This window comes from Saccopteryx bilineata, chromosome 1 (assembly GCF_036850765.1).
Source record: "Saccopteryx bilineata isolate mSacBil1 chromosome 1, mSacBil1_pri_phased_curated, whole genome shotgun sequence".
Classification (NCBI taxonomy): domain Eukaryota; kingdom Metazoa; phylum Chordata; class Mammalia; order Chiroptera; family Emballonuridae; genus Saccopteryx; species Saccopteryx bilineata.
The window spans coordinates 59,257,498-59,401,676 of record NC_089490.1 but is presented as its reverse complement, the minus strand read 5'-3'; the positions used below and the strand labels follow the sequence as shown (position 1 = coordinate 59,401,676).

General features: G+C 41.3%; 1 protein-coding gene, 2 long non-coding RNA genes and 4 other non-coding genes across 10 annotated transcripts in view; 6 read left to right on the top strand and 1 right to left on the bottom strand.

Annotated features, from left to right (window-relative positions):
- Positions 1-72,069: 72,069 nt before the first annotated feature.
- On the top strand, positions 72,070-73,760 carry LOC136321405 (uncharacterized). Its single transcript, XR_010728662.1, has 6 exons — positions 72,070-72,170; positions 72,694-72,774; positions 72,870-72,935; positions 73,021-73,085; positions 73,334-73,383; positions 73,601-73,760. It is a non-coding gene; the product is annotated as an uncharacterized lncRNA (long non-coding RNA).
- On the top strand, positions 73,167-73,236 carry LOC136321163 (small nucleolar RNA SNORD50). The gene has a single exon (XR_010728452.1). It is a non-coding gene; the product is annotated as a small nucleolar RNA SNORD50 (small nucleolar RNA).
- LOC136321162 (small nucleolar RNA SNORD50) lies at positions 73,434-73,506 on the top strand. The gene has a single exon (XR_010728451.1). It is a non-coding gene; the product is annotated as a small nucleolar RNA SNORD50 (small nucleolar RNA).
- Positions 73,761-75,295: 1,535 nt separating the features above from the next.
- Positions 75,296-80,986, bottom strand: LOC136321416 (uncharacterized). The gene is made up of 2 exons (XR_010728671.1): positions 79,979-80,986; positions 75,296-79,773 (listed from the first exon to the last, which is right to left on the bottom strand). It is a non-coding gene; the product is annotated as an uncharacterized lncRNA (long non-coding RNA).
- A 12,900-nt stretch (positions 80,987-93,886) lies between these two features.
- TRNAD-GUC (transfer RNA aspartic acid (anticodon GUC)) lies at positions 93,887-93,962 on the top strand. The gene has a single exon. It is a non-coding gene; the product is annotated as a tRNA-Asp (tRNA).
- Positions 93,963-110,492: 16,530 nt separating this feature from the next.
- LOC136321399 (U1 spliceosomal RNA) lies at positions 110,493-110,655 on the top strand. Its single transcript, XR_010728654.1, has one exon. It is a non-coding gene; the product is annotated as a U1 spliceosomal RNA (small nuclear RNA).
- Positions 110,656-124,092: 13,437 nt separating this feature from the next.
- Positions 124,093-144,179, top strand: part of SYNCRIP (synaptotagmin binding cytoplasmic RNA interacting protein) — a 34,602-nt gene continuing 14,515 nt past the window's right edge. For 2 of the 4 annotated variants that reach the window (XM_066254229.1, XM_066254226.1), the window contains exons 1-8: positions 124,136-124,293; positions 125,682-125,841; positions 126,555-126,673; positions 126,790-126,897; positions 129,392-129,505; positions 129,605-129,781; positions 142,846-142,981; positions 143,943-144,148. In XM_066254229.1, the coding sequence (XP_066110326.1) occupies positions 125,694-125,841; positions 126,555-126,673; positions 126,790-126,897; positions 129,392-129,505; positions 129,605-129,781; positions 142,846-142,981; positions 143,943-144,148 (1,008 nt within the window). In that variant the 5' untranslated portion in view covers positions 124,136-124,293; positions 125,682-125,693. Of the gene's footprint in view, positions 124,294-125,681; positions 125,842-126,554; positions 126,674-126,789; positions 126,898-129,391; positions 129,506-129,604; positions 129,782-142,845; positions 142,982-143,942; positions 144,149-144,179 lie in introns of all 4 variants that reach the window. The other 2 variants (XM_066254231.1, XM_066254230.1) reach the window with 2 other exon arrangements.

Below are 144,179 nucleotides of genomic sequence, written 5' to 3'. Positions count from 1 at the left end.
TATATTTTTAAAATATTCAAGATCATGCTATTATCAGTTATTTTTGTAGTACTTGAGTTGTCTGGTACTTTATAAAATACTGTGAGACTTTCAGTTTCCAGTCTGACATGTAAAGAGCTTGGAAACTAACTCCCATCCTCACATCTAAAAAAGAGCTGAACAAACTAAAACTCAACATCTCTATTTAGATCTTACAGAGACCTGAGGTTACAGGGCAAAACACTACTCTGAAAACTGGAAAGACAGGCAAATTACACAGAATCACAGTTTACTGGAGCAGAAACTAATGCTAGAACCTGGAAGAAACACTTAAAGTGAAACTCATTAACTTTTGGCCTGACCTGTGGTGACATAGAGTATAGAGCATTAATCTGAAATGCTGAGGTTGCTGATTCAAAACCCCAGGCTTGACAGGTCAAGCACATATGATAAGCAATCAATGAACAACTGAAGTAAAGCAACTAGAATCTTGTTCCTTCTCTCTCTAAAATAAATAAATAAAATCTTTTTTTAAATGCATTAATTTTTTGCCTGACCAGGCAGTGGCGCAGTAGATAGAGCATTGGACTGGGATGTGGAGGACCCAGGTTCAAGACCCCGAGGTCACCAGCTTGAGCGCGGGCTCATCTGGTTTGAGCAAAGCTCACTAGCTTGGACCCAAGGTCGCTGGCTTGAGCAAGGGTATACTCGGTCTGCTGTTGCCCCATGGTCAAGGCACATATGAAAAATCAATGTTGTTTAATCAATGAACAACAAAAGTGCCACAACGAAAAACTGATGATTGATGCTTCTCATCTCTCCATTCCTGTCTGTCTGTCCCTACCTATCCCTCTCTCTGACTCTCTCTCTGTCTCTATAAAAAAATAAATAAAAAAATAATAAAATGCATTAATTTTTGAAGACTGACTTTAGAGTAGTTGACACATAAAAACTCCTAATAGCCCCACTTCTGTGAGGCTCTTGAACTTATATAAGTTTTATCTACAAAATCCTCACCAAATTCTCGGGGTGAAGACTAGAGAAAAACTACGTTTCTGACATGGGAATGAGAAAAGTGACCATTGTTAAATAAGCCCATTTTAAATAAGCACTTTAGTCTCCTTAATAACTGCCTGGCCCCAAGGAAAACTAACATATGCTGACTGTTTTCCTCTATGGCAGCAATAAAAAATTGGAATTTGATGTTTGAAATATATCATTATTAACATTAGCACCACCAAAAAAGAAATTTGGATGACTCTCTCACAAATATTAGGGGATATTTCAAAATGAATATTAAGCAATAAAAAAAGAGGCATTTGATTTTTTTTTTAATAAAGAACATCAGAAAAGCCTGACCTGTGGTGCCACAGTGGATAAAGCGTCGACCTGGAAATGCTGAGGTCGCCGGTTCGAAACCCTAGGCTTGCCTGGTCAAGGCACATATGGGAGTTGATGCTTCCAGCTCCTCCCCAGCTTCTCTCTCTGTCTCTCTCTCCTCTCTGTCTCTCTCCCTTTCTCTCTACTCTCTAAAATGAATAATAAAATTTAAAAAAAAATTTTAAACTTTTAAAAAAGAACATCAGAGAAGCAAACAAGTTTGACTGAAAGTTGTTCAGTTATCCAAATGAGATGCAAACTCATTATCGTGATTGAGTAGCAAGTTATATATTGGTGGGGGTGAACAGAATCATGTCAAACTGGATAAGAGTGCCACACATTGACTGCTCAGTAGGGTGTATGGTCACCCAATACTGCCAAAACACACTGACAACAATGGGGCATGGACAGGACCAGATTGTCCAGCAGTTCTTGTGGGATCCTCTGCCACTTTTGCTACAGGGAAACTTCCAGCTCAAGAAGTGTTGTGGGAGGCATTGGACGGTTTGCCAGACATTCCCAGTGCATCCCAAGCATGTTCCATGGGATTCAGGTCTGGAGAACGTGAAGGCCAGTCATGTGTTCGATTCCTGCCTCCTGAAGCATGTTGTTCACGAGATGTACACAGTGGGACCTTGCATTATTGTCCATGAAAAGAAAGTTGTTTCCAACTGCTCCAGCATAGGGTACCACTATAGGGTGCAAGTACCACTATAGGGTGCAGGACCTCATCTCGATATCTGACAGCAGTCAGTGATTCATTTCTGATGATGTGGAGGTCGGCACAACCACCAATGCTGATGCCAGCCCACACCATGATTCCACCACCACTGAAGAGTTCCTTTCTCACATGAAACATGGATTCTCCCATGTTTCTCATTCACGTCAGAACAAGACACAATGATTGTCAGGCTGCAGACTGAATCGTGACTCATCAGAGAAAGGACAGTTGACCACTCAACAAGGGTTCAATGACAATGATCATCAGCCCACCTTCTATGGGTTCTACAGTGTTCAGCAGATAACAGAATGCATACCATTGGTTACTGGGCATGCAGTCCAACACAATGGAGCCAATTTTGTATGGTTTAGGTACATATCCGTAGTCTAGTGGGAGCAAGAAACTGTCCCCACAGCTCTGTTGCATTGCTGCACCTGTTCCTTCTTGACAATAAGGTCAAGTAGCAGTCATTTCTTGCTGTTGTGGCAGTTGGGCGACCCTGCCCTCATCTTCTTTGTACTGTGCCAGTCTCTTGAAAGCAATTCCACAGTCTGCTAATCACACTTTGGGATGTTCTAAGTGTGTTGCCACTGTTGTCTGTGTTTGACCAGCTTCAAGACGTCATATGGCTCTCCAGATTTGCATTCAGGCAAATCGTGTTGCAGGGGCATTGCAAGGCCTGGGAAACTGCAGAATGTGCACTTTCAAGATCAGGGAATTTGCAGATACTCCAGTACTTTCAGCCTTTTGTATAGTGCATTTTCACCAATGAAATAAAATTTGGTTTTGCATATCATTTGCATAGTCAAACAACTTTCTTTGACTTGTTTGCTTTTCTGATATTCTTGTTTAATTCAAAAAATTTTAAAAACTTAAATCATTCTTTTTTATCTCTTCATATTCATTTTGAAATATTCTCTAATTTTTGAATTAGTGTAGTTAAGTATAACTCTAACAAAATTTGTACAAGATCCACATGAGGAAAGCTACAAACTCTGATGAATGAAAGCAGAAAACATCTAAATAATTGGAGAGAAATTTCACATTCATGGATAAGAAAACTCAATGTTGTTAAGATCTTTGTTCTTCCTGTTTGGATCTATAGATTCAATACAATCCCAATAAAAATCCCAGCTAGTTATTTTGTTCACATTGACAAACTGATTCTAAAACTTATATGAACTGGGTGCTTTCAACAACTTAAATTTATTTTCTCACAGTACTGGTGACTAGAAGTCTATACTCAGGTGTTAGCAGGTTTGGTTTATTTTGAGGCCTCTCTTCTTGGCTTATAGATGTCTACTTTATCACCATGTCTTCATTTCTTCACCTGTAGGTCTGTATATGTGTCTGGTGTCTCTATCTCCTCTTTTATTAGGACATCAATCAATTGGATTATGTCCCATCCTAACAACCCATTTTTTACTTAACTACCTCTTAAAAGGCTCTATCTGTAAACACAGTCACATTCTAAAATACTGAGTCTTAGGTCTTCAACATATGAATTTGAGAGGAATACAATTTGGCCTATAACAATAGTCTTTCCAATAAATGCTTTTGGGCCAGTTAGCTCAGTTGGTTAAGAGTGTCATCCTGAAATGACAAGGTTGCAGGTTCAATCCCCGGTCAGGGCACACACAGGAAGCAACCAATGAATGCACAACGGAGTGGAACAACAGATAAATGCTTCTCTTCCCTGCCCCCTCTCTCTCCCTTCCTCTCTTTGTCTCTAAAAAAAAGAAAAGAAAAGAAAAAGAAAAATTAAGTCCTGCCCTAATAGCTCAGTTGGTTGAAGCATCGTTTCGGAGCACAGATGTTGCCAGTTTGATTCCTCGGTACCAGCACATACAGAAGCCCCTCCGTGTTTCTGTGTCCTCTCTCTCTCTGCCTCTCTCAAAAAAAATTTTTAATGCTGTTGTAAAAACTAGACACCCACAAGTAAAAAAAAATTATAATAATCTAGACAGATCCACAAATTTTACAAAAACATTTAAAAATGGATCATAGACCTAAATAAATATAAACCACACAACTATAAAATTTCTAGAAGATAACACCAGAGAAAATCTAGGTGACATTAAAGTTGGCAATGAGTTTTCAGATATAACACCAAAAGTAGAGTTCATGAAAGAAATAATTGATAAAACTTATGTTCTGTGAAAGACACTTAAGAGAATGAAAAGACAAGCCACAGACTGCGAGAAAATTTTTTGTAACAAGACTTACCTAAAAAAAACAAACTATCTGAGAAAGTATTTATATCCAAATACATATATAAAGAACTTTTAAAACTCAACATTAAGAAAACATACAACTCAATTTAAAAGCAGGCAAAATAGCTGGTACCTCACCAAAGAAGATATAAAAATGGCAAATAAGCATAGGAAGAGTTGTTCAACATTATATGTCATTGGGAAATTGCAAATTAAACAATGAAATATCACTGCACAACAATTAAAATGGCTAAAATATAAAATACTGACAACATGAAATATTGACAAGATTGTGGAGCAACAGGAATTCTTATTCATTGCTGGTAAGAACGCAACATGGTATACCAACTTTGGAAGACAGTTTGACAGTTTCCTATAAAAACTAAACATAGTTTTACCATATGATTCAATGTACCTGGATACTGATGCAAGTTCAAGATGTAGATCCACACAAAACTTTGCACACAAATATTTATAGCAGCTTTATTCATAATTTCCAAAAAGTAGAAGCAGCCAAGATGCCCTTTAATAGGTGAATGGATAAACAAACTGTGCTACATCTATACAATGGAATTTGAGCAATAAAGTAAATGAGCTATCAAGCCGTGAAAGATGTGGCGGAGGCTTAAATGTATACTGCTAAATAAAGAAGATAGTCTGAAAAGCCTAGATGCTGTATGCTTTTAATTATCTTGTGTTCTGAAAAAAGCAAACTTGAAAAGCAGTAAAAAGATCAGTGGTTGCCATGGATTTGGGGAAAGGAATGAATAGGTAGAGCACAGGAGATTTTTAGGACAATGAAAGTATTCTGTATGGTGCTATAATAGTGGATACATAATCTTACACATTTTTCAAAATCCATAGAACTTTACAACAATGCAATGGACTAACCTGTGTCCCCTGAAAATTCTTATTTTGAAGACCTAACCCCAATGTGACTGTTTTTGGAGGTAGGACATCAGAGCGCTCTATCCTCTCTCCATCACCTCTCTACTCTCTCTTGTCTCTCTCTTTTATTTTTTTTATTAATTTTACAGGGTGACATCAATAAATCAGGGTACATAAATCTCTCTTTTTTCTTGAGCATTTAACATGCTTCCTAAATTATCAAAGATTAATGATATTTAAATTTTAAAAATAAAATTCATAAACAAGGCCCTGACCGGTTGGCTCAGCAGTAGAGCGTCGGCCTAGCGTGCGGGGGACCCGGGTTCGATTCCCGGCCAGGGCACATAGGAGAAGAGCCCATTTGCTTCTCCACCCCCCGCCTCCTTCCTCTCTGTCTCTCTCTTCCCCTCCCGCAGCCAAGGTTCCATTGGAGCAAAGATGGCCCGGGCGCTGGGGATGGCTCCTTGGCCTCTGCCCCAGGCGCTAGAGTGGCTCTGGTCACCACAGAGCGACACCCCGGAGGGGCAGAGCATCGCCCCCCGGTGGGCAGAGCATCACCCCTGGTGGGCGTGCCGGGTGGATCCCAGTTGGGCGCATGCGGGAGTCTGTCTGTCTCTCCCTGTTTCCAGCTTCAGAAAAATATTAAAAAAAAAAATTCATAAACAAGTTTGCTTTCTGTAGCATTGGGGTTTTTTTGGTTTTTTTAATATTATTTATTTATTTATTTTAGAGAGGAGAGACAGAAACAGAGAGAGAGAGAGAAGGGGGGAGGAGCAGGAAACAACTCCCATATGTGCCTTGACCAGGCAGCTCCAGGGTTTCGAACTGGCGACCTCAGTGTTTCCAGGTCGACACTTGATCCACTGCGCCACCACAGGTCAGGCTGCAGCATTGTTTGAAGACAAAAAAAAAAAAGTGGAAACCTCAAATCTATTAACAGAGAGCAAGATAAATTATAGTACATCCACATGGTAGAATATTACTCATTCATTAAATAAAAATTAAGAAGCATTTTAGGTGCAGATGTGGCAAGAATGCCAAGATATATTGTTAAATGAAAAAAAGAAATGAATGGAACAGTGTATATAGAATGTTTGCCTAAGCAAAAGGAAAATCATATCTCTATATATAATTATTATATGTATATTTAATTGTTCAGGAAGAATATACTAGACATGGATAAGTTGAAAGGGAACTTTGGGAGTGAATGACTTTTAGAATATACTCTCTTGAAAGTTTTGAATATTGTATTATGTCGCTGTGTCACCTATTCCTTTTTTTTTATTGATTTTAGAGAGAGGAGAGAGTGACAGAAAGCAGGGGAGAAATAGGAAGTATCACCTCATAGTAGTAGCTTCATGTATGTGCCTTGACCAGGGAAGACTGAGGTTTTGAGCTGGTGACCTCAGCATTCCAGGTTGATGCTTGATACACTGTGCCACCTTAGGACAGGCACTATATCCCCTATTTTTTAAATAAATAAAATGAGCCTGATTAGGTGGTAGTACAGTAGATAGAGTGTCGAACTGGGATGCAGAGGACCCAGGTTTGAAACCCTGAGGTCACTGGCTTGAGCACAGGCTCACCAGCTTGAGTACAAGGTTGCTGGCTTAAGCATGGGATCATAGACATGATACCATGGTCGCTGGTTTGAGCTCAAAGATCGCTGGCTTCAAGTCCAAAATCACCAGCTTGAGCTCAAGGTTACTGTCTTGAGCAAAGGGTCACTCGCTCTGCTGTAGCTACCACCACCACTCCCGTCAAGGTACATATGAGAAAGCAATCAATGAACAACTAAGAAGCCAGAAAAAAGAATTGATGCTTCTCATCTCTCTCCCTTCCTGTTTGTCTGCCCCTATCTGTTTCTCTCTCTGTCTCTCTCTCTCTCTCCATCACAAAAAATAATAATAATAAAATAAAATAAATAAAATGAACATTTTAAAATAAACACTTAAGATAAAATAAATAGTAAAATAAGTGAGTGACATAATTTAAACTTGAGAACATTTAAAGTTAGCATAAAACTAATAACCAAAATATCAATTATCAAGGTATCACAAAACTAGCAAAATCCATCCATTGTTTTTGCCATAAATGTTGGAAAACTGATATTTACTACAGATTGCTCTGTAAGGAAAGCCTGGGCTTAAGAGTAAAGGTCCCAGTTAGATAATAAAACCAAGATCTTGCCCATTCTTTTTTTTTTAATTGAATTTATTGGGGTAACATCAGTTCTCAAAACCACATGTTTCAAAGGTACAACTCAATAAAACATTGTCTGCACACTACGTCATGCGCTCATCACCCCAAAGTCTCTTTCAGTCACCATTTACCCCCTTTGCCCACCTCCATCTACCCCCCACTCCCCTTTCCCTCTATTACCACACTGTTGTCTGTGTTTTATTTATTTATTTTTGCTTAATTCCTTCATCTTTCATCCATCCCCTCAACCCCCCCTCCTCTGTTCCATGTATCTATGTCTCTATTTCTATTTTGTTCATTAGATTCCACATATAAGTGAGATCATATGGTATTTCTCTTTCTCTGACTGGTTTATTTCACTTAGCATAATAATGTCCAGGTCCATCCATGCTGTCCCAACAAGTAAGATTTTCCTTTTTCCTTTTTTAGAGCCACACGTATTCCATTGTGTATATGTATCACAGCTTTTTTTATCCATTCATCTACTGATGGACATTTGGACAGTTTCCAGATCTTGGCTATTGTAAATAATGCTGCAATGAACATAGAGGTGCATATATTTTTTTCAAATTAGTGTTTTAGGTTTCTTCAGATGAATACCCAGAAGTGAGGTCACTGAGTCCAAAGGCAGTTCTATTTTTAATTTGTTGAAGAAACTCCATACTGTTTACAACACTGGCTACCCCAGTCTACATTCCCACCAATAGTGCACACTTTCTCCACATCTTCACCAGCACTTGTTCACTGATTTATTGATGATAGCCATTCTGACAGGTGTCAGTTGATATCTTATTGTGGTTTTAATTTGCATCTCTTTAATTAGTGATGTTAAACATTTTCTCATATGTCTATTAGCTATCTGTATGTCCTCTTTAGAGAAGTGTCTATTTAGGCCTTTTGCCCATGTTTTATTTGGATTGTTTTCTTCTTGGTATTGAGTTTCAAAAGTTCTTTATATATTTTGAAAATTAACCCTTTATGAGATACTTTAAAGCACCAGAAGGTACTTTTTTGTTTGTTTGTTTGTTTTAGAGAGAGAGAGTGATAGGAAGGAAGAAAGATGATAAGCATCAACTCATAGTAGCATCACTTTTAGTTATTCATTGATAACTTCTCATACATGCCTTGACCCTGGAGGGCTCAAGCTGAGCTAGCTTTACTCAAGTCAGTGACCTGGGCTCAAGCCAGCAACTTTGGGCTTCAAGCCAATGATCAAAGGATCATATCTATGATCTCAGGCTCAATTTGGTGAGCCTGCACTCAAGCCAGGGACCTCGGAGTTTTGAACCTGAGACCTCAGCATCTCAGATTGATACTCTATCTACTCTATCCATTGCACCACCACTGGTCAGGTTCCAAAAGGTTCTTAATACATGTATTTTCTTCAGGAAAATACCACAGGAAACTTCTCGCATTGGTCATCTGACCTTTGTATGTTCTATAACATACTATAATAGCCCACAGTAGTTCTGCCTAAAAACATGAACTCAAAAAGTAGTTCCAGCATCACCTAGTCTCTTTCATAATGTCAACCCTAAATCTAACACTTTAGATTTCTGTTCTTTCAAATGTTAGCAATTTCCACTCATTCTTCTTATTTATTTATTTATTTATTTATGACAGACACAATCTTTGATTAATAAGGAAATAAAAAACAACTTGAGTTCAAATTCAAATATCTGTTATAATACTATTCTGGTTAAAATTTGAGTACTAAAACTCTGTTGTGCTCAAATTCATCTACTGACAAGTAATATAGTAGTACTTGGTCCTGACTATATGATGAGATTACTGTCTTTATATGACCCAACCTTTATTCAGCTATATAGTAGCAGACTCTATGTGGTATCCCATGACTCCTATTTCCAGATATTCACACTCTTGTGTAATTCCCTTCCCAAGAATGTGGGTATATATATTGACTCATTTCTAACTAAATATAGCAGAAGTAATAGGATGTCATTTAAGACATTAGGTTATTTAAAAGACTGTTGTCTCCATTTTGGGACATCATTCTTTCTCCCACTTAGATCATTTGGCCAGAAGGAAGCCAACTGTCATGTTGTAAAGCTGCCTGTGGAGAGGCCCATATGAGTGAGCTTAGAAGTAAATTCTTTAGTCCCATCTGAGCATTGATCAAGAATTTGACTGCCACCTTGTGAGAGACTGAGCAAAAAGCACCCTGCCAAACTGCTCTAGATTCTTGAGCCTCAGAAACTGTAAGATAATAAATAATTGTTATGTTAAGTCACTAAATTTAGGGGTAATTTTTTAGTCAACAATAGATAACTAATACAAGCTACAATTATTAAAGCCACAATTTAAGTAAATTGATGCAATACCTGATACATTCTTTAAAATGCAGTAAATCAGTTGTCCAAAGAACAGAAACAAGAAAGAGTAGATGCTTAATAATGTTGTTTGTGTGATCAACTGTTGAATTCTCATTGCAGTAATTCAATAATCAAAAAATGATCCTTACACTTAAAAATAAAACCTTGAAAGTGTAAAATGACTCATCAAAAAATTAAATATTATTTATTTAGCATAACAAGTTTTACATTTTAATATTCTATTGTGAAAATCTTTTTATAATATTCATGTATCGAGTCTCTGTATTTGCATAAATTGAATCACTAGTCCCCAAATCTGCCAATTTATTGAACTTGAAATTCAATTTGTAGGTATTAATTTTATCTCAGTGGTAATTCCTCTCAAAGCAATGCCTGAAACAGCACTTTCTTTAAAGAATAGGGCATGATTGCCCTCTAGTGATAAAATAGGCATTTAAAATTTTTTCAGTTTTATATGAAATAATTTAAACCAGTGGTCCCCACCTTTTTTGGGTCATGGACTTGTTTAATGTCAGAAAATATTTTCATGGACCAGCCTTTAAGGATGGGACAGATAAATGTATCACGTGACCGAGACAAACGTCAAGAGTGAGTCTTAGACGGATGTAACAGAGGGAATCTGGCCATTTTTTAAAAATAAAACATCATTCAGACTTAAATATAAATAAAATTAAAATAATGTAAGTTATTTATTCTTTCTCTGCGAACTGGTACCAAATGGCCCACGGACCTGTACCGGTCTGTAGCCTGGGGGTTGGGAACCACTGATTTAAACTGAATTATTTCAAGAACACAAAATGCTCTTTATTGTTAAACCAGTATTTATCAGTACTTTTAAATCTTAGAAGGACAAGTATCTGAATAACTTGGTTAATGTTAATAGACAATTTGAATAAGTCACACTAAAATGCTGTTGCTTCAATCGTTCCCCTAACTCTAACAAAATTTGGGTATGATAGAGACTCTTTAAACTGATCATCACTTAACTCTCTCACAAATGCTCTCCATTCCTGCCTAATAACATACACAGGCTCCCAGAACAAGAGGAAGTCTCAGGACCAAGCAAGTAGGCTCTGGTAAGTTTCTACTCTCTAGTTGCTGCTGAATGAGATGTCTACTTTATGAGGGTCATTTGATTGTAAACCTACTTAGGTCAATTGTATTTGTATTCAGTTATACAATTAAATTAAATAATATTGAAAATAATATTTATTAAAAGAAAGTATAATAAGGCCTGACCTGTGGTGACTCAGTGGATAAAGCATCAACCTGGAACACTGAGGCCACCAGTTTGAAACCCAGGGCTTGCCTGGTCAAGGCACATATGGGAGTTGATGCTTCCTGCTCCTCCCTCCTTTCTCTCTCTCTTTCTCTGTCTCTCTCCAAAATGAATAAATAAAATCTATTTTTAAAAAAAGAAAGTGTAATTAGGTAACAGAAAACTAAGTTGGATGTTTTTATTTTTTGTTTTATTCATTGACTTGAGAAAGAAAGAAAGGGGGAGAGAGAGAGGAGATAGAGTGGGGGAACAGCAATCTGCTCCTGTATGTCTCCTGACTGGGGATCAAACAGGCAACTTCTGCATTGCGGGGCAAAGCTCTAACCAACCAAGCTCTCCAGCCAGGGCAAAATATTGAATGTCTACTATTACTTTTTATTTTGTTTATTTATTTTAAAGAAATAGGAAAGGGGAAAAGAGGGAGGGAGAGAAAGAGAAAGTTGGATACTTTGGAATGACTTCAGAAAAGGTAATTGGGAGAAAATCTTTTTGAATTGTACATGGGCAAAAAATTATGAAAATCAAAAATAGAAGTCATAAAATCTAGAAGAATTCTAAACTAAAGAACATCAAAATAACAACAAATTATTTAAAAATTAATGTTAATAGAAACCTTGGCCCCAAATAAAAGGCTGGTAAAATATTCATTTTTATATTTTATACTAAAATAAAATATTTTAGATACATATTATCTTTTGAAAGTCTCTGCTTTGATTTTTTTTTCTTTTTTGCAAGAAAGAGAGAGAGACAGAGAGAGGGACAGATAGGGACAGACAAGCAAGAAGGGAGAGAGATGAGAAGCATCAATTCTTTTATGCAGCACCTTAGTTGTTCATTGATGGCTTTCTCATATGTACCTTGACCAGGGGCTACAGCCGAGCCAATGATACCTTGCTGAAGCCAGCGACATTGGGCTTCAAGACAACAACCGTGGGGTCATGTCTATGATCCCACACTCAAGCCAATGACCCTGTGCTCAAGCTGGTGGGGCTGTGCTTGGGTTTCAAACCTGGGTCCCCTGCATCCCAGGCTAATGCTCTATCTATGGTGCCACCATCTGATCAGGCTCCACTTTGATTTTTTTGGTTTACAGTCTAAAAGGTGTTTTTTCACCAACTGCTTGTATTTTATATGTATTTGTATAAAAACTTGTATGAAATATGGATATGGCAAGATTTAAAAATGACTTCCGGACTGTGTGTCCTGAGATACAAAAAATCTGTCTCTGGTTAAAAATTGAACCAACCTGACCAGGTGGTGTCACAGTGGATAGAACATGGATCTGGGATTCTGAGGACCCAGGTTTGAAATCCTGAGGTTGTCAGCTTGAGTACAGGCTCACTACCTTGAGTGTGGGGTCACCAGCTTGAGCATGAGATCATAGACATGATCCCATGGTCTCTGGCTTGAGCCAAAAAGTTGCTGGCTTGAAGCCTAAGTTTGCTGGCTCAAACAAGGGGTCACTGGCTTGGCTGGAGCCCCCTCCCAATCGTCGGTCAAGGCACGGATGAGAAGAAATCAATGACAACTAAAAGTGATGCAACTATGAGTTGATGCTTCTCATCTCTCCCTTTCTATCTGTCGCTCTCTTCTCTCTCTGTCTCTCTTTCTTTTACTAAACAAACAACAACAACAAAAAAAAAACAACCTGGCCTTGTAGACCTTATATTTTGGTAGAGGAAAATAAAAAACAATTAATAAATATAAAACTTACTGTTTTATAAAGTGATATGTTCTTTAGAAAAAATAGAAGAAAGAGATAACTGGGTAGTGTTAGACCAGGTTTGCAATTCTAAACAGTCTAGCCTGAGAAAGTGACACTTAGAGGGTGACATTTAAGTCAGGACCATACAAAAGGTGAGGGAATCAGCCAGGACGAAACGTGAAAGGAAGAGCAAGCCATGCCAAAGAGAACACAGACTTGACAAGGCCTACTCACAAAGCAGTTTCTCTTACAGGTAGGTGACACTATAATTGATATTCACAGCAGGACATATGTATTAGGCAGCCTGTATCAGGAGCTTCAACAGCAGTAAAACTACACAGGTACTTAAAATATAATAATGCTTTCTTCTGCACTTCCTTGATAAAAATAATAATAATAATAATAATAGTCATAATAATACCTATCCACTACCCTTAAGTCATGAAAACAATCTGGGGTTTTTTAATAAATTATGACAGCATAATGTAGTGAGAAAGGCCCTGGATTTCACAATGTGAAGCTCTAGCTTCCCAGACTGAGGCACTATATTTCTGACAATAAGCTATCAAACAAACATGAAAATAGAAAAATATACACATCCAAATTAAAATGTTTGTCCATTTTCTAAACAAATTCCATGAAATATATAATCTTCCAAAAATTAATCTGGAAGAATCAGAAAACCTAAACAGACCAATTACAACAAATGAGATCGAAACAGTTATCAAAAAACTCCCAAAAAAGAAAAGCCCTGGGCCAGATGGCTTCACCAGTGAATTCTACCAAATACTCAAAGAAGAACTAACTCCTATCCTTCTCAAGCTATTTCAAAAAATTCAAGAGACAGGAAGACTTCCAAAATCCTTTTATGAGGCAAGCATAATTCTGATTCCAAAACCAGGCAATGACAACACAAAGAAAGAAAATTATAGGCCCTGGCCGGTTGGCTCAGTGGTAGAGCATCGGCCTGGCGTGCAGAAGTCCCAGGTTCGATTCCCGGCCAAGGCACACAGGAGAAGCGTCCATCTGCTTCTCCACCCCTCCCCCTCTCCTTCTTCTCTGTCTCTCTCTTCCCCTCCTGCAGCCGAGGCTCCATTGCAGCAAAGATGGCCCAGGCGCTGGGGATGGCTCCTTGGCCTCTGCCCCAGGCACTAAAGTGGCTCTGGTTGCGGCAGAGCGACGCCCCGGAGGGGCAGAGCATTGCCCCCTGGTGGGCAGAGCGTTGTCCCCTGGTGGGCGTGCAGGGTGGATCCCAGTCGGGCGCATGCGGGAGTCTGTCTGACTGTCTATCCCTGTTTCCGGCTTCAGAAAAATACAAAAAAAAAAAGAAAGAAAGAAAATTATAGGCCAATATCCCTGATGAATTTAGATGCTAAAATCCTCAACAAAATATTAGCAAACCAGATACAGCAATATATGAAAAAAATCATTCATACACCATAATCAAGTGGGATTTATTCTTGGGAGGCAAGGCTGGTACAATATTTGCAAATCAATCAATGTAATTCATCACATAAACAAAGGGAAGGAGAAAAACCACATGATAATTTCAATAGATGCAGAAAAAGCATTTGATAAAATCCAGCACCCATTTGGCCCTGGCCGGTTGGCTCAGTGGTAGAGCGTCAGCCTGGCGTGCAGAAGTCCCAGGTTCGATTCCCAGCCAGGGCACACAGGAGAAGTGCCCATTTGCTTCTCCACCCCTCCCCCTCTCCTTCCTCTCTGTCTCTCTCTTCCCCTCCCGCAGCGAGGCTCCATTGGAGCAAAGATGGCCCAGGCACTGGGGATGGCTCCTTGGCCTCTGCCCCAGGCACTAGAGTGGCTCTGGTCACAACAGAGCGACACCCTGGAGGGGCAGAGCATCGCCCCCTGGTGGCAGAGCGTCGCCCCCTGGTGGTTGTGCCAGGTGGATCCCGGTTGGGCGCATGAGGGAGTCTGTCTGACTGTCTCTCCCCGTTTCCAGCTTCAGAAAAAAAAAAATCCAGCACCATTTGATGATCAAAACTCTCAGCAAAGTGGGAATACAGGGAACATACCTCAACATGATAAAGGCCATTTATGACAAACCCACAGCCAACATTATACTCAATGGGCAAAAATTAAAAGCAACCCCCTTAAGATCAGGAACAAGGCAGAGATGCCCCCTTTCACCACTCTTATTCAACATAGTTCTGGAAGTCCTAGTCACAGCAATCAGACAACAAGAAGAAATAAAAGGCACCCAAATTGGAAAAGAAGAAGTAAAACTATCATTATTTGCAGATGATACAATATTGTATATAGAAAACCCTAAAGTCTCACTCAAAAAATTACTGGAACTGGTAAATGAATTCAGCAAGGTGGCAGGTTATAAAATTAATACTCAGAAATCAGAGGCATTTTTATACACTAACAATGAACTGTCAAAAAGAGAAATTAAGGAAGCAATCCCCTTCACCATTGCATCCAAAAAAATAAAGTACTTAGAAATAAATTTAACCAAGGAGATTAAAGACTTGTACTCGGAAAATTATAAAACATTGATAAAAGAAATCAGGGAAGATACAAACAAGTAAAAGCATATACCGTGCTCATGGTTAGGAAGAATAAACATCATTAAAATGTCTATATTACCCAAAGCAATTTATAAGTTCAATGCAATATTGATTAAAATACCAATGACATACCTCAAAGATATAGAACACATACTCCAAAAATTTATATGGAACCATTCCCGGCCAGGGCACACAGGAGAAGTGCCCATTTGCTTCTCCACCCCTCCCCCTCTCCTTCCTCTCTGTCTCTCTCTTCCGCTCCTGCAGCTGAGGCACCATTGGAGCAAAGATGGCCCGGGCGCTGGGGATGGCTCCTTGGCCTCTGCCCCAGGCACTAGAGTGGCTCTGGTCGCAACAGAGCGACACCCTGGAGGGGCAGAGCATCGCCCCCTGGTGGGCAGAGCATCGCCCCATGGTGGGCGTGCCAGGTGGATCCCGGTCGGGAGTCTGTCTGACTGTCTCTCCCCGTTTCTAGCTTCAGAAAAATAAAAAAAATAAAATTTATATGGAACCAAAAGAGAACACGAATAGCCTCAGCAATCTTGAAAAGGAAGAATAAAGAGGGAGGTATCACACTTCCGGATATCAAGCTATACTACAAGGCTATTGTACTCAAAACAGCTTGCTACTGGCATAAGAACAGGCATATAGCTCAATGGAATAGAACAGAGAACCCAGAAACAAACCCACACCTTTATGGACAAGTCATATTTGACAAAGGAGGTAAGAGCATACAGTGGAGTAAAGACAGTCTCTTCAACAAATGGTGATGGGAAAATTGGACAGCTACCTGCAAAAAAAAAAAAAAAAAAAAAATGAAACTAGACCATTCACAAAAATAAATTCAAAATGGATAAAAGACTTAAATGTAAGCCGTAAAACCATAAGCATCTTAGAAGAAAACATAGGCAGTAAGCTCTCTGACATCTCTCGCAGCAATATATTTGCAAATTTATCTCCACGGGCAAGTGAAATAAAAGACAGGATAAACAAATGGGACTATATCAAACTAAAAAGCTTTTGCACAGCTAAAGACAATAAGAACAGAATAAAAAGACAAACTACACAATGGGAGACATATTTGACAATACGTCTGATAAGGGGTTAATAACCAAAATTTAGGCCCTGGCCGGTTGGCTCAGTGGTAGAGCGTCGGCCTGGCGTGCAGAAGTCCCGGGTTCGATTCCCGGCCAGGGCACACAGGAGAAGCGCCCATCTGCTTCTCCACCCCTCCCCCTCTCCTTCCTCTCTGTCTCTCTCTTCCCCTCCCGCAGCCGCAACCGAGGCTCCACTGGAGCAAAGATGGCCCGGGTGCTGGGGATGGCTCCTCAGCCTTTGCCCCAGGTGCTAGAGTGGCTCTGGTCGCAACAGAGTGACGCCCCGGAGGGGCAGAGCATCGCCCCCTGGTGGGCGTGCCAGGTGGATCCCGGTCAGGTGCATGCGGTAGTCTGTCTGTCTCTCCCCGTTTCCGGCTTCAGAAAAATACAGAAAAAAAGAAAAAAAAAGAAAGAAAAAATAACCAAAATTTATAAAGAACTTGTAAATCTCAATACCAGGAAGACAAACAATCCAATCAAAAAATGGGCGAAAGAAATGAATAGACACTTCTCCAAAGAGGACATACAGATAGCCAATAGGTATATAAAAAAATGCTCAACATCACTAATCATTAGAGAAATGCAAATTAAAACCACAATGCAATATCACCTCACACCAGTCAGAATGGCGCTCATCAACAAAACAACACAGAATAAGTGCTGGCGAGGATGTGGAGAAAAGGGAACCCTCCTGCACTGCTGGTGGGAATGCAGAATGGTGCAGCCACTGTGGAAAACAGTATGGAGATTCCTCAAAAAATTAAAAATCATACTGTTATACCACTGTTTGACCTAGTTATACCACTTTTAGGAATATACCCCAAGAACACCATAGCACTGTTTCAAAAGAAGTAATGCACCCCCATGTTTATGGCAACATTGTTCACAATAGCGAAGATCTGGAAACAGCTCAAGTGTCTGTCAGTGGATGAGTGGATTAAAAAGCTTTGGTACATATATACTATGGAATACTACTCAGCCATAAGAAATGATGACATTGGATCATTTACAATAACATGGATGGACCTTGATAACATTATACTGAGCGAAATAAGTAAATCAGAAAAAACTAAGAACTATATGATTCCATACATAGATGGGACATAAAAATGAGACTCAGAGACATGGACAAGAGTGTGGGGGTTACGGGGTGGGAGGGGAGGAAAGAGAGGGTGTTGGGGGAGGGGAGGGGACAAAGAAAACCAGTTAGAAGGTGACGGGAAAAAATTGAACTTTGGGTGATGGAAATGCAGCATAATCAAATGTCAAATTAACCTAGAGATGTTTTCTCTGAACATATGTACCCTGATTTATCAATGTCACCCCATTAAAATTAATTTTAAAAAAATAAATAAAAGTAAAATGCTAAAATGTCCATTTTCATTTAAGTTAGGTTTAAAAAAATAAACAAACAAAACAAATCCCCTACAGTTTTATCAAGTCCAGATTCATTTAGTTGGGGAAAAAATGAATGATCCTTGAACTTCACTTCCTAGGACTATTTCTCCCATCCAAGTACTAACCAGGCCCGACCCTGCTTAGCTTCCGAGATCAGACGAGATCGGGCGCGTTCAGGGTGGTATGGCTGTAGACTCTAGGACTATTTCTGTCCTGGGAAATTTTCTGTCCAGGGTTCTTCTTTGCATAGGTGCACATTTACCAAGGCACAGGTGTTAAAGCCACAACTTTAGATGAACAAATGAAACACATGGAAAACTGTTTAAAAATATGGTGAGCTTTTGTCAAGAGAGCCGGGACCACTTTTAGAAACACTTCTGTAGGGATAGGAAGACAGTTCAATTACTGATTTGTTGAATAACCTTAGGTAAATCACTTGCCTTTTTAGCATTTTTCCCTTTTTTTAATTTTATTTATTGATTTATACAAAGAGGAGAAAGAAAGAAAGGTATAGGGGAAGAGAGGGAAACATCAACTCATAGTTGCTTCTCATATGTGCCTTGATCAGGCAAGCCTGGGGTTTTTTAACTGGCAACCTCAGCATGCCAAGTCAATGTTTTTTCCACTATGCCACCACAGGCCAGGCATTTTCCATTTATTAAAAAGGGAAATAATGATATATGCCTTAGTCTCAGCAAAATATTAATGTTAGATAACATGTTAAAAAGCTTTGACTAGCCCTGGCCGGTTGGCTCAGCGGTAGAGCGTCGGCCTAGCGTGCTGAGGACCCGGGTTCGATTCCCGGCCAGGGCACACAGGAGAAGCGCCCATTTGCTTCTCCACCCCTCCGCCGCGCCTTCCTCTCTGTCTCTCTCTTCCCCTCCCGCAGCCAAGGCTCCATTGGAGCAAAGATGGCCCGGGCGCTGGGGGATGGCTCTGTGGCCTCTGCCCCAGGCGCTAGAGTGGCTCTGGTCGCAACATGGCGACGCCCAGGATGGGCAGAGCACCGCCCCCTGGTGGGCAGAGCATCGCCCCTGGTGGGCGTGCCGGGTGGATCCCGGTCAGGCGCATGCGGGAGTCTGTCTGACTGTCTCTCCCTGTTTCCAGCTTCAGAAAGAAAAAAAAAAAAAAGAGCTCCTTGAGCTCTAAGAAAAAAAAAAAAAAAAAGCTTTGACTAATATAAAGTATTGTTATCATCGTTATTAATCATTTATTGATTACTTACTATAATTAAAGCAATAAGATATATGTTTATTGGGGACTGAAGGCAAAAGTACAAAAAGCAGAAGAAGGAGAAGGAATAGGATGAGGAGGAGAAAAAGGAGGAGGAGAAGGAGAAGAAAAAGGAGGAGGAGGAGGAAGAAGGGGAGGAAAAAGAAGAAGGGGAGGGGAAGGGAGGGGAAGGGAGGGGAGGGGAGGGGAGGGGAGGGGAAGGGAAGGGAAGGGAGGGGAGGGGAAGGGAGGGGAAGGGAGGGGAGGGGAGGGGAGGGGAGGGGAAGGGAAGGGAGGGGAGGGGAGGGGAGGGGAGGGGAGGGGAAGGGAGGGGAGGGGAGGGGAGGGGAGGGGAGGGGAGGGGAGGGGAGGGGAGGGGAGGGGAGGGGAGAAATGAAGGAAGGAAAGGAAAGAAAGAAAGAAAGAAAGAAAGAAAGAAAGAAAGAAAGAAAGAAAGAAAGAAAGAAAGAAGAAAACCTGGATAATATCTGCCCTACCCATAATAAAATTAGACTTGGGTGAATAACACATGTGTTTTATAGATATATGCAAACAGTAACATTGTCTTAAGTAAAACCAAACACTTAGTAAAGATTACAGTTAAAATAAATTATTAGATAGTGCTGAATGTTTGGATGTTACTTAATGAAGCAAAAATTTGCCAGGAACATCTACTGAAAGGAAATGAGAGTCTTATGACAGAAAGATGATGTATTAAGTAGTGAGAGAAAACAAATAACAAGGAAAAAACTAAGAAAAGTTATTTTTTAAAAGGTGAAACTAGAGATATAACCAAACAAGATTTGAAATAATGAGCAGTTCATCATTTTCAGGGGAGAAATGTAGTCTGGCCGCATTTAATTTAGCTTCACAAAATAGCCATGACTGTGGTCAGGATCCCAGGCTGTGTTAGATCATTGTATTGAAAGAGCTAGATCAGCCAAAGCTACTCAAGAGAATGTTTTTTTAGAGTGTAAATGTGTTCATCTAATAAAAAAAAATTTGCCTGACCTGCAGTGGCGCAGTGGGTAAAAGCATCGACCTGGAACACTGAGGTCGCTGGTTCGAAACCCCAGGCTTGCCTGGTCAAGGCACATACGGGAGTTGATGCTTTCTGCTCCTCCCTCCCTTCTCTCTCTGTCTCTCTTTGTCTCTCTCCTCTCTCTAAAATGAATAAATAAAATCTAAAAAAAAAAGAGCCTGAAAAAAAAAAAACCAAAAAAAAAATTTTTCCTGGTGTATCTGGGCAGAATAAAGTGAAAAAATAATATTTTAGTTGTAACCTCCCAATAAGGTACAATAATGTCAACAGGTACATTAATACAAAGACTTATGTTTCCTTCCATTTTTTTTTATAAACACCTTCGCCTGGGGCTAGAAGAGTTCACTGAGACAGAGCTCCCCATTTTCCCTCCCACCCACTGTGCACTCTTCCTTCTGGACTCTGTCCCATTTGGCCATGCTCTTTCTTTCCAGATGTCTGTTTTAGCTTTTGGCTCATCATTTCTCCTGGACCGCACACCTTATCCCTTGTTTTTCAAAATCAGCTGCCAACGGTAAAAGGAAAGTGGTTGCAAACCTGGCTGGGACAGAACATTTTACTTGACAACCTCTTACTGTGAAGAAATGAGCATTCCTGATAAAAATGATTAAGCAATTTTCAGATAAACTTTAACATAATTAAGACTTGTTCTAGGAAAGTCAGTTTAGTAACAAGAACTGATACAAATCCAACCCGGAAGTTATTGGTGAAGAGACAGCCTCTACAGAGGCATAAAGCCAGACTACAGTGGGTTGAGGAATGGAGAACTAAGAAATTGCAGACCATAAATGTCAGTGACTGTCTCAGAAGCTTGGCTGGAAAGGCAAGAGAACAATGAGGTGGTAGCTTGTTTTCAAGGTGGATCCAATCATGCTTATATGTTGAAGGAAAAGAAGCTTATAACTGGAAACTGGCTTTTCATTTCTGAACAAAAACTTTTGCTTCCCATTACAAATAAAATGAAGTGCTCTGATTTGGTTTTATTTCTTGAAAACAAGTAGATACAGGGGGTTTAGAGATGGAGAAAGCTTATTTTTTTATTACCTAGCATTAGGAGGCATGGTCTCCTAAATCTATCTGCCCATTAGACTCATCTAAGGAATATTTTTTTTTTTTTTTTTTTTTTTTTGCATTTTTCTGAAGCTGGAAACAGGGAGAGAAAGTCAGACAGACACCCGCATGCGCCCGACCGGGATCCACCCCGCACCTCCACCAGGGGCGACGCTCTGCCCACCAGGGGGCGATGCTCTGCCCATCCTGGGCGTCGCCATGTTGCGACCCTCCTGGGTGTCGCCATGTTGCGACCAGAGCCACTCTAGCGCCTGGGGCAGAGGCCACAGAGCCATCCCCAGCGCCCGGGCCATCTTTGCTCCAATGGAGCCTTGGCTGCGGGAGGGGAAGAGAGAGACAGAGAGGAAGGCGCGGCGGAGGGGTGAAGAAGCAAATGGGCGCTTCTCCTATGTGCCCTGGCCGGGAATCGAACCCGGGTCCTCCGCACGCTAGGCTGACGCTCTACCGCTGAGCCAACCGGCCAGGGCCCTAAGGATTTTGATAAAAACAGATTCTAGGGCTTTGTGCCAGACCACTGAACCAGAATGTCTAACAGAGAGGCCTGGAAATCTGCAGTTTTAACAAGTACCTTCTGAGTAAGCAAGATTGGGAGTGGGGGACCAGGGGGAAATGGAGGAAAGCACAGGCTCTAGAATCAGACACACCTGGATTCAAACCTTCTCCATCACTACATGGCCTTGCGTGAATTATTCTGCCCTGCTCAATGGTAGTTGTTCAGATGAAATAATACATGTAAAATGGCTGGTACACATAAATGCTCAATCTATATTTAGTATCTTTATATTTTAAATTAACAAATAAGACTTGTTCTAGGAAACTCCATTCCCCAAACCAATTTGACTGCCAGTCTAGTGAGTTCTAGTGAACTAGATTTTTTAAAATACAGCTGCTCTAACAATGACATAATCATTCTTTTTATCAAATGGTCCTAAGAGGAGTGAAACTTTGGCCTACAAGGAACCTTTTGCTTTTGCAAAAAGATTGCAACAAAACTTTAACATTGACCCTAACTTTAAAAAAAGATTTTTTTTTTTAATTTACTGATTTTAGAGAGAGAGAAACAGGAGCATAGATCTGTTCCTGTATGTGCCCTAACCGGATATTGAACTGGCAACCTCTACGCTTCGGGATGAAGCTCTAACCAACCCAACTATCTGGCCAGGATCCTAACTAAATTTTTAATAAGTTTTTCTTTATCACAACTCTTTGAATCTGTTGAAATTTTCCAACCCCTGGATTGTGTTTACCGCCTAGTGCTAATATTTTTACCTTAGCGTCACTCCTGAGAGTCTGATACTATCATGAAATGGCCTCTCAACAGCTAACACAACTGGAAAGAAAGAACTGCACAGCCTTTTTCTAGAAAGGAAAGTGTTAAATCTGAGTAATAATACACTCTTCTCTCAGGAACAGCAATTCAAGGACAGAGACTTTGACTTACAGGGATGTTACAGCATAGCAACGGGAAGAAAGTATCCAGTAACCCAGTTTCTAGAAACCGGTATAAAACTAGAGAGAGAGAAAAGAAATGGAGATAGGTTCTTTTTAAAAAGCTAGAGTAGCAATCAAACAGACATCAGGGATTAAGTAAAGCCCTAAACAAAAAACAAAGTGCAATACACAAAAGTTAAAATACTGTACAAGATCAGAGCTGAGCACTACAGTTAATTGGATCAGTGGGATATCATTGGCCTGGAGCCACCTTGTTGAATTTAAAGAGGATTCACCCTAGGAAGTAATACTGGAAATGACAAAGAAATGCAAAGCTTGAGGGTGTTTTGAATATCAGTAATTGACCTGGATTTTGGCTTTGATTTCTCTGCTTCTCTTTTTATTTATATAGTTGAATATCTGCAGTCTTTCTTTTTTCTTCTTAATAAAGATGGACTATTTTGGTCACATTACCAGATTCAACTTCCTTTTGAACAGGCTTTGTTCCAATGGACTCAGTCTTGAATTAAAGTTGCTGCAGAGGAGGGGTGAGGCGCATCGCGGCAGCACCAGGAACCAGGTGGCAGTGCGGCAGAAGAGCCGAACCAGATACACAAGACAGTAGATGCGAAGCAGCCTGGGAAAGGAGATAGAAATAAAGGTTTAAAAGAGTAAATTACTCCAAAAAATATGTAACTTTAAAAAAAATTTTTTTTAAATAAAATAAAAATAAAAGAGTCAGTTACTTCAGTGTAGCCATCCTAAAACCCAGAGAAGGAAGCTAGTGGACTAGGTGAGGAAGATGGCAGGTCAGTGAGATGTGGTAGAAGACAGATTCAGACAAACAGGTAGTCAAAGAGGTCGCCAATAACTCAAACACTGGAATCACTGAATGCCTTGATCAGTGATGCCTTCCCTCTGCCAAGAATACTCTTCTCTGAGCTATTTACAGAACTCACTCTCTCCTTTCCTTCAGACCTTGAACAAATACGTTCTTCACAGTAAAGCCATCCTATCTAAAATGCCAGCCAACATGTTCACACACACACACAATCCTTATCTCCCTCCCCAGATGTTTTATTTTTCTTCTCTTGGTTCATACTAGTGTCTAACACATCATATATTTTACTTATTTACTTTGTTTAGTCCTGCCCACTAAAATATAAACTCCAGGACAAAGCACTCTGTCTGTCTGTTTATTACTGTATCCCCTACACTTAGAACACTGCTGAGCACATATTGACACTCAACAGATATTTGTTCTAAAAAAAATGTTGAAGAGTTTGGTAGTTAATCATGAACATAACTTGTTCAAAATAATTATAAGTACCAGAATATAATTTATGCATTCTCTTGGGGGCAGGGGGGAGGGAGAAGTAGTATTGAGAATAACCATTTGCTAAAGAATATCATTAGTTTTAGAATTAAAAAAGGATCTTGGAAATAATCTAGTTGGAACCTATCTTTGTAACAGACTGAAGGTTGTGCCTCCCAAAAAATCCATATGTTGCAGTTTTAATCACCATGTTGATGGTATTAGAGGATGGCGTCCTTGGGCAGTACTTGAGTCTAGATATGATCATGAGACTAGAACCCCCATGCTGATATGAGTGCCTTCATAAGATAAGAGGAGACAAGCCTCCTCTCTCCTCAGTGTGAGGATATAGAGAGAATGCAGCTATTTGCAAACCAGGAAAGGGCTCTAACCAAGAAGTGAATCTTGGACTTTTCAACCCCTAAAACTGTGAGAAATAAATCTCTGTTGTTTAAGCTACCCAGGCTATGGTATTTTGGTAGAGTAGTTCAAACTGACTAAGACAATCCTAATGTCCTCTAACAGAAGTCTGATTGAATAAGTCATGGTACAGCCATATGACCAAATACTTTGCAACTGTTGCACAGGAAATAAGAAAGCTATGTGCTGTTATAGAATGACCTCAAGATACACTATTAAAAGAAAAAAGCAAAGTGCAGAACAATATCTATAAATATTGCTTTTCATATAAAAAAGGAGCGGAAATAAGAATGTGTATTTCTATGTGCTTGTATAAACATAAAGATATATTAGAAACTAAGAGAGGAGAGAGTAAGGTAAAAACTAGACAGATCGGGGACAAGCATGGAAGAGAGACTTCACATTTCATATTTTACTTGATTTTTGAACAATGAACAAATTGCCTCATCAAAACTAAGTTTTAAAATGTAAATCCTTGACCTCTCTCTGGAACTCAATACTACCTGCCGACATTCTCTCTGAAATGTCTAATAGGTTTCTCAAATATGACATGCCCAGGCCCTGGCCAGTTGGCTCAGCGGTAGAGCGTCGGCCTAGCGTGCGGAGGACCCGGGTTCGATTCCCGGCCAGGGCACACAGGAGAAGCGCCCATTTGCTTCTCCACCCCTCCGCCGCACCTTCCTCTCTGTCTCTCTCTTCCCCTCCCGCAGCCGAGGCTCCATTGGAGCAAAGATGGCCCGGGCGCTGGGGATGGCTCTGTGGCCTCTGCCTCAGGCGCTAGAGTGGCTCTGGTCGCAACATGGCGACGCCCAGGATGGGCAGAGCATCGCCCCCTGGTGGGCAGAGCGTCGCCCCATGGTGGGCGTGCCGGGTGGATCCCGGTCGGGCGCATGCAGGAGTCTGTCTGACTGTCTCTCCCTGTTTCCAGCTTCAGAAAAATGGAAAGAAAAAAAAATATATGACATGCCCAAAACAGAACAGTTGATTTCCCCCCTCAAACTTGCTTCTCTCCCTCTTTTCTCTAACTCAGTAAACAACACCACAGTTCACCCTTTTACCCAAGTTCCAAATCTAAGAGTTATTCTCAATTCCTGTTTCTCCTACACAATGGATTTGTGAACAAGTTCTATTGTTTCTGCCACCACAATAGAATCCTAATACTGTTTCCCCGAAAATAAGACATATCCCGAAAATAAGACCTAGTGCAATCTTTTTCAAGCTTAGAAATATAAGGCCTCCCCTGAAAATAAGATGTAGCACGTCTTTAAGAGCAAAAATTAATATAAGACACTGTATTATTTTCGAGGAAACAGGGTAGGCCCACTTCCTGTCATCTCTACGATTATCATCATAGTCCTGGCCACTGTCATCTCTAACCAGACCTATTAAAATAGCTTTGAAGGTGTTACCTGGAGTGAGATCGACAGACAAGGACTACTTGTTTCTAATCCATGACAACATAAGAACCTTGCACCAAAATGAAAATCAACTACTTTACTGAGCATAATATATAGTGCAGCAGACTATTTTTTTCATAGCAAGACTCTCCATAAAAGAAGGGATATATTGATTTGTACTCTGGAGCAAGTTCTTTATCTCTTTGTAGACCAGCACTTTGAGTAGCAGTGTTGCTAGTAACACTGCTTCCACTCTTGCCCATTTATACCCATTCTTCTATAGTAGCTGAAAGGTCCAGGACCTGGCAGGAGTCACATCAACCACGCAGAGGCCGAAGTGTGGAAAAGAGGATTTATTGCAAACACCTGGGTGCAGGTAGGCTGAGTCCAATAAGAGAATCAACGCCAAGCAGGGCTGAGAGGGTTAGTTTTATACTCTGCTGCCTCCTTCTGGCAATTTCTGTTGATGCTGATTACCAGGCCTCTGGCCTGGGCTTGTGTTATTCTTGTGTGTCGGTTCTTGCCTCCATTGGTAATGGGTCTGTTTCAGTTCCTGTCTTCATTGGTAACGGGCTCCTGTGGTAAGGAGCTCCTGTTTGGTCAACTTAAAGGTTAAGTACAGTTCATCAGGTACTGACTGAGGAAGGGTTGGGAGGGGGCAGTTTTCAGCCATGAGAATACATTTTGCCCTAACAGTAGCCAACTTTATTTTAAAAATATTATTCACATTATGTTGCCTCCAGCTCAAAACTTTCCAAAGCCTTCTCATGGACTGGAATAAAATCTAAGCCCCTTACCAAATTCTAAATGAAACTACCTGCCTTGGCCCAGCTCTCTTTTATTACATTGCAGACAAATTCTTTCCCATCTATGAGCCTTTGGGCCCTCTGCCTGGAGTTTTCAGCCCTTGTATCTTCTCGTGGCTGATAAGAGTGTCATTATTTATGTCTTAGTAAAGATGAATATTATAAATTATCTCCCCAGCTTTTTATTTCTTTTTGCTTCTAGGAAATAAAAAATATATATATACGTATCTCTTCTTGCAATTGATAGGATCTTATGCTATAAATTAAAGTGTGTTAAGGGTTGAATTGTGTCTCCCCAAAATTTATATATTAAAGTCCTAACCCCCAGAATGTTAATTTCAAATAGGATCTTTCAAAAGAGAATTTTCACCAAAGATCCTTCTGTCTTCATATATTTGAGTGCCTTTGCCATATATTATGGAATTGTACATTTGAAATCTATACAATTTTATCAACTAATGTCACTGCAATAAATTTGATTATTTTTGAAGATAATTAAAATAAAGTCATCAGGGTAGGCCCTAATCCAATATAATAGGTGTCCTTATAAGAGGAGATTAAGCCTGACCAGGCAGTGGCACAGTGGATAGAGCATCGGACTAGGATATGGAGGACCCAGGTTCGAGACCCCGAGGTCGCCAGCATGAACGCAGGCTCATCTGGTTTGAGCAAGGCTAACCAGCTGGAGCCCAAGGTCGCTGGCTCGAGCAAGGGATCACTCGGTCAAGGCACATATGAGAAATCAATCAATGAACAACTAAGAAACCGCAACGAAGAATTGATGTTTCTCATCTCTCTCCCTTCCTGTCTGTTTGTCCCTCTCTCTGACTCTCTCTGTCTCTGCCACAAAAAAAAAAGAAGAGGAGATTAATACACAAATAGAGCCCTGACCAGATGCCAGATAACTCAATTAGTTAGAGCATCGTCCCCTCATCCCCATAAATCAAGTTTGTGAGTACAATCCCATCAGGACACATACAAGAATCAACCAATGAATGCATAAATAAGTGGAAAAACAAAGTGATGTTTCTCTCTCTCTCCCTCCCACCTCTCTTCCCTTTCTCTCTAAAATCAATTTTAAAAAATTTAAAGACACATACATATACTGGGGGTCCTCAGGTTACAATATTTTCAACATACAACATTTTGAGTTTACGATGCTCACTCCCAGAAAAACTTTAAAAAATTGAGATGTGAGTATTTCAGCTTACACTGTTAGCGTCCTACTTACAGACTAGGTGGGCAAACTAATTTGGTTGAGTGCGGCAGAAGAAAACACAGTAACACGACATATGAGTGAGGGACTTGGCATCCCCCAGTATGGTCACCTGTGCCATTTTGGACAGTTAAAAGTGCAAGTGTTCCATTTGTGTTGCTTTTTTTGGTTACTTTTTGGCCCTTGTCATGGCTCCTAAATGAAAGTCAGAATCTTCAGATGGTAGTGCTTTAAAGAGGAAAACCTATGACTTTACAACTGTGTTAGGATAGATAAGTAACTTAGGCTAGGGTGTGTTTCAACTTACAACAAAATTTGGGTTACGTCACTGTCTGAGAATAGTACTACGTCGTAAACCGAGGAGCCCCTTACAGGTAAGATAAGACCATCTACAAGCAAAGGAGAAATTGGCCTCAGAAGAAATCAACCCTGCCAACATCTTGATCTCAGATTTCTAGCCTCAAAAACTGTGAGAAACTTCTGTTGTTTAAACCACCCACTTAATGATACTTTGTTATGGCTGTTCTAGCAAACTAATACATTGTGCATTAAATAACAGCTCCCCTGCTTTGAGTACTTCATCCTAATTTTTCTTTCTCTCTGGTATTTTACTTATTTTGTTTTTCTTTTCTGTATGGGTTTATGTAGCCACCTCAAATTCTTTTTAAAATCCATCAGTCTTCTGAAGTGTAAGTCTAATAATCCTTTCTTTAAAATGTGGAATTAAGATTAATTTGCCATCATTAGTTCTTAATGAATCTTCCTGCCTGGATTCTGATCAACACTACTTCCTTTTCTAAGGGGCTGTATGCCAAATGACTAATGATCCATTCAAGAATGTTACCAAAGATCAAAATCAGATTGGTGGGAAGAGAGGAGTAAGGGAGAGGGGTGAGAAACATCTAAAGAGTCTGGAATAAGGGATCTAGAGTTAGAATCTGGGTTCTGTTTTTAACAAAACTGATCAAAAAAATTGTTTGATAAGCCAGCAGTATATTTAAATGTGTACATGCTATATACTCAACACATCATTGCTCAACCTACAGTTATTTTATTTCATTCTCACCACAATCCTGTGAGGTAAATACTAATATCTCCATTTTAGAGTTGAAGCAATTGAAACACTGAAGAGTTTCAGTAGCTTTTCTAAAGTCACACACTGGTATGTGATAGAGCTTGTTTTCATAACAAGCAGTCTGATTCCAGAGCCCATGCTCTTGCCACTGGATTATACTAGAGATGACAAATACAGCATCTAGTCAGTCCAGCTAAATAAACATTTTTTAAGATTTTTTTATTATTTATTAATTTTAGAGCAGAGAGAGAGAAAGGCTCAGGAGCAGGAAGCATCAACTCCCATATGTGCCATGACCAGGCAAGCCCAGGGTTTCGAACCAGCGACCTCAGCATCCCAGGTCCATGCTTTATCCACTGCACCACCACAGGCCAGGCTTATGAACATTTACTGAACAACTAATAAGTCTAAAACACTGCCCCGGGGGTACAGAAGATACAAAAATGAATAGAATAAAATTCTGTCCTCAAAGAACACTTGGTCTTCCTAGGCAAGGCCAGTAGGCATGCAAATAAATAAATTACAATATTATGTGAGAGAATAATGAAAAAAAAGTTCAAGTTTCAGAAGTATTAAAATGGCAGAAATAATTCCTGAATTCTAGAGACAGTTTTCCATGGAAGTTAACCTCTGATATGGGTTTTGATGATAGAGCTAGATGGCTTTCATCATGCAGCAAAAATAGAGAAGGAAGTTGCCAGTAGAGAGCACAACACATGCAATCAGTCTGATTAGCCTGATATACTGTATGCACTGTAGTCTGATATTGCTGGAGATAAAGTGGGAGATGGGAGACAGAAAATTGATGTCCAGATGGCTGGACATATTGACATTATGCTTCCCCTGAGTGTTCCTCACATTTCATGTGTACCTAATTTTCATCATAACTTCTCTTGGTTTTTTTTTAATCATCTCATTTCAGCAGATGATATGCTTTACCCCACCTGGGGCTAGTTTCCTTTATTGGTTGATTTGATTCAACAAATTTCCTCATTGCCTGACTTGATTCTACATTCCTTTTGTAGTTTCTATGTGTGAAGCCAATTCTATAGCTATTTTGTTGACAAGCTAAAAGAAAAAGATATGAACAGGTAACTACTATCCAGGGACATAAGGCAATCTCAGAAATATGTACCAGGCACTGTGGTAACAGGAAGATGTGTTCTATTCCATTTGAGTAAGAGACAATTAAACTGAGTCTTAAAAGAGAAGCATGTATTTCAAGCATAAAAAAATAGCATATATTGTACAGAGGCATGAAATATGGTATGTATGAGATATATGAACTGGTTTAACCAGAATGTAAAATGTACCTAAGAGAAATGGTGAGAAGGGATCCTGCCAGATAAAGAAATACCTTAAAAAAATTATTTATTCCAAACCAAGGAATCCAGATTTTCCTGGTTATTGGGAGTCATTGATGAGTTTTAAGATGCACAGTGATATGATTAAAGTTTCATTTTAGAAATTTCCACTGGCAGCATCTGCAAGATGAAATCAAAGCAGAGAGATTAGTCAAAAGGACTACTGCAAAAGACAAATTGAGGGGCAATTTAGCAACATCTGTCAGCATGAAAAATCTACATACCTTCTGACTCAGCAATTCTACTTAGAGAAATTTATCTTATGAGTACACTTGCACATGTATAGAAGGTTATACACAGGTAATTCATAGCACCTAAATGTTCAATAGTCATTTATAAATAAAATACTTTAAAGCCATTAAAAAATATTTATGTATTGATATAAAGTGATCTTCCAAAGCTATTCAACTACCAAAAATAAATGCAGGACAACATGTAATGTGCACCAATATTTAACTAAAAAAGGAATATTATTTTATGCTTTTAATATTCATGAGTACATTAAAAAACCACATATGCATAAACTATTTTTTAGAAGGAAATGCTAGAAACTGATAACATTAATTGTTTCCAGAGAGGTAACCTGGGTGGATGAGAGATAGAAGTGAGAACAAATGTTTCATTAGAGCTTTTGAATCTGGAACCATGTGATATTGTATTATTAATTCCTAAATAAATCTAATTTTAATTTTAAAAGAGAAGGAAAATCCTAATAAGAGATAAGGAGGATCTCTGAATCAAGAAAGTAGCCATCGCACATGTAGAAAAAGGGACAGATAAGAAAAATGTTAAGAAAATAAAACAAAATAATTTCATGACTTTTTAGAAATAGCATTTAAGAGAGAAGAGTTTATAATAACACCAGATTTCTGACCTAGGAAACTGAGTGACTATATAGGTGTCATTTACCAACATTATGAATACAGAGAGTAATAAGTTTAAGAAAAAGAAAATGAGTACAATTGTGGAATATTATGCTTGAAGTGCTGTAAGGCTATATATCCAAGTGCCTACTAGGTAATGTATTCATACAACCAACTATGCTAACTGCTGAGAATACATGCATGATGGGAAAGGATAACTATCAGAAGTATTGGACTATATGGTACGAAGCTCAAAAAAGAAATCTGGGGGGAGGGGAGAGGCATAAAGAAAACCAGTTAGAAGATGATGGAAGACAATTGGACTTTGGGTGATGGGAATGCAGCATAATCAAATGTCAAAATAACCTGGAGATGTTTTCTCTGAACATATGTACTCTGATTTATCAATGTCACCCCATTAAAATTAAAAAAAAAAAAAAAAAAGAAAACTGGGTAGAGATTTGAGTCATTAGAAAATATATGGCTGATATGGGCTGAATTGTGTCCTCTTCAAATCTCATATGTTGAAGTCCTAACCCCCAGTACCACAGGTTGTGACTATATCTAGAGATAAGGTCTTCACAGAGGTAATGAAGGTCAAAATGAGGTTATTAGATTGGGCCCCAATTCAGTATCCCTGGTATCTTTGTAAGAAGAGAAAATTTGCACACATACGTGAACATAAGAAAGATGATGTGAAGACATGGGGAAAAGACAGTCATCTATAATCCAAAGGGTGAGACCTGGAAAAGATTCTTCTTCCATAGCCCTCAGAAGAAGCCAACCTGGTCAACACATTGACCTTGAAGTTCTATCCTCCAGAACTATAAGAAAATAACTTTCTGGTTATTCTTTTTTTAGCTTTAAGTATCTTTGTGTTCATCCAGTCTGTAGTACTATTATAGTAGCCCTAACAAACTAATACAGTACTTGCAGGCAGTAGAAGCTATGAGCATGACTTTTTTTTTTTTAATACAAACCACAGAGGATTCTGGAAAGATGGCAGAAGAAGCAGCATAGTTTTTGGCACTCCTCAATATCACCATAAAAACAGATAAACTGCAAGACAAAGTAGTAATAGAAAAAGCTGATAGGCAACATTTACCACAAAACCATGTTAAAGGTAGACTTACAAAACCCAAAATGTGGGTGTATGAACATAAAAACCAACATTTATAAGAGCTTCATGGTATCAGTCACAGAGAAGTAAAGAAAAGGAAAAGATAACTGATTGACTTGAGAATTCCATAAAAGCCAACAGGTGTTCATTTTAAAGTACAGGTTGTCAATTTAAGAATAATAGCTGAGCCTGGCCAGTGGTGTAGAGGATACAGCATCATCCCAGATTGCCAAGGTTGCCAGTTTGATACAGGAGACCCCAGCTCAATTGCAGGGTCACTGATTCAATCCTGGGATCAACAGCTGGATCCCAAGGGTGCTGGCTTGACCTCAAGGTCACCATTTTCAGCTCCAGTCAGGACACATATGAGAAGCAATCAATGGGTGCACAACTAAACAGAACAATGAGTTGAGGTTTCTCTCTCTCTTCCTTCCACACTTCCTCTTTCCAGCTATTAATATTTCTTCTTGAGAAAGAAGATATTTCTCAAAAAGAAATATTAGTAGCTGAAAACATAAAAGTTTTTGCATATTGTCACAGCAAGGATCCATATTAAGGTCTAACAGAGATGAAGCAGTCTTGATTGACCATATAATCTCACAAAACTAAATAGCTAGAGGTTCCTTCAAGTATCGCAGCACACGGAAGAAAAACTTCTGAGAAGAAATTAAATTGAGCAGCAGAGTGACAGTAGAAACAAAGGAAAGAGAAGAATCAGGTAAAAATTGAGGGAGGGAATAGAACTCAAAGAGCCTACAAAATAAGTCATTATTTTTTTTAAATACTTCATAAACATAACAAAAGAGATAACTAAACCAAAAAAGTTAGAAAACCCATCCTGCAACAGCTTTCTTTTAATTTTATTTATTTATTTATATTTTACAGAGACAGTGGGTCAGAGAGAGGAATAGACAGGGACAGACAGACAGGAACGGAGAAAGATGAGAAGCATCAATCATTAGTTTTTCGTTGCGTGTTGCAACACCTTAGTTGTTCATTGATTGTTTTCTCATATGTGCCTTGACCGCGGGCCTTCAGCAGACCAAGTAATGCCTTGCTCAAGCCAGCGACCTTGGGCTCAAGCTGGTGAGCTTTTGCTCAAACCAGATGAGCCCGCACTCAAGCTGCGACCTCGGGGTCTCGAACCTGGGTCCTCTGCATCCCAGTCCGACACTCTATCCACTGCGCCACTGACTGGTCAGGCCAACTCTCTTTTAAAAAAGGTCAGATAGGCCCTAGCCGGTTGGCTCAGTAGTAGAGCGTCGGCCTGGCATGCAGGAGACCTGGGTTTGATTCCCAGCCAGGGCACACAGGAGAAGCGCCCATCTGCTTCTTCACCCCTCCCCCTCTCCTTCCTCTCTGTCTCTTTCTTCCCCTCCCACAGCCAAGGCTCCATTGAAGCCAAGTTGGCCTGGGCGCTGAGGATGGCTCTATGGCCTCTGCCTCAGGTGCTAGAATGGCTCTGGTTGCAACAGAGCAACACCTCAGATGGGCAGAGCATCGCCCCCTGGTGGGCATGCCCAGTGGATCCCGGTCGGGCGCATGTAGGAGTCTGTCTGACTGCCTCCCCGTTTCCAACTTCAGAAAAATACCAAGAAAAAAAAAAAAAGGTCAGATAGATTGATTTTACATAGCAATGAGCAACAAGAAAACAAGCAAGGTCGAATTCCATACATACAAAATAACTACAAGCAAAAAGGAGGCTAAGGAGTAGAATAACATCCCTACAGATGTTGAAACACACAAAACTCTGGCCTACTACGTCAAAATGAACTAAAATGGCATATTCTCCCACTCTGGAACATGGCCACACTTTACCCTTCTCCCTCTACTTCCCCATAGAGGCATTGCCTTTGCCTTTCTCTCTCCTAAGCTCCAACTAAGGAAACAACCCTATTTATAATTGCATCAAAGAGAATAAAATATTTAGGAATAAATTATCCAAGGAAGTGAAAGATTTATTATGTGAACACTATAAGATATTGATGAAAGAAATAAAAAAGACTCCAATTAAAAGATATTATGTGTTTATGAATTGGAAAAATTAATATTGTTAAGGTGTGCATGCTATGCAAAGCAATATACATATTCATTGCACTCCAATACTAAAATTTCAATAGCATTTGCCACAGAAATAGAAAAAAAATACCAAAATTTTTATGTAACTGTTGGTCAAATAAGTTTGTAAATATGATGTATATGTTTGCTAGCTTATAGTTTGCACTGGGGGATGAGCAGCCAGATAGTGGTCTGTGAGGTTGAGGGTTGCCTTCCTGCTTGGGAGGGGCCGTTGTCTTGCTAATGTTTACTGGAGGGGAGATTCTGCCCCCACCACTGAGAGATACAGAAGGATTTCTTTTTCTCTCCCTGATCCCTCGCCCTCCACGGCTTTTCTTGTGTCTTGCCCGTCTAGGTGAGACACCAATAAACAGAATGGCCCATCATCCTCCCACTCTGCTGTTTCTTTACTGTCTTCCTGAATTCAATGAGAACCTGCATGTGAATGGCCACGATGGTGGCAGCGGCCCCTGGCCTTACAGTAACCAAGAGACTTCAAATAGCCAAAGTAATCCTGAGAAATAAAAATAAAGCTAGAGACCCTGGCCGGTTGGCTCAGTGGTAGAGCATCGGCCTGGCGTGCAGGAGTCCTGGGTTCGATTCCCGGCCAGGGCACACAGGAGAAGCGCCCATCTGCTTCTCCACCCTTCTCCCTCTCCTTCCTCTCTGTCTCTCTCTTCCCCTTCCGCAGCCGAGGCTCCATTGGAGCAAAGATGGCCCGGGCCCTGGAGATGGCTCTGTGGCCTCTGCCTCAAGCGCTAGGATGGCTCTGGATGCAACAGAGCGATGCCCCAGATGGGCAGAGCATTGCCCCCTGGTGGGCATGCCGGGTGGATCCCAGTCAGGTGCATGCGGAAGTCTGACTGCCTCCCCGTTTCCAGCTTCGGAAAAATGAAAAAAAAAAAAAAAAAAAAAAAAGCTGGAGACATCACACTTCCTGATTTCAAGCTGTATTACCAAGCCATAGTAATTAAAACAGTACTGTATGTATTGGCATAAAAACAGACACGTAGATAAGTGGGACAGACTGGAGAGCCCAGAAATAAACCCACATATATATAATACATATGGTCACTTAATTTACAGCAAAGAGCCTAGAATATACAATGGGGAATGAATAGTCTCTTCAATAAATGATAAAAAGGCCCTAGTCAGTTGGCTCAGCAGTAGAGCGTCAGACCAGAATGCGGAAGTATTGGATTCTATTCCCCATCAGGGTACACAGGAGAAGCAATCATCTGCTTCTCCACTCCTCCCCCTCTCACTTCTCTCTCTCTTTCTCTCTGTCTCTCTACCTCTCTTTCCCTCCTGCAGCCATGACTCGAATGGTTCGAGCAGGTTGGCCCCAGGTGCTGAGGATGGTACCATGGCCTTGCCTCAGGTACTGGAATGCCTCAGTTGCCAAGCAGCAGGGCAGCGGCCCCACGTGGGCAGAGCATCCCCTGATAGGAGACGTGCCTGGTGGATCCTGGTTGGAGCACATGCAGGAGTCTGTTTCTCTGCCTCCCTGCCTCTCACTTAAGAAAAAGTAAATAAATAAAAATTTTAAAAAAATAAATGATAGGGGCCTGACCTGTGGTGGCGCAGTGGATAAAGCCTCGACCTGGAATGCTGAGGTTGCTGGTTCAAAACCCTGGGCTTTTCCGGTCAAGGCACATATGGGAGTTGAAGCCTCCTGCTTCTCCCCAACTTCGCGCGTGCGCTCTCTCTCTCTCTCTCTCTCCTCTAAAATGAATAAATAAATAAAAATAAAAAAATAAAATAAAATAAAACAAAACAAGTTTTAAAAAAAATAAATGATAGGAAAACTGGATAGCTATATGAAAGGGAATAAAACCTCTCTTACACTATACATAAAATGCATCTTAGATCCTGGCCAGTTGGCTAAGTGGATAGAGCATTGGCCCAGCATACAGACATCCTAGGTTCTATCCCCAGTTAGGACATATGTGACAAGCAACCATCCGCTTCTCTTCTCCTCCCTCTCTCTCTCTCTCTTCCTCTCTCTCTGCCAATGGCTTGACTGGATCGAGCGTCCACCTGGGTGCTGAGGATAACTCAGTTGGTCCGAGTGTCCACCTCAGGCACTGAGGATAGCTCAGTTGGTCCGAGTGTCCACCTCAGGCACTGAGGATAGCTCAGTTGATTTGAGCATCAGCCCAAGGCAGAGGTTGCCAGGTAGAACTCCATCAGGGTGCATGCGGGAGTCGGACTCACAGTCTCCCTTACACTCACTTAAAAAAACAAAAACAAAAACAAAAAAAAACAGCCTGACCATGCGGTGGCACAGTGAATAAAGTGTCGGACTGGGATGCAGAGGACCCAGGTTCGAAACCCCTGAGGTCACCAGGTTGATCACGGGCTCATCCAGCTTGAGCACAGGCTTACCAGCTTGACTGTGGGATCTAGACATGACCCCAAGGTCGCTGGTTTGAGCTCAAGGTTGCTGACTTGAGCTCAAGGTTGCTGGCTTGAGCAAGAGGTCACTCACTCTGCTGTAGCTCTCCAGTCAAGGCACATATGAGAACACAATCAATAAACAACTAAAGTGCTGCAACAAAGAATTGATGCTTCTCATCTCTCTCTTTTCCTGTCTGTTTGTCCCTATCTTTCTCTCTTTCTGACTCTCTGTCTCTGTAAAAAAAAAAAAAAAGGGCAGTCAAAGTGGGTTAAAGACTGGAGTGTAAGACCAAAAACAGTGAAAGAGTTTTCTTCTCTTAGAAGAAAACTTAGGAGTTAAGCCCCTTTACATTGATTTTGGCAATGATTTTTAGTGGTTTGAGATGAAAAGTAAATAAAAGCAAAAATAAACAAGTGGAACTACATCAAACTAAAAAGCTTCTAAGCAGCAAAGAAAGCTTTGCACTTTTTTTTTGCTAAGGGGCTAATATCCAAAATATATAAAGAACTCAAACAACTCAGAAAAAAACAAAGAACTGGATTTAAAACTGGGCAGAGAAACTGAACAGACATTTTCTCAAAGAACACATACAAAGGGCTAACAGGTACATAAGAAGGTGCTCCACATCACTAATCAACAGGGAAATGCAAATAAAACCACAATATAATCCTTCACATTTGTTTGAATGGCTATCATCAAAATGAAAAGAAAACTGTTAGTGAGGATGTGGAAAAAAGGGAAACTTTATACCCTATTAGTAGGAATGTAAATTGATACAGCACTATGGAAAACAGTACAGGTATTCATCAAAACATTTTAAATGGGGCCCTAGCAAGGTAGCTTAGTTGGTTAGAGCATCGTCCTGATAGGCCAAGGTTGCTGGTTTGATCCTGGGTCTGGGCACATAGAAGAATCAACCAATAAATGCATAAATAAGTAGAACAACAAATCAATGTTTCTCTCTCTCTCTCTCTCTCTCTCTCTCTCTCTCTCTATATATATATATATATATATATATATATATATATATATATTGATTTTAGACAGAAAGAGGAAAAGAATATATATTCTTTTCCTCTTTCTGTCTAAAATCAATTTAAAAATTAAAAATAGGCCTGGCCAGTTGGCTCAGTGATAGAGTGTCGGCCTGGCACGTGGAAGTCCTGGGTTTAAGTCCCAGGTTTAATTCCCAGTCAGTGTACAAAGGAAAAGCAGCCATCTGCTTCTCCACCCTCCCCCTCCCCTTCTATTTTTCTCTTTCCTTCTCATATTCTCCTACAGCCAAGGCTCGTTTGGTTCAAGCAAGTTGGCCCTGGATGCTAAGGATGGCTTTATGCCTCACCTCATATATAGCCCAGTTGCTGAGCAATGGAGCAACAGCCCCATGGGCAGAGCATCGCCCAGTAGAGGACTTGTCGGATGGATCCCCAGTCGGGTGCATGGAGGAGTCTGTCTCCTGCATCCCTGCCTCTCCCTTAATAATAATAATAATAAAATTGAAAACAGCTTGACTAGGTGGTAGTACAACAGATAGAGTGTTGACCTGGGATGCTGAGGTCCCAGAATCGAAATCCTGAAGTCACTAACTTGAACATGGATTCATCGAGCTTGATCACAGGGTCAACGGCTTGAGCATGGGATCATGAACATGATCCCATGGTCCTTGGCTTGAAGCCAAAGGTTGCTGGTTTGAGCTCAAGGTCACTGGCTTGAGCAAGGGGTCACTGGCTCATCTGGAGCCCCCTGGTCAAGGCACATAATAGGAAGCAATCAATGAACAACTAAAGTGCCACAACTATGAGTTGATGCTTCTCATCTCTCTCCCTTCTTGTCTGTCTGTCTCTCTGTCACTGTCTTTCTCTCTCATGTGCATGTGCTAAAAGAAATAGAAATAAAAAAAATTAAATATAGCCCTGGCCAGTGGATCAGTGAATACAGCATCAGCCTGAAGTATGGACGTCCTGGGTTCAAATCCCAGTCAGGGCACACAACCAGAAGCAACCATCCTCCCCCCTTCCCTCTTCTCCTTCCACAGTCAATGGCTTGATTGGTTCAAGCATGGCCCCAGATGCTGAGGATAGCTCCGTAGAGCTCAACATCCTCAGGCACAAAACATAGCTCGGTACTCGAGCATTGGCCCCAGATGGGGTTTCCAGGTGGATCCCAGTAAGGGCTCATGCAGGAGTCTGTCTCACTATTTGCCCTGCTCTTACCTAAAAAAAAAATAAAAGAAATAAATAAATTAAAAATCAAACAGCTTTGTGGCCCTGGCCGGTTGGCTCAGTGGTAGAGCGTCGGCCTGGCGTGCAGGGGTGCCGGGTTCGATTCCCGGCCAGGGCACACAGGAGAAGCACCCATCTGCTTCTCCACTCCTCCCCCTCTCCTTCCTCTCTGTCTCTCTCTTCCCCTCCCTCAGCCGAGGCTCCATTGGAGCAAGGATGGCCCGGGTGCTGGGGATGGCTCCTTGGCCTCTGCCCCAGGCGCTAGAGTGGCTCTGGTCACAACAGAGCGACGCCCCAGAGGGGCAGAGCATCGCCCCCTGGTGGGCAGAGCGTCACCCCTGGTGGGCCTGCCGGGTGGATCCCAGTCGGGGGCATGCGGGAGTCTGTCTGACTGTCTCTCCCTGTTTCCAGCTTCAGAAAAATACAAAAAAAAAAAAAAATCAAACAGCTTTGCAAAGGTGGCCAGTTCAATCCCCAGTCGAGAAATATACAGGAACAGGTTGATATTTCTATCTGTCTCTCTTTCTCTCCCTTCTTCTCTCTCTAAAAATTAATAAGTAATTTTTTTAGACTTACCAAGGAAAAAAGAGAAAGGACTCATATAAACAAAATCCAAAATGAAAGAGGAGAAATCACCACGGATATCATAGATATACAAATAATTATTGTAGAATACTATGAAAAACTATATGCCACTAAATTCAACAATCTAGAAGAAATGGATAAATTCCTAGAACAATACAACCTTTCTAGACTGAGTCAAGAAGAAGCAGAAAGCCTAAACAGACCAATTAGTAGGGAAGAAATAGAAAAAACTATTAAAAACCTCCCCAAAAATAAAAGTCCAGGCCCAGACTTTTGAATTCTATCAAACATTCAAAGGAGACTTGATTCCTATTCTACTCAAAGTCTGCCAAAAAATTGAAGAAGCAATATTTCCAAATACATTTTATGAGGCCAACATAACCCTCATACCGAAACCGGGCAAGGACAGCACAAAAAAAGAAAACTACAGACCAATATCTCTAATGAATACAGATGCTAAAATACTAAACAAAATACTAGCAAATCAAATACAACAACATATTTAAAAAATAATACATCATGATCAAGTGGGATTCATCCCAGAATCTCATGGATGGCTCAACATACGTAAAACGGTTAACGTAATACACCATATCAACAAAACAAAGAACAAAAACCACGTGATCTTATCAATAGATGCAGAAAAGGCATTCGATAAAATATGATACAACACAATTTTATGTTTAAGACTCTCAACAGCCTGACCAGGCAGTGGTGCAGTGGATAGAGCATCGGACTGCGATGCAGAGGACACAGGTTCGAGACTCTGAGGTCGCCACCTTGAGTGAGGGCTCATCTGGTTTGAGCAAAGCTCACCAGCTTGGACCCAAAATCGTTGGCTGGAGCAAGGGGTTACTCGGTCTGCTGAAGGCCCGTGGTCAAGGCATATATGAAAAAGCAATCAATGAACAACTAAGGTGTCGCAATGCGCAACAAAAAACTAATGATTGATGCTTCTCATCTCTCTCCATTCCTGTCTGTCTGTCCCTATCTATCCCTCTCTCTGACTCTCTCTCTGCCTCTGAAAAAAAAAAAGACTCTCAACAAAATGGGTATAGAAGGAAAATATCTCAACATGATAAAGGCCATATATGATAAACCATCAGCTAACATCGTATTAAATGGCACAAAACTGAAGTCTTTCCCCCTTAAATCAGGAACAAGACAGGTTGTCCACTCTCTCCACTCTTATTTAATGTGGTGCTAGAGGTTCTAGCCAGAGCAATCGGACAAGATAAAGAAATAAAAAGCATCCATATCAGAAAAGAAGTAAAGGTATCACTTTTTGCAGATGATATGATCCTATACATCAAAAACTCCAAAGAATCTACAAAAAGACTACTAGAAACAATAAGCCAATACAGTAAGGTCGCAGGATACAAAATTAATATACAAAAGTCCATAGCCTCTCTCTATGCCAACAATGAAACATTTGAGAACGAACTAAAAAAAAAAATCCCCTTCATGATTGCAACAACAACAAAAAAAATACCTAGGAATAAACATAACAAAGAATGTTAAGGACCTATATAATGAAAACTACAAAGCACTGTTAAGGGAAATCGAAAAAGATACAATGAGATGGAAGAATATTCCTTGTTCTTGGATAGGAAGAATAAATATAATCAAGATGGCCATATTACCCAAAGCAATATACAAATTTAATGCAATTCCCATCAAAATTCCAATGACATTTTTTAAAGAAATGGAACAAAAAATCATCAGAATTATATGGAACTTTAAAAAACCCCGAATAGCCAAAGCAATCCTAAAGAAAAAGAACAAAGCTAGGGGCATTATAATACCTGACTTCAAACTATATTATAGAGCCACGACAATCAAAACAGCATGGTATTGGCAGAAAAATAGACACTCAGACCAATGGAACAGAATAGAAAGTCCAGAAATAAAACCACATATATATGGTCAAATAATTTTTGATAAAGGGGCCAAAAACACACAATGGAGAAAAGAAAGCCTCTTCAACAAATGGTGCTGGGAAAACTGGAAAGCCACGTGCAAAAGAATAAAACTTGACTACAGTTTGTCCCCTTGTACAAAAATTAATTCAAAATGGATCAAAGACCTAAATATAAGACCTGAAACAATAAAGTACATAGAAGAAGACATAGATACTAAACTCATGGACCTGGGTTTTAAAGAGCATTTTATGAATTTGACTCCAAAGGCAAGAGAAGTGAAGGCAAAGATAAATGAATGGGACTACATCAGAATAAAAAGTTTTTGCTCAGCAAGAGAAACTGACAACAAAATAAACAGACAGCCAACTAAATGGGAAATGATATTTTCAAACAACAGCTCAGATAAGGGCCTAATATCCAAAATTTACAAAGAACTTATAAAACTCAACAACAAACAAACAAACAATCCAATAAAAAAATGGGAAGAGGACATGAACAGACACTTCTCCCAGGAAGAAATACAAATGGCCAACAGATATATGCAGAGATGCTCATCTTCATTAGTTAATAGAGAAATGCAAATCAAAACTACAATGCGATACCACCTCACACCTGTTAGATTAGCTATTATTAACAAGACAGGTAATAGCAAATGCTGGAGAGGCTGGGAAGAAAAAGGAACCCTCATTCACTGTTGGTGGGACTGTAAAGTAGTGCAACCATTATGGAAGAAATGGTTCCATAATGGTTCACCATGGAAGAAAGTATGGTGGTTCCTCAAAAAACTGAAAATAGAACTACCTTATGACCCAGCAATCCCTCTACTGGGTATATATCCCAAAAACTCAGAAACACTGATACGTAAAGACACATGTAGCCCCATGTTCATTGCAGAATTGTTCACAGTGGCCAAGACATGGAAACAACCAAAAAGCCCTTCAATAGAAGACTAAATAAAGAAGATGTGGCACATATACACTATGGAATACTACTCAGCCATAAGAAATGATGATATCGGATCATTTACAACAAAATGGTGGGATCTTGATAACATACGGAGTGAAATTAGTAAATCAGAAAAAAACAAGAACTACATGATTCCATACATTGGTAGGACATAAAAATGAGACTAAGAGACATGGACAAGAGTGTGATGGTTACCAGGGTGGGGGGGGTGCGGGAGGGAAAGAGGAGAGGGGGAAGGGGAGGGGCACAAAGAAAACTAGATAGAGGGTGACGGAGGACAATCTGACTTTGGGTGATGGGTATGCAACATAAGTGAATGACAAGATAATCTGGACATGTTTTCTTTGAATATATGTACCCTGATTTATTGATGTCTCCCATTAACATTAATAAAAATGTATAAAAAAATGAAATGATGACATCGGATCATTTACAACAAAATGGTGGGATCTTGATAACATTATACGGAGTGAAATAAGTAAATCAGAAAAAAACAAGAACTGCATTATTCCATATGTAGGTGGGACATAAAAACGAGACTAAGAGACATTGACAAGAGTGTGGTGGTTACGGGGGTGAAGGAGGTGGAGGGGCACAAAGAAAAGTAAATAGAAGGTGACGAAGGACAATCTGACTTTGGGTGATGGGTATGCAACATAATTGATTGACAAGATAACCTGGACATGTTTTCTTTGAACATATCTACCCTGATTTATTAACGTCATCCTAGTAAAATTAATAATAATAAAAAAATTACCATATATTCCAGCAATACTTATATACATCTGGATATATATCCAAAGAAAATTAAAACATGAACTCAGAATGATATCTGTACTCTCTTGTTCATTACAGCAATAGCCAAGATATGGAAACAATCTAAGCGTCCATCAATAGATAAATGAATAATAAGATATGGCATATATGTGTCATGAGATATCTCATGCAATGAGAAAAAAGGAAATCCAGCCATTTGCAACAACACGAATGGACCTTAATGGCATTATACTAAATAAAATAAGTCAGACAGAGAATGACAAATACTTAATGATATCACTCATATGTGGAATCTAAAAAAGCCAAACTCATAAAAACAGAGACTAGAATGGTGGTCACCAGGTATTGGAGAATGAGGAGATGTTGGGAAAAGAGTACAAATTTTCAGTTATAAAACAAATAGGTTCTGGGGATATAATACACATCAGGGTGATTATAGTTAATAATACTGCATTATATATTTGAAAGTGCTAAGAGACTAGATCTTAAATGTCCTCATCATTTCAGAAATGGTAATTATGTGACATGATAAAGGTGTTAGCTAAGAGGATGGTGGTAATCATTTTTGCAATATATAGCAAATCAATATGTTGTACACCCTAAACTTACACAATGTTATATGTCAATAATATCTCAATAAAGCTGGGGAAAAAGAAATACTCGAGTGAAACTACTAGGGTTTTTCTGTTTGGGTTTTTGGGGTTTTTTTTGTATTATTCCAAAGTTAGAAGCAGGGAGGCAGTCAGACAGATTCCTGCATGCGCCCAACTGGGATCCACCCGGCATGCCCACCAGGGAACGATGCTCTGCCCATCTGGGGTGTTGCTCCATTGCAACAGGAGCCATTCTAGTGGCTGAGGTGGAGACCATGGAGCCCTCCTCAATGCCCGGGCCAACCTTGCTCCAATGGAGCCTTGGCTGCAGGAGAGGGAAGAGAGAGACAGAGAGAAAGGAGAAGGGAAGGGTAGAGAAGCAGATGGGTGCTTCTCCTGTGTGCCCTAGCCAGGAATCAAACCCAGGACTTCTATACGCCAGGCCGATGCTCTACTGCTGAGCCAACTGGCCAGGGCGAAATTACTAGGTTTTAAAGAAAAAACAAATATTTGGGTATCTAAACAAAGAACAAAGTCACTGAAATGAGAAAAAAATTCAAATTGTCATTAGACTTTCAACAGGAATGCTTCAAGCCAGAAGAAAAGAGAGCAAAATATTTAAGGTACACAAGGAAAGAAACTATGACCCATAGATTTTATAGAGAGCCAAAGTGACTTTCAAAATTAAATGCTGCAAGTAAATAGTTATCAATATGCAAGACCTGACAGAATATTGTTCACATTAGCCTTTCTGGCAAATCTATGAGAGAATGAGTGTCAGATAACATAATGAGTAGAAATATTTGTTGACTTGTAAAATTGAGATTAGATGAGGATTATAAGAAAGACTACAGTATGTAATGGTTATATGCATTTACAATGTTGCTACAGTGCATCTGTACTATATACATCTATTTTTTGTGTATGTGTGTGACAGAGATAGAGACACAGAGAGAGAGAGATAGAAACAGAGAGACAGGAAAGGAGAGAGATGAGAAGCATCAATTATTCATTGTGGCATTTTAGTTGTTCATTGACTGCTTTCTCAATATGTGCCTTGACCAGGGAGGGGCTACAGCACAGCCAGTGACCCTTTGATCAAACCAGCGATCTTGGGCTCAAGCTGGTGACCTTGGGCTTCAAGCCAGCAACATTTGGGCTCAAGCCAGCTACCATAGGGTCATGTCTAGATCCTACACTCAAGCTGGATGAGCCCAAGCTCAAGCTGGCAACCTCAGGGGTTTAAAACCTGGGTCCTCTCTGTCCCAGTCCAATGCTTTATTCACTGTGCTACCACCTGGTCAGGCTATACATCTATTTTTTTAATGGTGGCAAAATGAGGAGAGCCTACACAAAAATAATTGTTTTCAGCAATTACATAAGTAATGGTAATATTGGCATTGTTTTTCGGAGACTGTTGTGTGCATAATGTAGAATAAAACAAGTAATTATGTGATATTATAATTATGTCATCCCCAATATTCTTGACAACTAAGATTATTCTTTAAAATGAAAAGAAATAGAGCGCATAATTTTATAATTCTTAAAGAATAGATTTACACATGGAGTTTCAATATCAGCTATCATCATGACAAACGACCAGCATATGTACCTTTCTTTTTTAAGATTTTACCTATTGATTTTAGAGAAAGGAGAGAGAGAGAGAGAGAAAGGTCAAGGCATTGATTTTAGAGAAAGGAGAGAGAGAGAGAGAGAAAGGTCAGGGCGGGGGGAGGAGCAGTAAACATCAACTCATAGTAGTTGCTTCTTGCATGTGCCTTGACCAGGCAAGCCAGCGATTTTGAACTGGCAACCTCAGCATTCCAGGTCAACACTTTATCAATTGCACCACCACAGGTCAAACATACCTTTTAAATCAGAATAAAATTCTCAATCCAAGGCGCTGGCTGGTTGGCTCAGTGGTAGATTGTCGGCCCAGGTTGTGTATGTCCCAGATTCAATTCCCTGTCAGGGCACACAGAAGAAGCGACTATCTGCTTCTCAACCCCTCCCCTCTCCCTCCTCTCTCTCTCTCTTTCCCTCTCTCTCTTGCTCTCTTTTTCCCTCTTGCAGCTATGACTTGATTGGTTCAAGCATATCGACCAGGGAGCTAAGGATGACTCCATGGAGCCTCTGCCTCAGGTGCTAAAAATAGCTCAGTTGTGAACATTGGCCCCAGACTGGGGTTGCCAGGTGGATTCCAGTCAGGGCACATGTGAGAGTCTGTCTCTCTATCTCCCCTGCTTTCACTTGGAAAAAGAAGAAAAAAATCTCAATTTAAAGTACTGAAAATATAGAAGACTGAGGAATATATTAAACTATAATATGAGGATACAATATGCAAAATCAAAGAAACTATATAGGTCAAATGACTCATTTTGTTTTCAAAAAATAAAATATAAGGGAAGAGATAAAAAGAGACAGAGAAGGGGCCCTGGCCAGTTGGCTCAGTGGTAGAGCATCGGCCTGGCATGCAGGGGACCCGGGTTCGATTCCCGGCCAGGGCACATAGGAGAAACGCCCATTTGCTTCTCCATCCCCCCCCTCCTTCCTCTCTGTCTCTCTCTTCCCCTCCCGCAGCCGGGGCTCCATTGGAGCAAGGGTGGCCCGGGCGCTGGGGATGGCTCCTTGGCCTCTGCCTCAGGCGCTAGAGTGGCTCTGGTCGTGGCAGAGCGACGCCCTGGAGAGGCAGAGCATCGCCCCCTGGTGGGCAGAGCATCGCCCCCTGGAGAGGCAGAGCATCGCCCCCTGGTGGGCAGAGCATCGCCCCTGGTAGGCGTTCCGAGTGGATCCCGATCGGGCGCATGCGGGAGTCTGTCTGACTGTCTCTCCCCGTTTCCAGCTTCAGAAAAGAAAAAAAAAAGAATAAAGAAAGAAAAAGAGACAGAGAAGGAACACACAGATTAAAAGAGGATTCTAAAGGAACTAATCAATGTTGTTTAGGGATGCATATGTGGGTAAGATTACAATGAAAAGTAAGAAATTGATTATTATAAAATTTATGATATGCCTGATCTGTGGTGGTGCAATGGAAAAAGTGTTGACCTGGAACGCTGGGGTCTCAGGTTGGAAGGCTGGGACTTGCCCAGTCAAGGCACATAGGAGAAGTAACTACGAGTTGATGCTTCCTGCTCTTCCCCCCACCTTGCCATTCTTTCTCTCTAAAGTTAATAAATAAAATCTTTATTTTTAAAAAATCATGACAGTTGTTACTTTAAGGAGGGCAGAATAGGAATTATGATTAAGAAACACATATAAGGATGGAGCGGCGGCAAGATGGTGATGGAGTAGGTGGACATACCAACTTCCACCTCCCAGAACCAAAGTGGATTACAATTTAATTTTAAGTACCATCATCTGGAAAAACCAACTTGGACTAAACTAAGAGGACTCTTTAACCAAGGAACACTCAAGAAGCCACACAGGGACTGATAGGAAAAGCGGAAATGTGGAGAGGGCTGCCCAGCTCCCAAAGCCAACAGCAGCCTGGAGGGACTCACACAGCAGTGAGTTTAGCAGAGGGAGGAGGGTCTTGGGCCCCAGGAACAAAGCCCCAGCCTGAAGCCCCAGAGCCTATAAGAGGCGTATGAACAGTATTTAGCTGTGAAACAAGCCAGGATACTGTTTGTGAGAAAGAGACAGAATTCTCAGACCCAGGATTCTTCTTAAAGGGACCATGTAGAAAACCTCTTTCACAACCACTCACCCAGGACTCTGGGAGTCTAGGAGAGTTGAAAGGACCAGATTAGCAGGAAAAGAGTGTAATCTAGGAGGCATAGGGAAAACACTTTTGAGGGACAGCCATCCTAACCCCTGGGGTGAGTACCGTCCAAATCTAAAGTGAATATTTCCACTAGAACCAGCAATACCAGAAAAGGGAAGTGGGACACCAGCCAAACAAGCTCTCTATGGCACTCAGAGCAGAGTCGCTTAGAAGGAGGGAGCCCTCAGAAATACAGCATTGAGTGCTAAGGTCTGAGCAGCATCGCCCCACTCACACTGCTGAGAGCTCGCCAGAGGATGGACAGAGGCAGGACGTGGAAGCATGGTCCTGTAGGTAGGGACAGAAGCCTGACCAGCCACAACTCAGGCCCAGAGTTAGCTCAGTCCCAACTAGCAGGGGTGGAAGGGGTGCACAAAAGCAGTCCAACCTGGCTGTGGACCGGGTGAGCAAGAGCAGTCCTGCCTGCAATACTGAACACAGGGGAAATGCAAAAGCCAGGAAACCACAGAGAAGACCCACGGCAGAGCACAGGTGCGCAACCTGGCCACCAAAACAGGGCTTGCGGCCCACCCACAGGGGAGGGGCTGGTGGAGACTCGCAGCTGAGCATAGGTACACAGCTCTGCTCTGGTGCCGAGGCTTGTAGCTCCTGCACAGTGTGCAGCCCAACCCACGGGGGGGCAGGACAAAGGCCAAGGCCAGCCAGGACTTGTAGCCCCAGCATGTGAACACAACCCCACCCATAAAGGAGAGGTGAAAACCACAGTGACTGCAGCAGTGGGCTGGCACCGGCAACACCCATACCCAAACACTGAGGCAGCGACAGAGGGGGTGGTGGGCCTGCAGACAGACTACACCTAGGGAACACAGAGGCCACACCCATTGGACTCCAGTAGCCACATCCTTCTTATATACAGACATAATGGGAAGGCAGAGAAATGCAACCCAAATGAATCAAGAGAAATCCCCAGGAAAGGACTTCAGTGATTCAGATATAACCAAATTACAGAATGTAGAGTTTAAAATAATGATTGTTAGGATGCTCAAAGATCTTAGAACAATAGATGGACACAACGAGCACCTAAATAAAGAGATAGCAAGTATAAAAAAGGACACTGAAATAATAAAAATGAATCACTCAGAAAATGACAAATAAATATCAGAAATGAAGACCACAATGGAAGGAATTAAAAGCAGGATGGATGAAGCTGAAGGATCAAATCAGTGAGTTAGAAGACAAGATAAATGAAGGCATGGAAGCAGAGCAGAAAAAAGAAAAGAAACTCAAAAAGTCTGAAAAAACTCTAAGAGAGCTCTGTGACAACATGAAGAGAAATAACATCTGCATCATAGGGGTTTCTGAGAAAGAAGAGAAAGAACAAGGGATAGAGACCTTGTTCAATCAAATCATAACTGAAAACTTCCCTAAACTGATGCAGGAAAAAGTCACAGAAGTTCAAGAAGCTCAGAGAATTCCATTAAAGAGAAACCCAAAGAAATCTACACCAGACACATCATAATTAAAATACCAAAGCTAAGAGATAAAGATAAAGTATTAAAAGCTGCTAGAGAAAAAAAGGCTATCACCTGCAAAGGAGCCCCACAAGGATGACATCTGACTTCTCAAAAGAAACACTTGAGGCCAGAGGGGAATGGCAAGAAATATTCAAAGTAATGCAGAACAAGAGCCTACAACCAAGACTACTTTATCCAGCAAGGCTATCATTTAAAATTGGAGAGATAAAAAGCTTCCCAGACAAAAAGAAACTCAAGGAATTCATTACAACCAAACCAATGCTATAAGAAATCTTAAGGGGCCTGTTGTAAAGAGATCAAAGGGGGAGAAGAATATAGTAAAAGACAACTATAGCTTCAAAGAATAAAATAGCAATAAATAACTACATATCAATAATAACTTTAAATGTAAATGGATTAAATGATCCAATCAAAAGACATAGGGTAGCTGCATGGATAAGAAAACAAGACCTATATATATGCTGTTTACAAGAGACATATCTCAAAACAAAAGATGCACACAGACTGAAGGTAAAAGAATGAAAAAAAAATTTTTTCATGCAAATGGAAATTTTAAAAAAGCTGGGGTAGCAATACTTATATCAGACAAAATGGACTTTAAAACAAAGGCTATAGTAATAGATAAAGAAGGTCACTACATAATGGTAAAGGGAGCAATGCAACAGGAAGATATAACCATTATAAATATCTACGCACCTAATATAGGAGCACCTAAATATATAAAGCAGACTTTGATGGATTTAAAGGGTGAGATCAACAGCAATACTATAATAGTAGGGGATTTCAATACCCCACTAACATCACTAGATAGATCCTCAAGAAAGAAAATTAACAAAGAAAGAGCAGACTTAAAGGACACACTAGATCAACTGGATTTAATAGATATCTTCAGAACCTTTCACCCTAAAGCAGCAGAATATACATTCTTTTCAAGTGCTCATGGTACATTCTCTAGGATAGATCACATGTTAGGGCACAAAAGCGGTCTCAACAAATTTAAGAAGATTAAAATAATATCAAGCATTTTCTCTGATCACATTGGCATAAAACTAAAAATCAACCACAACAGAAAAACTAAAAAATATTCAAACACTTGGAAATAAATAGCATGTTATTAAATAATGAATGGATTAACAATGAGATCAAAGAATTTAAAAATTCCTAGAAACAAATGATAATGAGCATACAACAGCTCAAATTTTACAGGACAGAGCAAAAGCAATACTGAAAGGGAAGTTCATAGCATTACAGGAATACCTTAAGAAGCTAGAAAAAGCTCAAATAAACAACTTAACCCTGCATCTAAAAGAACTAGAAAAAGAACAGCAAGTAAAGCCCAGAGGTAGTAGAAGGAAGAAAAGAATAAAGATCAGAGCAGAAATAAATGACACAGAGGCTAAAAAAACAATACAGAAAATCAATAAAACCAAGAGCTGGTTCTTTGGAAAGGTAAACAAGATCGATGAACCTTTAACCAGATTCATGAAGAAAAAAAGAGAGAGGACTCAAATAAATAAAATTAGAAATGAGAGTGGAGAAATAACAACTGACACAACAGAAATACAAAAAATTGTAAGAAAATACTATGAAGAACTGTATGCCAAAAAATTAGACAACCTAGATAAAATGGACAAATTCCTTGAAACATACAATCTTTTAAAAATCAATCGGGCCTGACCAGGCAGTGGCGCAGTGGATAGAGCATCAGAATAAGATGCTGAGGACCTGAGTTTGAGACCCCGAGGTCGTCAGCTTGAGTGCAGGCTCATCGGGTTTGAGTAAGGCTCACCAGCTTGAGCCCAAGGTTGCTGGCTCAAGCAAAGGGTCACTCGGTCTGCTGTAGCCTCCTGGTCAAGGCACATATGAGAAATTAATCAATGGACAACTAAGCAACTGCAACAAAGAATTGATGTTTCTCATCTCTCTCCCTTCCTATCTGTCTGTCCCTCTCTCTGACTCTCTCTGTTTCTGCCAAAAAAAAAAAAAAAATCAATCAGGAAGAATCAGAAAACCTAAAAAGACCGATTACAACAAATGAGATTGAAACAGTTATCAAAAAACTCCCAACAAACAAAAGCCCTGGGCCAGATGGCTTCACAAGTGAATTCTACCAAATATTCAAAGAAGAACTAACTCCTATCCTTCTCAAGCTATTTCAAAAAATTCAAGAGGAAGGAAGACTTCCAAGCTCCTTTTATGAGGCTAGCATAATTCTGATTCCAAAACCAGGCAAAGAAAACACAAAGAAAGAAAATTATAGGCCAATATCCCTGATGAATTTAGATGCTAAAATCCTCAACAAAATATTAGTAAACAAGATCCAGCAATATATGAAAAAAATCATACAATATAATCAATTGAAATTTATTCTTGGGAGGCAAGGCTGGTAAAATATTCGCAAATCAATCAATGTGATTCATCACATAAACTAAAGGAAGGAGAAAAACCACATGATAATTTCAATAGATGCAGAAAAAGCATTTGATAAAATCCAGCACTCATTTATGATCAAAACTCTTCACAAAGTGGGAATACAGAGAACATACCCCAACATGATAAAGGCCATCTATGACAAACCCAGAGCCAACATCTTACTCAATGGGCAAAAATTAAAAGCAATCCCCTTAAGATCAGGAACAAGGCAGAGATGCCTCTTTCACCAATCTTATTCAACATAGTTCTGGAAGTTCTAGCCACAGCAATCAGACAAGAAGAAGAAATAAAAGGCACCCAAATTGGAAAAGAAGAAGTAAAACTATCATTATTTGCAGATGATATGATATTGTATACAGAAAACCCTAAAGACTCAGTCAAAAAACTACTGGACCTGATAAATGAATTCAGCAAAGTGGCAGGATATAAAATTAATACTCAGAAATCAGAGGCATTTTTATACACCAACAATAACTGTCAGAAAGAGAAATTAAGGAAACAATCCTCTTCACTATTGCAACAAAAAAATAAATAAATAAAGTACCTAGGAGTAAATTTAACCAAGGAGATTAAAGACTTTTACTCGGAAAATTATAAAACATTGATAAAAGAAATCAAGGAAGATATAAACAGGTGGAAGCATATACTGTACTGTGTTCATGGATAGGAAGAATAAATATCATTAAAATGTCTGTATTACCCAAAGCAATTTATAAGTTCAATGCAATACCAATTAAAATACCAATGACATACTTCAAAGATATAGAACACATACTCCAAAAATTTATATGGAACCAAAAAAAAAAAACCAAAAACACGAACAGCCTCAGCAATCTTGAAAAGGAAGAATAAAATGGAAGGTATCACATTTCCTGATATCAAGTTATACTACAAGGCCATTGTACTCAAAACAGCCTGGTACTGGCATAAGAACAGGCACAGAACAATGGAACAGAACAGAGAACCCAGAAATAAACCCACACCTTTATGGACATATTTGACAAAGGAGGTAAGAGCATACAGTGGAGTAAAGACAGCCTCTTCAACAAATGGTGTTGGAAAATTGGACAGCTACCTGCAAAAAAATGAAACTAGACCACCAACTTACACCAGTCACAAAAATAAACTCAAAATGGATAAAAGACTTAAATGTAAGCCGTGAAACCATAAGCATCTTAGAAGAAAACATAGGCAGTAAGTTCTCCGACATCTCTCGCAGCAAGATATTTGCTGATTTATCTCCACGGGCAAGTGAAATAAAAGACAGGATAAACAAATGGGACTATATCAAACTAAAAAGATTTTGCACAGCTAAAGACAATAAGAACAGAATAGAAGACAAACTACACAATGGGAGAACATATTCGACAATACGTCTGATAAGGGGTTAATAACTAAAATTTATAAAGAACTTGTAAAACTCAACACCAGGAAGATAAACAATCCAATCAAAAAATGGACAAAAGAAATGAATAGACACTTCTCAAAGAGGACATTCAGATGGCCAATAGGTATATGAAAAAATGCTCAACATCATTAATCATTAGAGAAATGCAAATTCAAACCACAATGAGATACCGCCTCACACCAGTCAGAATGGAGCTCATTAACAAAACAACACAGAATAAGTGCTGATGAGGATATGAAGAAAAGGGAACCCTCCTGCACTGCTGGTGGGAATGCAGACTGGTGCAGCCACTGTGGAAAACAGTATGAAAATTCCTCAAAAAATTAAAAATTGAACTGCCTTTTGACCCAGCCATCCCACTTTTAGGAATATATCCCAAGAACACCATATCATTGATTCAAAAGGTGAAATGCACCCCCATGTTTATTGCAGCATTGTTCACAATAGCGAAGATCTGGAAACAGTCCAGGTGTCCATCAGTGGACAAGTGGATTAAAAAGCAGTGGTACATATATACAGTGAAATACTATGGGGCTGTGAAAAAGAAGGAAATCTCACCTTTTGCGACAACATGGATGGATCTGGAAACTATTATGTTAAGTGAAATAAGCCAGGCAGAAAAAGGAAAATATCATATGACCTCACTCATTTGAAGAATCCAATGAACAATGTGAACTGAGGAATGGAACTGAGACAGAGGAGGGATCAAAGGGACCAGAGGAAAAGAGGACAGAGAGAAAGGGGATGATAGGATGGGATAAACCTGAAGGGAAGGGGGTAGGGCACTATTGGGAGGGGGACAAGGGAGATGTTGAGGGGAATATGGGGGAGAGGGGATGCATTCAAGATGACACTAGAATCTATGTAAACACAATAAGTTAAAATCAATTTTAAAAAAAGAAACACATATAGGGCTTCTGGGGTGGGTGGCAAAATTTTATATCTCACTCTAAATGGGAATAATAAGGATGTTCAACTTTTATTTTTTTAATTATTTATTGGTTGAATTTTAGAGATCAAGGAAGGGAGAGAGAAAGAGAAACATCAATTTGTTGTTTCACTTGTTCATGCATTCATTGGTTGATTCTTGTATATGTCCTGACTGGGGATCAAACCTACAACCTTGGCATAATGTTCTTACCAACTGAGCTACCCAGTCAGGGCAAAAAAGTAAATAAAAATTTAAATGTAAATCATAATATATTGCTTTCCTGCATAAAACCCTCTGACGGTATTCTAGCATACCCACAGAAAAATAAAACTTCTTTTCTTTAATCTCATCTCCTTTCATTCTCTGATTCCTTAAAAAAAAAAAAAAAAACTAGTCACATTGACCTGTGTTCTTGATTATGCAAACTTCATTTTACACTAGATCTTCTCTTTGGGAACTTCACATCAACTATTTGTTGTTGTTTACAGTAATTTCACGCCACATTTTGCATGGAGGGCCCCTGTACTCTGTAGAAACCATCCCCTATTAATTACATCATCCTGTAATTACCTTGATTAGGTATATACTTTTTCTATGTCTTCCATTTGGACAAAGTTCTGTTAGAGCAAGGACATATCTGACCAATTCATTGCTGTAATCCCTGCTTCTAGAATAGTGCCTGGCATATACCAGATATTCAGTGAATTTAATCACTCACAGAGAGTGAACAGTATAAAAACCAAGGAGAGAACCATGGAGAACATCTACATTTAAGAAACAGGTAAAGGACGAGAAGGTACAAAGAAATCACCTGAACCAGGAAAAGAAGTGTCCCAGGAGCCAAAGAGTAAATAAAGTGTCTTGGTCAATTTGTTTCTTGAATTCTTATATCACTTACTGTTTATAGCTTAAAATTTGCTCCTTGGACCTGGTGTTTGATATCCTTCTGCTCATATCTACTTCTAAACTGCCCCTGCTTCAATTGTCTCTTGAACTGAGAAGTTTCCAATCACTCCAGGAAAAGTTAATCCTGCCCATCCCCCTGAGGCTCCTCACTTGGGACAGCCTATTATAGCTGGAATTCCTGCCCGATTCACCCCAGGAATAAGGCCTAGATAGAACTGGGTTGATTGTATAGTAAATGACATTAAAATCATTTATCAAACATCTGTGTATGAAAAATGGCTCACATACTAAATCTAACAAGCTCAGGGGAAGCCAGCACAGCAGGCCTCAAAGCACAACTGCAGGCGTAAGAGCAGTGAGACCACAGAACCTCTTTGTTATTTTGTTCTCCACATACCACCTCCATGTGCTAGAAATGTTAACTATTCTGTACACACCAATGCAAAAGAAGTGTCTCTCCACTTTATTTTTTATCCAATTCCAGAGACTCCCCCTCACTAACCCCTCATCCCCCTCACCCCTCTTTGCTTTCTCCCACTCCCTTAATCTACCACCAATGGATTTCATGTCACCATTCTTATGCCTCCTCCTTTGATTGTAATGTATACAATAAGCTGCAAAACTGCCCTTGTCTGGAGCATTTCCACAATCTGTTGAGATTCTGTTTCTCGCCAATTGTTAGTTTGGCTCAAATAAACTCATTAAAATTCTCTACAGGTTTGGATGTTACATTGGCAGTCTCCATAATCATTCTCACTGAAACAAACACCAAGGGTAAAGATCAAAAATAAAAGTTGGAAAGAGAATTACACACTCAGAAAGAAGAGCTCAAAGAAGAAATCAGAAGTGATAATTTAACAAAGAAATGTTTGATAAAGAATTAGAAATTTTAAGTATCAAACACAAACTGAAATGGAGAATACATAAGACCTGAAGCATCATGTACTCAAACTGTCATAGTTGTCAAATTTCATACTTAACAAAAGTATATATTTCAGCAGGGAAGAATTAGGATACTAAGGAACATATCTTGAAAAATAATGACAAAGGGGCCTGATCAGGCGGTGGCACAGTGGATAGAGCGTCAGACTGGGATGTAGAGGACCCAGGTTCAAGACTCCGAGGTCGCCAGCTTGTGTGCGGCTCATCTGGCTTGAGAAAAAAGCTCACCAGCTTGGATCCAAGGTCACTGGCTCAAGCAAGGGGTTACTCGGTCTGCTGAAGGCCCGCGGTCAAGGCACATATGAGAAAGCAATCAATGAACAACTAAGGTGTTGCAATGAAAAACTGATGATTGATGCTTCTCATCTCTCTCCGTTCCTGTCTGACTCTCTCTCTGTCCCTGTAAAAAAATAATAATAAATAAATAAATTTAAAAAAAATAATGACAAAGGGAACTATATAAAAGCAAAGAAAGAAATGATGAAAAACATAATATTATACAAAGACATATGACAGGATAATACATTGATGTATTCATTTACTCTCTCAGCTAAAGGTATTTTTCCCTACTCTATTCTAGACAGGTAGCCAAACCTTTGGTTTCTCTTGCCAGAAAGACTTTTTAACTCTGGCTCTGTTGGTTAGAGCCTTGTCCTTAAGTCACAGAGGTTGTTGGTTCAATCCCCAGTCAGGACATATACGGGCATAGATCTATGTTCCTGTCTCTCTCTCTTTCTCTCCTCCTTCCTCTCCCTCTAAAATCAATCATTAATAAAAAAAAAAACTTTTTAGCCTGATGGTGGCGCAGTGGATAGAGCATCAGACTGGGATGCAGAGAATTTTAAAAAATAAATAAAAAGACTTTTTAATTTGCTTCTAGGTAACAATCGCAACTCAGACTTTTATAAAAAGTTAAGTCTTCTTAACTTTTTATAAGTTAAGGAGACATGCAGTTTACTTTGCTGGGTATAATGAACCAAAGTAGTAGCTTCATCTAAGTTTTCAATAAGAATGGCGCTTGAAACATGACATAATAAAAAAATACAATGGGATCTGCACAGACATCCTATTTCTACTTTTTAACTAAATAAAAATCAGTAGACTAGCTCTTAATTTACAAAATACTCTAAGAAAAATCTCCATCAGATTTGTCTCCACATGGCTTTCCTGAAGTGCCAAAAAGTTACAGTTTGTACTCAGAGGCAGATTTGACGGCAGGCACACCGGGAACACGCCCTGGGCCCCGACTTCTGAAGGGCCCTGAAAAATAAACCAACTTTTCACTTTTTTCTAAGGACACAAAGTTTGGTTTTGTATGTGCAATTTTAACATTATTAGTACATAATATTTTTATTTATTTAAAAATATGGTTAAGCCTGACCTGTGGTGGCGCAGTGGATAAAGCGTCGACCTGGAAATGCTGAGGTCGCCGGTTCGAAACCCTGGGCTTGCCTGGTCAGGCACATATGGGAGTTGATGCTTCCAGCTCCTCCCCCCTGTCTATCTCTCTCTCTCCTCTCTAAAATGAATAAATAAATAAAAAGAAAAAAGAAAAAAAAAAGATATAGAACACATATTCCAAAAATTTATAAAAAAAAAATATATATATATATGGTTAATATATTTAAAAATATGGTTAATATATTTTTTTATTTTCTCTGTTTCTCTCTTTTTTTAAGAGGTCCAATATTTTCTTCTGCACCCAGGGCTTCAACCAACCTTAATCCACCTCTGCTTATACTACTGTTCTTTAGTTTTTCTATCCAGATATTGGATTTGCTCAAGCAGATATCCTAATTCTCATCGGAATAATATGTATATGTTGAAAATCTGTATCTTGTTTGTATAATTTCCCTTTAGATCAGTTAGGATTAGCTTTAGCTGCACATGAGAAAACTCTAATTAAGGATAACTTTAAAAAAATGCCTTAGCCTGACCTGTGGTGGCGCAGTGGATAAAGCGTCAACCTGGAAACGCTGAGGTTGCTGGTTCAAAACCCTGGGCTTGCCTGGTCAAGACACATATGGGAGTTGATGCTTTCTGCTCCTCCCCCCTTCTCTCTCTCTCTCTCTCTCTCTCTCTCTCCCCTCTCTATAATGAATAAATAAAATCTTTAAAAAAAAATGCCTTAAACAAAATAGAACAGTCCAGGGTTGGTATATCGATACATAGCTGCTATGATCTGAATGTTTGTGTCAAGACTTTCATCTTTTATCATCATAATATACAGCCATGTGTTATGTATATATTTTAAACTCTGGTTTTAAGGAATTTCAAACATCTCTAACTGATAAACAGCTAGATAACAAACAGCTATTATAAATTTCTTAAAGGTATCACAACAGATGCCTGACTGGTGGTGGCGCAGTGGATAGAGAGCGTCAACCTGGGATGCTGAAGACCAGGGTTCAAAACACCAAAGTTACTGGCTTAAACAGGGCTCTTCTGGCTGGAGCGCAGGCTCACCAGCTTGAGCAGGGGTCACTGGCTCAGCTGGAGCCCCGGTCAAAGCAAGTACGAGAAGTAATCAATGAACAACTAAAGTGCCGCAGCTATGAGTTGATGCTTCTCATCTCTCTCCCTTCCTGTCTCTCTCTCTATGTTTCTCTGTTGCTAAATATATATATATCAAGAGGATAAAATCATGGCTATAGTTTTCAACACACTACAAAGTTTTGCCAGTTTTTTTTATTATACAACCAATATGATGACTATATTTTATAAGTATTTTTTGTTATATTTTGTGCTGAGCTTTTCCATTGCTGCTCCTGCAGTCTTTCAGATGACAACAGTAAAGATAATGGGGTCTTCCACTGGGGAGGCTCCTGCCCCATGAAAGCCTCCACTGCATCATTTACATCCCCTGGGGCAGGGTGTTCTAGTCAGGTATCTACAGCTTTATACCTGACATGCAGTTAGGGTTTTATGAGTGGTTTTCCATAGGCTCTTAGTCTTAGGGAAGTCCCCATTATTAGGAATATTGTTCCCATACTCTTTGCAATCTGGATCAAGAGCAACATGGGTTTAGGCTTATCTCTGTTTTGTTAATTACCCCTTCCATGTGGTCAAAAACACACTGCAGCAGGATGGGGTTGGGGCAGATGGCAATGGATAGCTTTCTTCCTGAGTAGTTGTCACCATTTAGCTTTAACAGTGAGTGTCAGTCCCCTGAGGCTAGCACATCTTGTCCTGTAGCTCAGTGGTCTCCAACCTTTTTTGGGCCACGGACTTGTTTAATGTCAGAAAATATTTTCACAGACCGGCCTTTAGGGTGGGACAGATAAATGTATCACGTGACAGAGACAAGCATCAAGAGTGAGTCAGACGGATGTAACAGAGGAAATCTGGTCATTTTTTTAAAAAATAAAACATCGTTCAGACTTAAATATAAATAAAACGGAAATAATGTAAGTTATTTAATTTTTTTCTGCGGACCGGTACCAAATGGCCCACGGACTGGTACCAGTCTGCGGCCCGGAGGTTGGGGACCACTGCTGTAGCTGACAGAGGGAGATGTTTTACACATACCCCTTCTCTGCTGCAGGTGAAGACCACCCTTCCCTTCCCACCAAGAATAAATGAAGCACTGAGGTTGGCCAGGGGTCATCTGATGCAAAGAAGTATACTTAAGGAGAACAAAGCCCAGGACAGGGAAAAGATACTCTGAAACAAGTCCATATGCCCCGCACAGGCTGTTAGGGCTCCTATCTTCAAGTAAGAAAATGTTCCAGGCTCAAGGCATACTCTTATGCAGTTATGCAAGGGTCAACAGGCTGTGTGTGACTCCCTTTGCCAATACCTGCCTTATCTTGTTTTAATAGATGAAATAGATGAGGTGTCCCTGTTCCAAAGACCTCCATATGTACTCTGGAAAGGATCTTCTCTTGTCTTCTCAAGGATTTGCTCCTGTAACTTTTGCCTCGTTTTCCAGCATCATAAATCCCACCCCTACTCAATTACTCCTGTGACCAAACTCTAAATCTCCTATTTAAAAAGTTTTTTTACCTCATGACACTCTTCAGCTACATGACCATTTCTGACTTCTCACCTCACTTTCTCAATACTCTTCTATTGGGCTTCTATCATTGCTAATCCACTTGAGGCTCTTTACAAGATCACTGGTGATCTTCGGGTTGTCAAACCCTAAGGTCATTTCTGTTATCTTAACTGACCTTTCAGAGGCATTCATTCCAATGGACCTATCTGTTCTGGAAGCTTTTGAGATATCACACTCTCGTTTTCCCCTTGAGGGGTCTCTTTTGCTGGCACTTCTCCACTGGAACACTAAGTTTGCAGAGCTCCAAGGCTCTGTCCTGGGCCTTCTCATCTTTTTTATACTCTTTTCTGCCTGACCTGTGGTGGCGCAGTGGATAAAGCCTCGACCTGGAAATGCTGAGGTCGCGGGTTCGAAACCCTGAGCTTGCCTGGTCAAGGCACATATGGGAGTTGATGCTTCCTGCTCCTACCCCCCTTCTTTCTCTCCCCCTCTCTCTCTCCTTTCTAAAATAAATAAATTTAAAAAAAAAACAAAAACCTTTTATACTCTTTTCTCACTGATGATTAACTTCATGCTTTAAATACCTTACTCATGCCAATGATACTCAATCCCAGAACTCTCCTCTTCAGACTCATGTATCAAATTTTCTCCTTGACATTTTCACATATATGTGATTTCCCCCTAATTTAGCTTTTTACTGTTTCAAGAACTTAACATTTTATGATTTCATGAAGTATTTATAAGATTTTCTTCAATTCACAGTTGTGTGTCCTGCAATCAAACTTGAGTTTACTGACCAGTCCAGTTTGGACACTAGAAAATAAAACATACTAAGAGGTAAAATTCTTGAACTCTTATATAGTTTTATTTTTTATTATTTTTATTTTTATTTATTTATTTTTTATTTTTTTGTATTTTTCCGAAGCTGGAAACGGGGAAGTAGTCAGACAGACTCCCACATGCGCCCAACCAGGATCCACCCAGCACGCCCACTAGGGGGTGGTGCTCTGCCCATCTGGAACGTCGCTCTGCCGCAATCAGAGACATTCTAGCACCTGAGGCAGAGGCCACAGAGCCATCCTCAGCACCCGGGCAAACTTTACTCCAATGGAGCCTTGGCTGTGGGAGGGGAAGAGAGAGACAGGGAGGAAGGAGAGGGGGGAGGGGTGGAGAAGCAGATGAGCGCTTCTCCTGTGTGCCTTGGCCAGGAATTGAACCCAGGACTCCTGCATGCCAGGCCGACACTCAACCACTGAGCCAACAGGCCAGGGCCTATTTTTTATTATTTTTAATTGACATATAATTGACATACATATTAGTTCCAGGTGTACAATATGAATCAATATTCATATGTACTGTGAAATAATCACCACAATAAGTCTAGTTAACATCCATCACCATATATAGTTACAGAATTTTATTGATCTTGTGTTAAGAACTTTTAAGACTTACTCTCTTAGTAACTTTCAAATGTTACTAACTACCCTGGCTGGTTGGCTCAGTGGTAGAGCATTGGCCTGGCATGTGGATGTCCTGGGTTTGATTCCTGGCAGGACATGCAGGAAAAGCACCCATCTGCTTCTCCACCCTATACCCTCTCTTTTCTCTCTCTCTCTCTCTTCCCCTCCCGCAACCAAAGCTCCATTATAGCAAAGTTGGCCCAAGCACTGAGGATGGCTCCATGGCCTCTGCCTCAGACACTAGAATGGCTCTGGTTGCAACAGAATAACTCCCCAGATGGGCAGAGCATCGCCCCCTAGTGGGCATGCTGGGTGAAGCTGGTCAGGCACATGCAAGAGGAGTCTGTCTCTCTTCAGAAAAAAAAATATATATTGTTATATATATATATATACACACTAACTATATATAGTATATATATTACTAACTATATATAGTATATATATATTACTAACTATAGTTGTCATGCTGTACATTACATTTTCATTATTTATTTCATAACTGGAAGTCTATACCTTTTGATCCCCTTCACGCATTTTCCCCAAATCCCACCCACTGCCTCGGGCAACTACCACTCTGTGCACTGTATCGATCAGCTTGTTTATTTCTTTTAGTTTTTTAGATTCCGCATATAAGGGAGATCACATGGTATTTGTCTTTCTTTGAGTTCTTTCACATAGTATAATGCTCAAAATTTCACCCATGTCCTAAATGGGAATTTTTTTTTTTTTTTCTGAAGCTAGAAATGGGGAGAGACAGTCAGACAGACTCCCGCATGCGCCCGACCGGGATCCACCCGGCACGCCCACCAGGGGGCGACGCTCTGCCCACCAGAGGGCGATGCTCTGCCCCTCCAGGGCGTCGCTCTGTTGCAACCAGAGCCACTCTAGCGCCTGGGGCAGAAGCCAAGGAGCCATCCCCAGCGCCCGGGCCATCTTTGCTCCAATGGAGCCTTGGCTGCGGGAGGGGAAGAGAGAGACAGAGAGGAAGGAGAGAGGGAGGGGTGGAGAAGCAGATGGGCACTTCTCCTGTGTGCCCTGGCCAGGAATCGAACCCAGGACTTCTGCACACCAGGCCGACACTCTACCACTGAGCCAACCAGCCAGGGTGGGAATATTTTTTATGACTAAATAATATTACATATATATTCACATTTTCTTTATCCATTCAGCCATCAGTGAACACTTTGGTTATTGTTTCCATATCTTGGCTATTGTAAATAATGCTACAATAAACATAGGATGCATAAATCATTTCAAATTAAAGTGTTCGTTTTCAGATAACTACTTAGAAGTGGAATTTGAAGATTATATGATAGTTCTATTTTTTTAAGATTTTTTTATTGATTTTAGAGAGAAGAGAGAGAGAAAGGTGGGGAGGAGTGGGAAGCACGGTAGTAGTTGCTTCCTGTATGTGCCTGGACCATCCTGTATGTGCCTTGACCAGGCAAGCCCAGGATTTTAAACCCGCGACCTCAGTATTTCAGGTCGACACTTCATTCACTGTGCACCAACAGGTCAGGCTTAAAAAAATTTTTTTTTATTTAATTTTTCCAAAGTTAGAAGCAGGGAGGCAGTCAGACATACTCTCGCATGCACCTGACCAGGATCCACCCGGGGGCGATGTCCTCCAGGGGGCGATGTTCTGCCCATCTGGCATATTGCTCCCTTGCAGAAGGAGCCGTTCTCAGCACCCTGGCCAACTTTGCTCCAATAGAGCCTTGGCTGCAGGAGGGGAAGAGAGATAGTAAGGAAGGAGAGGGAGAAGGGTGGAGAAGCAGATGGGCGCTTCTCCTGTGTGCCCTGACCAGGAATTGAACCAGGACCTCCACACGCCGGTCTGATGCTCTACCGCTGAACCAAATGGCCAGGGCCCCAGGCTCAAAATTTTTTAAGGAACCTCCATACTGTTTTCCATAATAGTTGCACCAATTCACTTTCCCATCAACAGTGCACAAGGGTTCCCTTTTCTCCACATCCTCACTAGCACTTTTTATCTCTTGTCTTTTTTTTTTTTTTTTTTTTTTTTAATTTTTTTTTTTTCTTACAGAGGCAGAGATAGACAGGGACAGACAGACAGGAACAGAGAGCGATGAGAAGCATCAATCATCAGTTTCTCGTTGCGCATTGCGACTTCTTAGTTGTTCATTGATTGCTTTCTCACATGTGCCTTGACCGTGGGCCTCCAGCAGACCGAGTAACCCCCTGCTGGAGCCAGCAACCTTGGGTCCAAGCTGGTGAGCTCTTTGCTCAAGCCAGATGAGCCCGCGCTCAAGCTGGCGACCTCGGGGTCTCGAACCTGGGTCCTTCCGCATCCCAGTTTGACGCTCCATCCACTGCGCCACCACCTGGTCAGGCTCTCTTGTCTTTTTTATAACAACCATTCTAACATGTGTAAAGTGATATCTGGTTTTGATTTGCATTTCCTGATGATTGGTGATGTGGAGCACTTTCATGTACCTGTTGGCTATCTGTATGTTTTCTTTGGAGAAGTGTCTATTTAGGTCCTTTGCGTATTTTTTAAATTGGATTGTTTTTGTTTTGTTTTGTTTTGCTATTGAGTTTTATGAGTTTTTTATACACTTTGGATATTAACCCCTTATCAGATAATTCTTATTTTTGTTTTGTTTTTGTTTTTTTATTTTTTTACAGAGACAGAGAGAGTCAGAGAGACGGATAGACAGGGACAAAAAGATGAGAAGCATCAATCATTAGTTTTTTGTTGTGCGTTGCGACTTCTTAGTTGTTCATTGATTGCTTTCTCATATGTGCCTTGACCACGGGCCTTCAGCAGACTGAGTAACCCCTTGCTGGAGCCAGCGACCCTTGGTCCAAGCTGGTGAGCTTTTTGCTCAAGCCAGATGAGCCCGCGCTCAAGCTGGCGACCTCGGGGTCTCAAACCTGGGTCCTTCCACATCCCGGTCCGACGCTCTATCCACTGCGCCACCGCCTGGTCAGGCCAGATAATTCTTATTTTTGATGGTTGATTTTTCCCCTGCTTTTGATTAAGTTAATTTGCTTACAATACATAATGTGGCATACATATTTTTCCCACGATTTAACCAAAAGTTGTAATAGCGAACTTCTTTATCATGCATTCATCAACCAACCAGATACACTGTCTATGTTTTCAAAGGTGGTCTACTGCAGGATATCTGCACACAGTGTGGTACTAATTCTAATTCGCTGCTGCTGGCCTTTTTCCTTTTCTCCCCATACTCATCTGTGCCCACTTCGTGATTTCTTCTGACTTTTCTTTGGGTCTTCAGTTCTACATTTCTGATGGTCCACTGGACAAACTGCAAGTTCCACTCCACATATAATAACCAAAACCGATCATTTTTCCCCCTTGTTCCCAAATCAGTAATTCTTTCTTTTTTTTTAATTTTTATTTATTTTTTATTTATTCATTTTAGAGAGGAGAGGGAGAGACAGAGAGAGAGAGAGAGAGAGAGAAGAGAGACAGAGAGAGAGAAGGGGGGGAGGAGCTGGAAGCATCAACTCCCATATGTGCCTTGACCAGGCAAGCCCAGGGTTTCAAACCGGCGACCTCAGCATTTCCAGGTCGACGCTTTATCCACTGTGCCACCACAGGTCAGGCCAAATCAGTAATTCTTGACTTCCCTCTTCCTGGCAACGAACTACCATTGTCTTGGCTGATCCTCTCCATTCCACTTCCTCTCTTCCCCTGAAGTTCCTCATCATATACTACCAGTTCTTCCTTCAGCACAGCAATGTCATGTTCTAATGATGTGATTATAAGTCAAAAGACATGAATGTTGGTTGACTGAGATCTCTATGCCTCACTTTCCTCATCTGTAATATAAGGTTAAAAATAGATACCAGCCTGACCAGACGGTGGCGCAGTGGATAGAGCGTCAGACTGGGATGCGGAAGGACACAGGTTCGAGACCCCGAGGTTACCAAAAGCTCATCAGCTTGGACCCAAGGTCACTGGCTCCAGCAAAGGGTTGCTCGCTCTCCTGAAGGCCCACGGTCAAGGCACATATGAGAAAGCAGTCAATGAACAACTAAGGTGTCGCAACGCGCAACGAAAAACTGATGATTGATGCTTCTCATCTCTCTCCTTTCCTGTCTGCCTGTCCCTGTCTGTCCCTCTCTCTGACTCTCTCTCTGTCTCTGTAAAAAAAAAATAATAATAATAATAATAATAATAAAAATTTAAAAAAAAATAGATACCAGAGTTGTTTTGAATGATCCAATGCATACAAGAACCTAACAGCACATAAATTCTCATTATATGCTCTTCTCTTTCCTGCCTTCCTTTTCCATGGCCAAAATTATAGTGGTGTCCCTCACAATATCTCATATAAATGACTGTACTCATTTCTAAACTCTGCTTTTAATATTTGTTCCCCAAACACTTCCAAAACATTATTTGGTTCACAGTATGACTTTACCCAAAAGATTAAAAAATGACTATCTAATTTTTAAAGCAAGTGTCTACAGTTGGATGGATACTTCTTACTAAGCTATAAACCCTTTCAGAGAGGCAAGGACTTTGTGTATTTATATTATCTTTCACCAAAGCACATTGCATGAATCAAGGGCTCAGTGAACATTTCTTCTAAAAAATTACTAAAATGATGATCTTATCTGGATGTTTGTTACAAAATATGAAAATTTATTTTCATTATGCTAAATTTCTCAAGGATACTTTTATAAATTCACCTTAAACATTTTTTTTAATTTATTGCTTTTAAAGAGAGAGACAGGCAGACAGACAGAAACATCCATCTGTTCTTGTATGTGTCCTGACCGGGAATCAAACTGGCAACCTCTGTATATCAGGATGATGTTCTAACCAACCAAGCTATCTGGCCAGGGCCCTCAGGAAACTTTCAGTTTTAGTTCTGATCTCTATAAGATCGTTCTTATATCACTTCAAATATTTGGTACCAATTTGCTTGACTGTTTTAGGTGTGGGAGCCATGACTGGTGGCTTCATCCCCCAGTATGTTTTTCTGTTCCTTGAAGAGATAAACATCTTGAATGAGTTGTGCAATGGCTTCACAGTCATCACCCATGTTCACTGGAGAGCAGTGTTGTTAATAATCAAGCTCCAGATTCATTTTATTTCACATTGCATTTGTTAGAGTTATTAGTATATTAAAAGAAATATGAATGTTTGTTCAAAAAGACTGAACTATATGTCAAGGGTGCAGTACTCCATTTATCGTAACTAACTCAGTGGTTCTCAAACTTCTATATGCTTATGAATCACCCTGGACCTCTATTCTCCAATACAGTAGCCACCATCCATGTGGCAATAGAAAAGTTGAAAGTCAAAGTGAGATGTGCTGTGAGTATAAACTACGATCAGATTTTAAGGACTGAGTACAAAAAAAGGAAAGTAAAATATCTCAATAACATATTCATTCTATATTGAAATGAAACTATTTCTGTTACATTGGGTTAAATAAAATGTATTAAAATTAATTTTAACTTTTAGAAAAAATGTGACTGCTGGCAAATTTAAAATTACATAAGGAACTCACATTTATGATTCATATCATATTTCTGTTAAACAGCACTGCCCAGATGTTTGTTTAAAATGTTTCAAGTCCAGCCTTGGCCAAATAGCCTAGTTGGTTAGAGCATCATCCTGATTTGCAAAGGCTGCTGGTTGGATCCCTGGTCAGGGCACATACAGAAACAGATTGATGTTTCTGTCTCTCTCTCTCCCTTCCTCTCTCTCTAAAATCAACAAGTAAAATAAATAAAGTTTCATGCCTCACTGGTGTGGTACAATGGATGGAGCGTTGACCTTGAATGCTGAGGTCCCAGGTTTGAAACTCCGAGGTCGCAGGCTTAAGCATGGGATCATAGACATGACCCCATGGTTGCTGGCTTGAGCCCAAGGTCGTAGGCTTGATCAAGGGGTCATTGGCTAGGCTACAGCCCCCGGGTCAAGGAACATATGAAAAACAATTAGTGCACAACTAAAGTGCCCCAACTATGAGTTAATTCTTATCTCTCTCCCTTCCTGTCTCTCTCTCTCTCTCAAAAACAAACAAAAAAAAAAAGTTTCCCAGGTACCACTTGTGGAGATTCTGCTTTAGTACTTCCAAGTTAGGGCTCAGAAATCAGATACTTTTTAGCTCTCCAAGTAATTCAATTGCTAAGTCACCATGAAGCCATTGTTGGGTTTTTTTATTATTATTAATTTTAATTTAATGTGTTAATATGGATTCAAGTGTCCCACACAATATAAACCTCCTTGTCCCCCATTACCCCCCTTTGTCCTCCTCCTCCTAACTCCCTCCCCCCTTCCCTTTGGGATTTGCTGTCCTGTTATCTGTATCTCTGTGTTATGTATATATAATCTCACTAATCCCTTCACCTTCTCTGATCCCATTCCCTCATCCCCCTTCGCTCTGACAGCTGTCCCTCTGCTCTCTGTGACCCCACTTCTGCCTCTATTCCATTCCTTTGTTCATTAGATTCCACATATGAGATCATATATTTTTCTTTCTCTGCCTGACTTACTTCGTTGTTTTATATGGCTTTAACCAGATGATTTTGATGGTGTTCAGCACAGCAAACAGTGATTCAAAGATAACAAAGAGAATAACCATTCTCAATTTCAATTATGTAATAATCACCATCCCATTACAGTAGTATCTGTTTTTCAATTAGCGAACACACTTCCAAATATAATCACAATACAACCAGTTGGTGGAAGTGGAAGGAAGCTAGGAGAAATTAGGCAATATCTTTCACAAATCAGATTGTACATAACCTTTGACTCACTTCTAGAAATTGATATATATATATCACCAGCTCACTATGACATATCTATAGTTTACTTTAGCACTGTTATAGTGAAAAATTGGAAAATGATGAAATAAATTGATATATCCAATTTAATGCTCTGCAGGCTAGGAACAAGAAGAATCATCTGTATGCCTTTATATGGAAAGATGTCGGTGACATTTATGAAGGGACAAAGCAAGTTACAAAGATGTATATAGATCTTATTTATATGTGAAAAAATATAAACATGTATTTGTACAAATGGTTCCCAACTTAATGATGAAGTTTTGAATTTACAATGGTCTGAAGTGGTCAGAATCCAGAATTTTGATCTTTTCCCAGGCTAGCGATATGTGGTAGGATACTCACTCCTGATACTGGCCAGCAGCAGCAAGCTACATCTCCCAGTCAAGCACAAGGGGTAAACAACTAATACTTTACGCTGTATTCATTGTATTAGATAATTTTGCCCTCAATAGTAGGCTAATGTAAGTGTTCTGAGCACATTTAAGGCAGGGTAGGCTGAACTATGGTGTTAGGTAGGTTAGGTGTATTAAATGCATTTCTATTTAAGATATTTTCAACTGCCCTGGCTGGGTAGCTCAGTTGGTTAGAGCGCCTTCCCCATAGGCCAAGGTTGAGGGTTCCATTCTGGTCAAGGAACAAATAGGAATCAACAAGCGAGTGCGTGGATAGGTAGAGCAACGAATTGACGTTTTTCTCTCTCTCTGTCTCTCTCATTATATTTATATCGCTATGTATCCTCCCCTAAAATCAATAAACTTAAAAAATTTTTAAAGAAAAACATTTTTTTTAAAGTTGTTTTGGCCCTGGCCAGTTGGCTCAGTGTATAGTGTCAGCCTGGTGTGTAGATGTCCCAGGTCCAGGTTCAATCCCCAGTCAGAGCACAAATGAGAAGTGACCATCTGCTTTTCTTCCCTTCCCTCTTCTTTTCCTCTCTTGCAGCCAGTGGCTCACTTGGTCCGAATGTTGGCCCTGGGCACTGAGGATAGCTCAGTTAGTCTGAGCATCTGCCTCAGGCGCTGAGGACAGCTGGCTGATTTGAGCATTGGCCTCAGACAGGCACTGCTGGGTGGATCCAGTTTGGGGAGCATGTGGGAGTCTCTCTATCTCCCTTTCTCTCACTTTGTCCCAACAACAAAAACTACTCAGAGACCCGAAATGCACCAAGAGGCTTAAGGAAGGCAACAGTCCTGGTCAGCTGATCAAAGGACTGAAGCCCTGTCCCCAGCCTTACTCAGATATTTATTAGCAAGTACAAATAACTCAAGGAAGCAGAGAGAAGTTTTCAGGAGGGAAGTAAAAGGCAAGGAACATGCTGACTTCTAACTTCTGTTCTGAGAGTCTAAACATTTTTTTTTTTTTTTTTTTTTGTATTTCTCTGAAGCTGGAAACGGGGAGAGACAGTCAGACAGACTCCCGCATGCGCCCAACCGGGATCCACCCGGCACGCCCACCAGGGGCGAAGCTCTGCCCACCAGGGGGCGATGCTCTGCCCCTCCGGGGCGTCGCTCCGCTGCGACCAGAGCCACTCTAGCGCCTGGGGCAGAGGCCAAGGAGCCATCCCCAGCGCCCGGGCCATCTTTGCTTCAATGGAGCCTTGGCTGCGGGAGGGGAAGAGAGAGACAGAGAGGAAGGAGGGGGTGGGGGCGGAGAAGCAAATGGGCGCCTCTCCTATGTGCCCTGGCCAGGAATCGAACCCGGGTTCCCCGCACTCCAGGCCGACGCTCTACTGCTGAGCCAACCGGCCAGGGCCAAGTCTAAACATTTTTTGCTGCTAAATCTTATCCTGCTGTTTTGTTGTTTACAGCACGCACTGTCTCCAGTGTGGGGTCAGAGACGCCCCTGGACTCTCATCCCCTCAGGGCTTTTGCCCTAGGGCACCTCGCTGTCTCTGTTATTCTAGCTCTGCAAGTTTCCACAGCATGTTCCCACATCACTAAAAAAAAAAAAAAAGATGTTTTCACCTTACAGATGGGTTACTTGAAATGTAACATCATTATAAGCCAACAAGCATCAGTATATGCATAGAAAGTTTCACAAACTGTTAATAGTAGTTATTGTTAATATGGAGAGAAGATTTCCAGTAATATGGAAAGGAACTTTTAATTTGCTTTTCATATCCATCTGTATTATTTTAGTTATTTTGAGCAATATGCAAATTTACATTGTACATTACAAAATTATATCTAAAACCCTATATAATGTCAAACCAACTAAATTCCTCATCACTTGGTTCCTATTATAAAAATTTGCTTTTCACTTTTATTCTGGAATTTGGTCTTCATTTTAATTTTCTAAAGAGCCAATACAGCCCTGGCAGGGTAGCTCAGTTGGTTAGAGCAATGTCCCCATATACCAGTGGTTCTCAAAGTGTGTGCCAGGGCACACTGGTGCACCCTAGAAGATTTCCAGGTGCGCCCTATGGTATTCCAGAGAAATATGTGTGTGTTGGGGACTTTTTGGAGTTTAGATTTTTGAGGGACAGAGCTGTGGGGAATTGCCTATAAGCTGAGTCTGCCCAACCCCCCACCTCACTTGCCTGATTAGGTTGTATGTAAAAGGCTATTAAGCTGTGGTGCTGGATTGTTTACACTACCCCCCATGTTCCCCGGAAAGACTGGAGGCAAGTTTCTTCTATCCATTGTTTGGTGTAAAGTTAAGATGATGTGTATGGTGGGGGTTTTCTGCACTCAACACAATTAAGAGTAAAAAGAGAGGAATTCTTCAATGTATTGATGAGGAAATGAGAGTTTGCCTTTCAAATATATGCCCAAACATTGAAGAAATCGCTAGGACACATCAGGCTCATGTTTCTCATAAACACAAGAATGAAAAAACTTAACACGTTTGCGCCAGGACCTGCCGAATTTACTAAATCTTACTAAGAATGTATCTATATATATAAAAAGACAACTTTTTTGTCGTTTTTTTTTAACCCCTCTTTTTTACAAATTCTAAAAAGCATAACTCAAAAAATGTAACAAAAATGTTTTTTAATGTCAGAATTTAATTTTGTCATATTTATTTCGTTTAATTACCATAAAAGCATGCTTGGACTTTATTTTTTTTCTTTAATATTTGACTTAATTATAGCATACTTGTCAGAAATTTGTATATAGTGAACCTACAGTTATTTTTAGGATTTTAAATGCGCCCTGACTTCAAAAAGTTTGAGAACCACTGCCATATACCAAGGTTGCAGGTTGAATCCCCAGAGCACATATGAGAATCAACCTATGAGTGCATAAATAAGTGGAATGAAAACTGATGTTTCTCTCTCTCTCACTTTCTTACCCTCCCCTTCCTCTTTCCCAAATCAATACTTTTTTTTAAAAAAAAGTGCTAAAAATTATAAAGAAAAAGAACGGTGCACAAAACCATGTGTTTCTTAGACAAAACCAGAATAGTAATAAACGCTAAGAAAGCAATGCTGAACGATTTAAATGTCATATGTGCTTGCGTGCCTATAGACATATATTTACTTGCACATACTAATACACTATTGCTACAGAATTTTTTTTGTGTTATTGGATAAAGTATTTTGCGATCGTTCTCAAATTAATCTTCCTCCTGCATTCATTATAACGAACTTAATACAAAGGATTTAATAGCAAAGCTTCTCAGTTGTGTGCATTCAGGCAAATTACTTGGCTGCTTTAGCCCTGTTTTCTCCTCTGCCAAACGGAATATTTACCTCTCAGGTTTGCTGTCTCAGGAAGAATTCTGTGCTGAATATAGTGTAACAACAGCGCCCGACCATCAGCAGCCCAAGGTGGGGTGGGCCCCGCGGCAGGCAGCTCTCCGCAAGTGCGGTATCCTCATTGTGGACCAGAGAAGCGCTTTCACACACTTTCTACACTCGAGCATTTCTACCTGCCACTTTCTATTTTCGGGTGTGCAGCGGCCGCTGGGCATCAACTCCGTGCAGACGCCAGCCAACTAGCCAACCGAACTTGTCGAATGGATCACAAGCTGAGGCCGCCCTACGCTGCAAACCTCAAGCTCACTCGCAATCCTGAGCTGTCCAGTCGGTCCAGGGCGGACTTGGCTCGCGGCAGGCAGTCAGTCGCCTTGCCTCCATCCGCGCCTGTTCGTTTGAATTCTGGCGCCACTCCCGCGCCACGTAGAGCCCGACTCCGAAGGGACAGAAAGCCGTGCGCCAGCGAGCGCGCGCTGGGGACTGGGCGGGCGCGCGGAGGGCGGGCGGGACGCGCACCACGCCCCGGAACGAGCCCCCAAAAGGAAAGAGCCCCAGCGCGCGCTCTGGCTCTCTTCCCCAGGAAACGGCCGCGCCCCCGTCTCTCTGGCGTCCAATAGGTGTGAGAGGGAGGGGCGGCCTCGGTCTGACTCGAGAAAGACTATATAGGGAACTGCTGGGGGCGTAGCACGCTCTTTTGCGTCGGGACTTTGGAGTCGTCTCTTTCTCTTCGGTGAGTAGGCCTCGCGGCGAGACTCCGAGGGAGCTCTGGTGGCGCGGGCTGGAGTTGGAGATAGCAGTACTGTGAAGAGATTTACAGATTTGAGTGAGCCCAGAATGTTGTACGTTGAGAACTTGCGTGTAGGAAAGACGCGGCTGAACCGCCACGTGTCCCTGAGTCGTGCTGGCAGCAGGCTTCGAGCTTACGCTTGAGGAGGCTGCTGCCGATGGCCTGCGGCGCTGCGCCAGGCCTGGTTACCAAACCCGAGCAGCCGGCTGCCTGGGCCTGAGCCGCGGCGAGAAAACCACTTTCCCAGGACTGGGGCCGAGGAGTGAGTTCTACCTTAAGAGCAAGAGGCTTTTGTTACGAAGGCGAGTTCATTCCGTCGCCAGATGAAACGGTTATTTCAAAATGGGCAGCTCCTGATTTTGCCGAGAAATGAGTTGTATTGTGGCCAGATGGCACTGTAAGCAAATCAGATTATTGAAGGGGAAGGGGTATTTAGCACTGAAAACCTTGAACTCTATTCCGCCAGAGTGCTTCGTTTTTATTACACTGATGCCCCGCAGGAACAATGGCGCTCGGTGTAACGGCGCTGTTACGTGAAGATGTTAAGGTAAGGTTGAGAGTTTAGTTCTTAATCTGGAGAGATAAACCTGTTGATTTACAGGAATAAAAGATGAGCATCATTTGAAATTTGTTTCTTATTAGATGAAAAGGGAAATTCCAAAACACCTACTGCAAAGTTACCTGGCTAAAACCTGACAATCTCACCAGGTACGTGTTGGACTAATATTTTGATTCGGCATATATTTTGGCCATATGTAGAATAAATGAAAGTTATTTTTTTATCCTTGAACAGTACCCTGGGGGTTGATGAATACTAATGAAGCTATGGATGTCACTGACTGCCGGCTTCATTTTGAAGTAAGTTGTGTTGCTTATAAGGTCTGCTAAACTATTTCTAATATAGAACTTGCCTCTTCCGGTTGCTTTGGTTTATGGTCTAATCAATGATGAAACCTATCCCGAAGCTGATTACCTGAAGAAAAGCATATACGGATTCGGCTTCTGAGATAAGACCAATATGCAAAAATGAAATAAATTTTTGTTGCCTGCATAGGAAAAACTGCTACCTCACAACTGTTTTTTGGGTTTTTTTCCTTTGCCAACAGAGGGGGTCGCTGTCTGCCTGTTAAAAGAGGCCAATTGCTGTGACGTTTCTGTAAGTGGAAATCTTTTGCTTAGCAGTTAATGTTGTTGTGTCTGTGGTCTTATCCATGATGATCCTATCCCAAACTGAATTTCTGTTGAAAAAAAAACTTAATACGGATCTGGCTTCTGAGATAAACCATTTAAGAACAGTAGCGTTTTTTAAGATAAATTTTAAATAAGTTCTGATGTTGATAGTTTTGCAAATCTGAAATGTTTTCCTTTTCTAGGGCTAGTGTTGCAAGATTTACCTGACTGTTATATGGAAAACTGGTGATCAGGAAAAGCTCTTCATTTTATGGACATGGAAAGAAAACTCAGATCAAGATGAACTATATATTTTTAATTTTGCGAATAGATTCTGAACCACCATCTCATACAGAAAACTAAGCATTTGTGATGGATTTTTTTTTTCCAGTTAAGTAGCTTGTAATCAAATTCTGGATCAGTGTCTTACCTTTTGTCACCTCTTTAAATTTAAAATGGATAATTATAAAGCTAACTTAAGTTTATTATGTTTAATGGAGATGAGGACAACATGAAGAGATGGGGCCTATTCTGGGATAGGGGAATACCAGGCATCAAAGTGACCACTCCAATTAACTGAACCATAGAATATTTAGTCTTGGCCCTGGCTGGTTGGCTCAGCAGTAGAGTGTCGCTGGGTATGAGGAAGTCCCAGGTTCAATTCCCAGTCAGGGCACACAGGAGAGGCTTCTACTTTCTACCCCTTCTCTCTCCCTCTCTGTCCCATAGCCGTGACTCAAATGATTTGAGCGAGTTAGCCCGTTACTGAGAGTGCTTCCATGGCCTTACCTTAGTTGTGGAAATACCTTGGTTGCTGAGCAGCGGAGTAGCAGCCTCAGATAGGCAGAGCATTGCCCTGTAGGGGGCTTGCCAGGTTGGATCGCAATAAGGGCAAATGTGAGTCTGTCCCTGCCTCAATTAAAGAAAAGATAATCTCTTGTAGTTGTGATTTGAAAGAATGTTTAAGCAGAAAACTAGTGATGAGAATGAAGAGAGCATGGCGTAGCAGTTAAGGGTGACAAGGTCACTGAAAATAATCTGGGTTAGATGTAGGTCAGGCATTGTGTAGAAGGTATTTAGTGAATAGTTATAGCATCTGATCTAACCAAGATGATTAGGTCCACATGCATGATCATTTTCCTTAAATAACTGCATGAATAAGTTGTTCCCAAGCCTGTATTTAAACATAGTCAAAACAATTTTTTTTTTCTCCATGTATTATCTTTTTCCTAAGTAAAATGTTTTCTTGCCCTAGTGAAAAGAATTCAGTTTTGAGCCCATGCAGCCCAGAAAAGGCATAGCTGAATGCCTAGGCAAATAGGGAATTTACCACAAGTAGTATGAGTGTATAAAGTGGGTCTCTGGAAATGTAACCTTATTAGTTGCATTTGTTTTTTTCCCTTTTTTTTGGTCAGAGGAGGGGAGATAGTGAGGCAGAGTCCAGTATGCACCTTTTGGTCCACCTTCAGCCCCAGTCTGGGGCCATACTCTAGTACTGAGCTGTTTTTAGTGCTTGAGGCTAATGTACCCCAACAGAGTTATCCTGAGCACCTGGGGCCATGCCCCAGCCAACAGCCACTGGCTACTGGAGAGGTGGGGGAGAGGGAGAAAAGGGAAGAAGCAGATGGTTGCTTCTGTGTGCAGTGATTGAGAATAGAACCCAGGATATTCATACACTGGGCTGATGCTCTATTCATTGAGCCACCAGCCAGGGCTAAATTACATTTTTATACATATGTAGATATCAGTAAATAGTCTTTGAAATTACATTCTCCACCCTTCAATCCCCCTTGTCCTGCTCTATTTGAAACTTGCTTTGTAAAATGTTTCCTTCACTAACTTAAATGCCTAGGCACTCTTAACTTCCAGGTACAGTAAAAATTTTTTGATTGGGGGAGAGGGCAGGAAGCAGCCACTCCTTGTAGTTGCTTCTCATATGGGCTTTGACTGGGCAAGCCCAGGGTTTCAAACTAGCAACCTCAACATTCCAAGTCGATGCTTAATCTACTGTACCACCACAGGTCAGGCTGTACAGTGAATTTTAAGTGAACAATGAATGATAAAAGACTAATGGGGGTCCTGCTCAAAACTTTGAGGCAAAAAGCGTCTACCCTTTGTCAGACCTGGCAAACATAACTTCAAAACAAGGCAAAGTTGTGAAATAAAATCCCGTTGACCTTTCCTACACTTCTGGTTTTGCTCCTTTTCCTCCAAATCATTCTTGTAATGTTACAATTCCTTAGTTGATAAAATCCAGATAAAACTGGTGATGTGCATTTATTGCACTGCACCTAGGTTCTACCCAAGAGGTCAGCTGTAAAATGTTTCCTGTGTTTTCTAAGTGTTAGTATAAAATGTCCAGGAAGGTCAAAAGCAAAGTGTAGAGACCACAAAGCACTGTGGGACAGGAATAATTAAAATGTCTCTGAAAATTAAACATGAGTTTGTGATTCAGCTAACTCCAATATGAGGAAGATAGATTTAGGCATAAGAAACAGGGAAGTTAGTATGATCCAGAACCTGTGATAAGTGGGGAGGGTAAGGCTGAAATGTTCAAAAGTACCTTACTAATGTTTTTGAACAAGGGTTTGTTATACTTAGCCCTATTGATTGCAGGGTCTACACCTGAGCAAGAAATGAGTTGGGTGCAGAAAGGTACAAAGTTAAATATATATCAGCTTTAAAATTATAGTTGGTTTAAACCAGAGGTCGGGAACCTATGGCTTGCGAGACAGATGTGGTTCTTTTGATGGCTGCATCTGGCTCACAGAAAAATCTTTAATAAAAAAATGTTAAAAAATATAAAACAGCCTGACCGGGTGGTGGCGCAGTGGATAGAGGCTTCAGACTGGGATGCAGAAGACCCAGGTTCGAGACCCCTAGGTCACCAGCTTGAGCCCAAAGTTGCTGGCTCGAGCCAAGGGGTTACTCAGTCTGCTGAAGGCCCACGGTCAAGGCACGCAAATAAAACAATGAACAATTAAGGTGTTAACAATGCTAAATGAAAAACTAATGATTGATGCTTCTCATCTCTCCATTCCTGTCTGTCTCTAAAAATATATAACATTCTCATACAGTACAATCCATTTCCTACCACTCATGTTCATGGTTGTGGGTGGCTGGAGCCAATCACAGCTGGCTTCTAGGACAAATTTTTATTGGATGATGCGTAATCTACACGGGTCATTGGCTCAGCCAAAAAGGTTCCCAACCCCTGGTTTAAACCTATTAGTACAAACATGAATGGAATTTTTCATTTCACACAGCAGTGTTCTGTTAGGTTCATAGCTTTCAGGTTTATTGCTGACTTATCTGGGTAATAAAACAGGCAACTAGTACTTAAGGACAGGGACCATCAATTGTTAGCTGGGTATCTGACCAGGCAGTGGACAGAGTGTTGGACTGGGACGCGGAGGACCCAGGTTTGAGACCCGGGGATCGCCAGCTTGAGCCCAGGGTCGCTGGCTCCAGCAGGGTTGCTCAGTCTGCTATAGCACCCCAGTGAAGGCACATGAGAGATCAATGAACAACTAAGGTGTTGCAATGAAAACTGATTGATGCTTCTCATCTCTCCGTTCCTGTTTGTCTATCCCTCTCTGACTGTCTCTGGGGAAAAAAAAATTCAGTTGGCTCAAACCTACCATTTGGTGCTTTCTAAAATTAGTTTCATTGCCAGAAATCTAATATCCTGCTGCACTTGGCTTCTCAATCAAATGCCCTCTGAACTGATTATATGCTCCATAATCCTTGCTGTTTGCTCAGCCTGTGTGAAAGCTTTTGGCTGTTTTAATGTGGTTTTTTCTTTTAAGATTTCATTGATTGGGGGGTGGAGGGCACATGCAGGAAACATCAACTCATAGTTGCTTGTTGCTTGTGCCTTGATCTGGTAAGCCCCAAGGGTTTTCCAACTGTTGACCTCAGCATTTCAGGTAGATGCCTCATCCACTCAGCCCCCACAGGACGGGCATCATGGTTAAGGCAGTTTTCAAGTTGGCCTCTTTGAATCCCAGGCTGCTAGGATAGTCTGCTTATCCTTGCCAGTTTTTCTTCCTGGGGGTAGGAACCTCCTTCCCATCTCTTTTTTCCCCCTGAAAGTTTAAGTACTGTTTTAGGTCCAAACAGTACTTAAAGCATAGTACTTAAATTGTCTCATTGAATATTGCAACTATCTGAACTTACTCCACCTCGCTCAAGTACACAGTTTGATGAGTTTTTCCTTGGGTGCATTCAGTGATTACCACAATCAAGATATTGACTGCCCATCTCTCCCAAAAGTGTCCTCTTATAGAGGCTTGATTTTGAACATGTTAAGTTTCAGATGACAAAATTTCAAATGAGATTTGAGTTAAAGAAATCTGGAGTTTCAGTAAACAGGTATGAGCTGGAGAAATAAAATTGGGAGTCACCAGCATGTGGATGGTATATTTAAAGCCATAATATTAGACGAGCTCACCAAGGGAGTACATATAAATAGAGAGGAGAAGTGGTCCAAGAGTTAAGTCCTGGAACATTCCAAAAGAAGGATGTTCCAGGTTTAGTTCAAATCCTGGAGATTGCTTCGTGCCAAGGGACAAATATTGGGAAACAAATCAAATCCAACTGCTGTATCTGGAATGAAAAAGATGAGAGCTAAGCAAATAATTGCTTGGGTGATGGGGCACGAGATTGTATTGGATTTAATACAAAGCATTGTTAATTTCTGAGAACAACTTGGTAAAGTATCAGGCAAAGTGGTTTTCAGGACAATGAGATGAATTTGGAAGTAACTACAGACAGATTTACAAGTTTTGCCTTGCAGTGCTAAACTGCTGAGGCTGAAAACTACCAATTTTAATATTAATCAGAATTCACCAGTTTCCTATAGGGCAGGGGTCCCCAAACTTTTTACACATGGGGCCAGTTCACTGTCCCTCAGACCATTGGAGGGCCGGACTATTAAAAAAACTATGAACAAATCCCTATGCACACTGCACATATCTTATTTTAAAGTAAAATACAAAACGGGAACAAATAAAATTTAAAATAAGTAAATTTAAGTCAAACTGACCAGTATTTTAATGGGAACTATGCTCCTCTCACTGACCAATGAAAGAGGTGCCCCTTCCGGAAGTGCGGTGGGGGCCGGATGTGGCCCGCGGGCCATAGTTTGGGGACCCCTGATATAGGGCTTACCTACCTGGAGGAGAAAGATCAGTGGATTAGTAAAAAATCAGGGATTAACTAGCCAGGAGAGGCAGTGCAATGATGGGCTAAGAAAATCAAGAATGTAGACTCAAGTTTTTTAAAGTTACTGACCTTGAGATCCAGGCAGATTAGGAAACAAAAACAAAATAGTGCCAGAAAACTGTCATAGGTAATAACAGATAAAGTGTACCATGGAAAGATAATGTATAAAATTAGGTAAATAAATGGAATTCAATGTATATGTAGAGTGGGCAATTATGGTGTGATTTAAGTTCTCCAAAAGATAAATGAGAAAAGTTGGAAGCTCTCCTGGATTGAACAGCTGTCTTCCCCAAATTCATATGTTCATATCACTCAACCCCAGTGTGATTGTATTTGAAGATGGAGCCTCAAAGGAAGTAATGTTAAATGATGTCATAATCCAATAGGATGAGTGTCCTCTAAGAAAAGACCATATGAGCCCACAGTGTGATGGCAGCCACCTACAAACCAAACCAAAAGGTCTCAAGGGAGTAGTGAAATTATATATACATAACACATAGATACAGATAAGAGGACAGCAAATCCCAAAGGGAAGGAGGGAGGTAGTTATGGGGAGGGGGGCAAAGGGGTAGGTAGTGGGGGTGAGGGAGTTATATTGAGTGGGACACTTGAATCCATGTTAACAATAAATTAATAAAAAAAATTAAAATAAAAAGGTCTCAATAAAACCTACCTTGATCATGGACTGTCCAGTCTCCAGTACCATGAGAAAATTAATGTCTATTGTTTAAGCAAGCTGATTTATAGTATTTTGCTGTGGCAGCTCTAACAGACTAACAGAAGCAAAGGATAAATGGTCACTGCTATAATTTTGGGAGTTCATATTTGGCTAAATATATATATATTTTTTTTAGCAAGAGAGACTGGAAGGGAGAGAGATGAGACGCATCAACTCAGTTGTGTCACACTAGTTGAACAACTAGTGTTGACTCATGTGCCATGACGGAGGGCTTCAGCCAAGCCAGTGACCCCTAGCTCAAGCCTCAACCTTAGCTTCAAGCTAGCAACCTTGGGCTTTAAGCCACAGACTTTTGGGCTCAAGCCAGCGACCATGGGTCACTTCTATGTTTCCACACTCAAGCTAGTGACCCCACATTCAAGCTGGTGAGCCAGCGCTTACTCCAGATGAGCCTGTGCTGTAGCCAGCAACCTTGGGTTTTTTGTTTGTTTGTTTTTTTAATTTTTTTTTAATTTATTCATTTTAGAAAGGAGAGAGAGAGAGAGAAGTGGGGGGAGAAGCAGGAAGCATCAACTCCCACATGTGCCTTGACCAGGCAAGCCCAGGGTTTCGAACCGGTGACCTCAGCATTTCCAGGTTGATGCTTTATCCACTGCACCACCACAGGTCAGGCAACCTTGGGTTTTGGAACCTGGGTCCTCAGCATCCCAGGCCGACACTTTATTCACTGTGCCACTGCTGCTGGTGAGGCAAAATACAGTAATTTTTTACCATGCAAGCCCTGGCCAGACAGTTTGGTTGGTTGGAGCATCATCCCAAGCAGAGGTCCCCAAACTTTTTACACAGGGGGCCAGTTCACTGTCCCTCAGACCGTTGGAGGGCCACCACATACAGTGCTCCTCTCACTAACCACCAATGAAAGAGGTGCCCCTTCCGGAAGTGCGGCGTGGGGGGGGGGGGAGATAAATGGCCTCAGGGGGCCGCATGCAGCCTGCAGGCTGGGCCGTAATTTGGGACACCTGGTAGAAGTTGCTGGTTCAATCCCAGTCAGGGCACATACAGGAACTAATCATTGTTTTTGTCTCTATCTTATTCTCTTTAAAATCAATAAAAAAAATTTTAAAGCTCATACAATAGAATCTCTCTGGCTTTATATATTTCCCCTTTAGGTTTGTATTTATTACATTGACACTGGATCAAACTATCATAGAAGTCTTATGCTTCATAGGAAAAACATTTTAACATAAGTGAAATGAGTTCTTTTCATAACTACTTCATATAACAAAAAATTATTTGGTCTTACTAAATATTTCACAGTATAAAATTTCCTTTTTCTATATGAACATTAAGATTGCAATAAGTGGCCCTGGCCAGTTGGCTCAGTGAATAGAGCATTAGGCCAGCGGCCAGCATGTGGATGTACTGGGTTTGATCCCTGGTTAGGGAACACATGAGAAACAACTATGTACTTTTCTTCCCTCCCTCTCCCCCTTCTCTCTCTCTTCCTCTCTCGCAGCCAGTGGCACAATTGGTTCAAGCCTTCGCCCCAGGTGCTGAAGATAGCTTGGTTGATTCCACCATCAGTCCCAGATGGGTGGATCCCAGTTGGGGCACATGCAGGAGTCTGCCTCAGTATCTCCCTTCCTCTCACTTAAAACAAATAAAATAGATAAATAAATAAATAACACTGCAATAAGCTTTTTTTGGTGTTTTTTTGTGTGTGACAGAGACAGAGAGAGGGACAGATAGGAAGGGAGAGACATGAGAAGGATCAGTTCTTCGTTGTGGCACCTTAGTTTCACATTGATTGCTTTCTCATATGTTCCTTGCCTGGGGGGCTACAGCAAGCAAGTGACCCCTTGCTCAAGCCAGCGACCTTGGGCTCAAGCTGGTGAGCCTTTCTCAAACCAGATGAGCCCACGCTCAAGCTGGCAACCTCGGAGTTTCAAACCTGGGTCCTCCACGTCCCCGTCTGACTATCCACTGCACCACCACCTGGTCAGGCTGCAGTAAGTTTTTTGTTTTTTTGTGGTTTTTTTTTTTTTTTTGTATTTTTCTGAAGCTGGAAACGGGGAGAGACAGTCAGACAGACTCCCGCATGCGCCCCACCGGGATCCACCCGGCACGCCCACCAGGGGCGATGCTCTGCCCCTCCGGGGCGTCGCTCTGCCGCGACCAGAGCCACTAAGGAGCCATCCCCAGCGTCCGGGCCATCCTTGCTCCAATGGAGCCTTGGCTGCGGGAGGGGAAGAGAGAGACAGAGAGGAAGGAGAGGGGGAGGGGTGGAGAAGCAGATGGGCGCTTCTCCTGTGTGCCCTGGCCGGGAATCGAACCCGGGACTCCTGCACCCAGGCCGACGCTCTACCGCTGAGCCAACTGGCCAGGGCCTGCAGTAAGTTTTAAAATAACACTTTTTTTTTATTTTTATTTTATTTATTCATTTTAGAGAGACAGAGAGAGACAGGGGGGAGGAGCTGGAAGCCTCAATTCCCGTATGTGCCCTGACCAGGCAGCCCAGGGTTTCGAACCGGCGACTTCAGCATTTCCAGGTCGACGCTTTATCCACTGCGCCACCACAGGCCAGGCTAAAATAACATTTTTTATAACTGATAGGTTATACCTATCATGATTTATTTTTCCCTATTTCATGAACTTGGTATAAAATGGTGACTGACACTTATAGTTCTTTTTATTTTTCACAGTACTTTGACATATCTGATCTTGATGTCTCCTGTAGTAACCCTAGAAGGTAGATAAAGTAGGCATTATTTAGTATTTAATGTGAGTATGCTAAGATTGAGAGATTTAAAACATGGGCTGGATCTAGATCACTAGAAAGCATGATTTCATCATCCTCTGTACTTTGCATATTAAATACTCTTTTTTAATTTAAATTGGATATTTAAGAACAGTGACCAACTACATAGGAGGTATCCTAAGGAAGAAGACAAGGACTCTGGAAACCATGTCATACTAAACAATACTTTAAGGACTGAAAAAAATTTAACCTGGCCCTAGCCAGCTAGCTCAGTTGGTTGGAGCATCATCCTGATACACAGAGGTTGCAGTATATGCCAGTGGCCATGGGATCATGTTGATACTATGCTCAAGCTGGCAACCTCGGGGTTTTGAACCTAGGACCTTAGCATCCCAGGTCAACACTCTACTGGAGACACAGTGGATAGATCATTGACCTGGGATACTGAGGTCCCAGGTTCAAAACCCCTAAGTTGCCAGCTTGGGCTTGAGCACAGGATCACCAGCATGAGCCCCGGTTGCTGGCTTAAGCGTGGGATTATAGACATGATTGCATGGTCGCTGGCTTGGGACCAAAGGTCACTGACTTGAGCAAGAGGTCACTGGCTGGGCTTGAGTCACCCCCCCCCCAGTCAAGGCACAGATGAGAAACAATCATTGAACAACTAAAGTGCTACAACTATGAGTTGATGCTTCTCATCTCTCTCCCTTCCTGTCATTCTCTCCTTCTCTTGCTATCTCTCAAAAAAATAAAAATGAAAAATATTTAACATGAAGAAATGAAAAGGTAAGGCATCATGATTATTTTTTAGATATTTGAAAGTATGTCATATGGAGTAATAGTAATAAAAATAATACCATGTGGCCCTGGCCAGTTAGCTCAGTTGTTTAAGAGCATTGTCCCAAAACAACAAAGTTGCAGGTTTGATCCTGGGTCAGAGCACACACAGAGCCAACCAATGAATGCATGACTGAGTGGAACAACAAATGAAAGCTTCCCTTTCCCCTGCCCTCTCTCTTCCTCTATCTCTCTAAAAATCAATCAATAAGTTAAAAAATTAAGTCCTGGCCGGATAGCTTAATTGATTGGAGCATTGTCCTGAAGTGCAGAGGTTGCTGGTTTGCTCCCTGATCAGGGCACATACAGGACCAGGTCGATTTCCTGTCTGCCTCTTTCTCTCTGCCTCTCTCTCCAAAATAATAATAATGGTAATAATACCATGTGATAGGTACTATTGTTATGCCCACTTTATAGATGAGGAAACTGAGATTTAGAAAAGTAACATAATGAAGATCCATAGGAAAGTGGGGCAATTGTAATTTTAAATCTGGCAGTCTTAAGTCAAGAGATGGTGTTCTGCCTGACCTGTGGTGGCACAGTGGATAAAGCGTCGACCTGGAAATGCTGAGGTCGCCGGTTCGAAACCCTGGGCTTGCCTGGTCAAAGCACATATGAGAGTTGATGCTTCCAGATCCTCCCCCCTTCTCTCTCTCTCTCTCTCTCTCTCTCTCTCTCTCTCTCTCTCTGTCTCTCCCTCTCCTCTCTAAAATGAATAAATAAAAAAATAAAATTAAATTTAAAAAAAAGAAATGGTGTTCTTCCCACACAATGTGAGAACATATTCGCCAATACATCTGATAAGGGGTTAATAACCAAAATGTATAAAGAACTTCTAAAACTCAATACCAGGAAGGTAAACAATCTAATTAAAAAATGGACAAAAGAAATGAATAGACACTTCTCCAAAGAGGACACACGGATGGCCAATAGGCATATGAAAAAATGTTCCAATGTCACTAATCATCAGAGAAATGCAAATTAAAACCACAATGAGGGCCTGACCTGTGGTGGTGCAGTGGATAAAGCGTCAACCTAGAAATGCTGAGGTCGCCAGTTCGAAACCCTGGGCTTGCCTGGTCAAGGCACATATGGAAGTTGATGCTTCCAGCTCCTCCCCTCCTTCTCTCTCTCTCCTCTCTCTCTCCCCCTCTCTCTCTCCTTTCTAAAAGGAATTTTAAAAAAATGAGATACCACCTCACACCTGTCAGAATAGCACTCATTAACAAATCAACACACAAGTGCTGGCAAGGCTGTGGAGAAAAGGGAACCCTCCTGCACTGCTGGTGGGAATGCAGACTTGTGCAGCCACTCTGGAAAACAGTATGGCATTTCCTCAAAAAATTAAAAATGAAACTGCCTTTTGACCCAGCTATCCCACTTTTAGGAACATATCCTAAGAATACCAAATTGCTGCAAACCGGCGCAGCTAGTAATTTCAGGTGCTGAGGGAGAACGGTGCAGAACTAAGAAAATAGACTCACCGAGAAAAGAGGATGGGATGCGAGGCCTCTGCAATGCTGATGGCAAGATCAGAGAGAGAGAGCCCCCGGTTTGCTTTATTATATAGCATAGGCAATTAAAACCTTTAAGCCAATATACAAATAAGGAAGTCTCTGATACAAAGCCACTTATCTAAGGCATAAATGGGATTCCTCATAAGAGTGCACCATCCCACATCATGCAACAGTCAAGGGTGTGGGGAAAAGCTTAGGCTTGAGAAGGGTGTTGAAAAGATCTTAGTATTAGAAGGCTGGAGAAGAGCTTAGTCTTAAACTAAGCCCTGGGCTGTAAGGATTTCGTCAGTTTACAGCCTGTCTCCCACACCAAATCACTGATTCAAAAGAAGAAATGCACCCCCATATGTATTGCAGCATTGTTTACAGTAGCCTAGATCTGGAAATAGCCCAAGTGTCTGTCAGTGGATGAGTGGCTTAAAAAGCTGTGGTACATATACACAATGGAATACTGTGCAGCCGTGAAAAAGAAGGAAATCTTACCTTTTGCGACAGTATGGATGGTCCTGGAGATTATTATGCTAAGTGAAATAAGCCAGGCAAAGAAAGACAAATATCATGATCTCACTTAACATGTGGAATCTAATGAACAAAGTGAACTGAGGAACGGAATAGAGGCAGAGGTGGGGTCACAGAGAGCAAAGGGACAGCTGTCAGAAGGAAGGGAGATGAAGGGAGGGGATCAGAGAAGGTGAAGGGATTAGTGAAATTATATATACATAACACAGAGATATAGATAACAGAACAGCAAATCCCAGAGGAAAGAGGGGAAAGGAGTTAGGGGGAGGGGGTAAAGAGGGTATAATGGGGGACACAAGAGGGGGGCGAGGGTGTTATATTGAGTGGGACACTTGAATCCATGTTAACATAATAAATTAAAATTAACAAAAATTAAAAAGAGAGAGAGAGAGAGAGAGAGAGGGATGGTGTTCCTACCCACTAAATACCATCCCCAGAGGAGTAGTTTAGTATTTCTCTAGAAGGAGATCAATAGTGTTTCTCACAAAGAAAGTCAATATAATAAATAAAAAGAGGCAAACCGCAACTCAACCCAAAAATGAACTTACCATTAAGAATATACTGGTTCTGCCTGACCTGTGGTGGCGCAGTGGATAAAATGTTGACCTGGAATGCTGAGGTTGTCAGTTTGAAACCCTGGACTTGCCTGGTCAAGGCACATATGGAAGTTGATGCTTCTTGCTCCTCCCTGCCTTCTCTTTCTCTCTCTTTCCTCTCTAAAAAAAAAAAAAAAAGAATATACTGGTTTCATATCATAGACTCCCATCCTAATCAACTTCAAAGTCCTTTCCAAGTCTAAATTCAGATTCTTGACTTGCCCAAAATAAGCCAGCTAGTTAATAATCAATATGAGGCCCTGGCCGGTTGGCTCAGTGGTAGAGCGTCAGCCTGGTGTGCAGGAGTCCCAGGTTCGATTCCTGACCAGAGCACACAGGAGAAACACCCATCTGCTTCTCCACCCCTCCCCCCTCTCCTTCCTCTCTGTCTCTCTCTTCCCCTCCCGTAGCCAAGGCTCCATTGGAGCAAAGTTGGCCCAGGCGCTGGGGATGGCTCTGTGGCCTCTGCCTCAGGTGCTAGAATGGCTCTGGATGCAACAGAGCAAGGCCCCAGATGGGCAGAGCATCACCCCCTGGTGGGCATGCCGGGTGGGTCCCAGTCGGGTGCATGCAGGAGTCTATCTGGCTGCCTCCTTGTTTCCAACTTCAGAAAAATACAAAAAAAAAAAAATCAATATGATAACCAACATTTTCTACCCCTCTCTCAATCCATTTCTCAATCCACTGATAGTGTAGGTGGTGCCCCATTTTTTCCCAGTGAAAACTTAAATTTCCTTGGAATTCATTAATCTCTGGGAATGGGTAAGATCACATTAACCCTTTGAGTAGTGAGTCTTTTTCATGCTCGCTGACCCCAGGGAGTAAGTTTTTTTTCAAAAAATAAAATTAGTTCCAGTTACATTTTTATTAACTTAAAAGCAGGTTTGTTTGATAACCAATTTATGGAAACAAGAAGAACATACATTTGCCTTTTTTCAGTGTTGCCTTACACATTTTTTTTTCTGAAGTTGGAAACGGGGAGGCAGTCAGACTTCCGCATGCGCCCGACCGGGATCCACCCGGCATGCCCACTCGGGGCGATGCTCTGCCCATCTGGGGCCTTGCTCTGTCGCAACCAGAGCCATTCTAGCACCTGAGGCAGAGGCCATGGAGCCATCCTCAGTGCCCAGGCCAACCTTGCTCCAATGGAGCCTTGGCTGTGGGAGGGGAAGAGAGAGGGAGAGAGGAAGGAGAGGGGGAGGGGTGGAGAAGCAGATGGGCGCTTCTCCTGTGTGCCCTGGCCAGGAATCAAACCTGGGACTCCTGCACGCCAGGCCAACGCTCTACCACTGAGCAAACCGGCCAGGGCCGCCTTACACGTTTTTTTAAATAAAAATTTTGTTACAATTATACTCTGGATGGTCAGGAGGCATGAGGACATATATGAACGTTCGTAGTACTCAAAGGGTTAAATTGTACTGACTAACTGCTCATCTGTTGACACAGGGCTGTAACCCCTATATAATTTTTTTGGAGAGTTCTGTTGTCCCTATTAGAGTATCTCACATGGATTCACAAATAGGCCTTATATGAAGTCCTTCCTGATACTCTGCCTAGTACCGTGGCTCCTTGTTTGGGTACCACCACACATGCCATGACTCTCACTGAACATCAAAGTCTCCTTTGGTGCTTTTTAAAAATAGAAACAGAGAGAGGAAGGGAGAGAGAAGGATGGGAGAAGGAAGCATTCATTTGTTGTTCCACTCAGTCGTGCATTCTTTGGTTTGGTTTCTTCCCATGTATGCCCTGACCAGGGGTCAAACCCACAATCTTTACATTTCAGGAGGACACTCAACCAACTGAGACAGCCCGGGCTGGTGCTGACTTTTTATCATGGTCCAATGTTGGCTTCTCAAATCCTCCTGGTGCTATGCCTCATAAAGCAGAATTCTGTGGAACATTGCTTGCACCTCCCCTCTCACAGCCCCTCAGAAAACAGACCCTTCCACCTTTTTTTTCACAGACATTTTTCCATGGCACTGAGACCTGTTCTCCGGGGTCAGGCTTGGGTTGAGTACTTTTCTATCCTTCTCATCTACCCCATCTCTTGTCACTTTCTAGTGGGCTTTTACTGTGCAGTTCATCCTAAAAACCTGGAAGGCTCAGCCTCATGAACCCAGACAAATTTGAATCTTAGATTGGTCCTAACTCTGCTATGGCAACAATATGTCAATTGTTTAATTAATGATATGGTGCCCACGTATTTAAAATATGTACTTTCACAGTAATAAAAACACAAGCCAAAAACTTCAATGAGCTATTTTTATACAAAAGTACAGTTTGGGACTTGTTGCTAATAGTTGATTAGCAGCTTCTCTCAGACAATTGTAAGGTGTATTCTTTAGGGTACATCTCAATTCTCTTTTTTTTTTTTTTTTTGCATTCATCGCTGATGAAAACCCTCAGCTTGTATTGCATTTATTTCTAAAAGGTGAATGTACAGACTTTGGTCTGAGTCAGACCACATACACAGAAATGTCAGGACAGTTTTGTAATTCATGGACTTGTCTCCACAGATCTGGATATAGCTCAGTCTCTTGACAGATGTTTCTTGATGAATGTTTGCTTTAAATTTAATCTTTTCCTTTGGACATTGAGCCACACTGACAGGTTAGGAGTGTGATAATTCAGAAATATTCTAAGCTTTCATTTGTTTTTTCACTGAACAAATAGATGTGGAATAGCTGCCATGTACAGGTACTGTCCTAAGCGCTGAAGATATAGCAGTGAACCAAATGACCAAAATCCCTGCCCTTGTGGAGCTTACATTTTAGCAGAAGAATGCTACATAATAAATAGATAAATTATAAAGTATATGAAAAAATGAGAAGTGATATGAAAATAAATAAAACAAGAGATTGGTCGTGGGTTTGGGGAAGTAAGTCGTGCTGTGATTTTAACTGGAGTTAACAGGATAGGTTTCCATGAGAAGGTAAGATAAGCAAAGGCATCAGAGGGATTGAGCTATGCACCTATCTTGGAACAGGGCATTCCCATGGCAGTGGCCCAAATACCAGAGCCTGTGTGATAAGCTAAGAGAAGAAACAGGGCCTGCAGATCATGTAGGGCCTTATATGTCATTGAAAGGATTCTTGCTCTGAGTAAAATGGGAACCACTGTAAAAGAATAAACAGACACTTGAAGTTATGATTCAGATACATCAAAACCTGTGAACCCTAACCCTAGAACCCAGATTGTGGTCCTCACCATTTACCATTAAAAAGAAACCAAGCTCATTGAAAAAATAACTGACTATAGATATTAGGAAATAAACATTTAAGATGAGCCTGGTGCATCTTGCTATATAGCAGAGAGAAGGAAATTATCAAAAACTGCTAGGGTTGTCTTAAAAAACCTCAGGAGCCAACTTGCAACATTTCCTACTTTCCAAAGGTGGAAAATTTGGCTATTATTAAGGATAATAATTACAATAGGTTGAAATACATAAAGTATGTTTGAATCTATACATTCATAATGATACCTTAAAAAAACCACAAAAACCCCTGATATTGATGCTGTTAGAGGGAGGATGCTGGAAAACCAACTTATCAATTTCAGAACTGGCAATAAAGGGACTTTCCAGCACCAACTGTAGTAACAGAAAATCAAATAGATGGTGAGAAAGTTTCTCTCTATTGATACATCCCAATTAATAACTGAAAAAGATTGACAGAATATCACCATTTTGCAGTACCTAATGAATTAATGTATCTAAGCAACAATTATCAATGGCTGCTAAAATAAACAACAGAGGCAACCTGAGTGTAAGTGGCTAATTAGATATTGTGGGGTCATATGAACAACATACTGCTACTTAAAGATATAGTTTCTTTTTTTTAATTATTATTTTATTTATTCATTTTAGAGAAGAGAGAGAGAGAAAGAAAGAGAGAGAGAGAGAGAGAGAGAGAGAGAGAAAAGGGGGGAGGAGAAGGAAGCATCAACTCCCATACGTGCCTTGACCAGGCAAGCCCAGGGTTTTGAACTGGTGACCTCAGCATTCTAGGTCGACGCCCCATCCACTGCGCCACCACAGGTCAGGCCGATATAGTTTCTTTTTTTATATTTATTCATTTTAGAGAGAGGAGAAAGAAAGAGAAAGGGAGGAGCAGGAAGCATCAACTCCCATATGTGCCTTGACCAGGCAAGCCTGAGGTTTTGAACTGGTGACCACAGCATTCCAGGTTGATGCTTTATCCACTGCAACAGCACAGGTCAGGCTAAAGATATATTTTCCACCAGAAATATGCTTTAAATAATTTTTTCCAATAAAGATAATACATTTACCCTAAGACAGGGGTCCCCAAACTACGGCCCACAGGCTGCATGCAGCCCCCTGAGGCCATTTATCCGGCCCCCACCGCACTTCTGGAAGGGGCACCTCTTTCATTGGTGGTCAGTGAGAAGAGCACTGTATGTGGTGGCGCCACAAAGCTCAGCATCGCTCACATACAGTACTACTTCCGGTGACGCGGAGCGCACGCCTCACGGCTCCGGAAGCACGTCATATCACTTGTTACGGCTAGCAGGGACAAATATGGAACTGGACATTGACCATCTCATTAGCCAAAAGCAGGCTCATAGTTCCCATTGAAACACTGGTCAGTTTGTTGATTTAAATTTACTTGTTCTTTATTTTAAATATTGTATTTGTTCCTGTTTTGTTTTTTTACTTTAAAATATGTGCAGTGGCCTAACCTGTGGTGGCGCAGTGGATAAAGCGTCGACCTGGAAATGCTGAGGTTGCCGGTTCAAAACCCTGGGCTTGCCTGGTCAAGGCACATATGGGAGTTGATGCTTCCAGCTCCTCCCCCCTTCTCTCTCTCTGTCTCTCCTCTCTCTCTCTCTCTCTCTCCCTCTCCTCTCTAAAATGAATAAATAAATAAAATAATTTAAAAATATATATATATGTGCAGTGTGCATAGGGTTTTGTTCATAGTTTTTTTTATAGTCCAACCCTCCAAGCGTCTGAAGGACAGTGAACTGGCCCCCTGTGTAAAAAGTTTGGGGACCCCTGCCCTAAGATATTACCATTCTTCATTCTCACATTCTCACACAAAAATGTCACATGTCTGCAAGATGTCTAATCCATCTTCCCAAAAAGAATTCCTCAGATGAGTCTAACAAACAAAACTCTAGAAAAGCTAATTATTGACATGAAGAAAATAACATGGGATTTATTACTTCAGCTTCAGTGGCATCTTGGAAAGTGAGTTTGTTACATACACTTTAAACACTTTTATCAACTAATGATAATAATACTATCTTGCTGATAGTATTATTATCTTGCTAAACAGTCATATCTCAGGAAGTACAATAAGCCCAATATCACCTTAATGTTTATTCAAGATTTATGATTACTAGATATTTCATATAATAAAACTTCAAAACAGGCCCTGGCCGGTTGGTTCAGTGGTAGAGCGTCGGCCTGGTGTGCAGAAGTCTCGGGTTCGATTCCCGGCCAGGGCACACAGGAGAAGCGCCCATCTGCTTCTCTACCCCTCCCCCTCTCCTTCCTCTCTGTCTCTCTCTTCTCCTCCCGCAGCCAAGGCTCCATTGGAGCAAAGATGGCCCGGGCGCTGGGGATGGCTCCTTGGCCTCTGCCCCAGGCGCTAGAGTGGCTCTGGTCGCAACAGAGCAACGCCCTGGAGGGGCAGAGCATCGCCACCCTGGTGGGCAGAGCTTCGCCCTTGGTGGGCGTGCCGGGTGGATCCCGGTCGGGCACATACGGGAGTCTGTCTGACTGTCTCTCCCCATTTCCAGCTTCAGAAAAATACAAAAACAAACAAACAAAAAAAAACCTTCAAAACAATTAAAAAAAATAAAACTTCAAATATCCTTGAACATTCTTAGTACAAAGTTAAACTTATATACAGTGAAATCCAAATATAAGAAACTGTCTCCTATGCAATTTTTTATTAATTTAATTGGTATTTAAATTATTTATTATTTTTTAACATGAATAAAGAATAACCTGTAGAACACAAACTTCCAGAGTAAGTAAAATATACATTTTTAATTTTAGGCATAAGGTTTTGGGGTGTTTAAGTATCTAATTTCCCAAAGGCTATATTTTTGTTTTTCTTTCTTACCTATTAAAAAATAAAAAAGTTATATCCTCACCTGAAAAAAGTATAAAAATATATTTTATACTCTGACTTGTGATGGCACAGTGGGTAAAGCGTCGACATGGAATACTGAGGTTGCTGAATCAGAATCCCGAGCTTGCCTGGTCAAGGTACAAAAGAGAAGCAGCTATTATGAGTTGATGCTTCCCACTTCTCCCTTTTGCCTTCTTCTCTCTAAAAATCAATAAATAAAATCTTAATAAAAACATATTTTATACAAATATAAAATAAGGAAGATATTATGAACAAAATTAAACTCTTAATTGCACCATTTAGTGATAACCATTGTTAAAATTTTTATGTATTTTTCTATACAGAGATAAGCTTTAATCAAATTTAATTATACTGTATGTAGTTTATTATTGTTTTTGTAATTTAATATTCTATACAGGCAAATCAGTGCCATTAAAAATTCTTCTACTCATTGTTCTTATTTGCAACACTGAGAACATTTTATTTTTATGGATAATCAATAATTATTTAACGAACTCCCTAAGAATGGAAAATTTGATAGCTCTGAATTTTATCATGATGACAAATTTTACAATAAATATTCCAAATGGTAATACTATACTGCTTATCTCTGGATAGTATGTTTATATTATCAATCAAGAATTCAATGGAAGAAAACAAGATAGAAGGTGATGGAAGACAATTTACTTTGGGTGATGGGTATGCAACATAATCAAATGTCAAAATAACCTGGAGATGTTTTCTCTGAACCTATGTACCCTGATTGAGCAATGTCACCCCATTAAAATTAACTAATAGAAAAAGATAAGAAAAATAAATAAAAGATATACAGATTGGAAAAAAATAATTAAACGATATGCTATCTTCTCACATCCTTTTGCAGCCATTCTAGTATATAATACTCAAGTAGGTGACCTCTCTCCCAAACTTTTCTACTGCCCAGTCTACAGAGGTAAGAAACCACCACACATCCTGAACTGTATTTTTGTGCATTACATCTACCATGTTGTCCTAATTAAAATCTGGTCTTCCCTTGAGGGCACTGTTTCCCTTTGCAGCCTTCTTAAATTATGTTCCTCAGTGGTGGAGTTACAGTCATTATCTTCCTTGTCTCCTCACTGATACTCTTTTTTTTTTTTTTTTTTTTTTTGTATTTTTCTGAAGTTGGAAATGGGGAGACAGTCAGACAGACTCCCGCATGCGCCCGACCGGGATCACCCGGCACGCCCACCCGGGGGCGATGCTCTGCCCATCTGGGGCCTTGCTCTGTTGCAACCAGAGCCATTCTAGCACCTGAGGCAGAGGCCACAGAGCCATTCTCAGCGCCCGGGCCAACTTTGCTCCAATGGAGCCTTGGCTGTGGGAGGGGAAGATAGAGACAGAGAGGAAGGAGAGGGGTAGGGGTGGAGAAGCAGATGGGCACTTCTCCTGTGTGCCCTGGCCGGGAATTGAACCTGGGACTCCTGCATGCCAAGCCGACGCTCTACCACTGAGCCAACCGGCCAGGGCCTCCCCACTGATACTCTTGACAATTATTCCTCCATCTTTATGTACAACTACCTGACTTTTTCATGTTTATCCCACCTGGTTTGCCACTCTTTGTCCTGCCTAAAGGCTATTATTTTCCAACTTTCCAATTACTTTTCCTTATTAATTTTGAAAACTTTGGGGGCCAGGTTTTCTGTCCTAGTCTATATCATCTGTCTCCAATGTCCACATGTCAATGTCCAAACAATTTGGCTTCTCAGTTCTTTGACTTCTACTTTTTTCCTCCACACACAGAAGTTTTACCTGGGAGCTACTGGCTTCCAAGTATTCATGGATAGAATTCAGGGAGTCTATAAACTTGGATAAAGAAAAACCTATATGGCCCTGGCCGATTGGCTCAGCGGTAGAGTGTCGGCCTGGCGTGCAGGGGACCCGGGTTCGATTCCCGGCCAGGGCACATAGGAGAAGCGCCCATTAGCTTCTCCACCCCCCCTCTTTCCTCTCTGTCTCTCTATTCCCCTCCCGAAGCCAAGGCTCCATTGGAGCGAAGATGGCCTGGGCACTGGGGATGGCTTCTTGGCCTCTGCCCCAGGCACTAGAGTGGCTCTGGTCGCGGCAGAGCGACGCCCCGGAGGGGCAGAGCATCGCCCCCTGGTGGGTGTGCCGGGTGGATCCCGGTCGGGCACACGCGGGAGTCTGACTGTCTCTCCCCGTTTCCAGCTTCAGAAAAATATTAAAAAGAAAAAAAAAAGAAAGAAAAACCTATAAGCCTTGGCCGGTTGGCTCAGTGGTAGAGCGTCGGCCTGTCGTGCAGGAGTCCCGGGTTCGATTCCTGGCCAGGGCACACAGGAGAAGCGCCCATCTGCTTCTCCACCCTTCCCCCTCTCCTTCCTCTCTGTCTGTCTCTTCCCCTCCCGCAGCCAAGGCTCCATTGGAGCAAAGTTGGCCCGGGCGCTGAGAATGGCTCTGTGGCCTCTGCCTCAGGTGCTAGAATGGCTCTGGTTGCAACAGAGCAAGGCCCCAGATGGGCAGAGCATCGCCCCCTGGTGGGCGTACCAGATGGATCCCAGTCGGGCGCATGTGGCAGTCTGTCTGACTGCCTCCCCATTTCCAACTTCAGAAAAATACGGAAAAAAAGAAAAAAGAAAAAACCTATATATTTTCACTAAGCACTAACTGAAATTTAGCATTTCTTTCAATAATAAAAGTGAGCAATATACTACAGGGTGATTAACAGTGTCTGTGGCTTTGCTACCAATAGAAAATGTAGCTATTTTCATATACATTACAGTTCATGTCACATATAAATACTTAAATTTTTCATTTATTTTTATTTCTATCTGGAAATTATGATTTTTTAAAGCCTGCCACTAGATCTTGTTTTTTAATGCAAAGAGGCACATTATCTTAGTCATTTAGGACTGCTATAACAAAGTACTATATAAAAGTAGCTTATAAACAGCAAATTTAATTCTCACACTTTGGGAGGATATAAGTCTAAAATCAGAGTACAGCATGGTTCAGTGAGGGCTCTCTTCTTAGTCAAAGATTTCTTTTGTATCCTCCTCATACAGTGGAAGGGTTAAGGGAGCTCTGTGGGGTCTTTTTTATAAAAGCACTAATTCCAGCCTGACCTGTGGTGGCGCAGTGGACAGAGCACCAACCTGAAATGCTGAGGTCCCTGATTTGAAACACTGGGCTTGCTGAGTCAAGGCACATACAACAATGAATCAATGAGTGAACAACTAGCAACCATGAGTTGATACTTCTCACTCCCCATCCCTCTCTCTCCTCTCTCTGTAAAATCAATAAATAAAATATTTTAATAGTCTGACCAGGCGGTGGCGCAGTGGATACAGCATTGGACTGGGATGCAGAGGACCCAGGTTCGAGACCCCGAGGTCACCAGATTGAGCGCGGGCTCATCTTGTTTGAGCAAAAAGCCCACCAGCTTGAACCCAAGGTTGCTGGCTCCAGCAAGGGGTTACTCGGTCTGCTGAAGGCCCGCGGTCAAAGCACATATGAGAAAGTAATCAATGAACAACTAAGATGTTGCAACACGCAATAAAAAATCTAATGATTGATGCTTCTCATCTCTCTCCGTTCCTGTAGGTCTGTCCCTGTCTATCCCTCTCTCTCTCTGAAAAAAAATTTTTTTTTAATAAATAAAATATTTTAAAAATAAATAAAAGCACTAACTCCATTCATGTAGACTTCACCCTCATGACCTAATCAACTCCCAAAAGCTCAACCATCCAATACCATCACATTGGTGTTAGAATTTCAACATGTGAGCTCTGGGGGTACACAAACATCCAGATTGTAATGCATATACATTACTGTAGCACACATTTGATTTGTTTAAATGTTTTGATAACAATAGTATATTTTATCATATGGTTTATTATATGTACTCCTATATATTTTGGTTTATGCATTTAAAATATTTTTTGAGAAGAGGTCCATAGTCTGTACCAGAGTGGCCAAGTACTCCATAGCACAATTATTAAGAAGCTCCAGGCCCTGGCTATTTAGCTCAGTTAGAATATCATCCCAACATGCCGAGGTTGTGGGTTTGATCCCCAGTCAGGGTACCATAGAATCAATCATGATGGCATGAATAAATGAAACAATGAATCGATGTCTCTCTCTCTCTCTCTCTCTCTGTTTCTCTCCCTTTCTCTCTCTCTAAACATCAATAAATAAAAATTAAAAATAAAAAACCCACTTGTCTTTAACTTCTCTTCCTATCTAGCCTAATTTCAAGACTTACCAGTGGCCCTCTCATGCCAATGTTCCCAACTCCTTCATCTTTATTGTCTTCCTTTGGCTACTACCTGGCAAAACTCCAACTATGAATGAACCCTACCATCTGCCTTGCAGCAGAATCACACAGCAGAGCCCTCCCCTACCTCTTTTCACCTCCCTCTTCATGGAGAATTTTGAAGATTTCAGATGACACAGTTTCCTTACACCAGCCATTATATGTATTCACTATTCTTTCTTCCCTCTCACTATAATGGAATGGTGTCCCTCCTCTGGTCTAAGGCAAATTCCTCCCCCAGTTCTTCAAATACATTCATTCATTCAAGATTTCTTTTTTTTTAAATTTATTTATTTATTCATTTTAGAGAGGAGAGAGGGGGGAGAGAGAGAGAAAGAGAGAGAAGGGGGAGGAGCAGGAAGCATCAACTCCCATATGTGCCTTGACCAGGCAAGCCAGGGTTTTGAACCGGCAACCTCAGTGTTTCCAGGTTGACGCTTTATCCACTGAGCCACCACAGGTCAGGCATCATTCAAGATTTCTTATCTTTGTTATGGACTGAATTATGTCCCCCTCCAAAAAAAAAGATATATTGAAGTCCTAACCTCCAGTATCTCAGGTGTGACCTCATTTGGAAATAGAGTTCTTGCAGGCATAATTAGTTAAGGTAAAGTCATACCAGATTAGGGTGGGCTCCTAAACCCATATGACTGGTGTCCTTATAAGAAGATGACCACACCTGACCAGGTGGTGGCGCAGTGGATAGAGCGTCGGACTGGGATGCAGAAGGACCCAGGTTCGAGACCCCGAGCTCGCCAGCTTGAGCACGGGCTCATCTGGCTTGAGCAAAGAGCTCACCAGCTTGGACCCAAGGTCACTGGCTCCAGCAAGGGGTTGCTCGGTCTGCTGAAGGCTCGCGGTCAAGGCACATGTGAGAAAGCAATCAATGAACAACTAAGAAGTCGCAACGCACAACGAAAAAGTAATGATTGATGCTTCCCATCTCTCTCTCCGTTTCTGTCTGTCTGTCCCTGTCTATCTCTGCCTATGTAAAAAAAAAAAAAAAAAAAGAAGAGGACCACGTAAAGACAGAAATACAGAGAGAATTAGAGTTATACAGTTGCAAGCCAAAGATTGCCTACATAGCACCAGAAACTAAAAAGAAGCAAAGAAGGTTTCAGAGGGAGTGTGACCTTGATTTCAGACTTCTAGCCTCCAGAACTGTGAGAGAATAAATGTTGTTTTAAGCCACCCAGTTTGTGCTACCACCAACTATACCTCAGTGGTACAGCTTATTACACCAGCCCTAGGAAACAAATATACTGTCTAGACACAAAATAGTGAACAAAACAATGACTCCTGCCCTTGTTCTTGAAGCTTACGTGCCCTCTTAAAAACGTAAGTATAAAGATAATCCCTTCTTTCTCCTCTATTTTCAACTTCTCTCTCTCTCTTTTTGGATCCTCCTAACTTTAAGTGTCCTGTACCTCTTTACACAAAAATTAAAATATCCCTTACTTTAATGTCCCTTTCTAACTAATGGGTTATCTGTTGTTCCTCTTCTACAGCCACATTTCTTGAAATATTCGTCTATAACTCTCTTCAGATACTGATTTCCTCACTTCAGCCCTTTGCATTCTCACTTTTGTCCTCTTCATTCCACTAAATTTTCCCTTTCCAAAGTTACCAGATGACCTTGTTACTAAATCCAATGGAGCTTTGAGTTCCCTTCTTGCTTGACCTCTCAGCAGCATCTGACCTTGATGACTGTTTCCTCCTGCCTGAAATACTCTTTTTCTTTGGTGTCTTATAACATTATTCTCTCTTATATTTTTCACAGATTTCTAACTGCTCCTTCTCAGACTCTTTAGAAGATGCTTCTTTCACATAACAACAAGAAATGGCAGATATGCATATTGCATTTATCTCCTTAGTTCACACACGTGCTTTCTTTTTTTTTTTTTACAGAGACAGAGAGAGGGACAGATAGGGACAGACAGAGAGGGACTGAGAAAGATGAGAAGCATCAATCATCAGTTTTTCATTGTGACACCTTAGTTGTTCATTGATTTCTTTCTCATATGTGCCTTGACTGTGGGCCTTCAGCAGACAGAGTAACTTGCTCGAGCCAGCGACCTTGGGTCCAAGCTGGTGAGTTTTGCTCAAACCAGATGAGCCTGTGCTCAAGCTGGTGACCTCGGGGTCTCGAACCTGGGTCCTCCACATCCCAGTTCAATACTCTATCCACTGCGCCACCGCCTGGTCAGGCCACACGTGCTTTCTTGTCCAATTGGACTTCCCTTACAAAACACTAGTTCAAAGATAAAAATATTAATAATTGCAAGAATGTGACAATACAGCATAACATCAAGCGAGGGGCTCTTTTGAGTGCAGGGCGCTGTGCAACTGCACAGGTCATCTGCCCCTGAAACTGGCCCTGAGAGCAACACTGGAGGCAAGAAGACCAATAAAGAAGGTAGTTCGATAATCAAAGTCAGAGAGAGAATGGTGACTGACACTAAAGGAGTAGTTTTGAAAACGGGGGAAAGTGGATGGTTTCAAGAAATATTTGAACGTTTGAGCTGCCAGCCCCGTAGTGTATATAGATTGCATGATTATAGAGAAAAAAAGGAAGAGAGGAATTAAGAATGAGTCTAGAAAAAAAAAAAAGAATGCGTCTGAGTCTGGCTTTGGTAATGGGAGAAATGAAAATGCCATTTTCTGTACTGGGAATGCTAGAGAAAGAACTGGAATGGAGGGATGGAAAGGAAACAAAAAATGTTCAGTTTGAGGTATATGTATCACATGGTAGTGATGGTCATGAACCAGAGTTATTGATTTAGAAGTGGTACACATATAGATTGTGACTAAAGCCATAGAAATGAAAGAGATTGCTTAGAAAGAGTGTATAAAGCAAGAAAAGAAAAGGACCCAGCATAGAATCTTAAGGAATCCCTTAGCACCTAGGCAGTGTTGACAACCCAGTGTATGCCTCACCTCCTCGGGAAACCTTCTCTGACTTTTAAGTCTAGGTGAGTCACTATTTCTTTCTCTTTTTTTCAGAGACAGAGAGAGAGTCAGAGAGAGGGATAGACAAGGACAGAGAGATGAGAAGCTTCAATCATTAGTTTTTCGTTTCACGTTGCAACACCTTAGTTGTTCATTGATTGCTTTCTCATATGTGCCTTGACCGCAGGCCTTCAGCAGACTGAGTAATCCCTTGCTCGAGCCAGCGACCTTGGGTCCAAGCTGGTGAGCTTTGCTCAAACCAGATGAGCCCATGCTCAAGCTGGCAACCTCGGGGTCTCGAACCTGGGTCGTCCGCATTGTAGTCCAACACTCTATCCACTGCACCACCGCCTGGTCAGGCTAGGTGAGTCACTATTTCTAAGAGCTTCAACAGCATTCTTTCCCTTATCTTTGAACTAATCACCATGTTAAATAACTGTTCAGCTGAGTTTTGGTCTTCTGAGTGAAGGAACGACTATTTTGTTCATCTGTGTTTCTACTGCTGGAGATAGAATCTAGCATATAACAAGTGCTCAATAAATAAAGTTGCATTAAATGTACTTTTATTTTATTTTATTTATTTTAGAGAGAGAGGAAGAGAGAGAGAGAGAGAGAGAGGCAAGAACATCAATCTGTTCCTGTATGTGTCCTGAACCAGGGATCGAACTGAGGTTGCATTAAATTAAAATATATATTTTCTATTTTCTATGTAAAGCATATTACACTATTATATACACCTCCCTTTTTCCTTAAATGTTTTTAAGGTCTATGATTATTTTCTTAGCATAAAGCCCTAGAAGCAAAATTATACTGGATCAACAAATATGATTATTTTAAAGCTCTTCACATATATTGCTATATTAATTTCCAGATGTTTATTGTCCTAAATCTATTTGGGAACTATTGACACAGAGAGAGAGATAGAAAAACAGACAGAAAGGAAGAACCCTAAATAAGGTTGACTGAATGTTAAAAAAAAAAAGTAGCCTGACCAGGCGGTGGCACAGTGGATAGAGCATCGGACTGGGATGCTGAGGACCCAGGTTCGAGACCCCGAGATCAGCAGCTTGAGCGCAAGCTCATCTGGTTTGAGCAAAAAAAGCTTACAAGCTTGGACCCAAGGTCTCTAGCTCAAGCAAGGGGTTATTCGGTCTGCTGAAGGCCCGTGGCCAAGGCACATATGAGAAAGCAATCAATGAACAACTAAGATGTTGCAATGCACAACAAAAAACTAATGATTGATGCTTCTCATCTCTTCATTCCTGTCTGTCCCTCACTCTGACTCTCTCTCTCTGTAAAAAAAAAAAAAAAAAAAAAAAAAGTAAATTTAATTTTATCAGATGCCTTTTTAGCATCTATCTAAATCTAAATGAAAATATAGCTTACTCCGTTTGAACTACTTTTTTTTTTTTTTAGCGAGAGAGAGAGAGAGAGAGAGAGACACACACACACACACACAAAGACAGACAGGAAGGGAGAGAGATAAGAAGCATCAACTCATAGTTGCAGCATTTTAATTGTTCATTGATTGCTTTCTCAAACGTACCTTGACTGGGGAGCTGTAGCTGAGCCAGTGACCTCTTGCTCAAGCCAGCGACCTCTTGCTCAAGCCAGCGACCTTGGGCTCAAGCATGTGACTGTGGGGTCACGTCTATGATCCTATGCTCAAGAGCCAATGACCCCGTGCTCAAGCTGGTGAACACACACTCAAGCCAGTGACCTCAGGGTTTCCAACCTGGGTCCTCAATGTCCCAGGTAAATGCTCTATTCACTGCACTATCACCTGGTCAGGTTCTTTGAGCTATTGATGTGATGTATTAGATCAGGTGTTTGGGGATATACTGTAGTATATTTTATAACAAATTGTAAAATTTAGTCCTGGCTTGCCCTGGCTGGTTTGCTCAGTGGTAGAGGGTCAGCCAGGTGTGTGGGAGTCCCAGATTCAATTCCCAGCCAGGGCACACAGGAGAGGTACTCATCTGCTTCTCCACCCTTCCTCCTCTCCTTTTTCTCTGTCTCTCTGTTCCCCTCCCACAGCCAAGGCTCCATTGGAGCAAAGTTGGCCCAGGTGCTGAGGATGGCTCTATGGCCTCTGCCTCAGGAGCTAGAATGGCTCCAGCTGCAACAGAGCAACAACCCAGATGGGCAGAGCATCGCTCCCTGGTGGACATACTGGGTGGATCCCAGTCAGGTGCATGCGGGAGAGTCTGTCTCTCTGTCTCCCTGCTTCTCACTTCAGCAAAATTATTTAAATTAAGTTGTTGCAGAAGTTCCTGATTCAATCCCCAGTCAGGGCACATACAGGAACAGATCAATGTTCTTGTCTCTTTCCCTCTCTTTTCCTCTCTTGTTAAAATCAATAATAAATTAAAAAAACATTTTTTTAATTAACTTGCAAGTACTTGTTTTTGTTTGCAAGTATTTATTTTAATTAGGGTTTTTACGTTTCTTTTCATAAAGGAAACGGGTCTGAATTTGTGTGTCTATGTGTCTGTGTACATGTTGTGTAAGATTTTATATCAGAGCTTATGCTGATTTTTTTAAATGAACTAAGAAAATGTCCATATTTTTCTATTTTATGTAACACTTTATATAACACGATAATCATATTTTCCATGGAAAAAAACCTTCAAATTATCCAGGCCAAAAACCCATTAGTAGTTAATTCTTTAACATCTTTTGCAAGTTCTCCCATAGTTTTTAGTCTCCATCTATTTTTTATTTCACTTACTTTTAATAACATGCTTTCCCAGAAATTTTTAATTTTATCAATATTTTCACATTCATATCCAGAAAGTAGTATGAAGTATTACATAAAATTATTTTATCCCTGGCCAGTTGGCTCAGTGGTAGAGTGTTGGCCTGGCATGTGGATGTCCCGGGTTCAATTCCTGGTCAGAGCACAAAGGAGAAGCACCCATCTGCTTCTCCACCTCTTCCCCTCTCACTTCTATCTATCTATCTACACTGCTCACAAAAATTAGGGGATCAGGGAACATGCAGCTACTCCAGTACTTTCAGCCTTTTGTATAGTGCATTTTCACCAATGAAATAAAAGTTGGTTTTGCATCTCATTTGTATAATCAAACAATTTTCTTTGACATGTTATTTGATTTTCTGATGTTCTTGTTTTAAAAAAAATCAAATGCTTCTTTTTTTATCTGTTCATACTCATTTTGAAATATCCCCTAATTTTTGTGAGCAATATATCATCTATCTATCTATCTATCTATCTATCTATCTATCTATCTATCTATCTATCCATCCATCCAACTATCTCTTTCCTCCTGCAGTCATGGCTCAATTGGAGCAAATTGGCCCTGGGCTCTGAGGATGGCTCCATGGTCTTTGCCTCAGGGGCTAAGAATAGTTTGGTTGGTGAGAAAAGGAGCAACGCCCCAGATAGGCAGAGCATCGCCTTGTAGTGGGCTTACCTGGTGGATCCTGGTTATAGGTGGGAGTTTGTCTCTGCTCCTGTCCCCTCAATGAATTAAAAAAAAAAAAAGATTTAAAAATTAATCATGGTCATTCTATTGTCATTCTAATTTTCTGAACTGTGTTTTCATACTCTTTCCCCAATTACACTGTCTGACATTTGTTTGCATTTAAAAGAATAGTTCTGAAGTATATAAATCAATTACATTTTTCTCTTGTTTTTCAATTAATTTTTTGTTTTCCCCATTTTTTCTTTTTAAAATTTACACTTTGTATTTCATTTTTCTTTTTTTATAATTGGAATGTTGTCTTGTTCATTTATTTTCTTTTCTTTAAAGATTTTATTTATTCATTTTAGAGAAAGAGAGAGAGAGAGAGAGAGAGAAAGAAGGGGACAGGAGCAGGGAGCATCAACTCCCATATGTGCCTTGACTGGGCAAGCCCAGGGTTTCAAACCAGTGACCTCTGTGTTCCAGGTAGCTTTATCCACTGTGCCACCACAGGGCAGGCATTTATTCATTTATTTTCATTCTATATTTTTCCAAAGTGGAAACATGTATATAATTATAAATTTGTCTTTAAATAAAGCTTTGGCTATAGTCTATACATTTTGCTGTAAGTATTACATTGAAACTTGGCTTTGGTTTTGGAATTAAGATAAAAACCTGCTGTTACATATTACATATCATCTTTAGCACGTAGAAGACTGAACTGTTAAATACTGACTTCAAAAGAATTCAAGGCGTTTCTGAATTTATGTGCAACCAATGACCATGTGGTCATATATATATTACCATTATTTCAAATCAGAGAATATCAGTAATGTGAACAAGGCTTGTCATTTTGATATATTTTTATTTACTTATTTACTTTTTAGATAACAAAGGCATTGTTTGCATTTTTTTTTTTAAGCAAGAAAGGCAGACACAGGGAGAGAAACAGAGAGAGGGACAGGTAGGGACAGACAGACAGGAAGGGAGAGAGATAAAAAGCATCAACTTGCCTGACCTGTGGTAATGCAGTGGATAAAGCATCAACCTGGAAAATGCTGAGGTCGCCGGTTCGAAACCCTGGGCCTCCCTGGTCAAGGCACATACAGGAGTTGATGCTTCCTGCTCCTCCCCTTCTTCTCTCTCTCTCTCTTTCTCTCTACTCTCTCTCTAAAAATGAATGAATAAAAATAATAAGAAAAATAAATTTTAAAAAAAGCATCAACTCGTAGTTGCGGCCTTTTCGTTGTTCATTGATTTCTTTCTCATATGTTCCATGACTTGGAGGCTACAGCACAGCCAGTGACCCTTTGCTCAAGCCAGCAACCTTGAGCTTCAAGCCAGAGATCTTTGGGCTCAAGCAAGCAACCATGGGGTCATATTGATGATACCATACTCAAGCTGTTGAGCCTGTGCTCAAGCCAGATGAGTCCACACTCAAGCTGGTGATCTTGGGGTTTTGAACCTGAGTCCTCTGCATCCTAGGCCAACACTCTATCCACTGTGCCACCACCTGGTCAGGCCATTGTTGGCATCTTTTTTTTTTTTTTCTGAAGTTGGAAATGGGGAGGCAGTCAGACTCCAGCATGTGCCCGACTGGGATCCACCCGGCATGCCCAACAGGGGGTGATGCTCTGCCCATCTTGGGGCATCGCTCTTCCGCAATCAGAGCCATTCTAGCGCCTGAGGCAGAAGCCACAGAGCCATCCTCAGCGCCTGAGCAAACTTTGCTCCAATGGAGCCTTGGCTGTGGGAGGGGAAGAGAGAGACAGAGAGGAAGGAGAGGGGGAGGGGTGGAGAAGCAGATGGGCGCTTCTCCTGTGTGCCCTGGCCGGGAATCGAACCCAAGACTCCCGCACACCAGGCCGACGCTCTACCACTGAGCCAACCGGCCAGGGCTGTTGGCATATTTTAAAAACTATTTATTTATTTATGTATTTTAGATTTTATTCATTTTTAGAAAGAGCGGAGAAAGAAAGAAAGAGAGAGAGAGAAGGGCGGTGGGAGGAAGAGGAAGCATCAATGCCCATATGTGATTTGACCAGGCAAGCTCAGTGTTTCAAACTGGCAACTTCAGCATTCCAGGTCAACACTGTATACACTGCGCCAAAAAGCACCACAGGTCAGGCAAAATTTTTTTATTTATTGATTTTAGAGAGAAGTAGAGAGAAAGAGAGAAACAGAAACATTGACCTGTTCCTATATGTTTCCTGACTGAGAAACCCACAACCTTTGTGTTTTGGGACAAAGCTCTAACCATCTGACAATCCAGCCAGCACTAGGTCTACTGGAAAGTTCTGTCCGTTTCTATCACAAGTTTCGACACGTAAGCACATGTTTATTTGGCGCATGTGTGCCTCTCTATTTTTATCACTTAATATATACATACTGACATAGCAAATTAACTAAAACAAAGTTGATTCACGTTAGTCTTATGTGTGAAGCGATAGTGTACCCATGGCTACTGATAAAGTTCATTTACGCCACTGTATTGTATATGAATTTCAACAAGGAAGAAATGCTACAGAAGCATGTAGAAATTTATTGAAAGTGTTTGGTGAAGGTACAGTTTCTGATAGGACATGCAGAAGATGGTTCAAAAAATTTGAAACAGGTGATTTTGACCTTTCTGATAAGCCATGTTCTGGGCGACCATCTTTGATCAATGACGATGTTGTTAAGACCATGTTGGAGCAAGATCCTTTTCTGACAACATCGGAGATCGCAGAAAGGCTTAATTCAGCTCAGCAGACCATTTTGGACCATATTTAGAAGATAGGATTGGTGTGGAAATCTATTATTTAATAAAGTTTATTGATGGTAAGAAAAATTTGTCTTTTGTTTTATTCCAAAAACGGACAGAACTTTCCGGTAGATCATATATATATGATATATATATCTTTATTATATGCGGCTTAAGTGTCTGTTTGTTGCTGATAGCTTATTGGTTGCTTGCATAACTGTACTAGCCAATGGGGTGAAGTTGCCATGGCTGAACGCAAATTGAGCGGGTCAGGGGGAAGGTGAACATTTGTTTGCATTGGCAATCATCTGTTTTACATAAAAACTACGTCTTAACGTAATTTCTTTAGAGGTTCTCCAATTGAAAAATAATGTCATAATAGCTAAGTCTTTGGCTCCTCTAAAGGTGAAATACATGTCATTCCAAGAATTGATTTGGCTCCATCTCGAACAGGGTTGCTGTTTCAATTGAGACGTAGACAATTTCCTGTAAAACTTGCCTTTGCTATGACCATCAATAAGTCTCAGGGCCAAACGCTTAAGCGTGTTGGCATTTTTTTTACCTGAGCCTGCATTTGGACATGGTCAACTTTATGTTGCCTATTCAAGAGTTTTGTGAAAGAACGGACGTAAAATTAAAAATAATTGATGGTCCTCTGCAAGGCGAGCTTACAAATGATGGAAAGATCTACACAAGAAATGTTGTGTACAAAGAGATCTTTGACATGTGAATTAACATTTTATTATTTAAATCACCTTTATTTATTGAGCTAGCAGTGGCTCTTAAGAAATGTACCGCCAGTCGCCTGACCAGGTGGTGGCGCAGTGGATAGAGCATCGGACTGGGATGCAGAAGACCTGGGTTCAAGACCCCGAGGTCACCAGCTTGAGTGCGGGCTCATCTGGTTTGAGGAAAAGCCCACCAGCTTGAACCCAAGGTCGCTGGCTCCAGCAAGGGGTTACTTGGTCTGCTGAAGGCCCGCGGTCAAGGCACATATAGAAAGCAATCAATGAACAACTAAGGTGTTGCAACGCACAATGAAAAACTAATGATTGATGCTTCTCACCTCTCCATTCCTGTCTGTCTGTCCCTGTCTATACCTCTCTCTGACTCACTCTCTGTCTCTGTAAAAAATAAATAAATAAAAATAAAAAAAAAGAAAGAAATGTACCGCCAGTGGTTTCCTTCATTGCACTCTACTTTAAGCAATTAAGCAAGTAGAAGGGGGAAACCCCGTGGGGCACTAAGCAAAGGGGCATCCTCGCCACCTGCCCTGGGTAATTCAGTTTGAATTAGCAGACACCTTTGCACAGATCATTTTAATTACAATTTATAATATCTAGAACAGCGGTCATTTCGTATGACCGCCGGGCTTTCTAGTGTGTGTGTGTGTGTGTGTGTGTATAAAAAAAAAAATATATATATATATATTTATATATATATATATTTTTTTTTTTTTTTTACAGGGACAGAGTGAAAGCCAGAGAGAGGGATAGACAGGGACAGACAGACAGGAACGAAGAGAGATAAGAAGCATCAATCATCAGTTTTTCATTGCGACACCTTAGTTGTTCATTGATTGCTTTCTCATATGTGCCTTGACTGTGGGCCTTCAGCAGACCGAGTGACCCCTTGCCCGAGCCAGTGACCTTGAGTCCAACCAACCTAGTGAGCTTTGCTCAAACCAGATGAGCCTGCGCTCAAGCTGGCGACCTTGGGGTCTCGAACCTGGGTCCTCCGCATCCCAGTCCGACGCTCTATCCACTGCGCCACTGCCTGGTAAGGCGCACTAGGTATATTTTTAAGAACTGAACCTAGACAAGTATTCTAGATATTACTTGAAGTAAAAAATTTTTATGACATCTTTAGATGTTAAAATTATATGTCAATTGAAGTGTGAGTATATATATATATATGTGTTGTGTTTTTTTTGACAGTGAGAAAGGAACAGACAGGCAGGAAGGAAAAGAGATGAGAAGCATCAACTCATAGTTGTGGCACCTGAGATGTTCATTGATTGCTTTCTCATATGTACCTTGACCCAGGGGCTAGAGCAGAGTGAGTGACCCCTTGCTCAAGCCAGCAACCTTGGGGTCAAGCCAGTGACTTTGGGTTTCAAGTCAGTGACTTGGGCTCAAGCCAGCAACCAGGGGGTCATGTCTATGATTCCACGCTAAAGCTAGTGACCCCACGCTCAAGCTGGTGAGCCCATGCTTAAGCTGGATGAGCCTGCGCTCAAGCCGGCAACCTCCAGGTTTTGAATCTGGGTCCTTCATATCCCAGTCTGCCACTCTATTCACTGCACTACCACTTAGTCAGGCTGAAGCATGAGTATATTATTGTAAGAGTATAACATTGCAATAATTAATGATGAGACCATAGGTAAAGGTGGCCAAAATATGCATATTAAATTTAAAAAGCAAGTTTTATTAATAAAATTTTATATATATGATATGAAACAAAACCACTATTTTCAAATATATGAATGTAATATTAGTATCTGGAGAAATATATACCATTTGTACTTTTATATACTAATCATCTTTTGCAATGAGTTTATGGGATATTTTACTTCTATTTTATATATTTATGTAACACTTGAACTTTTATTTGGAATGTATATTATTTTTATAATAAAATATATTTAAAATAAAAAAGGGACTGAAGATATATAAAGTAATAGTTTGATAAATATAAAGTAATAGTTTGATAAACTATATAATTATCTTTCTCTTCTTAAAAGATTCTATGATCTAGTTCCCCAGGACTTTTATTTCCTCACACTTTTCTTTTTTTAAAAAAGCATTTGATTTTTTTAAAAGTTTTTTATTTATTTATTCATTTTAGAGGAGAGAGAGAGAGAAAGAAGGGGGGAGGAGCAGGAAGCTTCAGCTCCCATATGTGCCTTGACCGGGCAAGCCCAGGGTTTTGAACCGGCAACCTCAGCATTCCAGGCCTATGCTTTATCCACTGTGCCACCACAGGTCAGGCTCCTCACACTTTTCTATCACTTCACTAATCACTATGCATATACAAGGTGAGAAGAACTAGTCAATTTTGTCACATTTTATCAGCTGTAATGAAGAAATAGACACAATAATGCAACTGACTTCTATAAATCATTGAATTTTAAATGAGAATATTTTAATTGAGCCCTTTGTGCTAGATCAAGGATCTCACTTTAGCCAAATAAAAACAGTATTACTTTTAGGATATATGGAAAGAGCTGGGCATTAAGGGGGAAGTGAGGAATCTGAGACTGAGGGATGAAATATTGTCCAATCAGCACTCATGGGAACTGTAGGGGGAGGGACAAGAGCATGCTAGCAGTTCAAATGGCTGACAACTTTGTGTCTCCTCTCTTGCTGTGTGTGTGATCTTCCTCAAACTAGCTTTGCCCATCTCTAAATATTTGCTGTATTTTTCTCCTGCTTTCTGCTGATCTAGTCCTTTTCTCTTTAATAGTTACATTTATTCTCTTCATTCATGTCTTCTCAAAAACCTTATTCCTTTATTCAACTCCTCTCTCTTCTGCATCCTCAACTTTTTTCTTTCCATATCGGTATGTAAATATGCTTCTCCCATCTTAAAAAACAAAACAAGACCAAAAATACCCGTCCTGAACCCACATCTCTTTTTTTTTTTTTTTTTTTTTTTCTTTTTTCTGAAGCTGGAAACAGGGAGAGACAGTCAGACAGACTCCCGCATGCGCCCAACCGGGATCCACCTGGCACAACCACCAGGGGCGGTGCTCTGCCCCCCAGGGGGCGATGCTCTGCCCATCCTGGGCGTCGCCATATTGCGACCAGAGCCACTCTATCGCCTGAGGCAGAGGCCACAGAGCCATGCCCAGCGCCCGGGCCATCTTTGCTCCAATGGAGCCTTGGCTGCGGGAGGGGAAGAGAGAGACAGAGAGGAAAGCACGGCGGAGGGGTGGAGAAGCAAATGGGCGCTTCTCCTATGTGCCCTGGCCGGGAATCGAACCCGGGTCCTCCGCACGCTAGGCCGACGCTCTACCACTGAGCCAACCGGCCAGGGCCTCCCACATCTCTTTTAAGTAATCACCCATTTCTCTGGACCCTCTCTCAAAGGTCTTGAAAGAGCATTCCTCGTAAGCTGCTTCCACTTCCCCTCTTAATGTTCCCTTATCCCATTCTAACCTATCACCCTCATGTCCCTACTGAAACTGCTCTTTTTAAGATCACTTTTCTATTCCAGTCTTTTTTTTTTTTTTCCTTTTTTTTTTTTACAGAGACAGAGAGTCAGAGAGAGGGATAGATAGGAACAGACAGACAGAAACGGAGAGAGATGAGAAGCATCAATCATTAGTTTCTCCTTGCGACACCTTAGTTGTTCATTGATTGCTTTCTCATATGTGCCTTGACTGTGGGGCTACAGCAGGCCAAGTAACTCCTTGCTCGAGTCAGCAACCTTGGGTCCAAGCTGGTGAGCTTTGCTCAAACCACAAGAGCCCGCACTCAAGCTGGCGACCTCGACCTCGGGGTCTCGCACCTGGGTCCTCCGCACCCCAGTCCAACGCTGTATCCACTGCGCCACCGCCTGGTCAGGCTCTATTCCAGTCTTAACTCAAACTCTTTACTGCATTCATTCAACATAGTTGATCGTTTGCTCCTTTTAAAATAAATTGCTCTTTTCTGAAACATCACACTCTCTTGAATCTTCTCTGGCCATTCCATCTCACACTTCTTTACAGGCTGCTCCTCCTAGACTCATTCCCCATGAATTGAACTTTGCCAGAGCATAGACCTTAGATTCTTGTCCTTGTTCTCTTCCTAGTCTTCTACCTCACTGATTGCATCCATTCAAATACTTTTTGTAACAAGACAACTGAAAATGTAAGTGGATTGTTCTTTGATCTCTGCTGTTCAGTAGAACTTTCCGCAGTGATGCAAATGTTCTGTGTTGATGCTGTCCATTACCAGAATCATTAGCCATATGTGGCTATTGAACACTTGATAGGTGGCTAGTGTGACTGAGGAACTAAATATTGTTTTATTTAATCTTTTTTTTTTCTTTCTGAAGCTGGAAACGGGGAGAGACAGTCAGACAGACTCCCGCATTCGCCCGACCGGGATCCACCCGGCACGCCCACCAGGGGCGATGCTCTGCCCCTCCGGGGCGTCGCTTTGTCGCGACCAGAGCCACTCTAACGCCTGGGGCAGAGGCCAAGGAGCCATCCCCAGTGCCCGGGGCCATCTTTGCTCCAATGGAGCCTCGGCTGGGGGAGGGGAAGAGAGAGACAGAGAGGAAGGAGAGGGGGAGGGGTGGAGAAGCAGATGGGCGCTTCTCCTATGTGCCCTGGCCGGGAATCAAACCCGGGTCCCACGCACGCCAGGCCGACGCTCTACCGCTGAGCCAACCGGCCAGGGTCTGTTTTATTTAATCTTAATTTAAATTAAGAAGCCACATATGATACTTACCTGACAGGGGAGATACCATGATCACAATTGTGGTTTTCCCAGAGTGAGGCTAATCCACTGCACTCCAGTGTGCTGACCCCGGTGATATCCCCAAATGTGGGAAACTCGACTGCATAATGTGTGGTAGTGTGGGACTGTATTCATGGTCTCCCCTGGCTAAAAACCAAACCAAACAAAACAAAAAACAAACTCACATGTGGTGACTATGGTATTAGAGAGGTTGGCAAATATGAGTTCGGAGAAACTGGGAAAAGCTATATTATGTAGGACTGGGTGAGTAAGTGCAATAGGTTCTAGATTTTAAAAAAACGCAATGTTTGAACTTTGTTAAATATAGAGAAAAAATATGCAGAGGTGGGTTTCAGTTTGATATCTCTCTCTCTCTCTCTCTCTCTCTCTCTGCTCTGGTCTGCATTTAGCTCTTTTTTTCCCAACTGTCAGCCCTGCTAACCAACACTGACTCCAGGCCTGCCACCAGCCACAGAACAGCCTTCCATAAAGCTTTCCACTAGCTCTCCTTCAAGGTCCCACCACAACTGGATGTGCCCAGCTTTCCAGATTCCCCTGCAAGGCCTCTAATTCACCCAGCCTTCAGGTGCATTGGTTAGTGACTCAGGTCTAATTCTCCAACTTTCCATTTTTGGACCACTGCTTCCTGAGCTTCTCTCATCATATAAACTTTTTTTTTTAATTTTTTTATTTAGACTAATTTAACAGGGTGATATTGGTCAACCAGAGTACATAGATTTAGAGAATACATCTCTACATCATTTGGACAGTCAATTATGCTGTATACCCATCACCCAAAGTCAAATCATCCTCTGTCACCCTATATTTTGTTTCTCTCTTTTTTTTAAAAAAAAATTTATTTATTTATTTATTTACAGAGACAGAGAGAGAGTCAAAGAGAGGGATAGACAGGGACAGACAGACAGGAATGGAGAGAGATGAGAAGCATCAAACATTAGTTTTTCGTTGTGCGTTGCAACACCATAGTTGTTCATTAATTGCTTTCTCACATGTGCCTTGACCGTGGGCCTTCAGCAGACCGAGCAACCCCTTGCTGGAGCCAGCGACCTTGGGTCCAAGCTGGTGAGCCTTGCTCAAACAAGATGAGCCCGCACTCAAGCTGGCGACCTTGAGGTCTCGAACCTGGGTCCTTCCGCATCCCAGTCTGATGCTCTATCCACTGCGCCACTGCCTGGTCAGGCTATTTTGTTTCTCTTTAAGCCCCTCCCCTTCCCCCACCCCTCTCCCTCTCTACCCTTCCCTTCCCCCTGGTAATCACCACACTTTTATCTATGTCCATGAAAAATATATAACATTCCTGTCTATTTCTGTGTGTGTGTGTGTGTGTGTGTGTGTGTGTGACAGAGAGAGACAGAGAGAGGGACAGATAGGGATAGACAGACAGGAAGGGAGAGAGATGAGAAGCATCAATTCTTCATTGCGGCTCCTTAGTTGTTCATTGATTGATTTCTCATATGTGCCTTGACCAGAGGGCTACAGCAGAGCGAGTGACCCCTTGCTCAAGCCAGCGACCTCGGACTCAAGCTGATGAGCTTTGCTCAAACCAGATGAGCCCACACTCAAGCCAGCGACCTTGGGGTTTTGAACCTGGGTCCTCCGTGTCCCAGTCTGACACTATCCACTGCGCCTGCCTGGTCAGGCATAAACACTTATTCCCATAGTAAACTCTTTATTCCAGAATACTCATGGTAGTTTTGCTTCCTCAATTGATTCCTAACTGATGCACTCTTAAAAATTGTTAGCCTCTTGGCCCTGGCCAGTTGGCTCAATGGTGGAGTGTCAGCCTGGTGTGTGGACGTCCAGGGTTCAATTCCCGGTCAGGGCACACAGGAAAAGTGCCCATCTGCTTCTCCACCCCTCCCCCTCTCCTTCCTCTCTATCTCTCTCTTCCCCTCCCACAGCCAAAGCTCTATTGAAGCAAAGTTGGCCTGGGCGCTGAGGACGGCTCCATGGCCTCTGCCTCAAGCACTAGAATGGCTCTGGCATTAGAGCAATGGCCCAGATGGGCAGAGCATCGTCCCCTGGTGGGCATGCCAGGTGGATCTGGGTCGGTTGTATGCGAGAGTCTGTCTGACTGCCTCCCCTCATCTAACTTTGGAAAAATACAAAAAAAAATTGTTAGCCTCTCACTCTCCCTCAATTCAGTAAAAGGCACCAACATCCATCAATTATCCCCTTAACTCCCTATTTCAGCCCATCACTAAGTCCTTGCAAACTAGGTTCAAAATACACATTGAGTATGTCCACTTCTATTTCCTCTGCAACACACTAGTCCAAGTAACTCCTATTTCTTACCTGGTTTCATTTCCACCATTAATCCCCACTATCTATTTTGCTTCTAAAATAACAATTTTAAACATGTAAAAATTTTCAATGACTTTCTATTGCACTTACTCACCTAGTCCTACATAATATGGCTTCTGTTTTCTTCGAACCCATCTTTGCCAATCTTTCTCTTACCAAATTTGCTTTAGCCACACTGGCTTTTTTCAAGAAAGGCAAAGCTATCTCCTCTCATGTTTTTCACACATACTATTCATTCTGCCTGAAATGATTTTGAACCTCTGTTTTATTCCTCACTTTCCTTGCTTCATTCCTTCAGATTTTGGTTTAAATATCACTTCCTCAGAAAGGCCTTTCTTGACCAAACTAGATCTTCCCAGTTTTCTGTAACACTTTACTATGTTAATTTCTTCTTTGTATTTATCGCATTTTATAAATAATTTGTTTACCTATTTTACTTTTTATCACTTAGCTGTGATCTCCATGAAGTCAAAAGACATTTCTGCTATATTCATCTAGTGCTTAATTAAGTGCCTAGTATGTAATGATGCTCAAAACATATTTGTTGGATGATGAATATAGTGAATGGATTCTTAGTTTCTCCTTATGGTTTTTGCTTCCTTATAATTTTAGATTGACACAAACTTTCATACCCCAGCTCTTACTTCTTCTTCATGACACTGATTCTATCTTTGGTCTTTCTTTAGGTATGGTCTGGTATATGATGATTGTCCAATTAGTAGTGGTAAGGCAAGGATTGAGAAAAATGTGACAGCTTAGGCTGTTCCCTTAATGGGGGTTTTGAGTAAGTAAACCCTAGGAAAGTATTTGAAATGCACCATGATGGACATATGCAATAAAATAATGATTATTCTTTTTTTTTTCTCCATGATTCGTCTTTAAAATCTGAACAACCAAAGGTTGCTTTTATTCTAGGACTTTATTCAGAGTAGAGTGGGAATACTCTAATAAAACCATTGTTTGGGTTTGTTTACACAACCCTTGTTCTTTTTTTTTTTTTTTTTTTTCTGAAGCTGGAAATGGGGAGAGACAGTCAGACAGACTCCCGCATGTGCCTGACCAGGATCCACCCGGCACGCCCACCAGGGGGCGATGCTCTGCCCCTCCGGGTGTTGCTCTGCCGCGACCAGAGCCACTCTAGCGCCTGGGGCAGAGGCCAAGGAGCCATCCCCAGCGCCCAGGCCATCTTTGCTCCAATGGAGCCTTGGCTGCGGGAAGGGAAGAGAGAGACAGAGAGGAAGGGGGGGGGTGTGGAGAAGCAAATGGGCGCTTCTCCTATGTGCCCTGGCCGGGAATCGAACCCGGGTCCCACGCACGCCAGGCCGACGCTCTACCGCTGAGCCAAATGGCCAGGGCCGGGCCCCTTGTTCTTTTAAAAAAAATTTTTATTGATTGATTTTAGTGAGAGAGGAAGAGATGGAGAGAGAGAGAGAGAGAGAGAGAGAGAGAGAGACAGGAGCATGAATCTGTTCTTGTATGTGCCTTGATCGAGGATTGAACTGGCAACCTCTGCACTTTGGGTTGATGCCCTGACCAGCCAAGGTAGCTGGTTAGAGCCATAATATACTTGTTCTTTTTGTAGTTATTTGTGTAAACTCTGTGGCTTCTTGTAATTTAATTAATCAATCAATTTTCCTTTTAAAAGTTAAAATGTAGGCCCTGGTCGGTTGACTCAGCAGTGGAGCGTCGGCCTGGCGTGCAGGAGTCCCTGGTTCGATTCCCGGCTAGGGCACACAGGAGAAGCGCCCATCTGCTTCTCCACCCCTCCCCCTCTTCTTCCTCTCTGTCTCTCTCTTCCCCTCCCGCAGCCGAGGCTCCATTGGAGCGGGGATGACCCAGGTGCTGGGGATGGCTCTGTGGCCTCTGCCTCAGGCGCTAGAATGGCTCTGGATGCAACAGAGCGACGCCCCAGAGGGGCAGAACATCGCCTCCTGGTGGGCATGCCGGGTGAATCCCGGTTGGGCACATGCGGGAGTCTATCTGACTGCCTCCCCGTTTCCAGCTTCGGAAAAAAGAAAAAAAAAAAAAGTTAAAATGTAGACAGCCAAAATTAAACAGAACTCCTAATTAAAAAAAAAATCTAAGTGCGCTTTCCCTCTCAGGAGCACACCCACACCTTTCTCCCCTCTCAGGCACGCACCTCCTCAACTTGAAGGATCCCCATGAGACTTGTAACCAGGAGAGCAATGGGCAACAGCAGCTCCTCCTGGGCTAACTCTCTGAACTGGTCTCCAAGGCCTCTTTTTTCTGATTGTCCAGCCAGCCAAAGGAGCCCTGCCTAGGCTCTCTTCTATTGCTTCTTCTGTCCAGAGCCTTTCCTTGTTTTACTGTCCAAGCCTTAATACATGAACTCTAAATAAATAAATAAATAAATAAATAAATAAATAAATAAATAAAAATAAAAATTAAATAATCTAAGAGCAACAGAAAAATGTCTAGCATTTCAAACAGATTTTTTAAAAAAATTTTTAGAGAGGAGAGAGTGAAAGAGAGAGAGAGAGAGAGAGAGAGAGGAGGGAGGAGCAGGAAGCATCAACTCCCATATGTGCCTTGACCAGGCAAGCCCAGGGTTTCGAACCGGCGACTTCGGCATTTCCAAGTCGACGCTTTATCCACTGCGCCACCATGGGTCAGGCTTCATTAACAAATTTTTTTTTTTTTAATTTTTGCTGATTTTTTATAGAGAGAAAAAAAGAGATTAATTTGTTGCTCCACTTATTTATACATTTATTGGTTAATTCTTTTAGGTGCCCATACCAGGGATCTAACTTTCACCTTCGAGTATCAGGACAATGCTCTAACGAACTGAGCTAACTGGCCAGGGCAATAGGTTTTATTTCTAGGACATTTTTGGGTTTAAGAAAAATGAGCAGAAAGTACAGTTTCTAACTTCTCCCCCAGTCCTCCTTTTCCCAGTTTCCTCTATTAATAACATTGTAGCCCTGGCCGGTTGGCTCAGTGGTAGAGTGTCGGCCTGGTGTGCGGGAGTCCTGGTTCGATTCCCGGCCAGGGCACACAGGAGAAGCGCCCATCTGCTTCTCCACCCCTCCCCCTCTCCTTCCTCTCTGTCTCTCTCTTCCCCTCCCACAGCCAAGGCTCCATTGGAGCAATGTTGGCCCGGGCGCTGAGGATGGCTCTGTGGCCTCTGCCTCAGGTGCTAGAATGGCTCTGGATGCAACAGAGCAACACCCCAGATGGGCAGAGCATTCATTGCCCCTTGGTGGGCCTGCTGGGTGGATCCCGGTGGGGCGCATGCAGGAGTCTGTCTGACTGCCTCCCCATTTCCAACTTCAGAAAAATACAAAAAAACACCCCAAAACATTGTGCATTAGCACATACATTTGTTACAACTGACAAGCCAATATATTATTATTAAGTCCATAGTTTACATTAGGGTTCACTCTTTATGATGTTCATTTTATGGGTTTTTTTAAATTTTATTTATTTATTCATTTCAGAGAGGAGAGGGAGAGACACAGAGAGAGAAGGGGGGTAGGAGCTGGAAGCATCAACTCCCATATATGCCTTGACCAGGCAAGCCCAGGGTTTCGAACCAGCAACCTCAGCATTTCCAGGTCGATGCTTTATCCACTGCGCCACCACAGGTCAGGCCTGGGTTTTGACAAATAAACAAAGACACATATTCAACATACAGAATGTTTTATTGCCCTAAAAATTCCCCATGCTCCACCTATATATCCCTCCCTCCCTTTCTCCCACTCCCTGAACCCCTAAGAACCAATGATTTTTTTTTTGAATTTTTCTGAAGTTGGAAACAGGGAGACAGTCAGACAGACTCCTGCATGCACCTGACTGGGATCCACCCAGCACGCCCACCAGGGGGCAATGTTCTGCCCATCTGGGGCAATGCTTTGTTGCAACCGGAGCCATTCTAGCGCCTGAGGCAGAGGCCACAGAGTCATCCTCAGCGCCCGGGCAAACTTTGCTCCAATGGAGCCTTGGCTGCGGGAGGGGAAGAGAGAGACAGAGAGGAAGGGGGGTGGGTGGAGCAGATGGGTGCCTCTCCTGTGTGCCCTGGCCAGGAATCGAACCCGGGACTCCTGCACGCCAGGCCAATGCTCTACCACTGAGCCAACCGACCAGGGCCCAATGATTTTTTTTGCCTTCATAGTTTTACCTTTTCCAGAATGTCTTAGGGTTGCAGTCATAGTGTGTAGCCTGTTCAGATTGTCTTCTCTCACTTAGCAACATGCATTTAAGATTCCTTCATTTCTTTTTATGGTGTGATAAATCATTTCTTTTTTTTTCTTTTTATTTATTTATTTATTTTTTTTGTAATTTTCTGAAGCTGGAAAAGCGGAGGCAGTCAGACTCCCGCATGCACCCGACGGTGATCCACCGGGCATGCCCACCAGGGGGCGATGCTCTGCCCATCCGGGGCATCGCTCTGTCACGACCAGAGCCATTCTTGTGCCTGGGGCAGGGGCCATGGAGCCATCCCCAGCGCCCGAGCCATCTTTTGCTCCAATGGAGCCTCGGCTGCGGGAGGGGAAGAGAGAGACAGAGAGGAAGGAGAGGGGGAGGGGTGGAGAAGCAGATGATGGGCGCCTGTCCTGTGTGCCCTGGCTGGGAATCGAACCCGGGACTTCCACACGCTAGGCTGACGCTCTACCACTGAGCCGACCGGCCAGGGCCTGATAAATCATTTCTTGATAGCACTGAATAATATTCCATTATATAGATACCAAAGTTTGCTTATACATTCACCTACTGAAGGACCTCTTGGTTGCTGCTAGGTTTTGGCAATTATGAAGAAAATTGCTATAAGCATCCATGTATAGGTAGGTGTGTGTGCGCGTGTATGTGCGTGTGTGTACTTAAGTTTTCAACTCATTTGAGTAAATATCAAGAAATGTACCTGTTGAATCACATGGTAAGAGTATGTTCAGTTTTGTAAAAACCGCCAAACTGTTTTCCAAAGTGGCTGTACCACTTTGTACTCCCGCTAGCAATAAGAGTTCATGTTTCTCCATATTCACACTAGCATTTAGTCTCAGTGTTTTAGATTTTGGTCACAATAAGTGTGTAATTCACTATTTTAATTTGCAATTCCTAATGATATATAATATTGAGCATCTTTTCAGGTTTATTTGCCTTCTGTACATTTTCTTTGTTGAGGTCTGTTCAGATTTTTTGCTCATATTTAAAAATTGCATTGATTTCTTATTGTTGGTTTTTTAAAATTTATTTATTGTTTTTAGAGAGAGTGGTAGATAGATAGAAATATCAATCTGTTTCTGTATTTGCTCTGATCAGGAATTGAATGATGCTCTAACCAACAGAGCTATCCGGCCAAGGCTGATTTTCTTTGTTATTTATTTTTATTTTATTTTATTTTTTTTTACTTATTCATTATAGAGAGGAGAAAGAGAGAGAGAGAAGGGAAGGAGCTGGAAGCATCAACTCCCGTATGTGCCTTGACCAGGCAAGCCCAGGGTTTCAAACTGGTGACCTCAGTGTTCCATGTCGATGCTTTATCCACTGCACCACCACAAGTCAGGCTGTTGGGTTTTAACTTTTCAAGTTTGTATATTTTGGACACTAGTCCTTTAACAGATAGGTGTTTTGCAAACATTTCTCTCCCAGTCTGTAGCTTTTCTTTTCATATTCTTAGCAGGGTCTTTGAAGAGCAGAAGCCTTAAATTTTAACACATCAACCTCTAAATGACTATGAAAATAAGATGTGAGAGGTGCTTCAAAACTTTATTAATGGGATGATTGGAGTATGACTTCCACAGTCTCTTTTAACTCTAGGTGTTGTTTTTATGGGTCTTAGGAAAGAATAATGGTGTATTGTGGATTTTTCTCACATTATTTCTAGGGGTCTCTCCTCATTATGTCATTAATATACAATAATTACATAAAGTTAGAAAATATATATAAAAAAAAGAGGCCTGACCAGGCGGTGGCATAGTGGATAGCGTGTCGGACTGGGATGTGGAAGATCCAGGTTTAAGACCCCAAGGTCACCAGCTTGAGCGAGGGCTCATCTGGTTGAGCCCAACGTCACTGGCTCAAGCAAGGGGTTACTTGGTCTGCTGAAGGCCCGCGGTCAAGGCACATAAAAAACAACAACAAACAAAAACAAACAAAAAAGAGGAAGATATGGTATTTTTAATCTTCTACCTTTGAAAAGGTAGAAGAATTTTGGATAAGAAAATTCCAAACAGGCATGCTTGTATGCCTGCTTTCCATTGATTGCAACTCAACAGGTCTCCAACTTTTCACTATTTCAAAGGTAACAGGGATAGAAAAACAGTAATGTGGCATATAAATAATTAACTTTTAAAATAAATATTTATTATAACAAGTTAGATATCACCAAAATGAATGAATTAAAAAGTGATGGTCTCCCTCTACCCCATCTTTTTTATTTTTTTTAATTTTTTTTATTTTTACAGAGGCAGAGATAGACAGGGACAGACAGACAGGAACGGAGAGAGATGAGAAGCATCAATCATCAGCTTCTCGTTGCACGTTGCGACTTCTTAGTTGTTCATTGATTGCTTTCTCACATGTGCCTTGACCGCGGGCCTTCAGCAGACCGAGTAACCCCCTGCTGGAGCCAGCGACCTTGGGTCCAAGCTGGCGAGCTCTCTGCTCAAGCCATATGAGCCCGCGCTCAAGCTGGCCACCTCGGGGTCTCGAACCTGGGTCCTTCCGCATCCCAGTCCGACGCTCTATCCACTGCGCCACCACCTGGTCAGGCCCCCATCTTCTAACTGTAATTGTTTTCTGTAGAAACAAAATCTTTAAATCTTTATAACCATGTATACCTGGTTATACATATACACACAACTTCATGAGTTGGGGATCACCTATGTCTATCTTGACATACATCATTGCAAACCTAGTGCATACCATGGAGCTTGGTACATGGAAGGTGCTCAATTGAATGAGTAAATGAAAGATTCTAGATTGTTCTGTAGGTGGCTTTTTAAAAGAATCTAAGAATATAACCTCAATATCTTTCTATGTTAGGACATCAAGAACTACTTCATTCTTTTCAAAGGCTCCTGAATAATCTACTATATGGATTAATTATAATTTATTCAGCCAGTCCTCTATTACTGGATTATATTTATTTTTACACACAGAGACACACATACACACACTACAAACAATACTGTGATAAGTAGTTTGCCAAATTATCTTGTAAAAAATTATCTTCTCACTAACAGTGAATATGTCACATTCTTTACATTCTTGATGGGGATGATATCAATGTCACATATTATCGATATTTGTTATTGCTCCTACTTTTGTTTGGAGCAAAGGTCCATATAATAAGAAGAGCAGGCTATTTTGCTACAAAGGGAAGTTAGGATTTAAATGGGGACCATCTTAAGTGTCAAAATGAGAAGCCCAGAGAGAGTTTGAAAAAAATTTTTATACATTGTAAAATATTCTAGCTAGAAGGTATCTTAAAAATTGTTTCAATGCTCTTCTATAGATGAGTAAATAGAGATTCCAAGAAGTGAAATGATTTATCTAAGCTCATACTATCAATTAGTAGCAGATCTGGGATTAGAACCAAGACTGTTTGGGTCTCAGCTTATTATTCAGCAAATATTTACTAACCATCACATCCTGTGCTAAGTACTAACAGGATTAAGGAAGGAAGAACATACTCATAGAGCACCTGTCTTGTGCCAGATCTTTCATACACACATTTCAGTTTATCCCAGTGTGAGTATACTAAGTGAATCAATCCACTAGTTTGGCTATTTTTTTTTAAATTTTTTATTTATTCATTTTAGAGAGGAGAGGGAGAGAGAGAGGAGAGACAGAAAGAGAGAGAGAAGGGGGGAGGAGCTGGAAGCATCAACTCCCGTATGTGCCTTGACCAGGCAAGCCCAGGGTTTCGAACCGGCGACCTCAGCATTTCCAGGTCGACGCTTTATCCACTGCGCCACCACAGGTCAGGCTTGGCTATTTTTTTTTTAAAGTATTATTAGGAATTCCCCATGTTTCAGTAATAGTAGTAATTCTAGGAGTCAAGCCTGGAATAAGTTCTGTACATCAGAAGGAAAATTATACTTTTTTTTCTCCATTTAAAAGGTGTCAAATGGAGAGGATGGTTGATTGCTTTTTTTCTCAGGCCTGCTCAGGGCGTCAGCACCTCCATTGAGGACTCCAGTGTGTGCAAACCTAAGAAATGATAGAACTGAAGGAAGGCCAGCTGAAACTAGGAGAGTGGCTGAGATGTGGCTGGGGATATGGGTGGGACAGATCATGGAGGTTTTTGTTGATCTAGTTAAAGATTTGGCTTTTGATTTAAGTAGAATCATAAGCAAATGAATGGTTTTAAGTAGCTGCTCCATAGAGTCTTATTTGGGGGAAGAAGAAAGAGGAGGGAGAGAGAGAACCACAGAGACAGAGAGACAGAGGCACTTGAGTTTTGAACAGATTAGGAAAGCTGTAAAACTGATGACTCAGGAGAAATTATCATTAGTTCAAGATGGTAAATGATGGTGCCTCGTCCCCTGGTTGAAACATAGAAGTGAAAATATATTGGGGACACAAAATGAATAGGACTTGATTAACTGACAGGGCATTGTGGGAGAAGGCAGTATCCTGGATGACTCTCTGGATTACAGGTAATGCTGCTGGATGCAAGTGGGTGATGTTCATTGAGATGGGATGTGGAGGAAAGATTAGAAGATCATGTGCTCAGTTTTTAAAGATGTTGACTTGGAGTGCCTGAAAGCCCAAATAAAGGTCTAGAGGTAGTTTGACAAAGGAATTAGAGCTAGAAAATTTTCTTTAGGAGTCTTTGGTCATCTGGTAGATAACATTGCCTCAAGGTAGAAGCACTTTTTTTCTTCTTTAAAGAACACTGATTCCCCAAGGTCTAAATAAAAAGCATTGAATTATTCAAATCTATTATTTTCCTTCTTTAATCTGCAGGATCACTCTATTTTATTATATATATATTTTAAGTGAGAAGAGGGGCGATAGATTCCCACAGGCACCCTGATGGGAATCCACCCGAGACAGACAGACACACACAAGTGTGAGCACCTACTCTTGAACCAATTGAACTACTGGCTACAGGAAGAGAGAAAGTAGGGGGAGAGGGAGGGAAGAGAAGCAGATGATGGTAGCTTCTCATTTGTGTCCTGACTGGGGATGGAACCTGGGACATATGCATGCTGGGTGACTATCCACTTAGCCACTTGGCCAGCACCTTATCAGATTTTTCTATTAAACATTTTTTTTTTTTTTGCCCTGGCTGATTAGCTCCATTGATTAGAGCTTCCAGCTAATATGCCAAGGTTGTGGGTTGGATCCCTGGTCAGGCCACATACAGGAATGAACCAATGAATGCAAACATGGATGAAACAACAAATTGATATTCTCTTTCTCTCTAAAAAAAATCAACAAATAAAATTTTTAAAAAATTAAACATTTTAGCTATTTTTCACTTGTAACATTATCTATGACTTTTGGATTTTGAGTTAAATTGTTGCTATAGCAGGTACAGTATGTTAGTGATTTTAGATAGTGGAGATACCAGATGCTTACTAAATACGTTGTGTAGTTAGTACTTGGTCAAGTATTTCATGTTTTGATCCAGTAACCTATGAAAATAATCTGGCAGTTTATGTGCTTAGACACTTTGAAGAGTACTCACCAAATTTCTTCTCCAACCACCAGTCTGTTGTCATATCATAGAATTTATTTAGGTAACCAGTGAGCTCTTAAAAGTAAGCTTGTTTTTAAATTAATAGGGCAGTTCCTATTTTTCAGTAGAGCTGCACTGGATGAAATTAGTATCCATATCGCGTCTTAAATTCAAATGCCTTTGTCTTGTCTCTCTTGTAACTAGTAAAGCGGTTCAAAGGAAATGTCACTTCACATACGATTTAGTTGCCAAATTTTTGAAAAGAAACATCTATGTTCTTCACAGCTGCCCTACATGCAGCTTTGTGTGGCTTCAAGTTGCTCAAACTGTGTTATGAGAAAGCCCTTAACTGCTTAAAAGGCCAGGGACTGAAATGGAGTATTGCACAACTCTTCACCGGGCGGTTTTGCTTCCAAATCTGGCCTTCATATCATCCCAAAACGGGAGCTGCTCCTCGCTTCGCCGGATCCAGCCCCATTCCCACTCAAAAGCAGCCGGGATTTCCTCGTAGAAGCCTCGGACGCCCCTCCCTCTACCCAAGGTTCTTGTGAAAGGGAAGCAGCGTGGAGCCCCGGGAGGTCCTATTGTCCACCAGGGGAGACCGGGTCTCCCTGGAACGACTCCTGCACTGGAGTCCCCCGGGTCAGGTTGACCTAAGGTCCGCGGGTCTCGGTACCGCTCCCCTCCCCCGCCACCCCATTGTCTGCCTCGCCCCGCCCCGGGGGACACGTGCGCCTGCAGCTTCCCGAGCGAGGAGGGCGCAGGGCGGCGGCGGCGTGGACACTGCCTGGAACGGCTACGCGACCGCGGCGCTGGGGCGGGGGCCCGGCGCGCACAGCCGGTGGGTGTCTCCCAGGGAGCTGCGGTCGCGTTCCGAGCCCACCATGCAGTACCTCGCTAGCAAGGGACCGGGACCGAGGATGCGGCGGGAGGGCGTGCGCTCAGTGCGGGTGCCGGGCGCGAGTCGCTGCGGAGGGTGTGGGGTGGGGCGGGGTGGGAAGAAGCCTGTCTCCTGACAAAGGAGAACGAGTGGGACACGCTGAGCCGGCCGCCCCGCCCAGCCTGGAGAGGAGCAGAGGAGGAGTGTCCAGAGGGGAAGGGGCGGGCCTTTCATTCACTCTCATCCCCTCCGCCGCCGCCGCCGCCGCCGCCGCCGCCGCCGCCGGAGCGGAAGGGCGGGGTCTTGTAGCTCCCCTCGGGAGTGAGGAGCTAGCGAGGCGGTGGGGCGTGGGGGCGTAGCCCGCAGGCGCGCGTCCCGAGGCGTAGGCTACGTCGTCACGTCAGCGCGGGAGAGAGAAAGAGAGGAGCAGACTCGGCAGGGACTGGGAGACGGGGCCGAGAGAGCGAGGAAGGGAGGGAGTGAGCAAGCGAGCGTGCGAGCGAGGAGGGGAAAGGCGGCCTGTCATACCTGAGCGGCCGCAGACGGGAGTGGGAGCGGTGGAGGAAAGGAGGCAGGGAGGGGAAGAAGAAAGGCCAAGAGCAGAAAGCGGACGGAGGCTGGTGGTGGTGGAGGTAGTGGTAGGGGGAGAAGGAGGAGCTGGGGGAGGGAAGGGGCTGAGGGAGTGAGTGAGAGGAGCGGACGCGCGAGGGAGGGGAGGGAACGGGAGGGGGGGGTCACGCGGGGGCGCGCGCGCACAGGGAGCGCGCTCGGAGGCGAGTGGAACTGGATCGGGTTTGCTGCCAGCGGCGTGAGCTTCGGCCGCCATTTTACAACAGCTCCACTCGCGCTGGACACAGGGGGCAGCGAGCACGCGTTTCCCGCAACCCGATCTCCTCGGACAGGATTCCTCCGCCGCAGCCCAACGGGGAGGTAACGACCGCCCGGGCTCGGGTCTGGGAGGGGAGCTCCGTGACATTGTGGAGTGAGTTGGGGGAGGGCGGTGTGAGGAGAAACCGGCTTTTCTGGAAAATGGATTCCAAGGAGGAAAGGAGCACGTTGACTGAGGCTGCTTGGGAGTAGGCCGCGGCCCGCGCCGCCACTTCCTCCTCTACTCCATGTGCTGCCTCCTTTCGGGCTTTGTCTGCGGCGCTCTAGGGAGGAGGCGGCCCCGTGGCCCGCGCGGACCGCTCGCGGCGGCGGCGGAGTTGGTGCTGTCGTGGCTGTCGCCGCGGCGCGGGAGTGGGCGGAGAGGAGCCGGTCCCGTCCCGCACCCGGGAGGCGGGCTTGGGTGGTATTCGCAGTCCGGTCGGCGTCGGGCAGTTCGCGGAACGCCCTCACGCCGCCGCTTGTCTGCCCCAGTCCGGGGATGGGACAGGTGGCCGGAGCACTGGGGTCACTGTACGGAAGGGTGAGGTAGGGGCTTGCACCTCGCGCCGCGGCTTGCGACTTGGCGAGGCAGGCAGGCGGGCGGGCGGCCGGGGGTCGCCGGCGCCCGGGGCGGAGAGCCATGTGTCACGGCGGAGACGGCGGCGCTGGGCGGGGGAATGGGGGTGGCGGGGAGAGCCTGTGGCCTGGCGCCGACGCGGCCTCGGTGTTAAGGGGTGAGGTCTTGCTGCTGATGCTTTCCGGGAACTCAGCCCGCGGCTTCAGGTTGATGTTGGGAGCCAGTGACGGTCGTCTTGGCCTGGGACTCGGTGGGTTTCCGTTGGAGGAAGTTGTAGGACATTTGAAGGCGCAGAGCACGTGTTTCTAATGGACCCCTGGTGGCCTTAGCGGCGAGGCTGCCGCTCTGGGTGCGGAGCCGGGGGCGGGCTTTGGGATGCGGGGGTGAAGGGTGGAGAAATTGGGTGGTGGGAAGGTATCTTGTGTGAGCGCTTTGTTCTTCGCTGGCTGTTGCTACTGATGTATAAGCGGCAGGCGGGAAAAGCGCGCACTTCAGGGGTTTACCTTTGAGAGGGAAAAGCCCAGCTTTGCTTTATTCGCACACACACACACCTCAGTCTATGTATGGGCACAGCTGCATGTGGCACGCTCGATGGTCCTCGTGCTGATTGGGCTCCATTTGTAATGTGGTTTTTCCTAGGGAGTGTTAGCAGGTGAGTCAGGGGTGGTGCTAAAGAAAAACTTAAGTGATTCTGTCCTGTGCCCCTTGCTCCAAATACGGCTTGTCAGGCGATAGTGACTTTTAAGCTTCTTTAAAGGGAGGCGCAGGCTGACTGGTGTAGAAATTGGTAGAGAAAGTAAAGAATGGGGCTCTCATTTTGTCCTCTACCCTTTTTGAAGATCCTAGTTTAATTTTGCTTATTGCGTTTGAACAGATCTCTGGAAACATGGCTACAGAACATGTTAATGGAAATGGTACTGAAGAGCCTATGGATACTACTTCTGCAGTTATCCATTCAGAAAATTTTCAGACATTGCTTGATGCTGGTTTACCACAGAAAGTTGCTGAAAAACTAGATGAAATTTACGTTGCAGGTAAGAACTAACACTTGCAAAATTATGAGATTTTTTTATTGGATTTCTGGCTTTGAGCTAAAATAGCAACTTTTTGTGGTTTCCAATAAGTGTGGGAACTGGAGTTTAGTTTTGCCTTGTTGTGATAGTTGTGAACTCGAATTTAAGGTGTGCTGTATATAGAGGGCGGGAAGAAAGGTTAGGAGGTAAATAAAGGCTGGCTGACCAGATGGATATGTATACGATGGTAGCAACAGCTGCTAACTGTTGGGAGCAGGCCATGTGACTTTTGGGGGTATTTTTATAGTAGGATTCTTGTTAAACAATTTGGTAACTGTAGGATTGTAGTCTTTCTGTCTTGGTGTGGCTGTTGCTTTTTTAGTGGTTATTTGAAATGGACAGAGATTTAGTTGTCAGGCTTGGTATTTTGTTGGTTGATTTTAGAATTTGTAAGCCTATATGTTTACTGTAGAAATACTTAGTGTTCAGAACTATCTGACTTAGACACAGAACAAATTATAAAAGAAATTGACTTAAGTGTGGTTGAGAGGCCTTTAGTTCACAGTACAGTTAAGAGTGGCTAAAGTATGTGTCTTTCATTATATGGTAAGAGGAATGGGAGAAGACTTAGTTGGCACACGTGTTACCTGTTTTGGTAAACATGGTGTTTTCTTTTAAAAACTTTTTCCAAAAATATTAAGAGTTGACAACTAATTAAATTTTCTCTTCTCCAGGGCTGGTTGCACATAGTGATTTAGATGAAAGAGCTATCGAAGCTTTAAAAGAATTCAATGAAGACGGCGCATTGGCAGTTCTTCAGCAGTTTAAAGACAGTGATCTCTCTCATGTTCAGGTAATAATAATGTCAGCATAAAAAGAGATTTTGAATAGTTTTGATATACTTTAAGTTTAATTTAATAAGATATACATGAGATAAGTATTAAATAGGATCGGAAAATTACTTTTCAGAACAAAAGTGCCTTTTTATGTGGAGTCATGAAGACTTACAGGCAGAGAGAAAAACAGGGGACCAAAGTAGCGGATTCTAGCAAAGGACCAGATGAGGCAAAAATTAAGGTATGTCTTTAAAAATGTATTTTGCTCCCTTCTGATTTAAAGTTCTTTTAACTGTTTTATAGCTTTTGTAAACATTCCTTGAGTGTGAAATGAATGTTTTCTGTTGTTAAGAATTAATGACCATGAGATAATTTGCTTATCTTTTCTAATTGCCATTTTTTGAGAAGTTTTCTGCCTTTGTTTCTAAAATAATTCACTGTTCTTAACTTTTTCTGTTTTTTGTTACTCAGCTATACTGATGTTTAAACCTATGCTGTTGGTATTCTAAATAAAAGATTTGAGAAGTACATTCACTGTATCTTTAGATGCTTTTTGAAAATCAGCAAGTTCAGGTGAATGCACATGGAACCAAAATGAAAGGAGATCAGTTCACCCTGTGTTGGTGGAGAGTGTACTTTTAGCAATTGACTGCTTTTCTTAGGATTCTCAAGCCCACAAATAAAATGGATTTAGAATTTTGATACCCCCCCCTTCATTATTACAGGTTATTACAGCTAATTTGTTTGTTTCTAAAAGCAGTATGGAAATGTAAGTGGGCAAATTGAAGCTAGGAGTGGAAGTTGCTAGGTTTTTTTAAGGTTCTATGAAACAGTAGATGGCTTCAAAGTCAACTAGGTTATGATCTTTGTGTTGGTTTTTAATTGTGTTAAGTTCATAGAAAATATGCTGATCATACTAGTTTTAACCTGCTCTGAATGCAGTGTGTCAGTGCTCTTGAACCAAAAGTTACGGTTTTAAGAAAATCAGTTGAGGACAGTCTAGGTGTTAGGTGTTGTGTTAATGGTATGGGAAGAGTGTAATTTGGATACGGAGTTAGCTGTTAATGTCAACCATAAATTTGAGACTTGAACAGTTTCGGCTGTCAGTGGAATGTTTTTGAAATATAAATCTAATTTTTGTGTGACTTTCAGTTCTGTCTTTGGAAGGGAGTGGCCTTTATTTAAAAAAGTTTTTTAAAGTTATTTATTTATTTATTTATTTATTTTTAGAGAGGAGAGAGAGTGAGAAAGGAGGGAGCAGCAGGAAGCAACTCCCATAGGTGCCTTGACCAGGCAAGCCCAGGGTTTTGAACCAGCCACCTCAGCATTCCAGGTTGAGGCTTTATCCACTGTGCTACCACAGGTCAGGCAGAAGGGAGTGGCTTTTAAAGTGTTAATGTAACTTAAATTATGGCAAGAAGGCAGAGGCATTTTTATAGGTGGTTCGACAGGGAATAAGTCTTTTTTTTTTTTTTAAGGGATTGAACAACAGGTATTATTGAGGTCATAATAAAAATTGAAGTAAAAACACAGGGATTATATATGGGAGGAAAAAGAGATGTGTCATGTAAAGGTTTAGTTTATGTGATAGTAATAGATTTGAGTTTATTTTTGTTACCCAATATTGTACCCTTAAACATTAGAAAAGGACTGCTTAACACCTCGTGGACCTTTCTGTTAGAGTTTAGGAATGGAAGCATTTTTGTCATTTATGGTATTTTTTCATAATTAATGTTCTTTGAGTAGGAAGTGTTTTAAAATGTGTGGTTATTTTCAGAGATTGAGGTGACTCCAGATCACTTAACTGAATTTTAATAAGTTATGTGCCTGGTGTGTTTTTATTTCAGAATTTATTAGCTAATATTAGATTGGTTTTATTATTTAGAAAACTGTTTTGTGCTTTGAGATGGTGGAGAAGGGGAATCATTCCTAAGTTTTTTTCCTTAGGCTAACCATGGACTACTATTTTTCTAGTACTTACCTTACCCTATAAATAATAAAGGATGAAGAGAAACTGCTAATGTTCTGAGTAAATATGAGTTGAGTAAATTTTAACTTTTTTTTTTAGGGAGATAGAAAAATATAGAAATTATGTCACATTGTTGCAATTTCATAGTTTTTAATTTCATTTTGGCTCTTATTTTGTCTGAATGATCCATGCTATCATGTAGAATCATAGTACTTGAATGTCAAATGAATAAGAGGTTGTTTTTCTAAGTTGTAGCTTCTAAGTTTCTGGACTTAAGTTTTTGATGAGTATAATTTCTGTAAAGGTTTGTGAAATGTCCACAATAACAATGTGTACCTTGAAGTGTGAGGTACAGGGAATTTATTGGGTAAAAAGCCAGACTTATCCAGCTCCAGCAGGAGAGAATTAAACTCAACCAAACTAGGTGCCATATTTTGGAAGGTATAAGCGGAATAGATAGATATACTGTGCGTTTAAAGTTGTTGATGGGTTAATACAAGTTTCCTGTTGTTCACTAAGCAGTACTCAATAATTAAGAGAGAGCAAATAATTTGAACAGTGTCCTGAAATTTTTCATTATAATTTCAGGCTATTACAAGTGTACATTAAAAGGGAAATTCTAAAACAGACACCAGAAACCTGTTTGTTAGAATGTTGCCAAGATTAATGGAAAATTTTGAACAAGATTGATTTTGATTTTTAATTGCTAAGTGTGTGGGTGTGGTCTTGTGAATTAAATATATTAATAACATTTGAATTCTTCAAGGCACTCTTGGAAAGAACAGGCTACACACTTGATGTGACCACTGGACAGAGGAAGTATGGGGGACCACCTCCAGATTCCGTTTATTCAGGTCAGCAGCCTTCTGTTGGCACTGAGGTAAAGAAACTAAAAACTTTTACTTTTTGTAGTAAATGTGCAGGTGTCTGGTTTCCTAAAGAAACTCTCCATGGTTTTTGCTTCATATTTAATTAACAGATATTTGTGGGGAAGATCCCAAGAGATCTATTTGAGGATGAACTTGTTCCATTATTTGAGAAAGCTGGACCTATATGGGATCTTCGTCTAATGATGGATCCACTCACAGGTCTCAATAGAGGTTATGCGTTTGTCACTTTTTGTACAAAAGAAGCAGCTCAGGAGGCTGTTAAACTGGTAAGTTTTTTTCCTTCACTCTACATTCACTATCATGAAAGCCTTTTTTTTTCTTATTGTGCCTGCCTTTCCATTCTCTATGTACACATTGTAGCAGTATACTTTGCATTTATAGTTGACCAGACTCAGGATCTATAATTATGGTAGTGTGGCAGAATTCCTGATTCTTTGAAACATCTGGCTTAGTGTGGTATATGTATGTATATATGTATATTAAATCCATAAGAATGTTTAAAGGCTTAAGAGAGTAACTACAGTAAATAGGGCTCCCATAGATTGTGGCCATATCTGGGCCATACCTTTTTTGAAAATATTTCATAAAAACATTGTGATGCTAAATTTTTAGTTAATGAAATGATTTTGTGGTGAGTGGTAATACTTGATTTAAAAATACAAGATATTAGATGAGGACTCAGTCATTTTCCAACTTAAAATAATTTTAATGTTTGAAATTATGGTTTATATAATCCTTCTTAACTCTGTGACTAAAGTTTCTACCTTTTATAATTGAAGATGCTGAATGTTAATTCTAAACCAAGAAATGTAAGTGGTTTACTGTGATGGATGTTTATTAAATTTGCCTTATCTGCCTTGCTTATGTGTGATTTGAAGCAAACAATCCTCAGACAGCTTTCTCCCCTAACTTTATTTTTCCTTCCCTTACTATCAGATATATTGCATTTTAAGACAAACCTTAAAGAGAAAGAGAAAAACAACTATACTTTGTTTTATTGCTTGCATCTCTCCATTGGTGTGTATAATTGAATATGGTAAAGGTTTAACATTAGAAATATATGCTGCTTGGAAGAATATAAATTTCTTTTTTAAAAAAGTCAAGAATTTAGCTATTTCTTTTTAAAACCATGGCTGATTTTTTCCTCCTTGAAAGAATGTTTCTTATTTCAGAGGGGTTATAGCTAACTTATTCACTGGTAACCTTTGAGCTATCCAAATTTTAGTTTAAGCAGGTCAGGTATAATTAAGGACTTTTTTAGAGCTCCGGAAAGCTACTTTAGAAGAAGTCATGCTAGTTTTCATTTCAATCTATAAAAGATTAGGACATTTTTGCTAGGTAGTTATAAAGTAGCAGTTTCAATGTGGAAATGTAGGATGATTGAGAAGGCAATGAGGTGTGGTAACTTACTACAGAAAGCTAGTACAGAATTTAGCTAGTGAGGGTCAGACCCATTTCATTTACTAGGTTTCTTACTACTTAAAGTCTTTTTTTTGTTTAGTAAGTGTAGTTACATATTGTTATAAGTAATTTTTGTTTTAACATTTTTAAATTTTTTAATTTATTTTATTTTTATTCATTTTAGAGAGGAGAGGGAGAGACAGAGAGAGAGAGAGACAGAGAGAGAGAGAGAGAGAAGGGGGGGAGGAGCTGGAAGCATCAACTCCCATATGTGCCTTGACCAGGCAAGCCCAGGGTTTTGAACCAGTGACCTCAGCATTTCCAGGTCGACGCTTTATCCACTGCGCCACCACAGGTCAGGCTGTTTTAACATTTTAAAAAGGAATCATTAAACCCACATTCATAGACTACATAATTTTCTTGCTACCACAGTACACTCACAATTATGGTGCATCCTCACTATAACTTATTTCCAGACAATATCCAGAAACCTTATAGTAAAGATATGTCATTTAGAGACAGATGATGTGTAATTCACTTGTAACATGATTTTGAATGCCAGTATATACACATTTTAAAGTAAGTTTCAGTTTGGACAATTGCCTTGGTTTAACAGATAATACAGTCTAAAATTGCATTGCTGTAGGCTTAGAGTATAGTCAAGTTGTTAATACAGTTGAGTTTTTTAATTATGTGGAAACGTTCCTTAGATAACCAGACAGCCATTTGGATTGGAACTAACACTTGTCTTAAACTTTTTCACATTTTTTTCTGGGTTTCTAATTTGAGTCCTTATCTGGAAGCATAGTGGGTCTTTTTTATTACTGTCTGATGAATAGAAGGTTTTGCATGTTATTTTAGTACTTTCAAAAGATTGTTAGTGGCCCTGGATGGACAGCTAAGTCAGAGCATCATTCAGAAGCATAGAAGTTGCCAGTTTCAATCCCTGCTTAGGGCACATACAGGAACAGATTGATACTCCTTTTCCCCCTCTCCCTCCTTCTCTAGAATTATGATGCTAATAGAATTGGGAGATTTGCCTTAATTCAACAGTAAAAGGACTATATTTTTTGGGAAATGAAACATTCTACAAAAAGACAAAATGCAAATTGGTTTGGATGTGTTTTGCTACTTTGTATTTATTTGTGGAAATGAGTATCCCTTGCCTAAATATTAAAGGAGCCTCTTTTAAAAACTGTCCCCAGTTGTGTAATATCACTGCTTGAATTACAATTCTATCCAAGGTGAATTTTTATATGAGATGATTGAATTGTCATTCTAATTGGGTTAATCACATTTAGAAAATGCCTCGAGTTATTTATACATCAGGCAAGAATGAAGCACTATCTCTTTTGGCTTTCTTGTACTTTGAGTGTCTTGAGGAATACCTTACATTGAGATAATTTATATATTTGGCTTTATTTTTTCAATATGATTTAGCAGTGATTTTCCTCCATAGATTAAAAGCTGTTGTCGATTTTAAATTTGCATCAGAATTACTTGTGAAAATGGGTTAATTTATAACAGCTGAAGAGGCATGAAGTTAGAAGCAACTGCAACTTTCTTTTCTTTCTTTCATTTTCTTTTTAATTATAATAGAAAGTTTATGTAGAAAATTACAGAGGAACCCTGGCCGGTTGTCTCAGTTGTAGAGTATCGGCCCAGCATGTGGATGTCCCAGGTTTGATTCCTGGTCAGGACACACAGGAGAAGCGCCCATCTGCTTTTCCACCGCTACCCCTCTAGCTTCTCTATCCCCTCTCTTCCCAACTCCCCTGCCTCTCCCCTCTCCTCCCAACCCCCCTCCCTCTCCCACTCACCCTCTCTCCCTCTCCCTCTCTCTCTCCTCCACTATACCTCCCCCTCCTGCTCCCATGGCTCAGTTGGAGCATGGGACACTGAGGGTGGCTCTATGGCCTCTGTGCCAGGCAATAAGAAGAGCTCAGTTGCTCAGTAACAGAACAATGCCCCAGATGGGCAGAGCATTGCCCCCTAGTGGGCTTGCCAGGTGGATCCTGGTTGGAGCACATATAGGAGTCTGTCTCTGCTTCCCTTTCTCTCACTAAATTAAGAAAAACAAACAAAAAAGAAAGTTATAGAGGTAGTAAAAGTGAGCCAAGTTGGGCTGTGTAGGCTCAGGAAATAAGTTTCAGAGACAAAGGGAGGGGCTCTTGGAGTTTAGGAGAGAGAAAGGCAAAGGTAGCATGCCTGAAGTGGAAAAAGAAGGGGAAAAGGCATTGGTGTACTCCCAGGAGGGAGAGTGTGCCTACAGAATTATTTAATGACCTCATTTTCTGCCAGCTTCTGCCAACATCTGTATTTGGGGAAATTAAAAAAAAAATCCCTAAATGATGATGTAGGGAGCAAGATCTAAATTTGTGAAAAGGTGAATAATAGCTTCCCACCTGAGTGTCTCTTAAGGCATAGGACAGGGGTCCCCAAACTACTGCCCACTGGCCACATGCGGCCACCTGGGGCCATTTATCCGGCCCCACTGCACTTCAAGAAGGGGCACCTCTTTCATTGCTGGTCAGTGAGAGGAGCATAGTTCCCATTGAAATACTGGTCAGTTGATTTAAATTTACTTGTTCTTTATTTTAAATATGGTATTTGTTCCTGTTTTTTTACTTTAAAATAAAATATGTGCAGTGTGCATAGGGATTTGTTCATAGTTTTTTTTATAGTCTGGCCTTCCAACCGTCTGAGGGACAGTGAACTGACCCCCTGTGTAAAAAGTTTGGGGACCCCTGGTATAGGAGCTGTGCTAGGTGCTATATTTTTACCTTTAAATATCGTCTCAACCCATTCTTCAGGGTAAGGGAAATTATTTTCATTCTTCAGAAGAGTAAATCAGCTGAGTTGCTTGCCAAGGTCATACAGCTTTAGTTTGATAACAGGTTTGGTTAGGAGTACTATTGTTATCTAGACATGACGAAGTAAGCCAACAATACAAATTATGTCATCTGGTAGCCTGATTCTTTAAGTTATGTAGTGGTTTAGATAGTTGTAAAAGGAACTCAGAAAGTTTTCTCTACTGCCAAAATATTTTTTTGGCATCTAACTACTTTTTACCATTTTCACTGTTACTGTCCTAGTCTAAGGTGTACCATTCGAAGAATTCTAACTACACTCAGTACTCTACGTTGCTTCTTCACAGTCTTAACCATTTAGCAACATAGATTAGATCACAACATTCCCATGCTGAAACTTTCAGTAATAACTTACAAAGGAGGCCCTGTCTTACCAAGTTTGTTTTCAACTTCTACTCTTTATTACCCTTTCATCCATACAGTGTTCCACATAAGCTATGACCATTTTCATCACAAGGCTGCCTTCTGCTATCCTGCTTTCTGACACTTCACCAGTTATCATGGCTATTGCTTTCTTATCAGTCAGGTCTTCTCAGAAGTCCTTTGTTGTCTGACCAGGTGATGAAGCAGTGGAGTGTCGGCCTGGGACACTGAGGACCCAGGTTTGAAACCTAGAGGTTGTTGGATTGAGCATGGGATTATAGATGTGACCCTATGGTCACTGACTTGAACAAGGAGTCGCTGTCTCGGCTGGAGGGCCCCCTCCCCCCCCCCCAGCTCAGGGCACATATGAGAGAGCAATCAGTGAACGGAGGTGCTGCAGTTATGGGTTGATGCTTCTCATCTCTTTCCCTTCCTGTCTGTCTCTATCTGTCCTTCCTTTGCTCGCGTTCTCTAAAAAAAAAGTCCTTTTCTGACTTTGAATACCAGGTACCCAGCTGCCCCATGACAGTATTCTGATCATGATAAAATAGAATGCTGAGATGTACTTAAAATTACTTGTTGACTTTATAAATTAACAGAAGAATTTATAGTATTCCCATATTAGCTGTGAGCCATTTTGCTATTGAAAGGTTTTCTAGTTTCTATATGCAATTATTTATTCTGTGCTACCTTCACTCAAAGGGATTATTGTAGATTAATGGGGGCAGAAAAGCTTTTTCCCTCACCCCCTACAGTGTATTTGAAGTAAATGTAGTGTTTGGCATTGTCACAGAGATGGAGAGGAAAGGCAGGTGTGTGTATATGTATTTGTTGGAATTGGAGGCAAGGGTCACTGATTTTGCAGTGCCCATTATAGTTGTATACAGGTGTGGGCAAAAGTAGGTTTATAGTTGTGTATGCAGAACACTGGAGTTGATTCTTATAATTTATTGTATTATTTGTCTTGTTATTTCATATCCTTATGATTTATTTTTTGGTTAATGATGGCTGGTAATTTAACCTACTTTATCATACCCCTGTGTAATAATGGAAATATCCTGCTGAAAATGCTAGTAGTGCCTATGTTACAAACACTGAAATAGTTTATTTACATATTAAAAATGATGATTTTTATAGATACTGATGCTTTTATTCACCAAAGTGATTGTATACAGCAGTGTAACATGTACAGCTATTTTGGTGAGTGCAACTGACAAGATAGGTCTGCAAAATATTTTAGTAGCAATTTTAGAAAATATTTAGTGGTTTTAACATGAAACTTTTATTGTGAGCATTCAAGACATTTTGATTCAGCTCCTGACCTCAAAGTGTATAGGACATGTGAAGCTAATTACAATTAAAGTAGAAGAGATGGTTTAAAGGGTAATGGAGGGATGAAAGGATAGATTGCTTTGGGTTGGGGTTGTTAGAGAAGGCTTTGTGATAAAGAGGTTTGAGAAGGACAGTGCAGGAAATAGGTGGTGATTCTAGTTCAGTGGTAGTCAACCTGTTCCCTACCGCCCACTAGTGGGCGTTCCAACCTTCATGGTGGGCGGTAGCGGAACAACCAAAGTACAGTGTGTCCGTAAAGTCATGGTGCACTTTTGACCGGTCACAGAAAAGCAGTAAAAGATGATAGAAATGTGAAATCTGCATCAAATAAAAGGAAAACTCTCCCAGTTTCATACCTATTCAGTGCAATTTGATGTGGGCTCACGCACAGATTTTTTAGGGCTCCTTAGGTAGCAATCCCATATAGCCTCTACAGCAGTGGTACCCACCTTTTTTGGGCCACGGAGCAGTTTAATATCCAGAAAATAAAATATTTTCACGGACCGGCCTTTAGGGTGGGACGGATAAATGTATCATGTGACCAAGACAAGCATCAAGAGTGAGTCTTAGATGTATGTAACAGAGGGAATCTGGTCATTTTTAAAAAATAAAACATTGCCTGACCAGGTGGTGGCGCAGTGGATAGAGCGTCGAACTGGGATGTGGAGGACCCAGGTTCGAGACCCCGAGGTCACCAGCTAGAGCGCGGGCTCATCTGGTTTGAGCAAAAAGCTCATCAGCTTGGACCCAAGGTCGCTGGCTCCAGCAAGGGGTTACTTGGTCTGCTGAAAGCCCATGGTCAAGGCACATATGAGAAAGCAATCAATGAACAACTAAAGTGTCACAAGGAAAAACTGATGATTGATGCTTCTCATCTCTCTCCCAGTTCCTGTCTGTCTGTCCCTATCTATCCCTCTCTCTCTGACTCTGTTCCTGTAAAAAAAAAACAAAAAAAAAAACCAACTTAAAAATAAAACATTGTTCAGACTTTTATTCTTTCTCTCCGGACGGTACCAAATGGCCCACGGACCGGTACCGGTCTGCGGCCCGGGGGTTGGGGACCACTGCTCTACAGACTGGTCGCTGACTGATAGCCTACCAGAACGGGGTTTCTCCACCGAACTGGCCGGTTTCCTTCAACTGCTTATCCCACCGAGTAATGTTATTCCTATGTGGTGACGCTTCGTTATAAGTGCGCCGATATCACGTTGCACTTTGGTCACGGATTCAAATTTAGCAAGCCACAGAACACAGTGAACTTTCCTCTGTACTGTCCACATTTCGACTGGCATGGCTGTGGGCTGCTCCGCTGTTTACGCAGTGTTATGTCATCATCTGCACATGCGCACATGCTGCCACATCATCCTACAGAAACTGAGAGGGTTTTCCTTTTATTTGGTGCAGATTTCACATTTTTATTGTCTTTTGTTGCTTTCCTGTGACCAGTCAAAAGTGCACCATGACTTTACGGATATACTGTATAAATAAAAAGGTAGATTTAACTATAGTAAGTTGTTTTATAAAGATTTATTCTGCCAGACTTAGCGAAAATCCGACATAAAGTACTTGGTAAGTAATTATTAATATATGCTTTAACTTGCAACTTTGCTTTATAAATTTTATAAAGTAAAGTTAATTCCCTACTTTATAAATCACCATTACTGTGGAACCAATTTTACTACTAACATACAAAAGTGGGCAGTAGGTATAAAAAGGTTGACTACCCCTGCTCTAATTGAAGCAGTGTGTTTTGTAGAAAGAAGTAGGAGATAAAACTTGTATGAAGTCAGTGCCAGAAGGTATTAGTTAATGACTGCTGGGCTAAGTTGCATGTTGCCATTAAAATGTTGAGCCTCGGTGTGGGTAGCATGATATAGCAGAATAATGAAGACTATTTGGATGAAGAGAACAAAGGCCAGGAGAGAGGCAGTAGTGGAAAGAAGAGAGGTTAAAGACTTTGAAGGGAGAAATGATAGGCAGTGGTATGTTATCGTTTCTGATCCAGTGTTTACCAGTGACTTAAATGAGTGTGAAGTTGGACTGCCCTTGAGATCTTTGGTGACTTGAATCTGCATGAAGTGATAAATGTCCTGAAGGACAAAATCAGGATCTGAAAAGATTTTGATGGACAGATAGTTCACACTAGCAAGGTGAAATTGAGTGGAGAAAAAAGACAAAGTCATGTACACAACTGATACCACATGTAAGTTGTAGTGTGAATCAGTAATGTGGTGTAGTTGCCAAATAAGCTAAGGTAGTCATGGATTACATGTTATAGAAGCATGGTGTCTAGAAATGGAAGATTAGTAATAACTCCTCAGGCTTAGTCTGCACCTATAATATATTGTATTTTGGATGTCACTATTTGGTGACACTCTTAAGAGGCACTTTATTTTGCCAGTGTCAGGGAAGGATTAGCCAAGCATACAGAAAACAATTGAGTCATGAGCATTGTGTACAGGTAAATGAAGTGCTGCCATTTGGGGAAGGAAATACAGTTATTGTAGGATTTTTAGGGAAGTAAATTTTGACTCAGTGTACAGAAGACTGTAATTAAATGTTTAAAAAGAAAGTGGCCAGGCTTGACAGGTAATGACTTGATGCTGTTAGAAGGGTTAGGACTGAGCAATCACTTCTGGCTCAGATTCTAAATCTGAGATTGCAAAATTTCCGAGGATTTGGTGGCTGGCTATGAAGGAAGGAAAAAAAAAAAAAGACAAATATTCCTGACTGTACAACTCCTGCTTTGGAGTTTGAAATGCTGAAACCTCATTGATTAATGTTCAGAATTCATCTTTGTTTTATTTGGTCATCTCACTGTGGTACTGGACCTGAAAGCTAGATTTCTAAAACTTCTTAACATCAATGTGCACCCCCCTTCCTAGAGTTTGAAAAGATCTCACTTGTTAAAAATTTTGAAGGTATGGTGTCAGATATACTAACACTTGACCAAATTAGAATCACTCTTAAGGTTAAGAACAGTTTTTGTATGGCCTTCTCCTATCTAACTCCCGGTGACCCACCTGCTGGGATGTGAAGTTTATTTTTGAATTTAAGGTGATAGATTGGTCTTAAAAAATGAGAAAAGTTAAGCATGCTTAATCTGTATATGAGAGATGAGGTATTTCTTAAATACTGTATTCTAGGTACTTCTATATTATTTGAGTAGTATGCTCAGATTGTCTTTGCTCTGTTACTGACTTTTCATTGGCCAGCCCAGTTCACTTCTCTGGGTTAGCTATAATTGTTTCAAGTTTTTTATTTTAAGTGTACTAATATGAAGAATTATAGTTTACCTTACAAATCCTGCTAAACCCTTATGTCATTTATATTGTTCAGAGACCATCCTAAATATGTCTTCTACCTACCCTGCCTTGAGTAACCATCTCGGGGCTAGTGATAATTGAGTTAGAAGGGAAGAAATTGGCCCTGGCCGGTTAGCTCAGCGGTAGAGTGTCGGCCTGGCGTGCGGGGGACCCGGGTTCGATTCCTGGCCAGGGCACACAGGAGAAGCGCCCATCTACTTCTCCACTCCTCCCCCTCTCCTTCCTCTCTGTCTCTTTCTTCCCCTCCCACAGCCAAGGCTCCATTGGAGCAAAGATGGCCCGGGCGCTGGGGATGGCTCCCTGGCCTCTGCCCCAGGCGCTAGAGTGGCTCTGGTCAGGGCAGAGCATCGCTGCTGGTGGGCGTGCCGGGGTGGATCCCGGTTGGGTGCATGCGGGAGTCTGTCTGTCTCTCCCCGTTTCCAGCTTCAGGGGAAAAAAAAAAAGGGAAGAAATTTTTCTTCTGTCAATAATAATGGAAACACTACTACTTTGAAGCAGCATTGTTATTGTTGGTGGAAGTGCTTTAACCAATAATTTAAAATTTTTTACAAGTATTTTTTTTAAAAAAAAGTTATTTTTCTATAGTAAACAGCGCCTGCTCTTAGAATTTGGGGAGTAAAAGTTTAATAAAAGGGTACGTTATACCAAATTCTGTCTTCAGAATAACTCCTGTTTTCTCCTTTAAACACTTTATATTTCCTTCCATTCTTTTTTTGATATGTTAATTGTTGTCTACTGGAGTTGTAGACTAAAATGACCAAATTGAAAGCCATTGATGTCACTTGATTGTTGCTAGATCATAAATTCTAGGGAATACATATATCCTAAAACAATTTATTGTGTTAACTTATTTGTGAAATAGGATATTGTACTCTTATTTTTCAATAATCTCATGGTGATAGATTCAGCTGTAACTCTATTTGTAGATAACCCCTTTATTTTTACTTTTAAGAGGTTATTGGTTTAAAAATATAAGTGCTGTAAGAAAGCAGTCTGGCATGCTTTTTCAAACTGTTAAGAGCAGATATTTTTTTGTTTGCTGGACTATCCTGAGAACTGCAGTGTGTTTATTAACCTTTCCTGCTTCTACCCCTCCCCCCCCCTAAATACCAGCAACAAATCTCCCATCCCTAGTTGACAACCAAAAAAGTCTCTTCACATTGTCAAATGTCCCCTGGGGGACAAAAATCACTCTTACTGAGAACTGCTGGTCTGTGTTAATATAGAAGGGTGTTTTTGTTGAGCTTTATAGAATTTAGGGATTGTAATCTGATGGTTGAGCTCAAATTTGTTAAGTATGTAGAGAAGTTTGAATGGTGGAAGTCTCAGGGAAAGCATTTTATTTGGAAGCCTTGTAGTATGAAAACTATTTGAGAAATTATGGTAATAGTTAAGATTATAGTATTGTGAGGAGAAAAGGATTTTGGGATGGATTTGTATGGTGTATGAGTATTTGAACTTTCTCTTGGTAATGGGAAGCGTTTGACAAATTTTTTTTTCAATAGTTAAAAATTGTGATTATTTAAAAAAGCTGTCTCGGCCCTGGCCGGTTGGCTCAGTGGTAGAGCGTCAGCCTGGCGTGCAGAAGTCCCGGGTTCGATTCCCGGCCAGGGCACACAAGAGAAGTGCCCATCTGCTTCTCCACCCCTCCCCCTCTCCTTCCTCTCTGTCTCTCTCTTCCCCTCCCGCAGCCGAGGCTCCATTGGAGCAAAGATGGCCCTGGCGCTGGGGATGGCTCCTTGGCCTCTGCCCCAGGCGTTAGAGTGGCTCTGGTCATGACAGAGCAACGTCCCGGAGGGGCAGAGCATCGCCCCCTGGTGGGCGTGCCAGGTGGATCCCGGTCGGGCGCATGTGGGAGTCTGTCTGACTGTCTCTCACCGTTTCCAGCTTCAGAAAAATACAAAATAAATAAATAAATAAATAAATAAAAATAAAAAAGATGTCTCTGGAATAAGTATAGAAAATAAAGAATCTTGGGGTCATAGTGACCAGAGACTTGTATAAAATGAATTCAGTCAGGAAGTACAACTGGTGGGTTAGGAAGTACAACTGTTCCGAACTGGAGGAGAAGGGGGTTCGAGTTTTGTGTTAAGTTTTGAATATCTGGAGATGGAGAAAGGGACAGGGAGAGATCGATTTTCTGAATTAATGTACATTTTCTTCTCTTATGTACCTGTTATATAAGAATGAGAATAATAGGGAGAGATGGGTGGTTTTACTTTTGCCAACCTTTTTTTTTTAGATTTTATTTACTCATTTTAGAGAGAAGGGGGTGCAGAGAAGGGCGGGAGGAGGAACAGGAAGCATCGACTCCCATAAGTGCCTTGACCAGGCAAGCCCAGGGCTTTGAACTGGCGACCTCAGCATTCCAGGTGACACTTTATCCACTGCACTACCACAAGTCAGGCTTTTTTTTTTTTTTTGACAGAGTCAGAGAGAAGGACAGATAAGGACAGACAGACAGGAAGGGAGAGAGATGAGAAGCATCAGTTCTTTCTTTGCAGCTCCTTAGTTGTTCAGTGATTGCTTTCTCATATGTGCCTTGACCAGGAAGCTACAGCAGAGCGAGTGACCCCTTGCTCAAGCCAGCGACCATGAGGTCATGTCTATGATACCTTGCTCAAGCTGGTGAGCCTGTGCTCAAGCCAGATGAACCCATGCTCAAGCCAGCGACCTTGGGTTTTTGAACCTGGGTCCTCTGTGTCCCAGTCCGACGCTCTATCCACCACCTAGTCAGGCACTTTGGCCAATTTTTGCTATAAGGCTGGTTTATAAATTGTATGGAAATTTGTGTTGATTCTTTAGTTTTTATAGTTTCACTTGTATGTACATTTAAGGTAGATTTTGAGGCCAGGTGTGTGGGGGTTATTAATCAATAATGATACCTGCTGCTGCCAGCATTATTACTATCTTGAAATTTTGAGGTGGTTTAACATAATTATGTATAGTCAACTCTTCCAGATAGCCTGGACACTTCTGGACTTTGGTTTGTAAATAATAATTTGTATATTTGTCACTTTGACAGATTGGGTTTTGCCTCTGCAATATCTCACCCTTCTGTGGGATATGGCTACTTAAAAATTGTATACTTCTTACTGAAGTTTTATAGTTACTACTATACTTGTATTCTAACCTATCTACTTGCCTTTTTTCACTTTATTGCAGACTTAATGAAATTTAAATAGGGAAGGTAGAGTTTAGATTAACAAGATTTTGCATTTTAGAATTAAGTATTCGAGGCTGAAAATTCCTTATAGCAACTTGTATAAGAGGTTAAGGGAGATGAAAAATAAATTTAGGTGCTGGTTTATAGAAAGGCAGAAAGCTTGCTGGTATTGGAATCTGTTTTACTTACGTGAGGACAACTGGTTGGCAGGATGGATTTAAGGTATTCTGGAATCAACCATTTCGTATTTAAGCTGCTACAGACCTGATTCTTAGTTTACCGAGTTTCCTAAATTTTAAGGTCTTAACAATTTTTTTGGCACTAATTTAATTAATACCTTGTTTAGTGTGTGTTGTCAGTATACCCTTCATATCTGTCTTATTGAAATTTCCTTGTACACAGTAGTAATTATTTTTTAAAGGGCAAATCTTTTTTTTTTCCTTAGCGAGAAAAGGAAAGGCAGGGAGAGTGATGATGAGAAGAAGCATCAATTCATAGTTGTGGCACTCTTCACTTATTCGCTGATTGTTTCTCTTGTGCCTTGCCTGGAGGGCTTCAGTCAAGCCAGCAACCATGGGATCATCAAATGATCCCACACTCAAGCTGGCGAGCTTGAGGCCGAATGAGCCGGTGCTCAAGCCAGTGACCTCGGGGTTTTTAACCTGGGACCTCAGTGTCTCATGTCGATGGCTGTGTCTACTGTGCCACCAGTCTGCTCAGGCAAAGATAAATTCTTGAGAAATGGTGTTAACATTTTAATTTGTTTAAAAGATTTTGTGTTTGTTTATGGGATATGCATATCTTTCTATAATAAGCACTTATAGGATATTTTAAGTATTTTTTAAAGCATGGTGTACTTTTTCCCCTTTCAGTATAATAATCATGAAATTCGTTCTGGGAAACACATTGGTGTCTGCATCTCAGTTGCCAACAATAGGCTTTTTGTGGGCTCTATTCCTAAGAGTAAAACCAAGGAACAGATTCTTGAAGAATTTAGCAAAGTAACAGGTAAGTTGGATTTATTTGGAAAGAGGTGCAACTTTCAGAACTGAAGGTAATTCCATACTACCATGTGACAAGCACTGTTTTAAACACTACATTAATTGACTTGTATTCTCACTGCAACCATATGAGATAGGTAACTTATTTTTCAGATAAGGGTAACAGGCACAAATGATTTGGGGAACTAACTTGCTGAATGTTTATAGTTAGTAAGGAGTGCAATTGGGATTTGAACTCAGTCTGCAGCATCATTGTTGGACATCCACTGTTTTGAAAGATTGTATTTCTTCTGTGTGTTTATATGCATTTCTAGGTGGTGGTTGACATTCTTAGTAGGATTGTTTGATGTGGAATGGTTTGATTTTTCCACGTTATAAGAATAATAACTACTCTTGTTTTATGCAGAGGTTATTATGCATTATCAATATGGTGCAAATTCTTTGAACTGTAAAGCATTTTCTTTCCAAATGACAGGTTGCTTTCATTGAAAAATATTTTTGCCTAGAATGTTTAACAAATTATCAGCCTGTTAGTCTCCAGGAACTTTTGAAATTCTTACATAATAACTAATAAGTTCTATTTCATTTTAAATACAGATAGTCAATATCTGAGGCTTGAAAAGTATCATCTAAAATTGTTTTCAGTGTTTATTTGCATAAGAAAAATGTGTAACTACATCTAACCTATACTGCCATTTTCCTAAAGCAGCTTTGTAAAGATTTCTATGCTTCTCTGTTATTAATGGAAGCATGGAAGCTTAAATCTAATAAAAAAGAATACATATTTTTTTCTGTGTGGCTAGTAACACTTGGAAAGTGTTCTGGAAAGGTAAATTATCTGGAGAGTTCCCTTTAAGGTTAAGTGATTTTTATTTTGATACTCAACTATTAGAAAACTAAATCCTTTGATCTATTTGTTTTTGTTTGCTGTTCTATCTAATTTTTCTGAAATGGTTGCTTACTTTCAGAGGGTCTTACAGACGTCATTTTATACCACCAACCAGATGACAAGAAAAAAAACAGAGGCTTTTGCTTTCTTGAATATGAAGATCACAAAACAGCTGCTCAGGCAAGACGTAGGTTAATGAGTGGTAAAGTCAAGGTCTGGGGAAATGTTGGAACTGTTGAATGGGCTGATCCTATAGAAGATCCTGATCCCGAGGTTATGGCGAAGGTAATGACAGTCATGTTAAAAAAAATTGTTA